The sequence below is a fragment of the Scyliorhinus canicula genome, chromosome 9 (genome assembly GCF_902713615.1).
Source record: "Scyliorhinus canicula chromosome 9, sScyCan1.1, whole genome shotgun sequence".
NCBI classification, from domain to species: domain Eukaryota; kingdom Metazoa; phylum Chordata; class Chondrichthyes; order Carcharhiniformes; family Scyliorhinidae; genus Scyliorhinus; species Scyliorhinus canicula.
This window is the reverse complement of record NC_052154.1, coordinates 91571562-91701802: the sequence shown is the minus strand read 5'-3', so window position 1 is coordinate 91701802 and position 130241 is coordinate 91571562. Positions and strand designations below refer to the sequence as shown.

Genomic DNA, 130241 nt, shown 5'->3' with positions numbered 1-130241 from the left:
ACTATGTCAGCTTTCAAACTTTTCAAATGGTCGAAGACCCTGGATCGTTTTGCTGGGCCGTTAAATCCCCTGACATTCCAGATGACTATCCTGATAGGGAGTTTTTGTGCCCCCGCAACTGCAGGATCAACTATATTAACCTGGTGGACGCGCCCCTGCACGCCGGGGTTACCCTTTGTTCGGGCACCGCCCAAGATGGCCATGGGCACAGTTCTCCCATGAGGTCGGGTCCCTGTGCTCTGAGGTTTCCCTTTGTCCAGGGGGCACCCAACATGACATCCAACTGTGAGTACGCTATATGGATGAGCCGCTGCACTCCGAGGTTTCCTTTTGTTCAGGGACCCTCTAAAGTGGTTGCTTGCAGTGCCATTTTGTTCCAAGTCGCCACATATCGCCTGTTGTAGCCAGACTATTACCCTTATTCCTTCATTTCTCGAACTTCCCTTGTGATGTTTTCTTCTCCCACCCCATCTTCTTTTCCTCCCTTATCTTGTAGCCGCCCCCTATCCCTTCCCCCTGTTTTGTCCCCTCGCTATCCCCCTGTTCACAATGTTTACACACACACCCTCGCCAGGTGCTTTCCCCTTTCCGGGAGATGCAGTGTAGGTGTTCTCTGCTGCATGCTTCCCGGTGCTAGCTACTCTGCTACTGTGGTGGCCCCCCCCCCCCCCTCCCGGGGCTAGTTGTGCACCTTCAATTGTCCGCCATTCCCTTCACCTTCTTCTATGCTCTGCTGCCTCTTCTCTTTTTTTTCCAATTAAGGGGCAATTTAGTATAGCCAATTCACCTGCCTTGCACATCTTTGGGTTGTGGGGGCGAAACCCACGTAGACACTGTGAGAATGTACAAACTCCACACAGACAGTGACCCAGGGCCGGGATATGAGCTCTGCTGTCCTCTTTCCTACCTTCCTCTCTTTCCTCCCTCGACCCAAGGACGTGGCAGTACAATCCCTCACAAAGTGTTCAACACGAGAAAGGTACATTCCAGAGAAAACACCAACCAATCAGCATGATCCATTGACAAGGCCCAGGAATTCAGGTCAATCCATCGGCCGACAGCCGCGTCCATCAAGAGGACACCTCTTTTCACTGCTCATTTCACTTTAGCAGATTCCAGTGGGATCAGGACTGACACAGTCCTGATCCCACTGGAATCTGCTAAAGTGAAATGTAAGCAGCTTCTTGCAACCTGGCTTGCCTTAGGTCATAGGTCAATCCTCAGTTTACTAGCCACTCTAACTGAAGGTCAATCACCTCTTAAAGGCATAGTTAGATTAATTGTCAATCTACAAAAGTTGAAATAACCAAAAGAATAACGAAAATCAAATGGAGAAACAGGGAACAGAAAGACATAAGAACATAAGAACATAAGAACATAAGAACATAAGAACATAGGAGCAGGAGTAGGCCATCTGGCCCCTCGAGCCTGCTCCGCCATTCAATTAGATCATGGCTGATCTTTTGTGGACTCAGCTCCACTTTCCGGCCCGAACACCATAACCCTTAATCCCTTTATTCTTCAAAAAACTATCTATCTTTACCTTAAAAACATGTAATGAAGGAGCCTCAACTGCTTCACTGGGCAAGGAATTCCATAGATTCACAACCCTTTGGGTGAAGAAGTTCCTCCTAAACTCATTCCTAAATCTACTTCCCCTTATTTTGAGGCTATGCCCCCTAGTTCTGCTGTCACCCGCCAGTGGAAACAACCTGCCCGCATCTATCCTATCTATTCCCTTCATCATTTTAAATGTTTCTATAAGATCCCCCCTCATCCTACCAAGACATTAAATAGGGACTTCCGGTTGCGGATATGCGGAGCTAAGCCACACGTTCGGCAGCTCCCGCTATCATCGGGCTTTTGGGCTCTTTTTAGGGCCCCTAACGGCGCTTGACTGACTTTTCCCGGTGTAGGAAGGTAACACTTCCCTGCTGGTGGATGGACTGTACCAGGAGCGGAGCGGTAAAAAAATCGGCACCGGAGCAGAGAAAGGTGCAAGGGAGGAAGACCAAGATAGCGGCGGGCGGAGAACTGGCAGCGTGGGCGCAGTGGGTGCAGGAGCAGCAGGAGCTGCTCCACCACTGCTTTAGGGAGCTTAAGGCTGAGCTGCTGGAACCGCTAAACGCCTCATTCGACAAGCTCCTGACGACCCAGACGACCCAAGGGGCGGAGATTCGTGACATCCGGCAAAAGGCCTCGGAGAACGAGGATGAAATCCTAGGCCTGACAGTGAAGGTGGAGGCGCACGAGGCATTCCACAAGAAATGGCAGGTGAGGCTCGAGGAAATGGAGAACCGCTTGCGGCGGAAGAATCTGCAGAACCTGGGCCTCCCGGACAGGCTGGAGGGATCGGACCTGGGGGCTAATGTGGTCACCATGCTGAACTCGCTGATGGGAGCGGGGTCCTACCAAGGGCCCTTGGAGCTGGAGCTGGTGAGGAAGCCCAAGCCCAGTGATGTGACCATCAATTCACAAGACACGTGATTGGAAGTGAACAGTGGTTTTAATAATCTTACAACATAGCCTGCCTGCGACGAGATGAACTGGCAGCAGGCTCACGACTGCTGAGCTTTATACTTCCGGTTAGTGGGAGGAGCCATGGACGGAGTCATGGACGGTGCCAAGGGTGGAGCCCAGTACAAACTCCTCATCTCCCCCTATGGACAGAGGCGCACAACGGCTCGTATACAGAGCCCACAAGGACACAATACATATACTAGAACACAGTGTGAATTACTAGGTATATAATTCACTACACCCAGAGAGCCGCCAACAGCGGTGCTGGTGCGGTTTCACCGGTTCATCAATCAAGAATGTGTGCTCAGGTGGGCAAAGAAGGAGCGGAGCAGCAGGTGGGAGAATGCAGAGGTCTGAATCTACCAGGACTGGAGTGCGGAGGTGGCGAGGAAAAAGGCCGGTTATAACCGGTCAAAAGCAGTGCTGCACAGGAGAGGGGTGAAGTTTGACATGTTACAGCCGGCGCGCCTTTGGGTCACCTATAAAGACCGTCATCATTACTTTGACTCCCCGGAGGAGGCCTGGGCCTTTGTTCAGGCCGAAAAGCTGGACTCAGACTGAGGGTTGGTCAGGGATTGTTGTATAGTGTTTTGGGTTTTTCCTTCCTTGTTCCTTTGTTTCTTGGGGAGTTTGTGGGATGTTTTGTAGGCCCGTTGGATGTGCTCGGGGAGGGGTGGTGGGTTGGGAGGGGTTTAAGGTCGGTGAAGGTAAATGGGGCCTCGGGGGAGGGTAGAGCGGCCTGGTTTGGGGCTGGGAAGTTTGGGCCTGGAAAGGGAGCTGTGCTAGAGGGGGCGGGGCTGGCCGAGCGGGTGGCGCGGGCTATTTTCCCGCGCTATGGGCTGAGCGGCGGGGCTAAAGTTGAACGAGCGGGTTTTTCCCGCGCTGGCACCGGAACGGGAAGGGGACTGTGCCTGTTGGTGGGCAAGGAGGGGTGGAGCAGTGTTACACTGGGTGGGGGGGGGGGGGGGGGGAGGCGTTGGGGTGGCGGGAGCGGCCAGGGTCAGCAGGAGTCAGCTGACTTACAGGAGTACAATGAGGGGCGCAACGCAGCTGGGGGGGCCTAGCGAGGGGGGTGGGGTGGGGGGGAGTGGGGGAGGGGGGTACCGGGTTGCTGCTGGAAGGGCCGAAGGGAAACTGAGGCTTTTAGGAGGGGTCGGGATGAGGATTTGCCACTGTGGGGAACGGGCCGTGCGGGGGACGCGGGCACGTGCCTGGCCTAGGAAGAGCAATGGCTGATCGACGGGGGGGGGGGGGGGGGAATAGTCCCCCGATTCGGCTGGTCACCTGGAATGTAAGGGGACTGAATGGACCGGTCAAACGTGCCCGGGTGTTCGCGCATCTGAAGGGGCTCAGGGCAGATGTGGCCATTAGCAGACGCACCTTAGGGTGGTGGATCAGGTAAGGTTGAGAAAGGGGTGGGTTGGGCAAGTGTTCCATTCGGGTTTAGATGCGAAGAACTGGGGGGGTGGCGATTTTGGTGGGGAAGAGAGTGTCGTTTGTGGCGTTGAATGTGGCGGCGGATAGCTGTGGCAGATATGTGATGATAAGCGGTAAGCTGCAGGGGGAGCGGGTGGTGCTGGTTAATGTGTACGCCCCGAACTGGGACGATGCGGGCTTCATGCAGCATATGTTAGGCCGGATTCCTGACCTTGAGACAGGGGGTTTAATAATGGAGGGGATTTTAACACAGTGCTGGACCCAGCACTCGACCGCTCGAGGTCCAGGATGGGTAGAGGCCGGCGGCAGCCAAGGTGCTGAGGAGGTTCATGGGCCAGATGGAGGGGTGCATCCTTGGAGATTTATGAGGCCGGGGGTTAGGGAATTCTCGTTCTTCTCCCATCTCTACATGCTTACTCCCGGATTGACTTTTGTGTTTTGAGCAGGGCGTTGATTCCGAGGGTGGAAGGTGCGGAATACTCAGTGATAGCCATTTCAGACCACGTTCCACATTGGGTAGACCTTGAGTTGGGGGAGGGGAGGGGAGGGACCAACGTCTGATGTGGCGGTTAGAGGTGGGGCTGCTGTCGGACGAGGAAGCGTGCGGGCAGATCCGGCGGTGTATAGAGGGGTACCTAGATATTAACGATAACGGGGAGGTGCAGGTGGAGGTTGTCTGGGAGGCGCTGAAGGCGGTGGTTAGGGGGGAGCTGATCTCCATCAGGGCACATAGGGAGAGGGGGGAGAAGAGAGAGAGGGAGAGGCTGGTGGAAGAGATGGTGAGGGTGGACAGGAGGTACGCGGAGGTCCCGGAGGAAGGGCTGTTGAGGAAGCGTCGTAGCCTCCAAGCGGAGTTCGATCTATTGACCACCAGGAAGGCGGAGGCACAGTGGAGGAGGGCGCAGGGGGCTGTATACGAATATGGGGAAAAGGCAAGTCGGATGCTGGCACACGAGCTCCAGAAGCGGGAGGCGGCTAGGGAGATAGGGGGAGTTAGGGATGGAGGATGGAATCTGGTACGAAGTGCGAGGGGCACCAACGGGGTGTTTAGGACTTTGTATGAGGAACTATACCCATCAGTGCCCCCAGTGGAGGAGGGAGGGATGGATCGCTTTCTGGGCAAGCTAAGGTTTCCAAGAGTGGAGGAGGAGCAGGTGGGGGGTTTGGGGGCACCAGTTGGGCTCGAGAAGCTGGTTAACGCGATGGGGAGCATGCAGACAGGGAAGGCACCGGGGCCCGATGGGTTCCCGGTTGAATTCTATAAGAAGTTTTCAGACCTGTTGGACCCGCTGCTAGTTAGGACCTTTAATGAGGCAAGGGAGGGGGGGCTTTGCCCTCGGCGATGTCTAGGGCGCTGATCTCACTGATGCTGAAGCGGGATAAGGATCCCCTTCAGTGCGGGTCATATAGACCGATTTCGCTCCTGAATGTGGATGCGAAACTGCTAGCAAAGATATTGGCCAGGAGGGTGGAGGACGTCGTGCCGCAGGTCATACATGAAGCTCAAACGGGTTTTGTGAAGGCGAGGCAGTTGAATGCTAATGTACGGAGGCTTCTGAATGTCATAATGATGCCGGCAGTGGATGGGGCGGCGGATTTGTGATTGTCCGCAATTGTGATATCAGACCACGCTCCACATTACATGGATGTGTGGCTAGAGATGGGCAGGACCCAACGCCCCACATGGAGGGTGGACGGTGCCTTACTAGCTGACAGGGCCTTCAACGAAAGGATAGCATGGGCCATAGCAGAGTACACGGAGAACAACCAGAACAGGGAGGTCTCACCCTCCACGTTCTGGGAAGCGCTAAAGGCTATACTAAGAGGGTAAATCATCGCTTTCAAAGCACGAAGACATAGGGAGGAAAGGGTGGCTAGGCAGCAGCTGGTTGACTCCATACTGGAGGTAGACCGTAAATACTCTGAGGCCCCGACCGTAGAGCTCCTGGCGGAGAGGAATGAGCTACAAAGGAACTTTGACCTGCTCTCCACCAGGAAAGCAGTGCACCAACTCCGCCAGGCGCGTGGGACCTTGTACGAACTAGGAGACAAAGACAGTCACCTGTTGGCACACAAGCTGAGAAAGCAGGCAGCCACCAGAGCAATTGCACAAATCAGGGGTACCTGATTTTGAAACAGAACCAGAAATGATTAACAAAACCTTCAAGACCTTCTACCAAGAGCTGTACACCTCAGAGCCCCCAAGGGGGGAGTCTGGGATGAAATGGTTGCTTGATGGACTGGACATTCCAGTCGTGGGGGAGGGCAGAAAACGGGGCTTGGAAGCACCACTAGCACTGGGAGAGATCATGGACAACATTAGCTCCATGCAGGCGGGTAAGGACCAGACGGATTCCCGGCAGACTTCTACAAAGAATTTGCGACAGCGCTGGCCCCGCACCTGCGGGAGATGTTCACAGACTGGCTAGCTAGGGGCACACTGCCACACACGCTAACTACTGGACGCAACAATACTAGAGAAAGGAAACTGTAGTGACATGTATGACCGACTGATAGAAAGGGCCGACACCATACTGGACGCAACAAGAAAGAAATGGGAGGCTGACCTGGGGATTGAGATAGGGTGGGGTCTCTGGAGCGAAGCACTGCATGGGGTCAACTCCACCGCCACGTGCGCAAGGCTCAGCCTGGCGCAGCTAAAAGTGGTACATAGGGCCCACTTAACAAGAACCCGTATGAGTAGGTTCTTCCTGGAGGTGGAGGATAGATGTGAACGGTGCCAAGTAGGCCCGGCCAACCACACCCACATGTTCTGGTCTTGCCCCAGACTTGTGGAGTACTGGACAGCCTTCTTTGAGGCAATGTCCAAAGTGGTGGGAGTGAGGGGGAGGAGGGCGGACGCCCTTGCCTTTGCCTCCCTGATCGCCCACCGTAGAATCCTGTTTGGCTGGAGGTCAGCAGCACCACCCAGAGCTGCAGACTGGCTGTCCGACCTCTCGGAATCTCTCCAAATGGAGAAAATCAAATTCACCATCCGAGGGTCAGACGACGGCTTCCACAGAACGTGGGAGCCATTCATGCAATTGTTCCGGGACCTGCTTGTGGCCAACGAACAAGAGGAAGATTAGCCAGGTAGCCAAGAATCAGGGGAAAGTAGTCAAGAATCAGGGGAAAGTAGCCAAGGCATGAAAGGGAGAGATAGACTGGGAGGGAGGCGGGGGGGGGGGGGGGGGGGGGGGGGGGAGGTGGAGACAACTAAACCTGAGGAAAGAAAGGCGAACCGTGGCCGGGGGGGGGGGGGGGGGGGGGGGGGGAACAAGAGAGGAGAACCAGCGAGGTGGGGGGAGGGCAGGGAAATGGGAGCCAGAAGGAAGGCACGGGATACGAAAACAAGCATGCCATCTCCAGGAGCGGGAAACGAGGAAAATAAAGACAGAGGACGGGAGGAGCAGCAGAAGCGGAGGCGAGCGCGAGAAGCAGGCGACAACAACACGAAACACAGCCAAGTATCGCCCACTGTAACTGTCTCCCCGGCACCCAAATGTATGTTTGCCTCCCCAATCCCCACCACACCCCTCCCCACACCCCCCACCCCCATGCAAACAGCCGCCTACTTATGTGTTGTAAATAATTTTGCCAGGTGTACAGAGTTGCCGCTGTCGAGCTGGTGCACTACCAGTTATTCTATTTTATTTTTTATTGTATTTTTTTTTTACTATCTCCTATTTTCTTCTCGTTGGCAGGTTTGGGTGTGCCCTTCTCTTCTATATATGTGTATATATACATATATATATATATAGATATGTTTCTTACCCTGTGTACCTAACGGTAATTATACCTTGTTCAAAAACCCAATAAAAAACATTTCTAAAAAAAGGATTCTTAGGGAGTTCGGGGACTTCTCCGGGTATAAGCTCAACATGGGGAGGAGTGAGCTGTTCGTAGTATATCCGAGGGACCTGGAGAGAGGGATTGGGGAGCTCCTGCTGAATAGGGCGGAGAGGAGTTTTAGGTACCTGGGGGTCCAGATAGCCAGGAGCTGGGGGACCCCGCACAGGCTCAACTTTCCGAAGGTGGTGGAGCAGATGGAGGAGGAGTTTAGGAGGTGGGATGTGTTGCCACTCTCCCGAGCAGGCTGGGTCCAGTCTGTCAAAATGATGGTGCTCCCGAGGTTTTGGTTCCTCTTCCAGTGCCTCTCTATCATGATTCCTAAGGCTTTCTTCAGGTGAGTCAATAGGAGTATTATGGGGTTTGTGTGGGCGCAGAAGACCCCAAAGGTGAGGAGGGTGTTCCTGAAGCAGGGTAGGGATGTGGGGGGGTTGGCGTTGCCCAACCTATGTGGGTACTACTGGGCCGCCAACGTGGCAATGATACGTAGGGAGAATGGACAGAGGGTTTCTGAGCTGGCACATGGCAGGTATCAGGCGGATGGGGGACCTTTTTCCTGATGGGAAGTTTGTGACCCTGCAGGAGTTGGAGGGAAGGTTAGGCCTTCCCCCAGGGAATACCTTCAGATACATGCAGGTAAGGGCATTTGTCAGGCAGCAGGTGGCGGAGTTTCCACTGTTGCCGGCAAGGGGGGTTCAGGACAAGGTGCTCTCGGGGACGTGGGTTGGTGAGGGGAGGATTTTGGCAATCTACCAAGTGATGCAGGAGGGGGAGGAGGCCTCGGTGGAAGAGCTGAAAGGTAAGTGGGAGGAGGAGCTGCGAGATGGGGATCAACAAGGGGACGTGGGCGGATGCCCTGGGGAGGGTGAATTCCTCCTCCTCCTGCGCGAGGCTTCGTTTAATTCAATTAAAGGTGCTGCATCAGGCGCACATGACTGGGGCAAGGCTGAACCGGTTCTTTGGGAGAGAGGACAGATGTATCAGGTGTTCTGGGAGTCCACCAAACTACACCCACATGTTTTGGGCGTGCCCTGCGCTGGAGGGCGTTTGGAGGGGCGTCGTGGAGACGCTGTCAAGGGTGGTTGGTTCCAGGGTTGAGCCAGGCTGGGGGCTCGCAATATTTGGGGTAGCAGCGGAGCCAGGAGTGCAGGAAGCGAAAGAGGTCGGTATTCTGGCCTTTGCATCCCTGGTAGCCCGGTGCAGGATTATTTTGCAGTGGAAGGATGCGAGGCCCCCAGGCGTGGAATCCTGGGTCAATGATATGGCTGAGTTTATCAAACTGGAGAGGGTCAAGTTTGCCCTAAGGGGGTCGTGCAAGGGTTCTTCCGGCGTTGGCAACCGTTTCTAGACTTTCTGGCGGAGCTTTAGAGGATGGTCAATTTCAGCAGCAACGGGGGGGCCGGGGGGGGGGGAATGGGCGGGTTTGTTTTTTTTCCTTTATTGGGTATGTGTATTTGTTCCCATGTTAATTATTTTTGTTAATTTATTGTTTCTGTATTTGGGGGGGGGAGGTTACTGTTATTTCTCTTTTTCTTCTGTTTTTGTTGGTTAAAATGTTGAAAATTTGAATAATTTTTTTTTTTAAAGACATTAAATAGGAGTTAAATCCTTATAATCTTGTGCCATTCTTCCTTTGCTGAACGTTGCATCTCTACCTCATGCTTCCGCATTTCCATTTACTTTTGAAAAGCCCTCTCTTTTTTTTCTTCTCCCACAGCCACTCTCTCCATTTCTTGCATTTCCAATTTCTTCAGTTCTATTTCTTTCTGTTAATATGTTTCCTGCATTTCTAATCGTTTCATTTGTAATTTAATTCTAGCCAAATCTAATAATTTATGCTGTACTTCTGATAAATGTAAATGCTGAGCTAAAGTTAACAGCTGCTTCTCAGCCAAACCCAAAAGTTTTGTATTGGTCACGCTTTCTAAACTAGCCTGAGTGAGCTTTCCCCCACACAGGAATTTCTTTGCAACTGAATAGCAATAATATTAATAATCTTTATTAGTGCCACAAGTAGGCTTACATTAACATTACAAAGAAGTTACTGTAAAAATCCCCTGGTTGCCACACTCCGGCACCTGTTCGGGTACACTGAGGGAGAATTCAGGATATCCAATTCACCAAACAAGCATGTCTTTAGGGACTTGTGGGAGGATACCAGAGCACCTGGAGGAAACCCATGCAGACACGGGGAGAACTTCACACAGACAATAACCCTAGCTGGGAAACGAACCCAGGTCCATGGTGCTGTGAAGCAAAAGTACTAACCACTGTGCTACCGTGCTGCCCTGAAAGAGCCATCTACGGCCACCCACTACAGTTACTCACTATTTAAACTTCAAAATCTGGAAGAATGCAGACATTTCACAGATACTCACTGCCTTTATATTCAATAATCTCAAACCAAACAAGGAATTATACTTTAAAGTCCAGACAAAGAGCCCCTAATTTTATTACGATCCCATACCAGACCCCAACCATGGCTTGGAAACTATATTTTGTAAGACTGTGACTGAAATATATCTCGCTCCAGATGTGATTGCATGATGAAATAGGCATATGATATATTAGATCAAAGTTTATTTCTAACACCACACAAGATAGCTTACAATTACCCCTTAAACAGTGCATGAATGCAGCAACCTTTAACTGCAAACAGATATCTTTATTCCCAATCAAACACAACAAAGAATTGCAGGTCTCAATCCACTGCTAAATACATTTAGCACTCCAGAAACCTGCTTTATAGAGATGTCCAGCCATTTTAGTTACTTTGAGATGTCATGTGAGAGTGCCTTTAAGAATTGGATGTTTCAGAAATGTACCTGTAAGAAATGAAGCTGATCGTATCACTGGAGTGATGTCACAGGGGGGGGGGAGCTGAGCTCACTTCTTCTTTTTGGGAGTTTTAGTTTCAGTTTGAAGAAAGCTTGGGTGTGGCTGTGAGCTGCATTGCTGGTGATCTCTGCCATGAAGGACTTTCTCTTAATCCTTTGGTGAAATCGGAATTGTAAAAAGGTCTCAGTGGATTTGTTAAGTCATTTGGATGTGTAAAGGAACAGTTTGCAGGATTGGGTAGTGTTATATTATTTTCGGGGTTATTTTTGAAGTAAGGGGTGTTACGAAATCCAATGTTTATTTAAAAGGTTAACTTGAATTCATGGAATAAACATTGTTTTATCCATAATTGTAATACTACACCTGGGGAACAAGCCGTGCGCTTCAAAAGCAACAATCCATTAAAGGTGGGGTTTGGTTGAACTCCATGATACATTGTGGGGTTCTGAAAACACCTCTCCCATAACAGAGACCAGAGAGATCCTTCGATACTGCTGGAAAGAAAGACCTGACTCCTGTCAGAACCATGCAGAAAGCCTCATTGCATTCCTTCAGAAGCTGTTTCACCTTGTTTCAGCTCAGCTTTTACTCATACGTTTCTGAACTGCTTGTAAAGAAACAACTGATCTAGCAACAAACATAGATTTTAACTGAACTGCTTTGCTTGAGTTGACTCAAATCGCCACCTAAAACGCAACTAAAACTGCTTTCCTGCAAGTTGTCTAGTATTTCATCATGCAAAACTGAAATATAATTAACAACACCAGATATTCAAACATCATTCCACTAACCCAATCTTTTTACAATGCTTTAATAGTACCGCGGCACCCAAATTCTTTCTACCCAGGATTATTTTAAAACCACTACTAACCCAGATTTTTAATGTTTGCTGCACCAAATACCTAAAATTAAGGCACAAAGACTTAAGGCTGGTCTTTTTGATCTTTCTTGGCCCATTGTCATTATTTTCTACTGTGGCCTGTTTGTTTCTGGCCCTGGATTTCTCTTCCCATCACTTTTCTCATTACACTTTGCCTTATTTTTTTCATCTTTGTTTCCCCTTCCTCTGGTGATTTTCTTCAGTTCCCAACCTGCCTGCTGCACTCTGAACCCCAGAAAGTATGTGAACTGATTCAATATCTCCTCATATGTCAGTCCCACTATTTTTAGAATCAGACTGGTAAACCTTCGCTGCATTCCCTCGATAACAATTACAGCCTTCCTCAAATAAGGAGGCCAAAACTGCACACAATATTCTATGTGTGGCTTCACAAAAGTCCTGTATAATTGCAGCAAAACATGCCAGCTCCTGTACACACATCATCTCGCTATGAGAGCCAACATACGATTTGCCTTCTTTACCGCCTGTTGTACCTACGTGCTTACCTTCAGCAACTGCTTTAAGAGGTCAGCCAAGTCTCATTGTATATTTCCCACTCTAGATTTGTAGCCATTCCGATGATAACCTGTGTTACTGTTTTTGCGACAAAAAATGAATAACCTCACATTTGTCCACATTATACTACACCTGCCATGCAATTTGCCACTCACTCAGCTTCTCCAAAGCACACTGAAGCTTCTCTGCATCCTCCCTAAAGCTGACCCTTTTCCACTCAACCTTGTGTCATTTGAAAATTTTGAGAAATTACATTTAGTTCCCTCATCTAAATCATAAATATATATTGTGAATAGCTAGAGTCCCAGCACTGATCACTGCAATATTCTGTTCGTCATTGCGTGACATGCTGAAAATGAATTATTTATTCTTATGGTTTCTTGTCTGCCAACTACTTTCCTATCCATCTGCCTACACTACGCCCAATTGCAGGTGCTTTAATTTTACATTCCAATCCCTTACATAGGACTTTGTCGAAAACCTTCTGAAAGTAAAAATAAACTACCTCCACTGGCTCTCCTCAACTCTACTAGTTGCATTATCGAAGAATTCTGTTAGATTTGTTAAGCATTCTTTCCCTTTAGTAAATCCATGCTGACTGTGCCTGATTTTACCACTGTATTCCAAGTGCTCCGCTATTAAATCTTTTAACATGGAGTCTCGAATTTTCCCCATTTCCATCAACTGATCTACAATTCCTTGTTTTCTCTCTTGACCTCCCATTTTGGTTTAAATACTTTCCAAACACGGTAGAAAATATTCCCTTTCAGACATCAGTTCCGTTCCTGCCGAGATGCAACCTATCCAGTTTGTACTGATCCTACCTCCCCAACAATGGTCCCAAAGTCCCAGGAATCTGACACACTCCCACTCGTACCATCTCCACAGCTGTGTATTCATCTGATATATCCTGCTCTTTAGACTCTGACTATCACGTAACACTTGCAGTAATCTTGATCTCACTAGCTCAGTTCCTATTTTTCAACTTCCTAACTCCCTATATTTTCCTTGTAGGATTTAATCCCAATTGGGAACATCCTTGACCGTGCACCAAGGAGGCAACATGCCATCCCGGAGTCTTTTTGGCAACCACAGACATTCCTATCTATTCCCCTTACAGTTGAATCTCCTATGACTATTGCATTTCTACCCTTTTCAATCACAACCCCTGCCCACCGTGCAGCAGAGCCAATCGTGGTGCAAAGGATTTGGCTTTTGCTGATTTCCCCTGTGAGGCCATTCCTCTGACAGTATCCAAAGTGGTACATATGTTTGTGCAGGGCCATAGGCAATTTCTGCACGGCCTGTCGAGTCTTCTTGTTCTGCCTAATAGTCACTCTTTCCCTTCTTGCATGTGGCGGTTTAGCCTGTGGTGTGTCCACCTCTCCTCACCTGCTACCCATGATATTCCCAACCTCGCATGTGTTCCACATTGTCGCAGACACCATTCCAGTTCCAAAATGCAGGCTTCCAGGAGCTGCAGCTAGTGTCACTTCCTGCACTCATTCTGGTCCCGCACTGGAATTGTTCCTGCCTTCCCACATGCAGCAGGAGGTGCATGCCATGGCTTTGAGCTCTCCTGCCATGGCTTATCTCTCTAATACAGCCATCTGGAATAAATTAAAATCAACTAATATCAATTTTAATCTCTGGATATTTTTCCCTGGTCCTCGTTACTGCAGAGCCCTTACAAACTATAAACAACAAAATAAAGATCTTACAAACTTTATGCAATAAAAGTGGTAGCTACTTACACAAATAGCAGGAAATCACAAAGCATTCACAAATCAACTTCAGTATCACAATAGTGTTACTATTCTGTCAAAGTGGTTAATCAGAGGCTCATTCTTCTGGGCAATAAAGAATGAAATCCTGGAATGTTCTCAATTCAAAAATGTTGGGGCAAGAAAATTCAAGTTTATTGGATGAATGAGCAGACCTTTTCTTACCTTCTCATCGAGTGTGTCTTAAACTCCTCATGGAATTCAATATCGACCGATGTGAAAAATCAGAAATCCGAGGAAATCTACTCTTCAGAGTGAAATCAACTAAAATCCAGAATGGTTAACCCCACTTCTACTGTCGGTACAGTCCATATTACCACTGAAATTCAGACCATGTAGTTTTCAGTTTTGTTTTTCACTCCAAATCTTGTCGAATACGTTTCAATGAGAATTTGGTAATCAGTGGTTCCATTCTGTTTGTCTTCTCACTTCTCAGAGGGCAACATGAAATCAGAAAGGTAAAGCAGTCAAAACAGAAAGAGCTGGAAACAATGTTCAATAACCCTAGACAGAGGGGCACAGACAGAGTGGATAGTCAGAGGCTTTTCCCCAGGGTAGAGGGGTCAATTACGGGGGGCCATAGGTTTAAGATGCGAGGGGCAAGGTTTAGAGGTGATGTATGAGGCAGGTTTTTTACACAAAGGGTAGTGGGTGCCTGGAACTCGCTGCCGGAGAAGGTGGTGGAAGCAGGGACGATAGTGACATTTGAGGGGCATCTTGACAAATACATGAAGAAGATGGGAATAGAGGGATACGTACCCAGGAAGTGTAGAAGATTTGTTTAGACGGGCATCATGGTCAGCACAGGCTTGGTGGGCCGAAGGGCCTGTTCCTCTGCTGTACTTTCTTTTGTTCTTTGTTCTCTTTTATCTGTGCAGTGAAAACAGTTAACCTTTTGGGTTCAATCGCACAAACAAACTGGACTCAAAACATTAACTCTGTTTCTCTACCCACAGATGCTGCCACACATGCTCATTTTTTTCCAGCACTTTGTTGTTATTTCAGATCTGCAGCAGCTGCGTGTTTTGTTTGAATAAAAGCCATCGTCTCTGAAAATATAAAGTCAAACATTGGTGAGACTTGTTGGCCATTGAAGCAGGTGAACACAAAACAAAATAGACACACAAGAGGGAAGCAAATGAAAAAGTCTGGGGACAGCCAAAAGAAACACACGCTAGTCCCACGTGGTGGGTTCCTCTAACTGCTCCTAAGATTTTCGGGTGGTGCAGTGGCACAGTGGTTAGCACTGCTGCCTCACTGCACCAGGGACCTGGGTTCAAATCCGGCATTGGGTGACTGTTTTCACAATCTTCCCAGGGTCACAGTCCAAAGATGTGTAGGTTAGGTGCATTGTCCATGGTCAATACAATGTCAGTAAACTATGTTACCACAGAAACTCGGACCAATCTTGTTGAATAGGTTTCAATGAGATTTGGGGACTGTGTCACATCAGTGGTTCCATTCTGTTTGTCTTCTCACTTCTCAGAGTACAACATGAAATCAGAAAGGTGGGGTTACAGGCATAGGGAGGATGAGTGGACATAAGTCGACGGGCAGTTTGGGAGTGGCGATGCACGCTTGAAAGGCTGAATGGCCTCCTTGGCACTGTGGGGATTCTGCACTGTAGGGAAAACGCAAGACAAACTCCTTACAGGACATGGATCAGATATGTGCAGAATACAGTGGACAATGAGGGAACACACAATATCTCCCACTCAAACATCTTGTAAATGCTGCAGACATGCTGCTTGACTTTATCCATAATCATGGTGCAAAGAACAAACCCAGTTGAACTTTCAGCTGAGAATATCCCAGTCGAACAACAAAAGCAAATGGTCGGAGGTCATGGCTTAGGCATGTGCCTCACGATGCTGTTTAATTACTGGTTCCGTTACATTGAAATGTCAATCTTCAGTTTCCTGTTGAAATGTTAATCTTCAGCTTCCACAATAAAATATGCCCCGTGTAGTGTGGGGGGAGTGGCGAACTGTTGAACGGCTGGATTGTCAACAGAATTGTGGAAGGATATCACTCATACTTGATGTGGTCTACTTGGACTTCAGCAAGGCTTTTGATAAGGTTCTACATGGGAGACTGATAGTGAAGGCAAGAATCCATGGGATTTAATGGAATTTGGCAAATTTGATCCAGAATTGGCTGAGTGGTAGGTAGCAAAGGGTGCTGGTCAAGGTGCGTTTTTCTGACTGGACGCCTGTGTCTGGCAGGGATGAGTGGTGGCCTTATGTTTGTGGTTTATATAAATGATTTACATATAAATGTAGAAGGGTTGATCAGTAACTTTGCAGATGATACGAAAATTTGTGGGGTGGTACATCGTGAGGAGGATAGACTTAGATTACAGGGGGATATAGACAGGCTGGTCAGATGGGCTTGTGCCACTGCTGGCTGCAACTGTCAAATACAGAGAGAATTCTATACTTACAGTCAGGTTGATTTACTTTCAAACACAGCTTTATTATATCTCTAAGATTTCACCAAGACGACAGCTGTGTGTTTATTTAAGCACTTACATAACTTTCAAGACTCACAGCTTGAATCAAGTATACTTCCCATTAGAGCGAGCTTGGCCAGGTTCGAGCTGAAGGGCTGATGAGCTTTGAAAGTCAGGTTTGCACATAATCCCAGGGTATCGTTGCTTAAATCTCGGTCGTACCATATTTTGTATGTTTAAATTAAACAATCCTTCAAGCTTCAGACGTCATTCGAGCTTATCCTTCATATTACATAAACAAGTGTGTTATACGAGACGTCATGCAAACCTGTCCACAGTGTTCAGAAAACAAAGGTGACATCAGTGATGTTACAGTCCATCGTTCGAATGAAATCCATTTTGCAAAGAACTGCATTTTTCTTGTCTAGCATGAATGCAGATGTGGTGTTTCTTCAGGAGACGCATTTGAAGGTGGGGGACCAGACAAGGTTGAGGAAGGGCTGCTTGGGGGAGGTATTTCAGTCGGCTTTGGATATGAAGACAAGCGGTGGGGGGACGGGACGGGACGGGACGGGGGGGTGCTGGTGGCTGACAGTCTTCATCAATATGAGCATGGCCTATCAGGTGGAAAAACTGACCCTGGGGGTAGATATGTGGGCCGGGATTCTCCGACTCGGCGCCGGGTCGGAGAATCCCCAGGGCGGCATGAGAACCGTGCCCCGCCATCCCGAAGCAGGCTTCACCATTCTCCGCCGCCGTTCTTCGGGCACCCGCCGCCACGCCGGTTGGGTGCCGTTGACAGCACCCCCCCCCCCACCCCACCCCACCCCTCGGCGATTCTCCGGACCCCGATGTCCCAAGTGACCAACGTGTTTGGCCGAGTCCCACCGGCGTCGTTTATTCACTTTCCACATGGCGGGACCAGAAAGGTGATTGTGCGATGGCCGTCCTGGAGGGGGGTACGGGAGGATCCGACCTCCATGATGGCCTAGTCCGCGTTTGGGGCCTACCAATCGGAGGGCGGGCTGGTTCTGTGCGGGCGTACTTAACTCTCCGCTTTAGGGCTCCGCCATATTGCCCGGGTGCCAGCGCGGAGAAGGGAACCCCTGCGCATGCGCGGAAATACTCCTGCCATTCCGCGCATGCACGGAAATACGCCGGCTGCTCGCGCGGTCCATTCTGCGCTGGCTGGTGCTGCGGAGACCACTCCGGCAGCAACCTAGCCCCCTATAAAGGTGAGAATTCGTCGCTTTTAGGGGCCATTGATGACGGAGTCGTTGGCGCCGGTTTTCACGCCGGCCTGGGGACATAGACCCATTATTCGAGAATCCCGCCTGCGATGTTGAGTGGGAGGTTCAAGGAGATGCCCGTGGTGCTAGTGAATAGGTCTGCCATAAATTGGAACAATGTAGAATTTTTGAGGCGAGTTTTGACAAAGATTCAACACCTGGACATGCACTGGCTGATTAGCAGGGGGATTTTAATATGATGCTAGATGCTGATTTTAATATGATGCTGGGCCAGTCATGACCCAGGTCCCCAATAGTGCCAGTCATGGCAAAGGAGTGGCTGGGGTTTATGGAACGCATTGGATGGAGCAGACCCATGAGAGGCCACGGTGAAGGAATTTCAATACTTCTCACACATCCACCGGGTGCACTCTTGGATTGACTTCTTTGTCATGATATGCCACTGTTTGCGTGGGAGGTTGGACTGGAATATTAGGTGATCATGGTGTCTGACCACATGCTGCATTGGGTGGATTTATGGGAGGCCACAGTGGAGGTTGGATGTGGGGTTATTGGTAGGTAAGGGTTGCAAAAAGATAGGGGTAGCCATCTGGAACTATGTGGAGCTAGATAAAGTAGGGAAGGTGGGAGGTGCTGAAGGCGGTGGTCATGGGAGGAATTAACTTGATCCGGGGCACAAAGAGAGGGTGGAGAAGGCTGAGAGGTTGAGGTTGGTGGAGGCCATTCTGAGGGGTGAACGGAGGTACTCAGCGGCACCTGGGGTGGTGCTGTTGCAGGTGAGAGAGACTATTTAGATGGAGTTTGGGCTTGTGTTCACGGGAAATGTGATGGGACAACTCGACTGGGCCAGAGTGGCAGCATATGAATTTTGCTTGTGCATCAGCTGAGGAGGCAGGTGGTGGTGAGGGAAATTGGGAGGATGAGAGATGATGGGATATGGGGGTAACAGAGCCTGAGGAGGTGAATGAGGCATTTCAGGCTTTTTACCTCAAATTGTATAGCTCGGAGCCTCCGGTAGGGGGTGAGGGTATGAGGCGGTGTTTGGATGGGCTGGAGTTCCTGAAGGTAGTGAAGGGGAAGGTGAAGGAACTGGGCGTCCAGATCAGGTTGAGTAGGGTCGATGTAGATGGGGAAGGCCCCGGATCAGGTTGGGTTCCCAGCGAGTTCTACAAGAAATTTGGGTCAGACCTGGTGCCCCTATCAGTCGAGATGTATAATAAGTCATTGGAGAGGGGAGAGCACCGCCCCCTCCCCCATGCTGTCTGAGGCTTCGATACTGCTCATTTTAAACAAAGACAAGGACCCAGAGCAATGTGGGTCGTACTATCCGATTTCACTGTCGAATATAGATGCAAAGCTGTTGACAAAAGTACTGCGAATGCAGATAGAGGATTGTGTGCTGGGACTGATACGTGAAGACCAGATGGTATTTGTGAAGGGGCAGCAGCTGTTAATGAATGTCTGAAGGTTACTGAATGTAATCATGAAGCCCTTGGAGGGCCAAGACGTTGAAGTGGTTGCGGCGATGGATGCGGAGAATGTTTTCGATCGGGTTGAGTGGGTATACTTATTCGAGGTGCTGGGGATTTGGGGGAGTTTGGTCTCTTTTCGGGGTATAAACTCAACATGGGGGAAAAGCTCAACATGAGGAAAAGTGAGGTATTCCCCATTAATGCTCAGGGGCAGAGGAGGAGTTTGGAGCGGTTGCCACTTCGGCTATAGGAGAGTTTTCGTTACCTTGGGATACGCTGAGTTAGGCCAGCTGCAAAAGTTGAATTTTGCTCAGTTCGTGGAGGGAATAAAGGTGGACTTAAGACGTGGAATGTGCTGCCATTATCGTTGGCTGGTCGGGTCCAGACTGTAAAAATGATGGTGTTGCTGAAGTTTTTTTTGTGTTTCAGAAATTCCCGATTTTTGTAGCCAAATCCGTTTTTTGAATGGTTAACGGGATGACTTTGAGGTTCATGTGGACGGGTAAGGCTCGACAGGCTAGGAGGGTGCTAGCGTTGCCGAACTTGCAAAACTATTGTTGGGCAGCAAATATTACAATGGTTAGGAAATGGGCAGAGGGGGAGTGGTCATTTTGGGGGCAGATGGAGGTAGCCGCATATAAAGGGATCACTTTGTGGATACTAATGTTGGTACCCCTTCCATTCTCGCCAGTCAGGTACTTTTCAAGCCTGGTGGTGATATCAACATTGAGAGTGTGGAACCAGTGCCAACAGCATTTTAGAATGGAACGCATGTCCCTGTGGGCACCGATTTGTGACAATCATAGGTTGTCCTGGTCAGGTTGGATGTGAGGTTCCGGGGATGGCAGCAGGTGGGGATAGAATATTTTAGGTATTTATTTGTTGGATGGATGTTTGCAGACCTGGTAGAGGTGGAGGGGACATGTCAGTTGCCAAAGGGAAACGGGTCCAGGCATCTGCAGGGTAGGGACTTCATAAGGAGGGCGGCACGGTTGCAAATTGGTTAACATAGTTGTTTCACAGCTCCAGGTCCCAGGTTTGATTCCCGCCCTGGGCCACTGTCTGTGAGGAGTCTGCACGTTTTCCCCAGTGTTGCATGCGTTCTGCGAGGTGCTCCGGTTTCCTCCCACAGTCCAAAGATGTGTAGGTTAGGTGGATTGACATGTTAAATTGTCCTTCATGTCCAAAAAGGTCAGGCTGGGTTATTGGTTATGGGGATAGGGGTGGAGGTGGTGTGCTTAAGCAGAGTGCTCTTTCCAAGGGCCGGTGCATACCCAAATGGGTCGAATGACCTCCTTCGCACTGTAAATTCTATGTAATCTATGAGATGCCTTTCCAGTGCTACCATTCCCGGTGCTGCTGGACAAACTCCTGTCTGAGGAGGAAATAGGGAGGGCAAGGTCTCGGATCTATATGGTGAGCTGTTGAACAGAGAGTGCCCCAGTGGAGGATGTTAGGTGCAAGTGGGAGGAGCAGCTGGGTGGGGCATTGGAGACTGGAGTGTTGAGTGTGGCTTTACAAAGGTTTAATGCATCCTCATCGTGCACAAGACTAAGTCTCATCGAGTTCAAAGTGCTGTACAGGGCCCACATGATGGTGTCCAGGATGAGTCGGTTCTTTCCATGGGTGGAGGATAGATGTTGGAGGTGTGCAGGGAGGCCGACAAACCACGTCCCTATGTTTTGGGCAGGTCCGAGTTTTAAGGGGTGGGGTGTTTGGACAGGATTTGCAGATATCATGTTGAAGATTTTGGAAGTAACAGTAGCTCAGTCTGGAGGTGGCAATATTTGGAGTGTCGGAGGATACGGGCACACAGGTGGGGAGAAAGGCCGAAGTGTTAGCATTTTCCTTCCTGATAGCCGGAGATGGACTTTTTGTGTGTGGCACGGACTCGGAGCCACCAAGTGAAAGAATATGGTTGAGCAATTTGTCAGAGATCCACACAAATAAAAGAATGTTGTGGAGGGGGTGGGGAAGTGGACCTGGGAATTGGCTCAGGATCAGGTTTGTCTTATTGTCTGAGGAATTGAAGATCGATTCGGTTTCCTGTATTATGTGCACAGACATGACTGGAGAAGTGGACCTGGATGTATACCAGAACGGGAGTGTGCTTTTGCACCAGTGTGGACACCAGGACCTTCAAATTTTGGTGCTAATATTAAGAGGCGGGAAAAACAATAAACGTGTAAATATTAACCGATTCTTATTTCAGGTACAGCATAGCCAGCAAGTTTGTCAATTGGTAAAGGATTGGCGGGCAAACTCCGACTGTGGCCTGGTCACTGACTGTATTAGTAATTGGGGAAGGTGGGGTAAATGTTCTGGGGAAACAGGTTTAAATTTGAAAGGTTGCGAAATTCCAATTCAATTGAGAAAACAGGCATCTGGACTAAAGTGTTTCAGGGAAGGACCCCAGCTAAACCCACAGCAATTGTGGTTTGCACAATGAAGGAGGGACAATAAATGTTGGCCGAGTCAGCCAGGAACGAATAGTCCTGCATGGGGCGATCAGCTGCCTTCTCCATCAACAAGGTGGAAAGTTCTCACCGATTCCCAATTCCTGCCCTTTCCCATTTCTGGTGCGTAGTAATGGGCGCGATTAACAGTGTCAATTGAGGTTAGGAGCAAATTCTGGGTCGGTTTTAGAAGGGGTTGAAAAGGAGACTTTCTTGTCCTGACTTTCTCACTGTCCCCGCCCCAATAAACTGACCGCTCTCGTGTTGTGAGTGAATAACGGGAGGACACCCTCACCACGGGAGTGACGCCTCGCCAGTCTGCCTCCTTCCTCTCGCGACTTGGAGGAACGTAGCCTCCCTCCGCCAATCTTATCTTCCTCCGACTGTCAAAGTCGAAGCTCTCAGCTTTGGTGATGCTTCCTCGCTGACTAACCCACAACTTTTCCACTTTCAATTTATTTGAACCGTTTAACCGTCCAGAGCAACGTTCCCTTTATTTGTTTTGATTACGTAATCCATTGCCAGGGCGATGGTTGTGACGTATTTGTATATTATGTTAATAAGGGGTGGTGACGTCCCACACACTGGGACAATCGAGCTGTTTCACTTCCGGGTGCAGAAAATGGGAATTAGCAGATCTTGGTTGGCTGCCCTGGACTCAAACTGCACATCCATCCATGGAATCCCTCCAGTGCAGATGGAGGCCATTCAGCCCATCAAGTCTACACAGAGCCTCTGAAAGAGCACCCTACCTACATCCATTCCCCAGCCCTATCCTCATAACTTAATAATAATAATCTTTGTTATTACAAGTGGCTTACAAAGAACAAACAAAGTACGCACAGGAACTAGCCCTTCGGCCCTCCAAGGTAGCATTCTGGAGGTAGTGACCACAATTCTGTGACTTTCACTTTAGTTATGGAGAGGATAGGTGCGTGCAACAGGGCAAGGTTTATAATTGGGGTAAGGGTAATACAATGCTGTCAGACAAGAATTGAAGTGCAGAAGTTGGGAACATAGGCTGTCAGGGAAGGACACAAGTGAAATGTGGAACTTGTTCAAGGAACAGGTACTGCGTGTCTTTGATGTGTATGTCCCTGTCAGGCAGGGAAGACATGGTCGAGTGAGGGAACCATGGTTGACAAGAGAGTTGAATGTCTTGTTAAGAGGAAGAAGGACTTTTGGAAGGCTGAAGAAACAAGGTTCAGACAGGGTGCTGCAGGGATACAGATAACCAGGAGGGAACTGAAGAAAGGGATTAGGAGAGCTAAGAGAGGGCATGAAAAATCTTTGGCAGGTAGGATCAAGGAAAACCCCAAGGCCTTTTACACATATGTGAGAAATATGAGAATGACTAGAGCGAGGGTAGGTCCGATCAAGGACAGTAGCGGAGATTGTCTATTGAGTCTGAAGAGATAGGAGAGGTCTGAACAAGTATTTTTCTTCAGTATTACAAACGTGAGGGCCATATTGTTGGAGAGGACAGTGGGAAACAGACTGATAAGCTCGAGGAGATACTTGTCAGGAAGGAAGATGTGTTGCGCGTTTTGAAAAACTTGAGGATAGACAAGTCCCCCGGCCTGACGGGATATATCCAAGGATTCTATGGGAAGCAAGAAATGAAATTGCAGAGCCGTTGGCAATGATCTTTTCGTCCTCGCTGTCAGGTGGTACCAGAGGATTGGAGAGTGGCGAATGTCGTGCCCCTGTTCAAAAAAGGGAATAGGGATAACCCTGGGAATTACAGGCCAGTTAGTCTTACTTCGGTGGTAGGCAAAGTAATGGAAAGGGTACTGAGGGATAGGAATTCTGAGCATCTGGAAAGGCACTGCTTGATTAGGGATAGTCAGCACGGATTTGTGAGGGGTAGGTCTTGCCTTACGAGTCTTATTGACTTCTTTGAGGAGGTGACCAAGCATGTGGATGATGGTAAAGCAGTGGATGTAGTGTACATGGATTTTAGTAAGGCATTTGATAAGGTTCCCCATTGTAGGCTTGTGCAGAAAGTAAGGAGGCATGGGATAGTGGGAAATTTGGCCAGTTGGATAACAAACTGGCTAACCGATAGAAGACAGAGAGTGGTGGTGGATGGCAAATATTCAGCCTGGAGCCCAGTTATCAGTGGCGTACCGCAGGGATCAGTTCTGGGTCCTCTGCTGTTGTGATTTTCATTAACGACTTGGATGAGGGAGTTGAAGGGTGGGTCAGTAAATTTGAAGATGATACGAAGATTGGTGGAGTTGTAGATAGTGAGGAGGGCTGTTGTCGGCTTCAAAGAGACATGGATAGAATGCAGAGCTGGGCTGAGAAGTGGCAGATGGCGTTTAAACCTGACAAGTGTGAGGTTGTCCATTTTGGAAGGACAAATATGAATGCGGAATACAGGGTTAACGGTAGGGTTCTTGGCAATGTGGAGGAGCAGAGAGATCTTGGGGTCTATGTTCATAGATCTTTGAAAGTTGCCACTCAAGTGGATAGAGCTGTGAAGAAGGCCTATGGTGTGCTAGCGTTCATTAGCAGAGGGATTGAATTTAAGAGTCGTGAGGTGAAGATGCAGCTGTACAAAACCTTGGTCAGGCCACATTTGGAGTACTGTGTGCAGTTCTGGTCACCTCATTTTAGGAAGGATGTGGAAGCTTTGGAAAAGGTGCAAAGGAGATTTACTAGGATGTTACCTGGAATGGAGAGTAGGTCATACGAGGAAAGGTTGAGGGTGCTAGGCCTTTTCTCATTAGAACGGAGAAGGATGAGGGGCGACTTGATGGAGGTTTATAAGATGATTAGGGGAATAGATAGAGTAGACAGTCAGAGACTTTTTCCCCGGGTGGAACACACCATTACAAGGGGACATAAATTTAAGATAAATGGTGGAAGATATAGAGGGGATGTCAGAGGTAGATTCTTTACCCAGAGAGTAGTGGGGGCATGGAATGCACTGCCTGTGGAAGTAGTTGAGTCGGAAACGTTAGGGACCTTCAAGCGGCTATTGGATAGGTACATGGATTAGGGTAGAATAATGGAGTGTAGGTTAACTTCTTAAGGGCAGCACGGTAGCATTGTGGATAGCACAATTGCTTCACAGCTCCAGGGTCCCAAGTTCGATTTCGACTTGGGTCACTGTCTGTGTGGAGTCTGCACATCCTCCCCGTGACTGCGTGGGTTTCCTCCAGGTACTCCAGTTTCCTCCCACAGTCCAAAGATGTGCAGGTTGGGTGGATTGGCCATGAAAAATTGTCCAAAATTCTATGATTAACCTAGGACAAAAGTTTGGCGCAACATCGTGGGCCGAAGGGCCTGTTCTGTGCTGTATTTCTCTATCTATCTCTATCAACCATACTGCCCGTCAAAACGAAAATCTTCTGCACTTCCGGGTCCATATCCCTCTATTCCCATCCTATTCATGTATCTGTCAATGCCTCTTAAACATCACTATCGTCCCTGCTTCCATAACCTCCTCCGGCAGCGAGTTCCAGGCATCCACTACCCTCTGTGTAACAAAACATGCCTCGTACATCTCCTCTAAACCTTGCCCCTCTCACCTTAAACCTATACCCCTCCTAGGTGACCCCTCTACCCTGGGAAAAAGCCTCTGACTATCCACTCTGTCTATACCCCTCATAATTTTATAGACCTCTATCAGGTCGCCCCTCAACCTCCATTGTTCCAGTAAGAACAAACCGAGTTTATTCAACCTTTCCTCATAGCTAATGCCCTCCATACCAGCCAACATCCTGGTAAATCTCTTCTGCACCCTCTCCAAAGCCTCCATATCCTTCTGGTAGTGTGGCAACCAGAATTGAACACTATACTCGAAGTGTGGCCTAAGGTTCTATACAGCTACAACATGACTTGCCAATATTTACACTCAATGCCCCGGGCAATGAAGTAGCATGTCGCGTACCGTCTTGACTACCTTCTCCACCTTTGTTGCCACTTTCAGTGACCTGTGGACCTCTACACCTAGATCTCTCTGATCGCTGCTGATCTCAATACTCTTAAGTGTTCTGCCATTCACTGTATATTCCCTACCTGTATTAGACCTTCCAAAATGCATTACTTCGCTATACGCAATTCTACCAACCTTTGAGTCATCCACAGACTTACTATATCAGATCATTTACATTTTTCTCCAAATCATTTATATGTACTCCGAACAGCAAAGGTCCCAGCACTGATCCCTGTGGAACACCGTTAGTCACAGACCTCCAATCAGAAAAGCACCCTTCCATTGCTACTCTCTGCCTTTAAGGTGCTTACATTAACACTGCAATGAAGTTAGTGCGAAAAGTCCCTAGTTGCCACATTCCGGCGCCTGTTCGGGTAAACGGAGGGAGAATTCACAATGTCCAAATTGCCTCTGTTCCCCACATGAAGTACCCTCATATTTATTGTGTATTGGCACAAAACACATAACCTCTTATTAAACCAGAATCCCATTTTCCTCACCGTCCACCTCGCCAGTCCATTGATATCAGCCTACAACCTAAAGCACACCGCCAAATCTTGTAACATCTGCAAATGTCTTCATCGTGCTTTTACATTGGAGTCTACATCAATCGTATAAACTACAAAAAACAAACGGACTGAAATACGGAACCCTGCAGACCCCTACTAGTAACAGCCTTCCAATCGCAACAATCAATCAGCCTTCTCCTTTTGCCATGGAACCAATATGGGATCCACTTTCTCTTGCGACTCAAGGGATTTGACATCTGTGACCAGCCTGCCATGTGTGAGCTTATCAAAGCCTTGCTAAAAACCATGTCGGCCACATCAACTGTATTACTGTAATCAATCCTATGAGCATATTCACATTTTCCTCCCTTGCTTCTTGTAAGAACTTGAGATACCATGGCCAGGATTTTCCGAGCCCGCTTCAGATCGGAGAATTGCCGGTGACGCCAATAATTTCCGCCATGCTGCTCCGCGCCGGGACGCGATTCTCGGGAGACCGGAGAATCGGCAGCAGTCGCACGTGCACCGTCGATGCGGCATTGGTCAGGGGCCATTGAAAGAGGCCCCTGCGGTGATTCTCCACGGTCAGCCGGCCGAGTTCCTGCCGAGTTCCGCTGGCATCATTTACATATGGTACCACCCGGCGGGAGCTCAGACCCTCGGCCCCGGTGGCCGTCCTGGTGGGGGGATCACACTCTGGAGGGGGCTTCCACGATGACCAGGCCCATGATCAGGGGCTACCAATTGGTGGGCGCACGCGAGCAGTGGGGGCCCACCTTCTTCCGGGCGGCCCGCTGTGTCGCGACATGTCATAGCGACAAAGCGGGCCCGCGCGGAAGCAGCCACCTCCGACCCCGACCGGCCGAGTTCCCGACGGCGTGGGTCTCTCATGGTCTCACTCGTAGGGACCATGGCGTGGCGGCTGTGGACTCACTCCAGCACCACCACAGTCGGAGGAGGGCCAATCAGCAGGCAGAGGGAACAGGCAGGGGTGCGCGAGTCAGCCAAAGGGGGGCACTATTTTGCGCGCCGGGTCCATGAGCGGCCGGTGCCATGTTGCATAATGTTACCGCTGCAGGGCACCGCGTGCGAATGCGCAGCCACGGACCCAGCAATTCTCCAGGCCGTATTGGCAGCTAGAGCCGGGTGCTGTATGCTGCCTTGTTGCTAGCCACCAGCCAAAAGGAGGATCGGTGGTCATTTTACGCCATTTTCTCTGTCGTAAAACACCACCGTTCCCAAGCCGGCATGGGGACATATCCTCAAAATCGGAGAATCCAGCATCATAGACCTGAACAACTGGGTGAAATTCTCCCATCACACCTGAGACAGGTTTCATAGTGAGCTGGAGTGGAGAATCTAGGCATGAGCAAATATTGAAAAACCTGCTTGGGAAAGAACACTTTGCAATTCTCCCAATGGTGGGTCAATTATCCCACTGCCCAGTAATGTGAACATAATTTGCATTCACAACATATCATTAATGCTGATGAACACAGCTGCTTATCAGAGTCTCAACACATCTTTCAATCTTGCGACATGCCAACGGGAAATTACATCAGCCACAAACCCGTTTGAAAAACGTGTGGCATGCACAAGTCAGACCTCAGCTCGCTTATGCCTTTGAGGTGATGACAGCATATATAACCTCCCTGCCATTGTGCTGTGCCACTCTTGTTGTGATGGATGCCACACGGCTGAGGCTGTAGCATTGTCTTTGCCAATGTTGTCGAGAAGGACTCCACTACACTGCAGCACGCATGCAAGTCTCCACTTTCACAAACAAGCATTGCAACCAGGGCTAGGGTGATGGGACAAGGGGAAGCAATGTGGAATAAGAGCTGTGCAAATGTTCTGAGAGGGTGCATAATTGAAGACAGAGGGGCAAGGATTGGAAGACAATGTGGAATAATGGAAGACAGAGGGTAGACTGAGGGTTTAGGAAGGTGAAGAAGGATAAGGGTACAAACCAGTGGAGGGGAAGCGAGGCACATTTTACTGCAAGGGGATGCACGCAGAACTCAGAATATGTGGGGGGGGGGGAGGTGGTCAGTTAGTGTGACACATTATGGATGGATCGTCCGTCATTGAGTTGGGAGGTGTCACTGTTGTCCTTAGTCTTCAAGGCATTGGTGTGATGAATGTAGGATTTTTTATATATATATATATATTGTATTGTATGTCTGTTGCAGTAATGGTTTGAATGTGCTCTGTGAATGTGCTCACTTTGGGAATTGAGAATCTACTGAGGAACAAGAGTGATGTGGAGATGACATGGTACTTTCACCACCATTTAAATGGTACAAACACTGCAGCAACTGAGATGAGGACTTGCCTAGTGATCTCCTCCTGTGCATGATGTTCTGGCTCCACCATGGAGAAGACACAAATGTCACCAGTATATCAGTGCTGATAAGGTTTCCTCACTCAATGCTATTCCATGAGGAAGAAATGTTAGAAATGCTTACATCACACACTTCAAGCAAAGATTTAAACACATCTCGCTGGCATCACACAAGGGTGCAGAGATTTGTTCCAGTGAGGTTGACATCACATTAATTTTAATCTCACAGATGGACACTGTCAGAGGGGGAGGATTGCTCAAACTCGATATAAGAGAATTCTAATGTACAAACTCAGATCTTCAGTTGACCAAAACGTTCACATAACCATCAACATTTATTCCCAAAAGTGCAATTTACCTGCAACTCAAATGCTCACATCAATATTTTATAAATTTTCCTAACACTATCACTACACCTGGGGACAGCACCGACATCCACAGCAGAGTTCAAGTAGCCTATGGACTGCTGTGTCCTGATGTCCACTGATGGCTTTGGCGGAATACTTCTGCTGGTCTGAGACCTGCAGGTTCCTGCCCTGATCAGATTCATAATGGTGTTCTGCTCAGGAGTGGAAGCACCCTCAGTGACTTGAACAACTGGAGTAGATGGATCCATAGGATTAGAGGACAGTTGAATAGCTTCACATCCTTGGACTGTCCTGAGTGGAAGCCACCAGATTCTTCAGCTGATGATCATTCTCCCGGTGGGTGTCTGATGGCCCCGCCCTGACTCCTAGAGGAGATGCAACACCTGCTAGGAGGTCAAGGTGCCCAATCCCCATGTCAACTACATTCTGATAGTGCCATAAAGAATGCAAGGCCGAGTGCAAATCCAGAAAAGCTGCTGGAGCAAGTCCATGGCAGTCGCCAACATTCCCCTGGTGACTTCATGACACTCGTATGTCGGAACCAAGACATCAGACAGAATACAGATGGTCTCCTCCATTATTGACTCTTGTGTCCTGGGTGACCGCTGCCAGATGCTCACTCCCTGTTGTTGCATCTCCAGCATTAAGTTGGCATCCGTTTTCAGAGGCTCATTATCTGACTCAGATGGAATAGCTACAGGGCCACAGACTTGGGATGTCCCTGCCTTCGACTGCTGTAAGGACATGTTAGTGAGGTGTTCTCCAGAATGTGCGCTTGAGCCTCAGCGAGAGTTGTGCACACCGAGGTGTGTTTGTCTGTGTTGCTGGGCACTGTGACAGTTTTTCAAGAGCTTCCTCTTCAGATGTGGTCTGGGGGCTCAGACTCATGACCAGCTGTTTTGCAGGCCTCAACCTGCTGGTGCCTCAACAATAGAGAGTTTCAGTTGATGGGCTATATGTGACTCACTGATTGTCAGGATTTGTTGAAGTGAGGTGTGACCCATAACGTTTGCTGGAAGAGGCTGATCCCCCCTTCACCATTGTAAAGATCTCTGTCCTTCTGTCTCGAATTTTGTGATTCGAACACAATGTAATGAAGAGAGCGACAGAGTTTTGTCTACCCTACTTTATTGATAAGAATGATATGGTATAAGAATATCATACAAGAGTAATATAAGATTAGAATACAACACAAGAATCTCTCGCACATCAGCTCGTCAGGGACCCCGGTGTCAATGGCGGCTTCAAGATTCAGCTCCTGGCACCAATCATGACTCAAGTCCGAGGTGAAGTCCAACGAACTAGCAGAAGGGCCTCATTGTTATACAGTGGAATAAACAAGTCTGGAAAAGATAAGCGCTGGGAAAGTTAGCAAGATGTAAATAGTTGGATAAATAAAGTATTAAACAAGCAAAGCTTGGCATGAGAATGCCTGAGTTTCAACACCTGGTGCTTTATGTCCCAGTCAACATCCTGCCCCTGGAAGGTTGGCAAGTATCCTCACAGTGGACAGAATTAACCCCTAAACCTTCCCAGCCAGCTCAGCTGCAGCCTGTTCGAATTCAGTAAGGGCGATGATGTCGGCTGACCCTCCTCTAGTCTGCAATTTTTCCCACTTGTGTGGCTGTGTGGTGAGCTCTCCCAAGAAGGGCCAGTGGATGGAGTGTGAGCAACGTAATAGATGGAATGGTGGTGGTGACAAAGCGTCCATGAGAGGATGAGTGTTGATATGTGCCCCCTGCTAATGGTTTTGTGATATCGATGAAGAGAGTAGATGTTTAAGTGCATGATGCCATGATGAGGGTTTGATGCAGGAAGGAGTTGAAGGATGACTAACACTGTTTGAGCGGATTAAATAATGTTTCCTCCTCCAGAACTGAATGGTGTTTATCATTTATCCTCTTCCTGTACTGGATAGTGTTTCATCTGGGACCCACACCAGAGACGTGAGGTCACGATGCTTCCTGGAGCCATCCCTAGGATGCAGGATGTGTCTGTGCACCTGCACTCCTCTGATCAATGCCTCGTGAGCCTGGTTGGTGAGGTCAGTGCTGCCATCTTCTTGAGGCTGCACGCCTTGTTCTTCTGGTTGCCAACCATTAGTGGCAGTTTCCTGAAGACAGGTGGGCTGGAGAGACAGTCTATTGGACTGATGTTTAAATATTTATTTATTTATTTATTTATAAATTTAGAGTACCCTATTCATTGTTTTCCAATTAAGGGGCAACTAGTGTGTTCAATTCACCGACCTTGCACATCTTTGGATTGTGGGGTCGAAACCCATGCAAACACGGGGAGAATGTGCAAACTCCACAGGGACAGTGATCCAGAGCCGGGATCGAACCTGGGACCTCGCCGCCGTGAGGCAACAGGGCTAACGCACTGTGCCACCATGCTGCCCCTAGTGTTTAAATATGATCAGCTTCCAGTCCATTAGGTTCTTCAACTTGATACTCAACGACACATAATTAATGATCTCCCAAATACAGAATTGGGTGTGGGTCCTCTTCATTTTGGCCTCTGGACCTACTCAAACATAAAAAATAGGAACAGGAGGAAGCTATTTGTCTCTTTGAGCCTGCTCCACCATTCATTGTGATCATGATCATTCAACTCTGATCCCCCTTTCCCCTCCAAAATTCTTTAATCCCCTTAGCCCAAGAGCTGTATCTAACTCCTCAAGAACATGCAATATTTTGGCCTCAACTGCTGTGGTGGAGAATTACACAGGATCATCAATTTCTGAGTGAGGAAATTTATCCTCATCTCAGTCCCAAATGCTCCACACACTGAGCAGGCAGGCACACCACAAGTGGGAAAGATTGCAGGCCGAGGAGGGTCAGCATCACCCTCACTGAATTTGAGGAGGCTGCAGTTGAGCTGGCTGGGAAGGACAGTAATCCTTGGACTATGTCCCCTGGCCCAGGACTCCCCCACCATCAGGAACATCCTTGCTGCATCCACCCTGTCTAATTCTGTAAGAATTTTATAGGTTTCCATGCGATCTCCCCTCATTCTTCAAAACTCCGATGAATATAATCCTATCCAACTCAAATCTCTCCTATGCCTCATTCACCTGAGGAAGGAGCTGCGCTCCGAAAGCTCGTGTTTGAATCAAACCTGTTGGACTTTAACCTGGTGTTGTAAGACTTCTTACAGGATTATATTAGTAAGAGTTTAGACGGGGTAGATTCAGAAAGAATGTTCCCAATGGTGGTGGAGTCCACAACTCAGGGTCATAGTTTGAGGATAAGGGGTAAACCTTTCAGGACTTAGTTGAGGACAAATTTCTTCACCCAGCGAGGGGTGAGTCTGTAGAATCCGCTACCGAAGAAAGTAGTTGAGGCCAAAACATTGTGTAATTTCAAGATATAGCTCTTGCTACTAAAGGATTCAAGGGATATGGCGGGCGGGGGGGGGGGGGCAGGATCAGGTATTGAACTTGATGATCTGCCATGATCATAATGAATGGCAGAGCAGGTTCGAAGGGTCAAACCGCCTTCTCCTGCTTCTATTTTCTGCATTTCTATACCAGTTGGCTTCACCAGCATGCTCCCCTTCAGCCCAGGTCTTGTTGCACGTTCCCCTCTTTCAATCCATAGCCATTCAGGTAATAATCTGCCTTCCTGTGTTTGCTACGAAAGTGGATAATCCCACATGTATCCACATTGTGCTGCATCTGCCTTGTATGCCCACTCACTCAGCTTGTCCAAATCACATTGAAGCATCTCTGCATCTTCCTTACAGCTCACCCTCCCACCCAGCTTTGTGTCAACTGCAAACGTGGAGATGGTGGGCTGGATTCTCCGCTTTTGGGACTATGTCACTTCCGGGTAAGAAGCCGCCCATGTGCACGGTGCTGGCCTGCAGCGGCTGCACCATGCTCCTTGGCGGACTCAGCCCGCGGACCTGGACCACCAAAATAGTGCCCCGCATCGGCTGCTCACGCGCCCCGGACCACCCGCACACATTGCCCCCAGCCCCGAATAAAGCCCCCCTGCCGCCGATCGACCCTCCCCCGATTGTGGCGACCCCGGACTGAGTCCGCAGCTGCCACGCGAGGATCACGGACGGTGGGACCAGGTTAGAACCACACCGTCGGGAATTTGACTGGTCAGGGATGGAACATCGCGGGACGGGCCTCACGCCTGAGGCGGTGGATACCGACGTGGCTACTCCACAGGTACTCCGATTTTCGAGGGGCGGAGAATTGCAATACCGGCGTCGGTCCCGATTTTGTGCTCCAAAACGGTTTCTTCGACGGGACGCCAAACCCGATTTTGGCATGGGGGGAGCGGAGATTCCAGCCCATTACATTTAGTCCCTCATCTAAATCATTAATATGTATACTTTGAATCTACAGAGTGGATGGGGTCCAACAACAGCAGAAGACAAGTAGTTAATTGGCCTGATTCACGCCCCAGTAACCATTGCATTGTTAATGTGTGACATTCCGCGTGTCTGTGCGGAATCTATTCAAAGTGTGGAACAATAACAATTTAGTACAGATTATTACTCAAAGCACCACACTTAAAAAATTGAAAATTCCACCTGTTAACTTTGCTGTTCGCTCCATAGATTCTACTAATCTGTGGAGTATTTGCTAAATTTCCTGTTTATTACACTAATGCTGGTCCCTGTTAATGGTAAGTAGCAAAAATGCTCAAATGTACAGTTAGAACATAGAACATAGAACGATACAGCACAGTACAGGCCCTTCGGCCCTCAATGTTGCACCGACATGGAAAAAACTAAAGGCCATCTAACCTACACTATGCCCTTATCATCCATATGCTTATCCAATAAACTTTTAAATGCCCTCAATGTTGGCGAGTTCACTACTGTTGCAGGTAGGGCATTCCACGGCCTCACCACTCTTTGCGTAAAAAACCCACCTCTGACCTCTGTCCTATATCTATTACCCCTCAATTTAAGGCTATGTCCCCTCGTGCTAGCCACCTCCATCCGCGGGAGAAGGCTCTTGCTGTCCACCCTATCTAACCCTCTGATCATTTTGTATGCCTCTATTAGGTCACCTCTTAACCTTCTTCTCTCTAATGAAAACAACCTCAAGTCCATCAGCCTTTCCTCATAAGATTTTCCCTCCATACCAGGCAACATCCTGGTAAATCTCCTCTGCACCCATTCCAAAGCTTCCACGTCCTTCCTATAATGAGGCGACCAGAACTGTACGCAATACTCCAAATGCGGCCGTACTAGAGTTTTGTACAACTGCAACATGACCTCATGGCTCCAGAACTCAATCCCTCTACCAATAAAGGCCATCACACCATAGGCCTTCTTCACAACCCTATCAACCTGGGTGGCAACTTTCAGGGATCTATGTACATGGACACCGAGATCCCTCTGCTCATCCACACTAACAAGAATTTTACCATTAGCCAAATATTCCTTATTCATGTTATTCTTTCCAAAGTGAATCACCTCACACTTCTCCACATTAAACTCCATTTGCCACCTCTCAGCCCAGCTCTGCAGCTTATCTATGTCCCTCTGTAACCTGCAACATCCTTCCGCACTGTCTACAACTCCACCGACTTTAGTGTCGTCTGCAAATTTACTTACCCATCCTTCTGCGCCCTCCTCTAGGTCATTTATAAAATGACAAACAGCAACGGCCCCAGAACAGATCCTTGTGGTACGCCACTCGTAACTGAACTCCATTCTGAACATTTCCCATCAACTACCACTCTCTGTCTTCTTTCAACTAGCCAATTTCTGATCCACATCTCTAAATCACCCTCAATCCCCAGCCTCCGTATTTTCTGCAATAGCCGACCGTGGGGAACCTTATCAAACGCTTTACTGAAATCCATATACACCACATCAACTGCTCAACCCTCGTCCACCTGTTCAGTCACCTTCTCAAAGAACTCGATAAGGTTTGTGAGGCATGACCTACCCTTCACAAACCATGCTGACTATCCCTAATCATATTATTCCTATCTAGATGATTATAAATCGTATCTTTTATAATCCTCTCCAAGACTTTACCCACCACAGACGTTAGGCTCACCAGCCTATAGTTACCGGGGTTATCTCTACTCCCCTTCTTGAACAAAGGGACCACATTTGCTATCCTCCAGTCATCTGGCACTATTCCTGTAGCCAATGATGACCTAAAAATCAAAGCCAAAGGCTCAGCAATCTCTTCCCTGGCTTCCCAGAGAATCCTAGGATAAATCCCATCAGGCCCCGGGGACTTATCTATTTTCACCTTGTCCAGAATTGCCAACACTTCTTCCCTACGCACCTCAATGCCATCTATTCTAATAGCCTGGGTCTCAGCATTCTCCTCCACAATATTATCTTTGTCCTGAGTGAATACTGACGAAAAGTATTCATTTAGTATCTCACTTATCTCCTCAGCCTCCACATACAACTTCCCACCACTGTCCTTGACTGGCCCTACTCTTACCCTAGTCATTCTTTTATCCCTGACATACCGATAGAAAGCTTTTGGGTTTTCCTTGATCCTACCTGCCAAAGACTTCTCATGTCCCCTCCTTGCTCGTCTTAGCTCTCTCTTTAGATCCTTCCTCGCTTCCCTGTAACTATCAAGCGCCCCAGCTGAAACTTCACGCCTCATCTTCACATAGGCCTCCTTTTACCTCTTAACAAGAGATTCCACTTCTTTGGTAAACCACGGTTCCCTCGCTCTACCCTTTCCTCCCTGTCTGACTGGTACGTACTGATCAAGAACACGCAATAGCTGTTCCTTGAACAAGCTCCACATATCCAGTGTGCCCAACCCTTGCAGCCTACTTCTCCACCTACACATCCTAAGTCATGTCTAATGGCATCATAATTGCCCTTCCCCAGCTATAACTCTTGCCCTGCGGGGTATACTTATCCCTTTCCATCACTAATGTAAAGGTCACCGAATTGTGGTCACTGTCTCCAAAGTGTTCACCTACCTCCAGATCTAACACCTGGCCTGGTTCATTACCCAAAACCAAATCCAAAGTGGCCTCACCTCTTGTTGGCCTGTCAACATATTGTGTCAGAAAACCCTCCTGCACACATTGTACAAAGAACGACCCATCCAATGTACTCGAACTATATCTTTTCCAGTCAATATTAGGAAAGTTAAAGTCTCCCATAACAACTACCCTGTTACTTTCGCTCTTTTCCAGAATCATCTTCGCCATCCTTTCCTCTACATCTCTAGAACTATTAGGTGGCCGATAGAAAACTCCCAGCAGTGTGACCTCTCCTTTCCTGTTTCTAACCTCAGCTCATACTACCTCGGAAGAAGAGTCCCCATCTTGCATCCTTTCTGTCACCGTAATACTGTCCTTGACTAGCAGCGCCACACCTCCCCCTCTTTTGCCCCCTTCTCTGACCTTACTAAAGCACCTAAACCCCAGAACCTGCAACAACCATTCCTGTCCCTGCTCTATCCATGTCTCTGAAATGGCCACAACATCGAAGTCCCAGGTACCAACCCATGCTGCCAGTTCCCCTACCTTATTTCGTATACTCCTGGCATTGAAATAGACACACTTCAACCCACCGACCTGAACACTGCCGCCCTCCTGCGAAGTCAAATCTGTGCTCCTGACCTCTCTACTCTCAATCCCTCGCACCCCAAAACTACAATCCAGGTTCCCATGCCCCTGCTGAATTAGTTTAAACCCCCCCCAAAGAGTACTAACAAATCTCCCCCCCCCCAGGATATTGGTGCCCCTTAGGTTCAGATGTAGACCATCCTGTCTATAGAGGTCCCACCTTCCCCAGAAAGAGCCCCAGTTATCCAGAAATCTGAATCCCTCCCGCCTGCACCATCCCTGTAGCCACGTGTTTAATTGCTCTCTCTCCCTATTTCTCGTCTCACTATCACGTGGCACGGGCAACAACCCAGAGATAACAACTCTGTTTGTTCTCACTCTGAGCTTCCATCCTAGCTCCCTAAAGGCCTGCCTGACATCCTTGTCCCCTTTCCTACCTATGTCGTTAGTGCCAATGTGGACTACGACTTGGGGCTGCTCCCCCTCCCCCTTAAGGACCCGAAAACATGATCCAAGACATCACTTACCCTTGCACCTGGGAGGCAACATACCAAACGTGAGTCTCTCTCGCTCCCACAAAATCTCCTATCTGTGCCCCTGACTATTGAGTCCCCAATTACTGATGCTCTGCTCCTCTTCCCCCTTCCCTTCTGAGCAACAGGGACAGTTAAAATTCATTCAACAGTAAATCACACATGCACATTACAAAGTAAATTCTGAGCTCCCGACCCTTTGCTAAACTCTGCTCAAGGTGACATTCTCCACTCTGACCTCTGCTCAAGTTGAAATTCCTTCTCTTCATGAATGCTTTTCATTGTAATCATACCTCCATCTCTTACCAGCGCACTTTCCCAGATATAGCATTGACAGAGCTGTCAAAGGCAGCATGCTGCTTGCAGACATAGTCCTGAGAGGGGGTCAGAGAACCAAATCGATCAGGATCTGGTACAGATAATCTGCAGACGATCGATGATGGTAAAAGAGCGCAATTTCCTCGATTTGACACTGCCTGGATAGAGCGCATGAGGACCAAGAATGAAAGTCAGTGGAGATCTGTGCTTTGAATAATAGTGTCACTAAATTGTTATAGTTCCGCACCCTGAATGCATAGATTATTCCGTCCATTCAATTTTTATTTTCTTACAGCATTCAGTAGTCAGTATTCAATCCATTAACATGGCTATGCATTATTAAACAATATGAAATAGGTTTTAGTATGAAAATCACAAATGTTGCTACCGTTAAGGCAGTTGATTTCATTTAGATATCATCTCCTCTGTACATATCAAGAATAAACAAAGTCATTCCGCCCATTCACCGGAATGTACCAGAATGTACGGAATGTTCCCGTACCAGCCTCCCCGGACAGGCGCCGGAATGTGGCGACTAGGGGCTTTTCACAGTAACTTCATTAAAGCCTACTTGTGACAATAAGCGATTTTCATTTCATTTCATGTCATTTCAATTCAAATCCACTCTAGATTTCTGCAAGGAGTGGCCCTCCAGCGGCAAATTGAAAGTCTACCCTGGTTATTACAGCTTCCTCTGAGCTACTCTGGAGATTGTTATCCCATTTTGATTTGATGTATTTTAAGTTTCCATTCCTCTTTGTTCTTTTTGGGCTGTGCTCCATTTGTTCTTTGCAAGAGCGGCCCCCTTTCATTTATCCCTTAATTAGTTTCAGTTCGTCTAATTAGTTGATTGGCTCTATAATACACATTCTGGAGATTGTGCCGGCCAGACAGAGGAAATAAAGAGATTTTACACAGTTGTGGTCTCTGCTACCCCCTGGTGGTGGCTACGGCAATGTAGCACAAGTTCTGTCCTTAACATTTCCACTCCATTCAAGGCAGGGTAATGAAAATGACTTAGATATTCTTCCAAACAAAATAAGTAACACAACAAAACTTCGAATACATAGTCATGCAGCACAGAAATAGCCCCATCAGGCCTCAGGGTCAGATAATTTGCATTCCTGAATACTTAAGGAAGTGGCTCTAGAAATAATACAGTAGTCCCCCTTTATAACGCGGGTGTTGGGGTCCAAGACAGCCACCCGCGTTGCATCCGAGCCGCGGATATCCACGATAGGGGTTTTAAATTATTATCTCAGTGAGAGAGGAGCAGCCGGCAGTGTCAATTTCAGCCGGCAGTGTCAATTTCAGCCGGCAGTGTCAATTTCAGCCGGCAGTGTCAATTTCAGCGGCCGGCTCACTTTAATCCGGAGAGGGAAGCTGACAGTTGGGGTCCATAAGCCCCCCCGCCGTATATCGCGAACCGCGGTATTGCGGAGCGCGGTATAACGGGGGACTACTGTAGCTGCATTGAAAAGAAATGAAATGAAAATTGCTTATTGTCACGAGTAGGCTTCAATGAAGTTACTGTGAAAAACCCCTAGTCGCCACATTCCGTCGCCTGTCCGGGGAGGCTGATACGGGAATCAAACCGTGCTGCTGGCCTGCTTTAAAAGCCAGCGATTTAGCCCAGTGAGCTAAACCAGCCCTCCACAACTTGCTTTATTCCAAACATAAACAATATCAACAAAATACACAATCCAACAAAGCATCATTAACAGTTTGCACAGTTTTCCCCCTTTTAATCCCCCCCCCCCCCCCCCCCCCAAGTCATCAACAGCACCTCAACTAAAGTCATGGCACTTCCGGTGGCGGCAATGCGGAGCTAAGCCGCACGTTCGGCAGCTCCCGCTTTTTTTGGACTTTTGGGCTCTTTTAGGAGCCCGCAATGGCGCTGTTTCGACTTTTCACCCGGGGGGAAACACAGCCAGTGTGCCCAGCGACTGGTGGATGGACTGGACTCGCAGTGGAGCGATCCAGAAGTCGGTATTACCACAGAGAAAGGCGAGAGGCAGAAAAAGCAAGATGGCGGCGGGCGGGGAAGCAGCAGCAGCGTGGCAGCAGTGGGCGCGGGAGCAGCAGGAGCTGCTTCAGCGCTCCTTCAAGGAGCTCAAAGCCGAGATATTGGAGCCGTTTAAGGCCTCGCTGGACAAACTGGTGGCGACTCAGACGGCTCAAGCCGGGGAGATTCGGGGGCTGCAGCATAAGGCTTCGGAGAATGAGGATGAGCTTTTGGGCCTGGCAGTGAAAGTGGAGTCGCACGAGGCACTGCACAAGAAATGGCAGGCGAGGATGGAGGAGATGGAGAACCGCTCCCGCCGGAAGAAACTACGGATTTTGGGCCTCTCGGAGGAGCTGGAAGGTTCGGATTTGGCAGCCTATGTGGTCCTAATGTTAAACTCGCTGATGGGTGCGGGGTCGTTTCGTGATCCCCTGGAGCTGGAAGGCGCCCATCGAGTGCTGCAGCGGAAGCCCAGGCCGAACGAACCACCCAGGGTGGTGCTGGTCCGTTTTCACCGCTTGGTTGACCGGGAGTGGGTGTTGAGGTGGGCGAAGAAGGAGAGGAGCAGCAGGTGGGAGAACACGGATGTTAGGATTTTTCAGTACTGGAGCACGGAGGTGGCGAGGAGAAGGGTTGGCTTCAATCGAGCGAAGGGAGTGCTCCACATGAAGGGGGTGAAGTTTGCCCTTCTACAGCCGGCTCGCCTCTGGGTCACGTACAAGGACCGCCAGCTCTATTTTGACTCTCCGGTGGAGGCCTGGGCTTTTGTCCAGGCTGAGAACTTGGGGGGCTGGGGGGAAATGTACTTTGTTTGGAGGCTTTGCCCTCTTAGGTATCCTTTCGCCTATATTGGCTGTGTTTGCTGATGGTTGTTTCCTGTTTGTTTTCGCCGTTTTTGCTATTTTAGTTATGGTTATTTGGGTTCTTTCGGGGTTTCTTTGGGGCTGTTGGTTATATATTGTGCTGGATTTTTTTGTTTTTTCCACTAGTGGGGTGGGGAGTGGTTTTGGGTCCCGATGGGTCATGTGTCCATCTTTTTCCCGCATGTTGGGTCGAGGGGCGGGGCTCGGGTTGGAAGCGCGGGCTTTCTTCCCGCGCCGGAGGAATTGGGGGCGGGGCCGGCACTGGGGGGGAGGGATTGGCGGCTGTGTTGCCGGGGGGGGGCGGGGGGGGGCGTGGTTATGGCAGGAGTAGCCGGGGTCAGCGGACGTCAGCTGACTCACGGAAGCATAATGTTGGGGGTAACGCAGCTAGGGGGGCCCTAGCTTGGGGGTGGTGGGGAGGTTTGGGGGGGAGGAGGAGGGGAGGTGCCGGGTTGTTGCTGCAGTGACTGTGAGGGAATGGATGGTGAAGTGGGGGGTTGCGAGGGGGGTTTGCCACCGTGGGGAGCAGGCTTGGGGGGTTCCCTGGGCACGAGGTGGGTTGAGGAAGGGCTATGGCTGATCGGCGGAGAGGGAAGGGGACGGCCCCTCGGGTTTGGTTGGTCACATGGAACGTGAGGGGGCTGAATGGTCCGGTGAAGCGATCCCGGGTCTTGGCTCACTTGAGGGGGCTGGGAGCAGATGTGGCTATGCTCCAGGAGATGCACCTCAATGTTACAGATCAGGTGAGGCTAAGAAAAAGTTGGGTGGGACAGGTGTTTCACTCGGGGCTTGATGCAAAGAACCATGGGCAATTTTGGTGGGTAAGAGCTTGTCGTTCGTCGCGTCCAAAGTGCTGGCGGACAGTGCAGGTCGATATGTGATGGTGAGTGGGAGACTTCAGGGGGAGCGGGTGGTCTTGGTTAATGTTTATGCTCCCAACTGGGACGATGCGGGCTTCATGTGGCGAATGCTGGGCCTGATCCCGGACCTGGAGACAGGGGGATTGATTCTGGGTGGGGACTTTAACACGGTGCTGGATCCGGCTCTGGACCGCTCGAAGTCTAGGACGGCAGGAGGCCGGCAGCGGCCTCGGTGCTGAGGGGGTTCATGGGTCAGATGGGAAGGGTGGATCCTTGGAGGTTTTTGAAGCCGGGGGGGTAGGGAGTTCTCCTTTTTCTCCCATGTTCATAAGGCGTACACCCGGATTTACTTTTTCGTGCTTAGCAGGGCGCTGATCCCGAGAATGGTGGGGACGGAGTATTCGGCGATAGCCATTTCTAATCATCCTCCACATTTGGTGGACCTGGAGCTGGGAGAGGGGAAGGATCAGCGCCTGCTGTGGAGATTGGATGTGGGGCTTTTGGCAGAGGGGGAAGTGTGAGGGCGGATCAGTCGGGGTGTACATGGGTATCTGGAAACCAATGACAACGGGGAGGTGCAGGTTGGGATGGTTTGAGAAGCGCTAAAGGCAGTAGTTAGAGGGGAGTTGATATCTATTCGGGCGCACAGGGAGAGGGGGAGAGGGTCGAGAGGGAGAGGCTGGTGGAGGAGATGGTCAGGGTGGATAGGAGATATTCAGACACCCCGGAGGAGGGGCTTCTGAGGGAGCGGCGCAGTCTCCAGGCGGAGTTTGACATTTTAACCACCCGTAAGGCGGAGGCGCAGTGGAGGAGGGCACAGGGGGCGGTCTATGAGTACGGGGAGAAGGCAAGTCGGATGTTGGCTCACCAGCTCCGGAAGCGGGAGGCAGCTAGAGAAATTGGGGGAGCCACAGATGCAGGTGGGAACTTAGTGTGGGGTGGAAAGGACATCAGTGGGGTGTTCATATCCTTTTATGAGGGGCTGTACCGGTCAGTGCCCCCCGGGGAGGAGGGCGGGATGGACCGCTTTTTGGATAAGCTGGAGTTCCCAAGAGTAGGGGACGAGCGGGTGGAGGGTTTGGGGGCCCCAATTGAGTTGGAGGAGCTGGTGGAGGAGTTAGGAAGCATGAAGACAGGGAAAGCGCTGGGGCCTGACGGATTCCCGGTGGAATTTTATCAGAAATTTTCAGATTTGCTGTGCCCGCTGCTGGTGAGGAACCTGAATGAGGCTAGGGAGGGGGGGGTTTTGCCCCCGACGATGTCCAGGGCAATTATCTCTTTGCCCTGAAGCGGGACAAGGACCCCCTTCAGTGTGGGTCTTACAGGCTGATCTCACTCCTTAACGTAGATAGAACATAGAACACTACAGCGCAGTACGGGCCCTTCGGCCCTCGATGTTGCACCGACCTGTGAAACCATCTGAAGCCTATCTGACCTATACAATTCCATTTTCATCCATATGTCTATCCAGTGACCACTTAAATGCCCTTAAAGTTGGCGAGTCTACTACTGTTGCAGGCAGGGCGTTCCACACCCCTACTACTCTCTGAGTAAAGAAACTGCCTCTGATATCTGTCCTATATCTATCACCCCTCAATTTAAAGCTATGTCCCCTCGTGTTGGTCATCACCATCCGAGGAAAAAGACTCTCACTGTCCACCCTATCTAACCCTCTATCTTATATGTCTCTATTAAGTCACCTCTCAGCCTTCTCCTCTCTAACGAAAACAACCTCAATTCCCTGAGCCTTTCCTCGTAAGACCTTCCCTCCATACCAGGCAACATCCTAGTAAATCTCCTCTGAACCCTTTCCAAAGCTTCCATGTGGTGACCAGAACTGCAAGCAGTACTCCAGGTGCGGCCGCACCAGAGTTTTGTACAGCTGCAGCATGACCTTGTGGTTCCGAAACTCAATCCCCCTGCTTATAAAGGCTAGCACACCATATGCCTTCTTCACAGCCCTATTAACCTGGGTGGCAACTTTCAGGGATTTATGTACCTGGATGCCGAGATCTCTCTGTTCATCTACACTACCAAGAATCTTGCCATGAGCCCAGTACTCTGCATTCCTGTTACTCCTTCCAAAGTGAACCACCTCACACTTTTCCGCATTAAACTCCATCTGCCACCTCTCAGCCCAGCTCTGCAGCTTATCTATGTCCCTCTGTATCCTATAACATCCTTCAGCACTATCCACAACTCCACCGACCTTCGTGTCATCTGCAAATTTACTAACCCATCCTTCTACACCCTCTTCCAGATCATTTATAAAAATGACAAACAGCAATGGCCCCAAAACAGATCGTTGCGGTACACCACTAGTAACTGAACTCCAGGATGAACATTTGCCATCAACCACCACCCTCTGTCTTCTTTCAGCTAGCCAATTACTGATCCAAACCGCTAAATCACCTTCAATTCCATACTTCCTTATTTTCTGCAATAGCCTACCGTGGGGAACCTTGTCAAACGCCTTACTGATGTCAAGTTGTTGGCAAAGGTGCTGTCCAGGAGGGTGGAGGATGTGGTCCCGACGGTGATTCACGAGGACCAAACGGGGTTTGTAAAGGGGAGACAATTGAATGCCAACGTGCGGAGGCTCCTGAATGTTATGATGATGGCGCCGGTGGCTGGGGAGTCAGAAATGGTGGCTTCTATGGATGCGGAGAAAGCTTTTGATTGGGTGGAGTGGAGTTACCTGTGGGAGGTGTTGCGGAGGTTTGGGTTTGGTGAGAGGTTCGTTAGCTGGGTGTGGTTGCTGTACAGCTCCCCGGTGGCGAGTGTGGTGACGAATGGGAGGAGGTCAGAGGACTTTCGGCTTTCCAGAGGGACGAGGCAGGGGTGTCCCTTGTCTCCCCTGCTCTTCGCGTTAGCAATTGAGCCCCTGGCCATGGCGCTGAGGGACTCGAAGAGTTGGAGGGGGATTGTATGGGAGGGGGGGGGGGAGGAGCACCGGTTGTCGCTGTATGCAGATGATCTGCTGCTGTATGTCGCGGACTCAGCTGAGGGGATGCCAGAGGTGCTGAGGATACTTGAGGAGTTTGGGGACTTTTCGGGATATAAGCTAAATGTGGGGAAAAGCGAGCTGTTTGTCCTGCACCCGGGGGGTCAGGAGAGGGAGATAGGTGAACTCCCGTTGAAGAGGGCTGAGGGGAGCTTTAGGTATCTTGGGGTCCACGTGACTAGGACCTGTGGGGCTATGCAAAGGCTTAACTTTTCGATGCTGGTGGGGCAGACGGAGGAGGAGTTCAGGAGGTGGGATGCGCTGCCGCTCTCGTTGCCGGGCAGGGTCCAGTCGGTTAAAGTGACGGTGCTCCCGAGATTTTTGTTTCTTTTCCAGTGCCTCCCCAAGTTGATCCCGAAGGCTTTTTTTAGAAGGGTGAATAAGTCGATTCTGGGGTTTGTGTGGGTGCGGAAGGCCCCGGGAGGAAGGAGGGTATTTATGGAGCGAAGAAGGGAGGTAGGGGGCCTGGCGCTGCCCAACCTGTGTGGATATTATTGGGCGGCGAACGTGGCGATGATTCGCAGGTGGGTGACGGAAGGAGAGGGTGACGCATGGAAGAGACTGGAGGTAGCGTCCTGTGCGGGTACGAGTCTGGAGGCCTTGGTGACTTCCACTCCCCCCGGCAAAGTACTCCACAAGTCCGGTGGTGGTTGCGTCTCTCAAAATCTGGGGACAGTGGAGGCAGCACGGGGGGAAGTGAAGGCCTCAGTTTGGGCCCCGATTCAGGGCAATCACCGTTTTGCGACAGGGAGAACGGGTGGGGGATTTGGGAGTTGGCACAGGGCAGGCATCAGACAGTTTGTGGACCTCTTCGTGGATGGGAAGTTCGCGACTCTGGAGGAGCTGGTGGCGAAGTGGAACCTCCCCCCTGGGAACGCTTTTAGGTATATGCATGTCAGGGACATTGTTAAGAGGCAGGTGGAGGAGTTTCCGCGGCTGTCGCCAAGGGGGGTGCAGGACAGGGTGCTTTCAGGGACATGGGTCGGGGAAGGGAAGTTCCCGGCTATTTACCAACTGATGCAGGAGGAGGAGGGGGCCTCAGTAGATGAGCTCAAAGCGAAATTGGGAGGAAGAGCTAGGAGAAGAGATTGAGGATGGGATGTGGTCGGATGCCCTGGAGAGGGTGAATTCTTCCTCCTCTTGCGCACGGCTCAGCCTAATTCAGCTGAAGGTGCTGCAGAGGGCTCACATGACGGAGGCAAGGAAGAGCCGGTTTTCCGGAGGGGAAGACAGGTGCGGGAGGTGTTCGGGGGGCCCGGCAAACTACACCCATATGTTTTGGGCATGTCTGGCTCTGGAGTGGTTTTGGAAGGGGGTGGCGGGGGTTTTGTCGGGAGTGGCTGGGTCTAGGGTCAGGCCGGGCTGGGGGCTCGCGATCTTTGGGGTAGCTTTGGAGCCGGGAGTGCAGGAGGCGAGAGAGGCCGGCATTCTGGCCTTTGCGTCTCTAGTAGCCCGGCGCAGTTCGGAGACCTGGGTCAACGACATGGCTGGGTTCATCAAGTTGGAGAGGATGAAATTTGCCCTGAGGGGGTCGGTACAGGGGTTCTTTCGGCGGTGGCAGCCCTTTCTCAATTTCCTGGCGAAGGGGTAGAAAGTGGTCGGTCTCTGCAGCAACTGGGTTGGGGGGGGGGGGGGGGGGGGTTGGTGATGGTGAGGGGTGTGTTTTTGCGGCGGTGGGTTTGTTATGTTATTTTCTTCTTTCTTGTATTGCTATTTGTTATTATTTATTTTGGGGGGCAGAGTTCTTTTCTTGTTTTTTTTGGCGTGGAAACACGCCTTGTTTGTTTTAAATTGTGGGGAGAAAATTTGTTATTGTTATTAAAAAACTTGAATAAAAATTATTTTAAAAAAAAACTAAAGTCATGAACGGCCTCCATTGCACTTCAAGCCTTCTTCTGACCCCCTCAGATTGAACTTAATCTTCTCCATTTGGAGAAAGTCATATAAATCCCCCAGCCAGGTCTTCATCCCCAGTGGCATATCCAACCTCTAATTCAAATGAATCCATCGCCGAGTGATCAGAGAGGTGAAGACAATGACAATGGCCTCTCCCCCTCCAGCAGCTCCGGCTCCTCCAAAACCCCAAAGATCATCATTACCTTAGGGTCCAGTCTGACCTCAGCCCCCACTATCCTGGATAATGTCCCAAACACCAGCCTCCCAAAAACTCTCCAGGTTCTCATAGCCCCAAAACATGTGAGCATGATTCGCCGGCCCCAGCCCACACTTCTCACACCCATCTGTTAACCTCTGATAGAACCCACTCATTGTCCGAGTTTGTGGTGACTACTGGATTAGACTGTAAATGTTTAAAAAAGGGGCCTCACGGTAGCATGGTGGTTAGCATCAATGCTTCACAGCTCCAGGGTCCCAGGTTCGATTCCCGGCTGGGTCACTGTCTGTGTGGAGTCTGCACGTCCTCCCCGTGTGCGCGTGGGTTTCCTCCGGGTGCTCCGGTTTCCTCCCACAGTCCAAAGATGTGCGGGTTAGGTGGATTGGCCATGCTAAATTGCCCGTAGTGTAAGGATAATGGGGGGATTGTTGGGTTACGGGTATACAGGTTACGTGGGTTTAAGTGGGGTGATCATTGTTCGGCACAACATCGAGGGCCGAAGGGCCTGTTCTGTGCTGTACTGTTCTATGTTCTATGTTCTATATGCTCCCTGTGCACCACCTTAAACTGAATTTGGCTCACCTTTGCGCAGAAGGAGGTTGACTTCACCCATCGCATAATACCAGAGTCCTCATCCTATTTCTCTTCACAACTCACAAGGGGCAGCAGGGTAGCATGGTGGTTAGCATAAATGCTTCACAGCTCCAGGGTCCCAGGTTCAATTCCCGGCTGGGTCACTGTCTGTGTGGAGTCTGCACGTCCTCCCCCTGTGTGCGTGGGTTTCCTCCGGGTGCTCCGGTTTCCTCCCACAGTCCAAAGATGTGCGGGTTAGGTGGATTGGACATGCTAAATTGCCCGTAATGTCCTAATAAAAGTAAGGTTAGGGGGGGTTGTTGGGTTACGGGTATAGGGTGGATACGTGGGTTTGAGTAGGGTGATCATGGTTCGGCACAACATTGAGGGCCGAAGGGCCTGTTCTGTGCTGTACTGTTCTATGTTCTATGTTCTATGTTCTAACTGCTCCTCCCACTTACGCTTTATCCTCCCCACATGTGCCTTGCCCTTCTCTCCCAACAACCAAAAAATGTCCCCAATCCTGGCCTCCCCCAAGTCATCAGGAAGCAGCAGTTGCTCTAAAAACATATAGTCAGGTAGCCGGGGGAAAGTCAGCCACTCCTTTTACATGAAATTCTGCACCTTCATTACCTAAACTCACGATCCCTTGGTGGCTCAACCCTCTCCTGCAGCCCATCCCTCACCTTCTCCACCCCTGCCTCCCTCCACTTCCCATACATTCCATCCAGCCATCGCCCCACCCCACCCCCATCCCCGGCTTTATCTTCTGATTCCCACACAGTGGCGTCAGCACCGATCTCTTATCCAACTAAAAATGCTTCCTCAACTGGTTCCATATCCTGATAGTCAACTCCACCACCGGACTCCCCGTATACTTCCCCAGGGCTATCGGCAATGGGACTGTCACCAGGACCCTCAAACTAGAACCCTCTGCAGGACTTCCCCTGCAACCTAATGCACTCTGTCCGGTGCCCCCCCCCCCCCCCCCCCGACCCCACGACCCCCCGAACCAATGCCTCACCTTCTGCATATTCACAGCCAATAGTAATGGATCAGTTCAGGAGTGCCAACTCCCCTTTTCTGTCTCTGACTTCATAGCAGTGCCCTCTTTACCCTTGGTACCGCCCCACCCATATGAACTCCAAAATCAATGCTTCCACCCCCTGGAAGAAGGCTTTAGGAAGAAAGATCGTGAAGGTCTGAAAGACAAACCTTGCCAGCATATTCACCTTTACCACTTGCACCCTCCCTGCCAATGTCAAGTGCAAAGTATCCCACCTCTTGAGATCCCCCTTAACCTCTTCCAGTAACCCTGTCAAGTTTCATCTGTGCATCGTCGCCCACGCATGCTTTCCCTGGATCCACAAATACCTGAACTGCTGACTTGCCACCTTAAAAGGTAGCGCCCCAAGTTGGCCCCCTGACCCGCTGCATTCACCAGAAACACCTCACTCTTGTCTACATTCAACCTATACCAGAAGAAGGCCCCAAATCTCACCAACAGGCCCATATAACTGCCCATACTCTTCAGCAGGTCCGACACAAACAACAATGGATCGTCTGCATAAAGCAACACTCAGTGCTCCCTGTCCCCCTCACAATCCCTCGCCACTCAGCCAACTCCCAAAGGGCCACCAACAACAGCTTAATCGGCAACGCAAATGACAGTGGTGACAGTGGGCACCCTGCCTCACTCCCATATGTAACCCAAAAACCCTGAACTTGTCTCATTTGTACACACACTAGCCACTGGGGACACATGCAAAATATGCACACAACCTTCAGCCCAACCCAAAGCTACCCAGCATTTCAAACAAGTACCTATTGCTTGTGAACACCCTGTCTGGAACCCCTGAACCTCATGGGGATCATACACATGTTTCTTCTGTAAGAAGGTTTATTGGTGAATGTAACTGAAGCTTGCCAGCCAAGTAACATCAGGCAACAAATATCAGCAATGTGATAGAATTGCCCAGTTATGAGACTTCCGGTGATGACATTGGGCTTAGCAGTCATACGTCAATTCCCGTACCAGCTTACCCGAACAGGCGCTGGAATGTGGCGACTAGGGGCTTTTCACAGTAACTTCATACTTGTGACAATAAAAGGTTATTAATATTATCAGACTCCAAATTTACCACAACATTGGGGCTGACCTGGCCAAACACAGGGCAGAATTCAACAGGGCAAAAGCTGCACTGTACAAGAGCGGCAAACGCTTTGGCATGTTGTACCCAGCCAAGCTCTGGGTCACAGGGAAAAGAACACATTGTCGCAGAGTGCGGGCTAGAGCAGCGACAACAGGGGAAGCGGTAAAGGGCCCCCGGCAAAGAATGACTAGGCGGCAGCAAAGCGACAAGCGTGGGGGAGAGAAGGACCTCTTCCCCACCCCCACCCCCACCCCCCACCCCCGTACAAACACATCCTGATCCAAGAGCCGCATGCCGCCACCCGAGAGACCACTGCACTTGGGGGAATGTGGCCCCATTCATGCAAATGAAGGCAGCAGCAGAGAGAAGGCGGAGTAACAAACGGGAGAAGTGTGGGGTAAGACAGGGAAAAAACAAGCAGGAATCACAGAAAGCGGGCGGGAGGAAAATGGGACAGGACACCAGCAGGAAAGCTGGGAGCATGCAGTAGATAGAGGCCACAGTGCACCCCAACCGGGGGAGGGGGGGGGGGGGGGAGCAGTGGCGACGAGGAAGCAAAGGGAAAAGAGGGCTGGGGGAAGGGGGACAAGGGGGTATGAGAAGGGGGCAAAGGGGATGGGAGGGGAGGAATGGGAAGGGAGAGAAAGGGAAAAAGACAGGAGCAGAGCAAATGCGATAGCATGGTTACATAGGGCCGCAACCAGGGACCCGGAGCAAAGAAGCACTGCAAACAACCACTTAGTACAGTCTCTGGTCGAAGGGCGATCCTGGAGTTCAGGGGCCCACCCATGTGGCGGACGCACAGTTGGCGGCCATGTTGGGTGTCCCCGGACAGAGGGAAACCCCGGAGCACAGGGACCCGACTGCATGGGGAGAGGAGTGATTGCGGCCATCCTGGATGGCCCCCTGACAAAGGGAAACCCCAGAGAGCAGGGGTGCGTCCACCTGGGAATTATGGTTAGGAGCAGGGGAAAAAAAACACCTCATCAGCATAGTCACCAGGAATGTCAGGGGACTTAAAAGATCCAAAGGTTCACCAGTGCTTGGTGGGACTGCCATTTAAACAAGCCCGACACAAATTCCGTTACCTGCCGATTCAAATAGCCCATGACTGGACGGGGGTCAACAAATGGGACCTGACCAGTCTGACGGAGGAAGTAAAAAAGGACCTGCAAAGATGGAACACACTCTGCCTCGCGGGGAGAGTGCAGACGACCAAAATGACTGTGTTGCCCAGTAACCTCGTCCTACTTAGATATATCCTGATCTACATCCCCAAGGCCTTTTTTTAACACACTGGACAAATTAATCATAGCATTTGTATTGGGGGGGGGGGGGGGGGGGGGGGGGGGGGGGGGAGGGGAATGCTAGGATACCAACGATCCTACAGGAAACAAAATCCAATGGGAGGGCCAGCCCTCCCAAACGTACAATACTACCACTGAGCAGCGACAGCGGAAAGAGTGATGGGATGGATAAAGGAGCCAGAAGCCGAGTGGGTGCACGCGGAGGAGGCCTCCTGCATGGGGACCTCACACCGGGTCCTCACCATGGCAACACTCCCACCCCCACCCAAGAAACACTCCAGCAGCCCAGTGGTGGTAGCCACCCTCCAGACTCGGAAACAACTATGGCAGCAATTCGGCCTGACCACAATGTCCGACAAAGCCCCCACCTGCACTAACCATAGGTTCACACCAGCACTGACTGACGCCACCTTTAAAAGATGGATACAGCACAGGGTGACATTGACAGTCAGGGACCTATATACTGACGGTAGGATTACAACACTGGATGAACTGAAGGAGAGATTCCAGCTAGCAAAGGGCAACAAACTCAGGTACCTGCAGCTGAAAAGCTTCCTACGAAAGGAGACATACCCGCATACACCACGACAGACACTACTAGAGGAGTTCTGGACACAGACATTATCTGCAGAAGGAACTGTAGTGACATTTACGAAAGACTGATAAGGTCAATACCGAACTGGACGCGATGAGGAGGAAATGGGAGGAAGACTTGGAGCTCGATATAGGGTGGGGACTTTGAAGCGAAGCACTGCATAGGGTCAATTCTACATCCACGTGAGCAAGGCTCAACCTAACGCATCTAAAAGTGGTACATAGAGCCTACTTAACAAGAACACAAATGAATAGGTTATTTCTGGAGGTGGAAGACAGATGTAAATGGTGCCAAGGAGGCCCAGCCGACCACGCCCACATGTTCTGATCTTGCCCCAGACTTGCTGGATACTGGACAGCCTTCTTCGAGGCAATGTCCAAAGTGGTGGGGGTGAGGGTGGAGCCATGTCCGAAAGTGTCGGTCTTCGGGGTATCAGACCAGCCAGATCTCTTCATAGGGAAGAGGGTGGATGCCCTTGCCTTTGCCGCCCTGATTGCCTGCCGTAGAACCCTGCTGAGCTAGTGGTCAGCAGCACCATCCGAAGGTGCAGATTGGCTGTCCGACCTATCGGAATTTCTCCAAATGGAGAAAAATCACATTGCCATCCGTGGGCCGGAAGATAGATTCCTCAAAACATGGGAGCAATTCAGCCAACTTCTCCGGGACCTGTTCATGGCCAGCACATAATTAAATAAGTAGCCAGAAGCCAGGATAAATAGCCATGACAAGATAGAAGAGAGGGAAGTGAGGGAGGACCCGGGGAGGTGGGTGGGAAGAAGAGGTAGCCAAACCTAGCAGGAAGGAAAGGGGATAGCAGAGAAGAAGGGGGGGTGAAGGGGCGGAACAGGCAAGGAGGGAGGGGGGCAGGGGAGCGGGGGCGAACAATAGGGGACCGGAAGGGGGAAAAGATAAGGGAACACAAGCGGGGGAGAGCACAGAGGAAGACAACCGCCACAAAAACCACAGCAAGGCAAGAGATAGTAAGAAAAAACGGGAGGAAGATACAAACACTGGCCGAGGCCGAGGCAACTGCACCGAGAAATGTAAATAGCATTTGGGGCACCCCCTCCACCCTGTTTTGTTTTGTAAAAAGAAAAAAAATAGAAGAAAGGTGGGGGGGGGGGGGGGGGGGGGGGGGGGGGGGGGGGGGGGGGGAAGAATCCCCTTTCCTGTTACATGTTTCCTACTTCCTTTGTGTTTTGTTTTTCTGTGTATATATCTGTATTTGTATCATGTACAAAACCCAATAAAAACATTTTTTTTAAAAGGAGACAAGGGCACTTATTTCTTGATATCTAATTAATAGAGATATTTGGATGGACGTGCTTTCAGTATTGGTTGAAATGTGATAGCCCCACCATTAAGGAGGATGATGGTCTAGTGGTAATGTTGCTTGACTCATAATCCAAAGGCCCAAGGTCTGTGGACTTGGATTCATTCATCATCATCACTAATGGTGACCATGACAACTATCATCAAAATTCAACCAGTTAGCTTTAAAGGGTGAATAAAGTACTAGAGTATTGAACTTCTTACCACATTGGTCTGTCACTTTCAGGGTGGGAGAGTTGGTGTTTACTGACAGTATCACCTTCCAACACATGGAATGGAAGATATTCCATTGACATGTGTGAGGTAATTTTGACTTTATACAATAGTGTAGGGCTGGTATATGAACGGGCAGCAACAGAGGGAAGTAGACGTTGGAAAATTAGAGACAGGTTTAGATAAAAGATCTGGATCGGCGCAGGCTGGGAGGGCCGAAGGCTGTAATTTTCTTTGTTCTTTGTTCTTTGGTGCTATCAATTCAACTGCCCAAAAATTATTATTATTTCAAATCTCCCTGGATTGTTCTTTCCATTTATTTCTACTTAAACAAAATGGAAGAGAACCCATAATGACAAATGTTGAGGGCAGCTGGTTGCTAGGCATTGGAGATGGCATCATAATGCCGTGAGATTTCATGATGTTGGGGACCAATTTTGCCCCTTTGCTGCCTGACATGTGCCTGACAAATGGACCATTGGTTGATGACAAGCAAACTGACTGTTAGTCCCACCAATCGCTGAAAGCCGTGTGACCACAACCATTTTCCAACAGCCACTTATCCACTTGAACCTCAGAAACTGCTGTAAATAAGAATCAATTGATGTCTTTGAGCTCCCAATGATAACCGTGGGCCATAAAACAGTGGACATTTAAAATTATATTTAAACAGATCTTCAACTGCCTTATTTAGGTTAATTTTCATGTACAACACATGCATCTGGTTGACATTAAAATGTTCTCCCTGCAGTAGGAGGGCCTTGCTGGAGGCTCAGTGGTGGCATTTCTATCTTTGGCTGAGAGTCAGGAAGTCTCCACACACGCCAGCTGCAGTGAGTGACTCTCTGAAGTTGAGGTAAGTGCGATTTAAGAGAAAAAAATCTTAATCTTTTACATTCTTAAAATCGAACACAAATTTCTGGTAGAACATCTTTTCAGGCCGAACAAAACTAAACACAAAATGGAGGCTAAGTGTTGACACCGGCGTAAACATAGAACATAGAACATAGAACAGTACAGCACAGAACAGGCCCTTCGGCCCTCGATGTTGTGCCGAGCAATGATCACCCTACTTAAACCCACGTAACCCGTATACCCGTAACCCAACAATCCCCCCATTAACCTTACACTACGGGCAATTTAGCATGGCCAATCCACCTAACCCGCACATCTTTGGACTGTGGGAGGAAACCGGAGCACCCGGAGGAAACCCACGCACGAACACGGGGAGGACGTTGCAGACTCCACACAGACAGTGACCCAGCCGGGAATCGAACCTGGGACCCTGGAGCTGTGAAGCATTGATGCTAACCACCATGCTACCGTGAGGCCCTTCCAACGGAGTGTTTCATGCCGACATCATGGGCCTCTTGGCCCAGCGATTCCATGGCCTACAGGGGGCCAGCATGGCGCCGGAGTACTCCACGCAGCTCCACCTGCCGATTCGCGGTCCTGCACTGCCGGCCACGGGTCCGTGCATGCGCGCGGCGGCCACTTCCACGCTGGCCCCGCATGACATGGCGTCCCACACAGCTTACCCGCCGCAGAAGGTAGGCCCCTCCAGATCGCGCTGGCCCATCGATCGGTGGCCCCCCAATCGCCTGGCCGTCTTGGATGCCCCCCACCCTGAGACTGATCCCCCCCACCAGGACGGCCACCACAGAGCGACGCCGAGCTCCCACCGGGTGGAACCATACGGGAAACACGATGGCGGGAACTCGGCCGGTCGACTGCGGAGAATCGGCACAGGGGCCTCTTTCATCGGCCCCCAGCCGGTGCCGCACCGACCGCGCCCGCACGTGACTGGCGCCGATTCTTCGGTCGCCAGAGAATTGCGTCCCAACGTTGGACGCGATCACGTGTCTGACGCCCCATTCTCCACCCCCGCGCCAAGCACGATTTCGGCTTGGAGAATCCCGGCCAGGGTCTCCTTTTGGGACAAGCCAGGGGAGTTAGTTAGGTTAGTTAGTAACAGGTTCAGACTGATTTCTCAAACAGGAGGGGCTGAGAGTATAAAAGCAGACCTCAAAAGTGCAGTCTACACATAGTGCCAGCTGCAGTAAGTGAGACTCTGTAACTGAGGTAAGTATAGATGTTTAGGGAAGTGGGGGAGGGAGAGAGGGAGGTATTGCTGTGTCTTGTTCCCCATACTACAGCCATAGGTCAGCAGGGGGAGAAGTAGATCAAAGCTGGAGATAAGTTGCAGCAGTTCTACAGCATCGAGTGAACTCGCCAATATAATATCACAGGTAAGTGTTTGGTAGGTAGGTTATCTCTCCTACCATTTTGGAACTGAAGGCGATTATGAAAATGTTAGTGTGAAAACTGAAGACCAGTAGTAAAATTAAAATCAATTGAAAATCTAATAAATTAAATAGGGATGGAGGGCCAGACGTTGTGATGTCGCTTCAACACATGGGAGATGGGAGGTCAGATTGTGGTTCATATTGACCACATCTGTAGCAAATGTTGGTTGGTCGAGAAGCTTCTGCTCAAACTGGAGTCCGAGCTTCAGACATTACGACACATCAGAGATGGGGAGAATTACCTGAACGCTGTGTTTCCAGAGGTAGTCACACCACTGAGATTAACTACCTTGAATTCTGTGGTAAGGGACAGGTGGGCATGACTATGAGTGAAGCAGGTAGAGGGATCCAAGAGGTAGCAATGAAGGAGCCTCAGCCCATGCCCTTGTCCAACAGGTTTGAGGATCTTGCTCCCTCTGTGGACGAGAGCAGGAACCGTAATGAGGATGAGCAAATTGACCATTGCACCATGGTACAAAGAGCCATTAAATTGGGGAAGAAAAGAGAAATATAGTCAGGAATAGACCTTGCGGGACCAGGATGTAGAGTCCTGATAGCTGTGTTGCCTGCCCAATGCCAAGGTTCGGGACATTTGCTCTGGACAGGAGAGGACCTTGCAGTGGAGGGGAAAGATCCTGTTGTCATGGTCCATGTAGGTACCAACAACAGAGGTAGAAAGAGGTTCTGCATTGAGAGTTTGAGAAGCTAAATTAAACAACAGAACCTCCAAGGTTATCATCTATGGGTATTACCTGAGCCGTGTTCAATTGGCTCAGGGTACATAAAATTAGAGAGATGAATACGTGGCTCAAAGATTGGATTGGGAGAAGTATGTTTTGGTTTGTGGGACACTGACATCAATACTGGGGAAAGTAGGGGTTGTACATTGGGACGCCTGCATCTGAACTGTGCTTTGACCTCTATTCTTGCAAACTGTGTAACTCAGGAAGTAGAGAGGGCTTTAAACTAAATACAAGGGGGCGGTCTGTTGATGGGATATGTGGACTTTCAAAGCAAAAGGATATGACAGCATTAGAAGGCAGCTATTTAGGTAATGATACAGGAAGGTACAGAGAGTACAAACAGAGTCAAAATGAATGAGCTCTTTAATGCATGTAGCATTAGCACAAAATAAAATGATTACCGGCACAAATTGAGGTTAAATTGGTATGATCTTAAAGCCATCCACAGACATGACATCATCCCCGTGCATGTGCAGGGGGGTCCCTACTCGTCGGCCATGGCGGAAGGCTGACATGGCCGGCGTGTAGGAAAAGAGTGCCCCCACGGCACAGAACCGTCCGTGGGATCAGTGGGCCTCGACGCGGACCAGGACACTGTGGGGGCACCCCCGGGGCCAAAGCGCCCTGTGCCCCCCCCCCCCCCCCCCCCCCCCCCAAAGGACCTCAGAGCTCGCCCGGGCGGCCAGGTCCCGCCGGTAAGGGACCTAGTCCAATTTACGCTGGCGGGACTGGCATAGAACCAACAGGACTTCGACGCATCATGAGCCAGAGAATCTCCGGGGGGGGGGGCGGGGGCCTGCTGACCAGCGCGGCGCGATTTCCGCCCCGCCGAATCTCCGGTGCCGGAGAATTCGGCGGCCGACAAGGGCGGGATTCACGCCGCCCCCCCGGCGATTCTCCGACCCGGCGGGGAGTCGGAGAATCCCGCCCGTGGTTACAAGGAGATCAAAACTGGCAACTAAATTATTCAGGGTTCTGCGAGTTTATCTAAGGAAAGGCAGGAAGGGAAGAGTGGTGCGGTAGCTTTGTGAGTCCGAGATGGAATAAGTACAATAACAAGAAATTCTCCTGGATCAGAGGATGTAGAAGCTATATGGGTGGATTGTAAGTCAGAAATAACAAGAGGAAGAAGACACTAGTGGGAGTTTTTTGGCCCCAAAACTGTAATTATACTGTCGGATGGAGAATAAGTCAGGAGATAATGCAGGCAGTACTATAATTATGGATGACTTTAATCTTCATGCAGATTTGGAAAAACGATTTGGCAGTGGTAACCATTAAGAATAGTCCAAGAATGTATTCAGGACCGTTTACTGGAGCAATATGTTGCAGATTCAATTACGGATCAGGTTATTTTGGAGTTGCTAATATGTAGTAAGGCAGGTTTAATAAAAATCTGAGAGTAAAAGATTCCCTACGAAGCAGTGACCATGATAACATTTTGAGAGTGAGAAGCTTGGGTCAGAAACAAACGTGCTACACCTAAATAAGGATAATTATAAATGAATGAGGACTGAGTTGGCGGGAGTGGACTGGGAGAGGAGTTTAGCAGGAACGACAGTTGATGAGCAATGGCAGAGGTTTCTAAAAATAATCAATGACCCACGACAAAATATATTGCATTGCAGAAGAAGGACTCAAGGAAAGGGATAAATCACCCATGGTTAACCAAAGAAGATAAGAATAGTATGAAACTGAAATAAAGAAACATATAAGGTGGGATTCTCTGACAGCTGACCCCAGAATTGGGAAATGCAATTGGCGGAGAATCGGTTGCGCCTCCGAAATAGCGGCGGGTCACGATTTCATGTCAAATTGCAATTCTCCATCACCCCTAAAGCGACATCAATGCATTCCATAACGCAAGTAAAGTAAACACCGTTGGCAAATAATTAGAGGGCCCAACTTAGTATTCTCCGGGGCCTCCGAAGGGCTGAATTCCCGACAACGAGGTTCACTTGTGCTTTTACAATTCGTGAAACTGTCATTATGACTGATGGGGGAGAGAGAGGCATGACCGTGGGTTGTCGAGCTGGTCACTGGCCAGGCTGGCTGGGGTGGGGATGTGACATTGCTAAGCCCAGGGGGTAGGGAGGGGGGTGAAAGGCTGGGGTCTGGGGGAGGGGTTAGCCCTGCCAGGCCCAAGAGGGGTGATGCCCCACAAGACTGGGGAGGTGGTCAGGCAGGGACTGTCATTATTGCTGCCTTGCAAGGCAGCCATCTTGCTGTGCACCTCGCTAACCACCCACCTTGGCCACTGGTTCTGTTCTGCAGAATGACACCAGCCATGTGGGTGCCCCCACCATCCGCCACACCACCACCTGCTGGCAGGGCATCACGTAGCCCACCCAAGGGAAATGGCCACAATAGCCCCTACTGGGGCGCTGGGTGGTTGCCACAGAGCATACTGCTGGAAATGGTAGCACCAGCTGATGGTATCCCTGGGAGCAGGGCCAGAGGACCCACAGAGCCAGGCACCGACGGGGCCATGGGTGGGGGGGACATGCAGTAGCAGGGTCCGCGTTGCCAACCCGGGGCACCATGTAGCCCGTTGGATCTTGTTGGACATGGGGTTATGCACCATGCTAACATGTCGGCGTTTCACCCCTGCAGACTATGGATATTAGAGTTCAACCAGAAATGGTGGCCTTCCTGCTAGTCGCCACAGCCCTGGGGGATGCCCTGCAGCTGTACGAGCTGGAACTGCTCGAGGAGAAGGAAGCTGAAGCAGCGGCGCCTGCTCCAGCAGAACAGGAAGCAGCCAGTGAGAATGGAGAGCCAGCCACCCAACAAGCTGAGGAGGAAGAGATGCGAAGAAGGCACCGCAAGAGGCCTCGCGTGTACCGGCAGTGCCTGTCAAAAAACATAGAACTAGAACACTACAGCACCGAACAGGCCCTTCGGCCCTCGATGTTGTGCCGAGCGCTGTCCGAAACCAAGATCAAGCTATCCCACTCCCTGGGCGTGATTCTCCGCCCCCCACGCTGGGTGGGAGAATAGCGGGAGGGCCTCCCGACATTTTTCTCCCGCTATTCCTCCCTCCCGCTATTTCCCCCCCCCCCCCCCCCCACGCCTGACCCACACCACGAATAATCGCCGTTCGCCGTTTTTTACGGCGAGCGGCGATTCTCTGAGGCCAACGGGCTGAGCGGCTGGGCCTTCACGCCCGTTTCAACACGGCAGCAAACACACCTGCTCGCTGCCGTCGTGAAACGGGCGGCAGATGCCCGTTTGGGACATCTAGAGGCCCGATTGGCACGGCAGTACCACGGCCGTGCCAAGGGGGACAGAGGCCCGCGATCAGTTCCCACCGATCACGGGTTCCCTCCACCGCCCCGCAAGATCAAGCCGCGCATGCGCGGGTTGGCATTGTCCAACCTGCGCATGCGTGGCTGACGTCATTGGCCGCGTCAGGCGGCGTGACGCTTGACGTGCGGCCTTGACGACCGTCGTCAAGGCCGCGTCGCCGTGACGCGCGGGGCCGCGCTCCTAGCCCCGCCCGGGGGGGAGAATCGGCCCCAGAAGTTGGCGTGAAGGCTACTGTGGGTCACGGCCTGTCCCACGGCAGCCTTTACGATTCTCCGCATTTGCGGAGAATCTCGCCCTCCGTCTTTCTGGTGTGCCTCATGTGCCTATCCAATAACCGCTTGAAAATTCCTAAATTCCACTATCACAGCAGGCAGTCCACACCCGAACCACTCTCTGAGTAAAGAACCTACCTCGGACATCCCTCCTATATCTCCCACCCTGAACCTTGCAGTTATGCCCCTTGTAACAGCTACATCCACCCGAGGAAATAGTCTCTGAACGTCTACTTCATCAATCCCACTCATCATCTTATTAACCTCTATTAAGTCTCCTTTCATCCTCCTCCGATCTAAAGAGAAAAGCCTGAACTCCCTCAACCTTTCCTCAAAAGACCTATCCTGCAAACCAGGCAGCATCCTGGTAAATCTCCTTTGCACCTTTTCCAATGCTTCCACATCCTTCCTATAATGAGGTGACCAGCACTGCACACTATACGCCAAATACTCACCAGGGTCATGTACACTTTCAGATAACTCCACAGCTCTTAAACTCAAGCCCCCTGTTAATAAATGCTAATGCACTATGGGCCTCCTTCACGGCTCTATCCACTTGAGTGGAAACCTTCAGAGATCTGTGGACATGAATCCAAGACCTCTCTGTTCCTCCACATTCCTCAGAACCCTGCCATTGAACCCTGTAATCCGCATTCAAATTTTTTCCACCAAAATGAATCACCGCGCACTTATCAGGGTTAAACTCCATCTGCCATTTTTCGGCCCAGCTCTGCATCCTATCAATGTCTATTTGCAGCCTACAACAACCCTCCACCTCATCCACTACTCCACCAATCTTGGTGTGATCAGCAATTTACTGACCCACCCTTCAGCCCCCTCCTCCAAATCATTGATAAAAATCACAAATAGCAGAGGACCCAGCACTGATCCCTGTGGTACACCGCTGGTAACTGGTCTCCAGTCTGAAAATTTTTCGTCCACCACCACCCTCTGTCTTCTATGTGATAGCCAGTTACTTATCCAATTGGCCAAATTTCCCTCTATCCCACACCTCCTTACTTTCTTCATGAGCCGACCATGGGGAACCTTATCAAATGCCTTACTAAATCCATGCATACAATATCGACTGCTCTATCTTCATCTACACACTTAGTTACCTCCTCAAAGAATTCAATCAATTTGTGAGGCAAGACTTACCCTTCACGAATCCATGTTGACTAGCATCCGCAGTAATTTTCTTTATCTGTGTTGACTATCCTGAATTAAGCTGCATCTTTCCAAATGGTCATAAATCCTATCCTTCAGGACCTTTTCCATTAACTTACCGACCACCAAAGTAAGACTAACCGGCCTATAATTACCAGGGTCATTCCTATTCCCTTTCTTGAACAGAGGAACAATGTTTGCCACTCTCCAGTCCTCTGGCACTATCCCTGTGGACAGTGGAGGACCCAAAGATCAAAGCCAAAGGCTCTGCAATCTCATCCCTTGCCTCCAAAGAATCCTTGAATACATCCATCTGGCCCAGGGGACTCTCATCCTCAAAAACATGGCCCCCCTCCTTGTGTGAACACTGAAGAAAAGTATTCATTCAACACCTCTCCTATCTCTTCTGACTCCATGCACAAGTTCCACTACTGTCCTTGCCCGGCCCTAACCGCACCCTGGTCATTCTTTTATTTCTCACATAAGAGTAAAAAGCCTTGGGGTTTTCCGTGATCCGAGGTGCCAAGGACTTCTCATGCCCCCTCCGAGCTCACCTTAGCCCTTTTGTAGCTCATTCCTGCTACCTTGTAACCCTCAAGTGACCCAACTGAACCCTTGTTTCTCATCCTTACATACGCTTCCTTTTTCCTCTTGACAAGACATTCAACCTCTTTTGTGAACCATGGTTCCCTCACACGGCCGTTTCCTCCCTGCCTGACAGGGACATACCTATCAAGGACACGCAGTATTTGTTTCTTGAACAAGCTCCACTTTTCATTTGTGCCTTTCCCTGACAGTTTCTGTTCCCATCTTATGCTCCCTAATTCTTGCCTAATCGCATCATAATTGCCCCAATTATGCACCTTGCCCTGCCGCATGGACCTATCCCTCTCCATTACAATAGTGAAAGACACCAAATTGTGGTCACTATCTCCAAAGTGCTCTCCCACAAAGATATCTAACACTTGGCCCGGTTCATTACCTAGTACCAAATCCAGTGTGCCCCCCCCCTCTTGTCGGCCGATCCACATATTGTGTCAGGAAACCCTCCTGCACACACTGTACAAAAACTGCCCCATCCAAACTGTTCGACCTTTGGAGGTTCAATCAATATTTGGAAAGTTAAAGTCACCCATGACAACTACCCTGAGATTTCCACACCTATCCATAATCTGTTTTGCAATTTCTTCCTCCACATCTCTATTACTGATACGGTCCACAAAACCTAGCTTTTAAAGGCTCACCTTAACAACACTAAAATTTTATCCTCAGTGACAAAACAACGAACTTTGGATTTCTTGTCCGCTACCCGTTTCATCGCATTTTGTGCAACTTTCAAATGTTGTCTCGCCAATTCACCTGCTCTATTTAATTGTTCCCTAAAATTTGAGACGTAATCCAATAATGCAAGTTCTGATTTCTCACTCACCAATTTTTCCTTAATCAATTTAAGTGGTCCTCTTACCTCATGACCAAAATATAGTTCAAAAGGACTAAATTTGTTTGACTCATTAGGTGCATCCCTAATTGCAAACAGTACGAATGCAATTCCTTTATCCCAATCCTCTGGATAATCTTGACAATAAGCCCTCAACATTGTCTTTAATGTCTGAAGGCACCTTTCCAAAGCTCCCTGCGATTCTGGATGGTACGCAGTTGATTTAAATTGTTTTATTCCGAAGCTATCCATAACTTCTTTGAATAACCTTGAGGTAAAATTCGATCCTTGATCCGATTGTATTTCTGTGGGTAGTCCATATCTAGTAAAGAATTTAAGTAACTCCTCCACAATCTTTTTAACTGTAATATTGTGTAATGGAACGGCCTCTGGAAGCCTAGCAGACACATCCATTATCGTCAAAAGATATTGATTCCGACTTTTCGTTTTAGGAAGCGGTCTTACGCAATCAATTAGGACCCGTGTAAAAGGTTCCTCAAATACTGGAATGGGTATTAAGCGCACTGGTTTTATCACTGCTTGAGGTTTCCCTGTCACTTGACATGTGTGACATGATTGACAAAATTTAACTACATCTTTACGTAGTCCAGGCCAATAAAAATGTTTCTGGATTTAGCTTGAGTTTTCCTTATTCCAAATGACGTCCCACTGATACTTCATGTGCAACTCGCAACACCTCCTTTCTGTACCCTACCGGCAATACTACTTGATGAACCTCTGCCCACTTTTCATCTGCCTGCATATGTAGAGGTCTCCATTTTCTTATCAAGACATCACTTTTGCGGTTATGACTCAGATTCCTCTTCCGTGTATGCTTTCTGATACATCCGTTTTATTTCTACATCTTTTTGTTGTAACTTTGCCAATTTTCCTGAACTAAAAATATCCGCCTCATCCTCCACCTGTTCTTGTTCTTTTTCAACCATCTAATCAAAAATCGTTTCCGATAATTGCACTTTAACTTCATCTTCACTCTGATTTCTCCTCTTGTCTTAACCTGTTACTTTGTGACCAGGTTACTACATAATCCGAAAAATCCCAGGATATTCGTTCTTCAACACTTCAGCTGTCTGATTTTCCACTGTCTTATCAACCACAGTAGGCATCACTCCCACCTGTGATCCAGCTATATCATTACACAACTATATAACTCCTCATCTCTCACCATTAAAGATGACTAGCTCCGTATCTCTTAAAATTGTAACTTCTTTACCTGCTCCTCCTGATAACATGAGTAAACTTTACCCACACAAGTAATTCTTTAAAGAGATCTGGCACCTTCTTATCAATCACCTCTTGATCAGGCTGCACAATCTTTTGCACCTCCTTTGCTTCACTTGGGCTTTCCTTTACCACTTTAACAACCCTTATCCTGTTTTACCACATCAACCTTCCCTGTGCTTTTCTTCAACCACCAACACTGTGGCTTTACATGGACTAGTTTAATACCGTGAAAACTGTTGAAACTTTTCATATCTCTTCCACCCTATAGGATTCCATTTTTAGTCTGAGGTACACTCCCCTTATTATCTCCAATCAGATCACCTTCACCTTTACCACTTGAGTATTTCTCATGTCCCCAGTTTCTATCCCTCACAGGCTGAAACTGATATTAGAACATAGAACAGTACAGCACAGAACACGCCCTTCGGCCCTCGATGTTGTGCCGAGCAATGATCACCCTACTCATACCCACATATCCACCCTATACCCGTAACCCAACAACACCCCCCCCTTACTTTTTAGGACACTACGGGCAATTTAGCATGGCGAATCCCACCTAACCCGCACATCTTTGGACTGTGGGAGGAAACCGGAGCACCCGGAGGAAACCCACGCACACACGGGGAGGACGTGCAGACTCCACACATATTGGAAACCAAGCTTTGATTTATGAACTAATTCATAATCATCTGCCACTTCTGCTGCTAACCTTGCAGTTTTAACCCACTGCTCTTCCACATGAGTTCTCACTCCATCAGGAATTTAATTTCTAAACTCCTCCAAAAGGATAATTTCTCTGAGAATGTTTGGTCTATTTTCAAAGCCCTTATCCACCTATCAATATTACTCTGTTTGAGCCTTTCAAACACCATTTATTTTGACCAAATTCTTCCTTAAATTCTAAACCTTTGTCTGTAATCTTCAGGCACCAGTTCATATGCACCTAAGATGGATTTTTTTCACCTCCTCATACGTCCCAGATACCTCTCCGGTAATGATACAAACACTTAGTAGCCCTACCTATCGGCTTTTTTTGAATCAGTAATACCCACATGTCCTGTGGCCATTTCATTTGTTTAGCCACCTTCTCAAATGAAATGAAAAAGTGTTCTATCTCCTTCTCGTCAAACCTTTGCAATGCTTGTACATATTTAAATAGATTCCCACCAAGCCTTCAACTTTGATGCTCTTTCTCACTATCCTCATCACTATCATCGAGCTGTACGTTTCCCTTTACGTCTGTCAATTTTGACTGACTGTCATGTTTCATGACCATTTTCTGAAGTTCAAACTCTCTCTCTTTATCTTTTTCCCTGATCTGTATCTCCCTTTCTCTTTCTTTTTGTTCTCCAGGGGCTATTCTTTCTTTTCTCATTCCTTCTCTCTCCTTTTCTTTTTCCTCTCTCTCTCTCTTTCTTTTTCATCTCTCTCTTTCATATTCAAGCTGCTTTAATTCTTTCTCATGTTCCATTTGTTTAAGTTGTAACTGAATTTTTGCCATTTCCAATGAGTCAAATTGCATCGCAGGCAACTTTAAATGCTTAGCAACCGCCATAATTACCTCACCTTTTCGCATTTTGTCAGGTAATGTTAACTGCAATGTTTTTGCTAAATCTAACAGTTTGCTTTTAATCTCTGTCTGTAAGGTACTGCGTCTCACCGTCTCCACCCCCAAAAGAGCCATTGTCCACAACATACTCCCTACTTAAACTAGAATACCACACCTGAAAAGCAACCACAATATACTCACGCAGCACTGTCTTTAAGTTCACTAAGCCAATCCAACAGAGAGACTTTTATCCCCCTCGAGCCCTCAATTTGTTATGGGCCAGGGTTTAGAGAACCCCAAAGTGTATCATAGAGTTCACCTGACCCACAACTTTTAATAGATTGTGGTATGGGGAGCACACGGCCCACTCTACAGCATGTGGTACAGCAGAAATGGAAAAGTATTTTTTAAAGCAAAACAATGTTTATTCTATGAACTCAAGTTAACCTTTTTGAAACATACATTGAACATGAACCAAAGAACAAAGAAAACTACAGCACAGGAACAGGCCCTTTGGCCCTCCAAGCCCATGCCAACCATGCTGCCCGACTAAACTACAAACTTCTACACTTCCTGGGTCCATATCCCTCTATTCCCATCCTGTTCATGTATTGTCAAGATGCCCCTTAAATGTCACAATCGTCCCTGCTTCCACCACCTCCTCCGGCAGCGAGTTCCAGGCACCCACTACCCTCTGTGTAAAAAAACTTGCCTCGTACATCTACTCTAAACCTTGTCCCTCGCACCTTAAACCTATGCCCCCTAGTAATTGACCCCTCTACTCTGGGAAAAAGCCTCTGACTATCCACTCTATCTATGCCCCTCATAATCTTGTAGACCTCTAGCCTCCGTCGTTCCAGTGAGAACAAACCAAGTTTATTCAACCACTCCTCATAGCTAATGCCCTCCATACCAGGCAACATCCTGGTAAATCTCTTCTGCACCCTCTCTAATGCCTCCACATTCTTCTGATAGTGTGGTGACCAGAATTGAACACTATACTCCAAGTGTGGCCGAACTAAGGTTCTATACAGCTGCAACTTGATTTGCCAATTCTTATACTCAATGCCCCGGACAATAAAGGCAAGCAGGCCGTCTGCGTTCTTGACTACCTTCTCCACCTGTGTTACCCCTTTCAGTGACCTGTGGACCTGTACACCTAGATCTCTCTGACTTGCAATACTCTTTAGGGTTCTACCAATCACTGTATCTTTCCTACCTGCATTAGACCTTCCAAAATGCATTACCTCACATTTGTCCGGATTAAACTCCATCTGCCATCTCTCCGCCCAAGTCTCCAAACGATCTAAATCCTGCTGTATCCTTTGACAGTCCTCATCGCTATCCATAATTCCACCAACCTTTGTGTCATCTGCAAACTTACTAATCAGACCAGTTACATTTTCCTCCAAATCATTGATATATACCATGAACAACAAAGGTCCCAGCACTGATCCCTGCAGAACACCACCAGTCACAGCCCTCCAATCAGAAAAGCGCCCTTCCATTGCTACTCTCTGCCTTCTATGACCTAGCCAGTTCTGTATCCAACTTGCCAGATCACCCCTGATCCCATGTGACTTCACATTTTGTACCAGTCTACCATGAGGGTCCTTGTCACAGGCCTTACTGAAGTCCATATAGACAACATCCACTGCCCTACCTGCATCAATCATCTTTGTGACCGCTTCGAAAAACTCTGTCAAGTTAGTGAGACACGACCTCCCCTTCACAAAACCATGCTGCCTCTCTCTAATACGTCCATTTGCTTCCAAATGGGAGTAGACCGTGTCTCGAAAAATTCTCTCCAGTAATTTCCCTACCACTGACGTAAGGCTCACTGGCCTGTAGTTCTCTGGATTATCCTTGCTACATTTCTTAAACAAAGGAACAACATTGGCTATTCTCCAGTCCTCCGGGACATCACCTGAAGACAGTGAGGATCCAAAGATTTTTGTCAAGGCCTCAGCAATTTCCTCTCTAGCCTCCTTCAGTATTCTGGGGTAGATCCCATCAGGCCCTGGGGACTTATCTACCTTAATATATTTCAAGACACCCAACACCATGTCTTTTTTGTATCTCAATGTAACCCAGACTACACACACTTCTCCAGACTCAACATCCACCAATTCCTTCTCTTTGGTGAATACTGACGCAAAGTATTCATTTCGTACCTTGCCCATTTCCTCTGGCTCCACATATAGATTCCCCTGCCTATCCTTCAATGGGCCAACCCTTTCCCTGGCTACCCTCTTGCTTTTTATGTACGTGTAAAAAGCCTTGGGATTTTCCTTAACCCTATTTGCCAATGACTTTTCGTGACCTCTTCTAGGCCTCCTGACCCCTTGCTTAAGTTCCTTCCTACTTTCCTTATATTCCACACAGGCTTCGTCTGTTCCCAGCCTTCTAGCCCTGACAAATGCCTCCTTTTTATTTTTGACAAGGCCTACAATATCTCTCGTTATCCAAGGTTCCTGAAATTTGCCGTATTTATCCTTCTTCCTCACAGGAACATGCCGGTCCTGAATTCCTTTCAACTGACACTTGAAAGGCTCCCACATGTCAGATGTTGATTTACCCTCAGACATTCTCCCCCAATCTAGGTTCTTCAGTTCCCGCCTAATATTGTTATAATTAGCCTTCCTCCAATTTAGCACATTCACCTGAGGACCACTCTTATCCTTGTCCACCAGCACTTTAAACTTACTGAATTATGGTCACTGTTCCCGAAATGCTCCCCTACTGAAACTTCTACCACCTAGCCGGGCTCATTCCCCAATACCAGGTCCAGTACAGCCCCTTCCCTAGTTGGACTGTCTACATATTGTTTTAAGAAGCCCTCCTGGATGCTCCTTCCAAACTCTGCCCCGTCTAAGACCCGAGCACGAAATGAGTCCCAGTCAATATTGGGGAAGTTGAAGTCTCCCATCACAACAACCCTGTTGTTTTTACTCTTTTCCAAATCTGTCTACCTATCTGCTCCTCTATCTCCTGCTGGCTGTTGGGAGGCCTGTAGTAAACCCCAACATTGTGACTGCACCCTTCGTATTCCTGATCTCTACCCATATAGCCTCTCTGCCCTCTGAGGTGTCCTCCTACAGCTGTGATATTCTCTCTAACCAGTGTCCCAGCTCCGCCACTCCTTTTACATCCCCTTCTATCCCACCTGAAACATCTAAATCCTGTTACGTTTAGCTGTCAACCCTGTCCTTCCCTCACCCAGGTCTCTGGAATGGCAACAACATCATAGTTCCAAGTACTAATCCAAGCTGTAAGTTCATCTGCCTTACCCATAACACTTCTTGCATTAAACCATATGCACTTCAGGCCACTAGATCCGCTGTGTTCAGCAACATCTCCCTGTCTGCTCTGCCTCAGAGCCATACTGGCCCTATTCCCCAGTTCTCTCTCAATGCTTTCACCTTCTGACCTATTGCTCCGGTGCCCACCCCTCTGCCATACTAGTTTAAACCCTCCTGTGTGACACTAGCAAACCTCACGGCCAGGATATTTATGCTTCTCCAGTTTAGATGCAACCCGTCCTTCTTATACAGGTCACACCTGCCCCGGAAGAGCTCCCAGTGCAGATAATGGAAACCCTCCCTCCTACACCAGCCATTTAGCCACGTGTTCGGCTGTTCTATCTTCCTATTTCCAGCCTCACTGACACGTGGCACAGGGTGTAATCCCAAGATTACATCCCTGGAGATCCTGTTTTTTAACTTTCTGCTAAGCTCCCTGAACTCCTGCTGCAAGACCTCATGCCCCATCCTGCCTATGTCGTTAGTACCAATATGTACAATGACCTCTGCCTCTTTGCCCTCCCCCTTCAGGATGCCCGCTACCCGTTCGGAGACATCCTGCACTTCTGTACCAGGAGGCAACATACCACCCTGGAGTCTCTTTCACGTCCACAGAAGTGCCTATCTGTGCCCCTAACTATAGTGTCCCCAATGACTATTGCTCTTCTGCGCTTTGACCCTCCCTTCTGAACATCAGAGCCAGCCGTGTTGCCACTGCTCTGGCTGCTGCTGTTTTTCCCTGATAGACTATCCTACCCGACAGTATCCAAAGAGGTATACCTGTTCGAGAGGGAGACAACCACAGGGGATTCCTGCACTGACTGCCTGCCCTTTCTGGTGGTCACCCATTTCTCTGCCTGCACCTTGGGTGTGACCATATTTATATAACTGCTATCTATGACGCTTTCCGCCACCTGCATGCTCCTAAGTGCATCCAACTGCTGCTCCAACCGAACCATGCGGTCTGTGAGGAGCTCCAGTTGGGTGCACTTTCTGCAGATGAAGCCATCCGGGATGCTGGAAGCCTCCCAGACCTGCCACATCTCACAGTCACAGCACTGCACCCCTCTAATTGACATTGCGTCAATTAATTAGTAAATTAAATTTAAAAGTTTTTAAAAAGTCACTGTTAACTATATGTTTCCTAGCACTAGATTTCTGCTATAAATGTGAAAGCTAAATACAGTACTCTCCAATCTCTGGCTTAGATGCCCCTCTAAATTATAATTAAGTAATAAGTAACTATGTTTATTTAGTTTAACAATGCTCAATTTTTAAATTTAGTGCAGCTTCCCAACCAGCCACTCAGGTCACAGCTTTACTGTGATGTCACTTCAGTCCCCCGTTCCCCCCCCCCCCCCCCCCCCCCCCCCCCCCACACAATTTGAAAAGGTAATAAAAATAAATAAAAATCACTTACCTTCCCAGGTTCTCAGATGCTCTCTGGTTCTCTCCCTGCAGATTAAAAGTTACAGGCCAGAAGAAAGAGAGAGAACAAAACAGTAGGGAGAAAGCACCTTCTCCCACTCTGCACCGAATTACCTCCCTGCACCAAATTACCAAGTTCCAAATTCCCACTCTGGATGTGTATCACTCCGTCTGTGTCTCCTTGACTTGTGCAAAGCTTACTCACCTTAGCAACATCTTAGCACCCATAAACTCAAATATATCCCCCAAAGAATACAACACTAAGTAATGCTCTAAGCTTTCCTTTTAACATCCATAAGAGTGAAACACCTTTCACCAAAAGCACATTAGGTTCACATTCAATACTGAGAACATTTATAATTCTGAATTCACCAAATGATCAAGAGATAGTCTTTTGATGGCAGAGAGAACAGCAGGACACCTGCTTGGTCTGGCTTCAGCTCCAACACTGAAAACAAAACTAAAACACACCCTACAGCCTGCTCAAAAACGGAAGTAAAAAGCTGACAGACAGCCCAGCTCCACCCACTCTTTGACATCACTGCAGTAGTAAACACCCATTTCTTAGGTACTCTCACTGCAGATATTTGTATACACACCTATTTATAAACAACCATTTCTAAAAGGTACTCTCACATGACAGAATATACAGTACAGAAGGCCATTCGGCCCATCGAATCTACACTGGCCCCTGAAAAAGCACCCTACCTAAGCTCACACCTCCATCCTATCCCCGTAGCCCAGCATCCTATCCAAATTTTGGACACTACGCGTCAATTTAGCATGTCCAATCGACCTAACACACACATCTTTGGACTGTGGGAGGAAACCGGAGCACCTGGAAGAAACCCACACAGTCATGGGGAGAATGTGCAGACTCCGCACAGACAGTGACCGAAGCCGGAGTCAAACTCAAGTCCCTGGTGCTGTGATGCAACAGTGCTTACCACTGTGCTACCCTGCCGTCACTACAGGCAGAAGAGATAAAGGAAAACCCTAGGTTTTAAAAGAATGTTACGGGTAAAAGAATAATAATAAGGGAAAGAGTAGCGACCATTCAAGACCATGGTGGTAATTTGTATGTGGAGCCAAAGGATGTCGGTAGTGTTCCAAATAAATACTTTACTTTGTGTCAGTGTCCACTAGTCAAAGGGATAACGTGGGTACAGAAATCAGGGAGAAGGACTGTCATAAAATTGAAGAAATTAACATGAACAGAGAGGAGGTCCTGAGTGGTCTGGCAGCCTTAAAAGTAGATCATCTCCAGGGTCAGATAAAATGTATCACAGAATGTTGATTGAGGCGAGGGAGGAAATAGCAGGGGCACTGGCAATAATTTTCAATTCCTCTCTGGCCATACGGGAGATACCGGAGGACTGGAGGATAGCCAATGTGGTGTATTCAAGAAGGGCTAAATAACTACAGGACAGTCGGTCTAACCTCAGTGGTGGAGAAACTATTGGAAGCAATTCTGAGATTGCATTTGGAGAGGCAGGGATTAATCAATAACCGTCAGCGTGGTTTTGCTATGGGGAGGTCACATCTGACCAACTTGATTGAATTTTTGAACAGATGACCAGGTGTGCAGATGAGGACAATGCATTTTATGTCGTCTATTGGACTTCAAGAAGGTTTTTGAGAAGGTCCCACATGGGAAACTGAGAGTGAAGGTAAGAGCCCATGAGATCAAAGAGAATTTGGTAAAGTGGACCCAGAATTAGCTGAGTGGAGGAAGCAGAGAGTGATGGTTGAGGGGTGTTTTTTGGACTGGAAGCCTGTGTCCAGTGGGGTCCCACAGGGATCATTGTTGGACCCTTGCTGTTTGTGGTTTATATGAATGATTTAGACTTGAATGAAGGAGAGTTGATCAGTAAGTTGCGATTGAAATTAAAATTGGTAGGGTGGTTAAAGTGATCCTAAAATTACAGAAGTATATAGTGGGGCTGGTCACATAGGCTAATCAGTGGGAAATGCAAATCGATTGGGATAAGTGTGAGGTGATGCACTTTGGCAGAACAAACAAGGCAAGGGAATACATGATAAAATGTCGGGAAGCACTGAGCATCAGAGGGATCTTGGTGTGCATGTGCACCACTCTCTTAAAGTAGCCGGGCAGGTGCATACAGTGGTTAAGAAGGCATATGGTAGTGTTGCCTTTATTAGCCGAGGCATAGACTTAACAGGCAGGGAGGTAATGCTGAAACTGTATAAATGTTGGTTCAGCCACAGCTAGAGTATTGTGTGCAATTCTGGAACCCACATTATGGGAGGGATGTGGTAGCACTGGAAAGGATGAGAGTTGATTTACCAGGATGTTGCTTGGACTCAGAGTTTTAGTTATGAAGAGAGATTAGATAGACTGGGGTTGCTTTCTTCGGAACAGAAGAGACTGAGGTAAGAACGCGAATGAGGGGCATTGATAGAGTAGAAAGGAAGAAATCTTTCCCCTGGTGGAGGGATGGATGACTGTGGGGCATAGATTTAAGGTCAGGGGATGTGAGGAAATTATTTTTCACCCAGAGGGTGGTGGGAGTTTGGAACTTATTGTCTGAAAGGTTAATTGAGACAAAGATCCTCACAACATTTAACAAGAATTTAGATGTGCATTTGCGATGCCAAGGCATACAAGGCTAGGGGCCAAGTGCTTCAAAATCAGATGAGAATACGTCGGTGTTGTTTTTTCACAGGTGCAGATGCGATGGGCCGAAGGGCCTTTTCAGTGCTGTCGAACATTGAGATCTCCTCAATCCCGGCCGCAGGGTCAGTGCCATCGCCTCCCCCCCCTCCTCAATCCCGGCTGGGCAGGGTCGGTGCCCTTGCCCCCCCAACCCTCAATCCCGGCTGCAGGGTCGGTGCCCTCGGCCCCCCCCCCCCCCCGCCTCAATCCCGGCTGCAGGGTCGGTGCCCTCGCCCCCCCCCCCCCCCCCCCCGCCTCAATCCCGGCTGCAGGGTCGGTGCCCTCGGCCCCCCCGCCTCAATCCCGGCTGCAGGGTCGGTGCCCTCTGTGGTGAATGTATGCTACTGCAATTCACCACTGTATTGTGTTGTATTATGTTGATGTCCTTGTGGGCTCCGCCCCCTCTGGGTGGTAGATAAACCTGTAAGCCTGTAGGCGGCACTCAGTACACAGCAGTCGCAGGCAGGCACAGATCTAACGTATTAAAACCACTGTTCACTTCTACTAATGGTCTTGTGTGAATTGATGGTCGCATCAATTTAATATGCTAAGATATCGCAATGGAAGCCGCCCTCAAACCTGATTGACTGGAACTCGACCTACAGGCAGCTGAAGCCCAAGGGAATCTTTTCACACTGGCTCCGCTGCTTTGAGGCCTACCTCGCCGCCTCTTCCTCGCCCGCCGTCACCGAGGCACAGAAGCTGAGTCTCCTGCACGCCCGGGTGAGCCACAGAATCTTCATACTAATCGACGACGCGACCACATACACAGACGCGGTCGCGATCCTGAAGAGACATTCATGAGGCCGGTGAACAAAGTGTTTGCGCGGCATCTCTTCATCATACGTCGTCAACGCCCCGGGGAATCGCTGGAGGAATCTACGCGACCTGAGGGTACTCGCTCGAAACTGCAACTACAAGGACGTCACGTCCTCGCAGCACATGAAACTCGCCATCCGGGACACCTATGTGGCTGGAGTCCGGTCCAACTATGTCAGTCAGCGCCTGCTCGAAAAGGGCGCCCTCGACCTCGAAGAGACGGTAAAACTATTCAGCTCATTAGAGGTAGCCTTCCAGAGCCTAAAGCTTTCCCCTCCGACCACGCGATTCCCTCGTGGGCACCAGAGGCGCAACCATCACCCGGCCCGAGGGTGTTCCAGGCCTGTGGCACGCTGCTGCCCGCCCAACCCGGGGGGCCGCCCTGCTATTTCTGCGGTCAGAACCAGCACCTCAGGCAGCATTTCCCAGCTCGGAACGCGACCTGCAGTGACTGCGGCAAGAAAGGACATTTTGCCAAAGACTGCTTGGCCCGACCCAAAGTTTCTAAATCACAGGCCCGACTCACAAGCCCACTGACCCCGCAGCTTGGCTGCATGCCTGCCGGTACCGCCCCCTTCTGACGCGTCATGTGCCTCGTGCTATCCATGGATGCCGCCATCTTTAACTCTATCTGACACATGTGCCTCATGGGGGCCGCCATCTTGGCCGCCATCTTCAACGCCGCCCGACACATGCAACCGACGGGGGCCGCCATCTTGGGACCACCCCGCTACCACCGACCACGCTGGTAGCCCACAGCTTGACGCTGTCACTCTTGACCAGTCACGGCCCAGCCACCTCAAGAACTCCATGATGACCGTCTGGGTCAATGGGCACAAAACGCCCTGTCTTGTCTGTTTGACTCTGGGAGCACAGTGAGCTTCTTACATCCGGATACGGTAAGGCGCTGTTCCTTCCAGATTTCCCCCGCATCCCAAACAATCTCCCTTGCTTCCGGATCACATTCAGTGCAGATCCGCGGGTACTGTGTCGCAAACCTCGCGATACAGGGCGCCGAGTACGCCAATTTTAAACTCTATGCCCTTCCCCATCTCTGTGCTTGTCCCTTGTTGGGACTGGACTTCCAGTGCAACCTCAGGAGCCTGACCCTGAAGTTTGGCGGGCCCCTACCCCCTCTCACCGTATTTAGCCTCGCGACCCTTAAGGTCGCCCCTCGCTCGCTCTTCGCGAACCTCACCGCCGACTGTAAACCCGTCGCCACCAGGAGCAAGCAGTACAGTGCCCAGGAAATAACTTTTATCAAGTCGGAGATCCAGCGGCTCTTGAGGGAAGGGATCATCGAGGCCAGTAATAGCCCCTGGAGGGCTCGGGTGGTGGTCGTCAGGACAGGGGAAAAGAACCGGATGGTTGTAGACTACAGCCAAACCATAAATCGGTACAACAACTCAATGCGTACCCCCTTTCCCGTATAGCGGACATGGTGAATCAGATTGCACACCACCGGGTTTTCTCCACCATAGATCTGAAGTCCGTATACCACCAGCTTCCAATCCGCCCGGAAGACCGCCACTACACGGCTTTTCAGGCAGACGGCCGCCTCTTCCACTTCGTCAGGGTCCCCTTCGGCTTCACCAACTCGATCGTCCAAAGAACGATGGACCGAATGGTTGACCAGTACAGGCTGCGGGCCACGTTCCCGTACTTGGATAACGTCACCACCTGCGGCCATGATCAGCAGGACCACAACGCTAACCTTCAGAAGTTCCTCCAAACCGCCCATGCCCTCAATCTCAACTGCAACAAGGAGAAATGCATTTTCTGCACAACCCGACTAGCCATCCTCGGCTATGTCGTGGAAAACGGGCCCGGCCCCGACCACATGCGCCCTCTCCTGCAACTCCCCCTTCCCCACTGCCCCAAGACCCTGAAAGGATGCCTTGGGTTCTTTTCATATTATGCCCAGTGGGTCCCCAACTATGCAGACAAAGCCCGCCCACTTATCAAAGCCACCATCTTCCCCCTGACGACTGAGGCCCGCCTGGTCTTCAGCCGCATCAAGGCAGACATTACCAAGGCCGTGATGCATGTGGCGGACGAGTCCATACCTTCCAGGTGGAGAGCGACGTACCAGATGTCGCCCTGGCCGCTACCCTTAACTAGGCTGGCAGGCCCATGGCCTTTTTTTCCCGAACCCTCAATGCCTCTGAGATTCGACACTCCTTTCTCGAAAAGGAAGCTTAAGTCATCGTGGAAGCTGTGCGGCATTGGAGGCATTACCTGGCCGGTAGGAGGCTCACCCTCGTCACCGACCAATGGTCGGTAGCCTTCATGTTCAACAACACACAGCAGGGCAAGATCAAGAATGATAAAATCTTGAGGTGGAGAATCGAACTCTCCACCTATAGTTACGATATCGTGTATCGTCCGGGGAAGCCCAATGAGCCTCCGGATGCCCTGTCCCGCGGCACATGCGCCAGCGTGCAAGATGACCGACTTCGGGCCATCCACAATGACCTCTGTCACCCGGGGGTCACCCGACTTCTCCACTTCATCAAGGCCCACAACCTACCCTACTCCACCAAGGAGGTCAGGGCCATGACCAGGGACTGCCAAGTCTACGCAGAGTGCAAGACACACTTCTATCGGCCAGACAAGGCCCACCTGGTGAAGGCATCCCGTTCCTTTGAGCACCTCAGCGTCGATTTCAAAGGGCCCCTCCCCTCCACTGACCGTGTGTATTTTCTTAACGTCGTTGACAAGTACTCCCGTTTCCCCTTTGCCATGCCATGCCCCGACATGACCGCAGACGTTCTCTGTGATGACCTTCTTAATGACCACTGTCATTAAGGCCCTGCATAGCATCTTCACCCTGTTTTGTTTCCCCACTTACGTCCACAGTGACCGGGGCACCTCATTTATGAGCGATGAGCTGCATCAGTACCTGCTCGGTCAGGGCATTGCCTCGAGCAGGACTACCAGCTACAACCCCCAGGGAAACGGACAGGTGGAGAGGGATAATGCGACGGTATGGAAAGCCGTCCTTCTGGCCCTATGGTCTAGAAGTTTCCCAGTTTCCCGCTGACAGGAGATCCTCCCGACACGCTCCACTCCATTAGGTCGCTCCTTTGCACAGCCACGAACAAGACCCCTCATGACCACCTATTTGTCTTCCCCAGGAAATCCACCTCCGGGGTCTCGCTTCCATCCTGGCTGACAACACCGGGGCCTGTCCTCCTCCGAAAGCACGTGAGGAGCCATAAGGCTGGACTCCCTGGTCGAGAGGGAGGAGAAATTGTATGATACTACAATTTACCACTGTATTGTGTTGTATTATGTTGATCCCTTGTGGGCTCCGGGGCGGATATTTAAACCTGTAAGCCTGTAGGCGGCACTCAGTACAGAGCAGTCGCAGGCAGGCACAGATCTAGCTTATTAAAACCACTGTTCACTTTTACTAATCGTCTCCTGTGAATTAAAGGTCGCATCACCCTCGTTCCCTCCCCCCTCAGTCCCGGCTGGAAGGTCGGTGCCCTCCCCCGCCCCGCCCCCCAGTCCCGGCAAGAAGGTCGATGCCCGCCCCCCCCAGTCCCGGCTGGAAAGTCGGCGCCCTCCTCCCCACCCTCAGTCCCGGCTGGAGGGTCGGTACCCTCGCCCCTGCCTCTCAGTCCCTGCTGGATTTGGACTTGAACTTATGACTGCAGAATGCAAGAATGCAAGAATTAACTGGACTACAGCTGAAACTCATTTATTATGTGTAAACAGTCCCTACCCTCAGCGGCTGTATAGTTCTAACTTGTTGAAGAAGCACTGAAAGCACAGCCACTCACTGTCAATCTGAGATCCGATTCCCCAAGTGACTGTCAGGAGCATACCATACACAAACAGACCAGCAGGTGGCCTTGGCTCACAGACCTTTGAGGAATATACAAAGTCTTTTTGTCAAGTGTTTTTAATGGTATTTTCCAATTTTTACAGAGGAACTGCTCAAGTGCGTCTGATATTTATAAATAAACTTATTTCTTATTCACACAGATTTGTACATGTGATCTCCCCCGCCTGCCTCCATCTCCCTACCCTTCCTTTGTTGGTGGTTTTGTATACGTCTCAGAGATGCCTTCTGCCTTTGGCACCACACATTATGTTGTTTCTTTCTGTTGGCGTCTTTAGTTTTTTATCATTGGTGGGGGGGGGGGGGGGGGGCTGCATGCCCCCTCCTCTTCTCTCCTCTCACCCCGTGTTCCACTCTGTGGTCCCCTTGGTTCCCTTCTCCCCTTCCCCTCTGATGCACTATCAATTACGACGAGAGTAATCAAGGCTTCATTGAGCTGAGATGTGTGGCCTCCTGCTGCTGCTACCAGAATGGGAGCAGCTCGGTGTGCATACACATTTATACTCTGCCTACTGGGCGCAGCCAGAAGGCAGGGATTTACCCCCGTACCTGTAGTAAGGGAGCCTTACCATATTACCTCCAATAATCATCATTGCGACTGTCATACAATCAGTGGTGACTACCACATTCACCACCTGTTAAAAACTGGGCGGAGCCAGCAGGCAGGGATTTACCCCCGTACCTGTAGTACAGGAGCCTTACCATATATAACCTCTAATAATCATCGTTACAACTATTATACAATCAGTGGTGACTGATGTATTGGGCAGGCTGGGTTGATGTGGACTGCACTTGATGCAGTGTAGCGAGAGACAGACCTCCAACAGTTGATAAGATGCAACACGGTTTTATTTCACGTCTTATCTATTATACATGTCCAACTGTGGGTTGACACTATGCTGACTTGACTGGAGACCTGACACTAGCCGAACCAGACTTACTGACTACCACATGGTGTTTGCACTGGCTATGCTCACGAGCTCTGACTGTCTCAGAGCTGGGTCCAGAGAGAGCGGGAAACCTGGTGCTCTCTGGCTTTATGGTGGTAGTGTCCTATCTGGTGATTGGCTGCTCTGTTTTATGTGCTTCCTGGTCATCCTGTGTGTCAATCACTGACTGTCTGCACTCCATTATATACATGGATGTATATTATGACAGTGACTACCACATTCACCTCCTGTTAAAAAAAGAGTCCAGTGGGGGTGGTGGAAAATTTTACAGTTTGGTGAAAATATACAAATTCAGCCAGTCGGGTGCTTTGATCCTCCGCTGTGAGTACTTCAGTCTCGGTGGTGATGTGGGCGCCGACTTGGTCGCCTGTGACTCCGGGAGCATGTTGTCGTCGTCTTCATTCCCGGGTGGAACCAGTGGGAGGACGGATCATCCTGGGGCGGGGGCTGTAGTGAGGTGCGCTGGGGGGGATGAGTGGCACCGGGGCAATCGGAGGGGGGGTGTCGGGTGGTGGGCTATAGGTGGGGATCCAGTTGGTGCCAGGTCCCTGAGGGAGACTGTGTCTTGGCGCCCATCGGGGTACGCCACGCAGGCGTACTGCGGGTTCGCATGCAGTAGTTATACCCTTCCGACCAACGGGTCCGCCTTGTGGATCCGCACGCGTTTGCGGAGGAGGATGGGTTCAGGAGCTGCCAGCCATGTTGGGAGCGAAACCCCAGAGGTGGACATCCTGGGGAAGGCAAGGAGATATTCATGTGGGGTTTCAGTAGTTGCAGTGCAGAGTAGTGATCGAATGTAGTGGAGCGCGTCGGGGAGGACCTCTCGCCAGCGGGAGATTATTAGAAGACAGGGCCAGCAGGACGGCCTTGCCGACCATCCCATTCTCCCTCTCCACCTGCCCGTTTCCTCAGGGATTGTAGCTGCTCATCGTGCACGAGGCAATGCCCTTGCTGAGCAGGAACTGACGCAGCTCATCACTCATAAAGGAGGATCCCCGGTCGCTGTGGACGCAAGCTGGACGCAGGAGGAAACTGAACAGGGTGAAGATGCCATTGAGTGCTTTAATGAGCGTGGCAGACGCAGCGGGGCAAGATCAAAAACAAAAAAATCTTAAGGTGGAGGATCGAGCTCTCTACTTACAATTATGAGATTTTCTATCGCCCTGGGAATCTCAACGAGCCACCCGATGCCCTATCCCGAGGTACATGTGCCAGCGCACAAGTGGACCGACTCCGGGCCCTACACGATGGTCTCTGTCACCCAGGGGTCACCCGGTTCTTTCACTTCATAAAGGCCCGCAACCTGCCCTACTCCATTGCGGAGGTCAGGGCTGTCACCAGAGATTGCCAGATCTGCGCAGAGTGCAAACCGCACTTCTACCGGCCAGACCGAGCGCACCTGGTGAAGGCCTCCCACCCCTTGGAATGGCGAAGTGGAATCGGGAGTATTTATCGACCACGTTCAGGAATTATGTGTTTCGGTCGGTGGAGGGGAGGGGCCCTTTGAAGTCTATGCTGCGGTGCTCAAAGGTCGGGGTCGGGCCCTAGAACTCCATTTTCCACAACATAGCCAACGATGGCTAAGTGGTTGGTGCGGAACACGCACTTCTCCTTATTGTACGTGAGGTTAAGAAGTTTGGCGGTGTGGAGAAATTTGAGAAGGTGAGCGTCATGGTCCTGCTGGTCGTGGTCGCAGATGGTGACGTTATCTAGGTACGGGAAGGTGACCCTCACCCCGTACCGGTCAACCATTGGGTCCATCTCTTGCTGGAAGACCCCGTTAGTGACGCCGAAAGGAACCCGAAGAAAATGGTAAATGCGGCCGTCCGCTTCGAATACAGTGTATGGGCGGTCTGCCTTGCGGATGGGGAGCTGATGGTAGGCAGATTTCAGATCCACTGTGGAAAAGACCCGGAACTGTGCAATCTGATTGACCCTATCAGGTATGCGTGGGAGGGGGTACGCATCGAGCTGCGTGTACCGATTGATGGTCTGGCTGTAGTCAATGACCATCCTGTGTTTCTCCCCAGTCTTTACTACTACCACTTGGGCTCTCCAGGGGCTGTTGCTGGCCTCAATGATGCCTTCCCGCAGCAGCCGCTGGACCTCCGACCTGATGAAGGTCCTGTCCTGGGCACTGTACCGTCTGCTCCTGGTGGCGACGGGTTTGCAATCCGGGGTGAGGTTTGCAAACAGGGAAGGTGGGTCGATCTTAAGGGTCGTGAGGGGTGGTAGGAGTCCGCCGAATTTTAGAGTTAGGCTTTGGTGGTTGCACTGGAAGTCCAGGCCGAGTAACAGGGCAGTGCAGAGGTTGGGGAGGACGCAGAGCCGGAAGTTAGATAGAAGATAGAACAGTACAGCACAGAACAGGCCCTTCGGCCCTCAATGTTGTGCCGAGCAACGATCACCCTACTCAAACCCACGTATCCACCCTATACCCGTAACCCAACAACCCTCCTTTAACCTTACTTTTTAGGACACTACGGGCAATTTAGCACGGCCAATCCACCTAACCCGCACATCTTTGGACTGTGGGAGGAAACCGGAGCACCCGGAGGAAACCCACGCACACACGGAGAGGACGTGCAGACTCCACACAGACAGTGACCCAGCCGGGAATCGAACCTGGGACCCTGGAGCTGTGAAGCATTTATGCTAACCACCATGCTAGCGTGCTGCCCGTGTTGCTGAACCCTACGCCCTGGACGGTGAGGGTGGCGATGCAGTACCCCCGGATTTCCACGGAATGGGATCCAGAGGCCAGGGAGATTTTCTGGGTAACGGGGTGTACCGCGAGGGAGCAGTGCCTTAGCATAGAGGGGTGGATGAAGCTTTCCGTGCTCCCGGAGTCAAGAAGGCAGGAGGTCTTGTGCCCATCGACTTTCACCGTCGTCGTCGCGGTTGCGAGGTTGTGCGGCTGGGACTGGTCGAACGTGATGGAGGCGAGCTGCGGCTGGTGTTGGTAGGCCCCGGGCTGGTCAGCGGCGGCGGCAGATGATGAATGGCCAGACGAAGTCCCCGATGAGCACGGGTCCTGAGGCACCATCCAGAATGGCGCCGAAGATGGCAGCGCCCACGGGACGCACGTGGTCTGCTTGGATGAAGATAGCGGCGCCCACGGGGCGCACGTGGTCTGCTTGGATGAAGATAGCGGTGCCCACGGGCCGCACGTGGTCTGCGGGGATGAAAATGGCGGCGCCCACGGGTCGCACGTGGGGGGGTGCAGGAATGCTGGGCTGAGATACAGCAGCGATCAACTGGGCCTGGCACACAGCAGCGAATGTCCCTTCTTCCCGCAAGTCTTGCAGATTGCACTCCGAGCAGCGCTGCCGGGGTGTTTGGTCTTCCCGCAGAAATGGCATTTGGGCCCTCCGGGGTTGGATGGCTGCCACGCGGTGCAGGCTTGCGGTGGGCTGGGGGTGGCAGCTGGTGGGGCCCACGATGTCCATGAGGGCGCCGTGCGGACGGGGGCGTATGCCGTGCGGTCAGGGGCGTATGACTGTACATTACGGTAGGATACCGTTAGCGAGATCACGAGCTGCCTGGTCGCCGTGGGTTGTCGCGAGCCGAGCAGGGGGCGGGGTTAGAGAATCCCGCGGCAGAGTGTTCATGCCGTCGTAAACGCCATTGTGTTTTACGATGGCATGAACGGGCCGCTCCGTGGATGGATTCAGGCCCACAAATGGGGCCAGCACGAGCGCCGCGAGAAGCGCGAGGGGTGTAGCGCCAGACCGACATCGGATGCCCGTGATCCGTCAATGACACAGCACCGCGTCGCATAAGGTGGGCGACTGGCGCACAGTCCCGAGACCCACGAGACGGCCGCTGTCCGCCATGCCGCCCCGAGGTTCAGGGACCACAATCTCGATACGCTGCTGGACACAGTCGAGGAGAGGACGGCAATACTGTGCCCTAGATGGGGCCACCATCACCCGGCCAGCACAGTCCGGCGAACATGGAGGGAGGTGGGCAACACCGTAAGTGCAGTGGGGCACACCCCACGGACCGGCGAACAGTGCCGGAAAAAGATGCACAACCAATGCCAGGGTGAGTACACCGAGATGTGCCGCTGGCACCACCGAACCCCTACCAACCACATATGTGAAAGTGACCCCCCCCCCACGAGGAGGGCAAAACCCCACACCTGACCCACGTGGGCTGCACACACCCATGTGAGCCGCCTTGGCCGGGTGCCCCATGTTCCCATGCCATCAAGCCAACAGCTGCGTGGCATGCGGCGGACTGCCTAACTCTGATGCTTTCACAGGATAAGACCGGCCACAACCTTAGGGAGCGTGAGAGAACCGGAGGGGGCCCACCCATACTGCACCCCCTCACTGTCCATGAGCAGAGGACACTGGACCTCATTGGTGGAGCAGAGGACCGGGAGGTTGCTCCTTGCCAGATCGGAGGCGCACCAGCAAGTGAGAGTCCCCTGTCTGGCTCCACCCCCTCACAACAAACCCCCCCTCCCTCCACCCTCACCCCATTCCCCCCCCCCCCCCACCACTCCACCCCAACCCCCCCACTCCACCCCCTCACCCCATTCCCCCCCCAACCCCCCACTCCACCCCCCTCACCCCAAACACCCACTTCCACTCCCTCACCCCAATCCGCCCCCCACTCCACCCCAACCCTTCCCATTCCAACCCAGTACCCCCTCACCCCAGTCCATGTGTTTAACGATACATGCTGTCTTGTGTCTTCCAGGACCTGTCGCTGGTCATCCCGGCCCATCTGGCGTACCTCGCCCACGACCAGTGCCATGTCCAGATGCCCCCAGGTACGCACGCCACGGCGGGGTGGGCAGATGGCAAGGAAGGCCTTCCTCCGATACTGGGTCCCAGGACATGGGCACACAGAGAACCAACACCCAGGACACGTGCACAAAGAGAACCGACACCCAGGACACCAACACCCAGGACACGTGCACACAGAGAACCGACACCCAGGACACTAACAGTCAGGACATGGAGATGCTGGACACAGATGCACACAACAGCCAGGACGGTGACACACAGAGGACAGCGACCCAGGACAGTGACACACAGAGGACGGGTCACAGGACAGTGACACACAGAGGACAGCGACCCAGGACAGTGACACACAGAGGACAGCGACCCAGGACAGTGACACACAGAGGACGGCGACCCAGGACAGTGACACACAGAGGACAGCGACCCAGGACAGTGACACACAGAGGACAGCGACCCAGGACAGTGGCACACAGAGGACAGCAACCCAGGACAGTGGCACACAGAGGACGGTGACCCAGGACAGTGACACACAGAGGACAGCGACCCAGGACAGTGACACACAGAGGACAGCGATCCAGGACAGTGACACACAGAGGACAGCGACCCAGGACAGTGGCACACAGAGGACGGTGACCCAGGACAGTGACACACAGAGGACAGTGACCCTACTCAAACCCACGTATCCACCCTATACCCGTAACCCAACAACCCCTCCCTCCCTTAACCTTACTTTTTAGGACACTACGGGCAATTTAGCATGGCCAATCCACCTAACCCGCACATCTTTGGACTGTGGGAGGAAACCGGAGCACCCGGAGGAAACCCACGCACACACGGGGAGGACGTGCAGACTCCACACAGACAGTGACCCAGCCGGGAACCGAACCTGGGACCCTGGAGCTGTGAAGCATTTATGCTAACCACCATGCTACGGTGGTAATTCTGATCTGGATAACTTCAACACGTTTTGGGAATATTTGATCACTTTTGGTGCTTATGAATAATTTAAATTCATCAAACAGCTTACTCACTCAATTACTATTTTTTCCCCGTTTGGGTAATGCGATCAGTATTTTTCAGTAGTTCGAACAAACATTCTGCTGCTTTTACACATCATTACTACTCCTCCAATTGAAACCGTTCAATATAATTGAGAATGATTCTTAATCATTGAGTCAACTTCTTGGTTCTACAAACAACCTCAGTTGAAAAGGTATTATTCTTTTGGAGGGTTCATACATCGCTAACAGCTGAAACAATGGAAGCAGTGCACAACTTTAGTCTCGAGTTGAGTTCCCTCGTTCTGTGGGTGATTGCTTCAGCCTGGAACTGAAACTGCTGTCGGATCAGCCTGGGTTCAACAGTTCAGTGACCACAGCTTTCAAATTGAATCATACTGCCCTGCTTGGCAAATAAAAGATATTGGTTAATATAAATGCAGCATAAAGATAAAGCCCCAACTGCAGATTGTGTCGACGCCAGACCATTTAGATTAACCCTTTCCCAACGCATCAGTATTTAGCAATGTAATTCTGCAATACTTTTCCACCTCTTGCAGTCCCTATGATTTTTCTATAATGTAGGAGTTATTGATGGTGCCTGCCTGCTCATGAGCCAGACCCAATGCCACAGTATTATTGAATTTACAGCACAGGTGGAGGCCATTCAGCCCGTGATGATTCTGCCAGCTCTTTGATAATGCTAGAACCTTATTCCTCTCCCCTGCTTGTTCTTTATAGCCCCTGTATATTTTTTTCTTCACAAATATACATGCATTTTTTTGTTCAAAAGTTTCTGTTGAACCTGCTTGCCCCCACTCTTTCAGGATGCATATTCCAGATCATAAACCAGTGTGTAAAATAAATTATCTTCAATTCCTCTCTGGTTTTGTTGCTAATTATCTTAAATCTACTCACTCTACTTACTGACCCTTCTGCCTGGAACAGTCTCTCTGTATTTGCTCAATCAAAACTCTTCATAATTTTGCATACCCCAAATGAAATCTGCCTTTAACATTCACTGTTCGAATGGGAACAAGCCTGGGGTCTCCACTCTCCAGACACAACAGAAATTGCTCATCCCTAGTATCATTCGAGGTAAATCTCCTCTTCAGCTCTACCTCACATTGTTCTTAATTTATGGGTTCCAGAATGGAATGCAGGACTCCAGCTGAGGCCTAAGCATAGATTTTTAAATTTACAGACAGTGGATTCAGCCTCAGTCCTTCATATTTTACATGACTGTGTATCACAACAGTTGCTGGACCTTTTTGTTTGTTCTGACACTGTTTGGGCATCAATTTATGAAAAATTAAAGAATCATAGAATTTCCAGTGCAGAAAGAGACCATTCAGCCCATCGGGTCTGCACCAGCCCTCGGAAAGAGCACCCTATTTAAACCCACACCTCCACCCTATCCCCGTAACCCAGTAACCCCACCTAACCTTTTGGACACGAAGGGCAATTTAGCACGGCCAATCCACCTAACTTGCATTTCTTTGGTCAATGGGAGGAAACCGGATCACCCAGAAGAAACGCACGCAGACGCTGGAAGAAAGTGCAAACCCGAGGCCAGAAATGAATCTGGGACCCTGGAGCTGTGAGGCAGCAGTGCTAATCACTGGGCCACTATGCTGCCCAAAAATGTCCTCTGATCTTGGCACTTAATAGTTTCTGTTCTCTCATAACACAAATAGCAGCTCCTTTGGCTCTGTCAATTGTTCCAACCACATACTGCAGAATGATGTGCCCAGAGAAATTGAGCAAGCTAACCATGGACTCACTGGTCATCAGTTTTTGTCATGAATATACGATGCAATCAGCCCTTCAAACCACAAATGTTTCCATAGGACTGGGCACTTGTTGATTTGGGTCTGAGCAGGTTTTAGCGATGCTACCTCATCACGCTCTTCAACCCACTATCTTGCACTAATCATGTCAACAGCAACCACAATACAATTCTGCGCTCTGGCCTAATAGCTTGTGGTTTCAACAGAAGCAGGGTATTAGTGGGCTTGCTAATTGCGGGTTAGATCTGTTTGATTGATAAAATCTGTTATTTCTAATGAAATTCCAGCCCCTTGCCCCAGTTTGTGCCGGTCTGCAAAAACACCTCACAAAATGTGTAAAAAGCACCTTTCACCCTGCAGTCACTGAGTATAGTCAGTGGAAAATCTCACCGAAGAACCTGGCTCAATATTATCATCCTGGAGGGAAATAGCCTTTAAAGGGGATGTTCAATAAATACATGACAGAGAAAAAGTGTCGGAGAATCTACTGTTACTACGAGTCAAGCAAGCTGTCCTGTGATTGCCCATGTTTAGTCTCTCTTTGCTGATGGTGAGAGCGGTTTGCCATATTCTTGATCACAATCAGAAAATGTGTTCATGGGCACAATTCTTCCAAAAGGTTTGTCAGTGTGTTAACGAGCAGGAACTGCCACAAGCTTCCAGGTGCTCGGCCAGACAAGACCATCACCACAAAACAACGTAATTGGTCCACTTAAGGAGGCCCCACGGGTTTCACGCTGCAAATGAAGGCTCGCCAACCGATTCACCGGAACCGCACTTGCCAGCCCCCTGCTAACAAGGTAGAGCAGCACACAAACAACTCTTGCACAGCCAACCCCACTCAGCTGTCAGCCATGGTACTCAGACAACCGGCCCCACCAGTCGGAGATGCAAACCTGGGGAGGCTGTTAGAGGTGGTCAAGGCCTGGAGGGATATCCTGCTCCCCTGAGGGTGCCAGAGAGTCAGCCACAGGGCAACCAGTGTCGCGTGGGAGGAAGTGGCAGCGGCCGTCAGGCGGGCAGTGTCACTAGGAGGACTGGCCCCAGTGCCATAAAAAGGTCAACGACCTACACGAGGCCGCAAGGATGAGTTGGCAGTGGACCCCGCTTCCATAAACCTGCACCTGGCACTGGCCACCCAGCACTAAGCCATGTCCTGTCCCACCCATGCCGCTCCCACCCCAAACCGCTCCCCGAAACCTTCTTTCTTTCCCCCCCCCCCCCCCCCCCCCCCCCCCCCCACACCCCCCACACTGAACAATGCGTGTGGCTAACGCTGCCCTCTCTGTGTCCCCGCAGGAGAAGTTGTCCCGCAACCATCGGGAGAGGGCTCAGTCTGGCGGCGGGGTGCCGGACATCAGAATCCTCACCACCTTTGAAGAACGGGCCCTGGAGGATAGGGGGGTGGCCGAGGACAGAGCCGTCACAAACACGGAGGTTGGCGCACAATGCAGAGGTAAGGACCCACTGTCCAAAGCTTGCCGCAGTTGGTGATGTCCATGGCTGAGGGCTTCAGTAGACTGTCCAACTCGCTGGGGAATGTGGCCCAGTACCAGGCAGACCTTGATGAGGCACTGTGGGACATGTCCCAATCTCAGATGGGAATAGCTGAGGCACTGTGGGACATGTCCCAATCTCAGATGGGAATAGCTGAGGCACTGTGGGACATGTCCCAATCTCAGATGGGAATAGCTGAGGCGCTGTGGAACATATCCAGTTACATCTTGATTCACCTGAGGAAGGAGCAGGGCTCCGAAAGCTCGTATTTGAAACAAACCTGTTGGACTTTAACCTGGTGTTGTAAGACTTCTTACTGTGCTCAAGAGCATCGCCATTGGCATCGACACCATGGTGCAGCCATTGATGAGCTGACAGGGTTGGCAGGACCAGATAAAGCAGAGGCAGCGGGGGCTCAACATAACTGCCCCTGGGTCCCGAGGTGAGCCCCAGGGCCCTATGGGAACTGACCAGGAGGAGGGGGAGCTGAGGAAGGGGAGCTGGGTGCCAACCTGGACCCGCACCAAGGAGTGGCGAGAGAGGCCACCGCCTCCCCTTCCACCCCTCTGACAATGCCACATCTCTCAGTCAGCACCCGGGACAAGGTGGCATGGCTGTGCATGTGCCACAGTCAAGTGTGCCAGGGCCCTCCAGCTCCAGGGCCACCAGAGGACACCCGCCAGGGTGTCAAAGGCCACGGGACATGGTAAGCAGCTGGCTGACTCAACCTCCGATGTGGATCATGGGAAACACCTAGACACAGCAGTGGAGCAAGGAAGGTTAAGCACATCAAGGATCATTGACAGGGCACTTGGGAAGGGTCGGTGGGTGGGGGAGGGGCGGGGGGGGGATGTGGGGCACCATCGGGAGAGTGGGGTAGTGGCAGACACCTGTGTGATATAGTAAACACCCTTCACCACAACCACTATAATGCCTCTGTCACATTCTTCCGCCAAGCAGGCCGACCTCCGATCCCTTGCACCATTTCCCCAGGCATGGGGATCCCCCCCCGCCCCGCCCCCCGTCTCCTGGCACACCGTGTACAGGTGATGGGTGTGAGCAAGCACTCAGCAGACAGACAGGCATCAGACTATGACACAGATTGAGGAGGACCAGCGGTCAGCTCTCTGCGTTTATCATCACACCCCTGCCCTCAACAATAACTTACAGTGCTGACACAGTCCCAACACCTTGGAATGATGAAACAGAGACTCTGAGAGGGTTGGAAATGGAGGGGGGGGGGGGTTTACAGGGTAGCTTTGACGTACCAGGCCATGTCCTATGAGAAGCAGGCAAGTATGAGGGCCGCCCTCGCCCTCCGTGCATGCTGGAACTTGATGAGGCACTGTGGGACATGTCCAAATCTCAGATGGGAATAGGTGAGGCACTGTGGGACATGTCCCAATCTCAGATGTGGAGCATATCCAGTTACTCAAGAGCATTGCCATTAGTGTCGACACAATGGTGCAGCCATTGGGGAGCTGCCAGGGTTGGCACGACCAGATAACGCAGGGGGTGACAGGGTAGCTTTGACGCACCAGGCCATGTCCTATGTGAAGCAGGCAAGTATGAGGGCCGCCCTCGTCCTCCGGACATCCTGGACCCTCATCAGTGCCCCCTGTCCTGCACCCTCTGGCTATTCCTCTGATTCCTCCCTGGGATTGTCCTCCGACCCCTCCCCAGGATTGTCCTCCAGACCCATTTGGTCCCTCGCCTCCTCGTCCTCCTCGGAGGTGGCCACATATTCCTCATGTCCCACCTCCAGGTCATCTGGATGCTGTGCGAGGTTGTGGAGGACACAGCAGATCACCACAAAGTGGCCATCCTCCAGGGGCTGTAGTGCAGGGCACCACCGGAGTGGTCGAGGCATCAGAACCGCATTTTGAGGAGTCCGATGCACCGCTCAATATATAATAATCGCTTATTGTCACAAGTAGGCTTCAATGACGTTACTATGAAAAGCCCCAAGTCGCCATATTCCGGTGCCTGTTCGGAGAGGCTGGTATGGGAATTGAACACGCGCTGCTGCCTTGTTCTGCATTACAAGCCAGCTGTTTAGCCCACTGTGCTACACCAGCCCCCAATAACAGCCTGGGTGGTCGCATGGGCCTCATCGTATTAGATCTCCACATCGGTCACCGGCCTCCATACTGGCGCCATTAGCCAGGTTCTCAGCAGGTACCCCTCATCCCCCAAGAGTCAGTCGGCCAGCCTGGGGTTGGCTTTGAAGAAGCCGGGGATGTCTGACTGCCCCAGGATGCAGCTGGCATGCATACCCGCTGGGAAGTGTGCATACACGTGCATGATCTTCTTGTGGTGGTTGCACACGCGCTGGATATTTAGGGAGTGGATCCCTTCTGTTGACATAGGGTACTCCCAGGTGGACGGGTGAGCACAAGGCAACACGCGTGCAGCCCATCAGCCCCTGGACCTTGGCGTCCTGGCGATAGTGGAGAATCCTGTTGCCCAGGCATCCAATTGGGCTTGGTCCATGTCAGCGTTTATGTAAATTTTCTGCCTGGGCAAACAGGGCACCTGTAACCTGTCAGGTGCACCTAGGGGTTGTAGCCTGAGAGATGCCACACTGATCCCCGCTTGAGGCCTCGAATCATCCCGAGGTGTAAAGATTGAAGGCTGCGGTGACTTTTATGGTCACGGTGGGTGGGTATCTTCCTTTTCCACGTGGTGCCAAGTCCCCAAGGACATGGTACCGGTGTTGCACCATCCGCTTGTTGAGACGGAGCCTCCTGTCAGTTGCTTGTACACCCTGGGCTATCATGGGCCTCCCCCTCTGGCCTGATGTGCGGCTGGGTCCTGCACATGGGCCACTGCCTCGAGCCTCTGTCAGCCTGCTGGTGGCACTGTCTCCGGTGCCTGGTCGCCTGGCCTGCCATGAGCAACATCAGGGCAAATTCCACAGGGTCCAAAATATCATTCCTACCGTTCAACACCTGTAAGGAATTGCGAGAGGGTATGAGACTGACCAACAGCGATGTCTTCCTCTCCCTCCTCCACAGCCGGCATGCCCTGCACACCCGGCCAAAGCAGGGGCCCCAGCTCACCGGACCCCAGACCCTGTACTCCTGACGCATGCACATGGCGTTATATGGACTGGGTGCTGGTCCCCTCCCCACTGCAAGCACACACGCTCCGGCCCAAGAAATGTCCCCTGGGGCTGGGACCTATCCCCTGGGTGTTTGAATCTTGGCTGCTGCAGTGTTCAGGCACAGTGTGCAGGCATCAAAGTCTGATTGGGATTCTTGGCAATGACTACCAAATGTTAAATACCATGCCCACGGTGATTCACTTGGGTTATGTGAAGTGCTCACTTAACTACGATTGCAAATTACCTATTTGCAATCGCCTTCAGCCGACTGGCCAGAGGCTTCCATGGTCAGTGGGGATTCTGGATGGTCAGGGGGGCAGACAAGCAGGGACAAGGGTTGCCTTTGTTTTCTTCCAGGTCACTAACCCATGACGTCTGGGGTGGGGGTGGCCCCGAATCCGGAGGTGGCGATATTCATGTGCCTCCAGCGGCACCGAGTCCTGCCAACGCAACAAGATCTTTCTCTGCGCTACCAGGGAAGCGAAGGCTAATACATCTGCCCCTCTCTCCACCTGATTCCTTGATCTTCTGACACACGAATATCGCCGCCTCCGGATTCGGGGCCACCCCCACCCCAGACGTCACCTCTCTCCTCACAAAATCCCTCACCTGCAGGTACCTAACTTATTATTGGAAACTCGTATGTCTCCTCCAACTCTTCCAGTCCTGTAAATTTACCCCCTACAAACAAATCCCCACCTACCACCACCCCGAGAACATCGCATCCAGCCCCACCGGTACAAAGCTATGATTATAACATTTCGGCGCCCACATCGACATTCCCTCCAACCCAAAATGTTGCCGACACACCCGCAATGCTGAAACCACCACTGGGCTCATCGAGTACCTGACCGGTGAGGATGAAAGGGACACAAACAACCGTGCCCTCAAACCTATCCCCATACACGATGCCACACCGACTTCTCCCCCACTGCCCATTTCCTCACCATTTCGATGTTAGCCACCCAATAATAGTTTGTCAAACTTGGCAAAGTTAGCCCCCTCTCCAAGAACACCCTCCTCACCTGCGGGGTCTTCCCCACCCACACAAACCCCAAAATTATCCCATTCACCTTCCTGAAAAAGGACTTCAAAGCAAAGATGAGGAGGTTCTGGAATACGAACCAGAACCCGGGCAGACCAATGACAGTGGCAACACATCCCACCTCTTGAAATCCACCTTCATTCCCTCCACCAGTCGTGTCAAGTTCAATTTGTGTAACTGGGCCTAACTCATGCAACCTGGATTCCTAGATACTGAATACTTGCTGGCAACCCGAAACGGCAACTCCCCTAACATCCTTTCCTATCCTTGAGCATTGATCGGGACACCTCACTCTTCCCCATGTTTGATTTTTACCCCAAAAACCGGCCAAATTCCATCAGGACCTCCATTTCCACCGGGGCCTAAATGTACAGCCACAAATCGTCCACATGTAGCGAAACTCTATGCTCAACAACACCCTTGCCCCCCTCTCATCCTCCCCACCAACCCCCGCTCAATCTCTGTCCAGACTCTCGACACGCTAAGCACCATCGCCAATGGCTCTATCACCATGGCAAAAAGCAACAGGAGAGCGGGCACCCCTGCCTCATCTCTCCGATGTATCCCAAAATTCCCCGAACTTGTCCAGTCGTCCGAAGGCTCGCCATCAGTGCCCTGTACAGAACCAAGCCCAATCCATGAACCCCTGGCCAAACCCAATCCGACCCAAAGCCTCCAACAAATACACCACTCCATCTGATCAAAGGCCTTCACATCCATTACTACTACAACCTACTACTTCTAGCTCCTTCCCCTCCGAGACATCATAATCACATTAAGCAGCAATGCGCACATTCGCTGACAACTGCTTTCCCTTCACAAATCCCACTAGTCCCGCCCCATCACACCGGCACACAGTCATCTTGATGCTCGATCAATGACTCCAGAAGCGAGATTGGATGACAATTGAAGGCTTTATTGGACTAGATGTTTCCCCAGCAGCACAGGTACAGAATGCAGCTGCGAGGGAGACACAGGCTCTTATACTCCGCCTTACTGGGCGGAACCAGCAGGCAGGCTTCACCAATGATATTGCTGTCTCAGATACCTCCCACACCTGTGGTCTTACAGCATCAACCTGGGTACCGTAATACCCCTAATACCGACTACCACACATCTATCTGCGACACCAATACCTTCACCAACAACTTTGCATGAAAATTATGCAGCGATATTGGGCGCTATGACTCACGTTGCTCCGGATCCTTCCACAAAATCAGGAAATGGATGCCTGCGCCAACGTGAGGGGGAACTTCCCCCTCCCCCTCGCCTCCCCCATCCTCACTAGCCGCGGCCCCAGCTCCATACCAATACTCCACTGGAAACCCATCTGGCCCAGGGGCCTTCCCTGCCTGCATTACACCCACGCTGTCCATCACCTCCTTCAGACCAATCAGTGCCCCCAGTCTCAGCACCCTCCTCTCCTCCACACTGGGGAACTCCAACTCTCCCAGGAACCACCCCACGCCTCATTGTACATCCTCACTAGTAGCGGGCCCAGTTCCGCACCAAATTTCTTATAAAATTCAACTGAGAACCTTCCCTGTGAACACTAACCCAAACTCCATCTGGAGCCTCTGCCTCTCCTTTAACAACTCCTCCTCTGGCTCCACCAAGTACATCGGATCCACCCTCAGAATCTCATCTACAAGCCTCACCCTCTCCTTTTGTTCGACTCTCTCGCTATGCGCCTGGATCAAAATAAATTCACCCCTAACTACCGCCTTAAGTGCCTCCCACAGTATGGCGGCCATGATCCCCTTCATATCATTCAGCCCGACATAGCCCCGGATGGCGGCACTCACCCTCTCAAACACTCGCTCATCGGCCAACAGCCCCACATCTAACCTCCACTGTGGCTGTTGGGCCTCCCCCTGAGCCACCTGCAAATTCACCCAGTGCGGCACGTGATCGGAACCCACAATCGACGAGTAACCTGAGTCGGGCACCCCCATCAGCAGCGCCTTAACCATCGCAAAATAATCGATCCAGGAGTACAACCGATGCACATGTGAGAAGTACGAGAGTTTCTTCACCCTTGGCTTCCCAAACCTCCACTGGTCTGCCCCCCACCCCCCAAATAATATCCATGAACCCCCTCAACCATGAACCCCCATGAACCAGGGGCTGGTTTAGCTCACAAGGCTAAATCGCTGGCTTTTAAAGCAGACCAAGCAGGCCAGCAGCACGGTTCGATTCCCGTACCAGCCTCCCCGGACAGGCGCCGGAATGTGGCGACTAGGGGCTTTTCACAGTAACTTCATTGAAGCCTACTCGTGACAATAAGCGATTTTCATTTTCAACTTACTAGCCACCGTCGACACCCTTGAAAGCTTAGGACTCAACCAATCCTAATTCAATGCACAAACATTCACCAGGACTACTGGCATGTCCTCCAACTTCCTTCTGACCATCACCTATCTACTTCACCCCTGGATCGGCCACAATGCTACCTACCTCAAATGCCACTTCCTTATTAGCCAACACTGCCACCTCCCTCGTCTTCATATCCAACCACAAATGGAACACCTGCCCCACCCATCCATTCCTGAGCCTTGTCTGATCCCCCAACTTCAGATGTGTCTCCTGCAAGAATACAACGTCCGCCTTAAAACTCCTCAAATGCACGAAAACACCCGACCGCGTAACCACCCCATTCAACCCTCTCATGTTCCACGTCACCAGCCTGGCCAGGGGACCCCACGGGGACCCCACACTCCCTCCTCTGCCAATCAGCCATATGCCTTTCTAAGCCAGCACCTCCCTGTCCCACCGCCAACCCCCCCCCCCCCCCCCCACCCCACACGGCCCACGTCACACACCTCTCCAGGCCTGCCCCAAGGGATGCCCGTCACCATCTCTCCCTTCCCATGTCAGCAAACCCCTCCCACAGCCAAACAAAGAACTAGCCCATTCCCTCTCTCCCCGTAACTCCCTCCTGACAATTTCACACTTCACTCCCATTAACTAGTCTGCCCAGCAATTATGGTCCCCCTCGCAGGCCTCTGGTAACCCCTCACCCTCCCAATCCACCCCATCCCTCCCTGCCACCAACAAACAAAGAAAACCAAAAGGCACATTCATCATCACCATTCCGCCACCATAACCTGACCCAATCCACCCACCCAATGTGCCCCACAATTCACACAGAACTCCTCTCCAAATTTCAATGTCCTCACACTCCTCCCAGTCTCTCATAAATTCCATCGCCTCCTCCAGCGAGTCAAAGTAAAATTCCTGCTTTTGTTGAGTCACAGGGTACAACACCCCGAACTTCACACTCTTCGTGTAGAGGGTAGCCTTTATCCGATTATACCCAGCTCTCCGTTTGGCCAGTTCCGCACCCAGGCCCTGGTAAATCCATAGCTCTCTTCCCCCCCCCCCCCCCCCCAGATGCACTTAATAATAATAATTGCTTATTGTCACAAGTAGGCTTCAATGACGTTACTGTGAAAAGCCCCCAGTCGACAAAGTCCGGCACCTGTTCGGGGAAGCCGGTACGGGAATTGAACCCGCGCACGTCTTGGTCTTCCTTGTCCTGAGCCTCCTGCCTCTGCTCCACCCGCTCGATCGCCACCCTAAGCGGCTCCACCACCTTAGCCAAATCCTCGAAGGTCTCTTTCCTCTGCTGCTGGGATTTGCCAGTTAGGAACTCCAGTAGCTGTTCCGTCCACCACTGGGTGCCCAGCGCTACCCCCCTCCTTTCCACTGCATCTGTGTCGCACCAGGAAAACTTTCCTGCTCCAACTGCTCTCTCTCCTCATGGTCCTCCTCATCCAATGAGCCTTGTACCAGCCCACCAGAGGAGTATTACATTCTCAGGACACTAGTGCACCTTTTGCCCTAATTCACCACACAGTTCGAATGCAGAAGGACCGGAAAAACCCACCTCAAGTGGGAGCCGCCAAATGTGCGGCCCATCACTCCGTACCTGCCACGGGAAGGCTTCATTTCTCGTTTATTGGCTCTGGATCCTTCTCTCCATCTCCCCCTTTCTCCAGTCTCGCACTTTCACTAAATATTCCTGTCAATTTGGAGAAATAACTCTCATGACCTTCGACCTACCTACTACCTCCATTCCTCCCTTATGTCCATATTTGATATTTCTAACTCTGATACCTCCTCCTCATCCCTCCGCTTTCAATAAAACCCTACTCTCGCTCTATGCCTCGCAGATCAGGTTGCCCACATTTCACCCATTTCAATATTGAACTTCTCTGCCGCCTTTCACCACCCACCTCTCATGACTCACCCTCTCACACTCGTCTTCCCCACTTTGCCTCTCCTCACCCACCACTCATTTCTCACCTGTTTACTGCCTATGTCTCCATTTCTCGACCACCTCCACCCGAAATAGAGCTGCTGTTTGTCCACACAGGCAATTGAAGGTAATTTGCAGGGTTCAGACAGGCACTGGGACTCTGCAGCCATTCTCTGTGTCTGAGTCAGCACTGCAGATGTCAGTCAAGGCAGAGGGGCAGATGGACAGGAATGGGCGAGGGAGGGAGGGTATTTATTCAGAGCTTGTCAGCAGAATGAGGACACCGCTAATGGAAGAAAAATACACCGAGTGCATTCAGAATATAGCAGACATTATTAAAATATTACAGTGGCTTAAACTATTCAATAATAAGCTATCCCAACTGAGCACATTTTACAATTTAAACCTGACTTTCAATATCTGTAGAGAGCGGCACATGTGGGGATGTTTTCAGAGATTATAGAGAGGTGTTTGAGAGGCAGGGAGAGAGAGATGTTTTCAATGACTGCAATGAATAGCCACAGGTTGTAGTTGAGATGTCAGAGGTTGGAAGCAGAGAGTAAAGTTCCCCAAATCCTCAGCATTGCCTCTGCAGGAATTAAAGATTAATCTCCAAAACTCAGCTGCAAAAAACGGAGGAAGATAAGTCCCAGCTGAATTAAAAACCTAAAGCTTTCTAAAATGTTGTTTCAACACTTTTGGGAGGGGGCTCCAGTGGAGCATAAACCCCGCATTGACAAAATGGGCCAAATGGCCATTTCTGAATGCTGCAATTTGAGGGCAGATCGCTCGAAGGTTTACAGATATCGCAACTAAACCGTTGTTACTGACAATCAAACATCATCCAATCAGCGGCGGAAGAGTCTGGTCACATTGCATTTGTGGAGGGGGCGGAGAAATCTGATGATTGACATGTCAGACAACCAATGATGTACGGGTGACGCATTGCTACCTCCAGGAACAGGTCCACCCAGAGTTGGCAAACCCAGGAAAGAGCAAGAGGAAATATACAGAGAGTTGTGAAGTTGTAGAATGTACCATCAGAGTTGGTGTTCACAGCAGAGAGCTTGTCAACATATAAAGAATAGATTTGCTGGCTGGCTGTGTGGAATAAAAGGACATGGGAGCATGGTGAGGATGTGGGATTAAAGTTAATGTGTTAATAAATCGAAAGACAGGGCGGCACCGAGGTCAAGGTTCAATCCCAGCTCTGGGTCACTGTCCGTGTGGAGTTTGCACATCCTGCCCGTGTTTGCGTGGGTTTTGCCCCACAACCCAAAGACATGCAGGGTAGGTGGATTGGTCACGCTTAATTGCCCTTAATTGGAAAAAAAAAGAATTGGATACTCTAAATTTATTTTTAAAAATAAACTGAAAGATTGTATTTTCAAAATATTTTCAATAATTTGTCATTAATGCTTTTGCATCTGGTTGGATTTTATGGATGATTCTGTTGAGGGACTTGATTTTAAAATGTACAAAAAAGAACATTACAGCACAGGAACAGGCCCTTCGGCCCTCGAAGCCTGTACTGGTCATAATACCAACCTTTGCCAAAACCCTCAGCACTACCTTGTGACGTATTCCTCTATACTCATCCTATCCATGCGATTGTCAAGGTGTCTTTTGAACGCCGTTAATGTATCTGCTTCCACAACCTCCCCTGGCAACACGTTCCAGGCACTCGCCACCATCTGCGTAAAAAACCTGCCTCACACATCTCTAAACTTTGCCCCACGGATATTAAACCTATGCCCCATGGTGACTGACCCCTCCACCTTGGGAAAAAGTTTCTGCCCATCCACTCTATCCATGCCCCTCATAATCTTGTATACCTTTATTAGGTCACCCCTCAACCTCCGTCTTTCTAACGAAAACAGTCCGAGTCTATTCAGTCTCTCCACATAGCTAACACCCTACAGACCAGGCAACATTCTGGTAAACCTCCTCTGCACCCTCTCCAAAGGTAACTGTTCCCAGTGGTCAAATCTCCAGACCCAGTGTGGCACTGTGCCTGACAGGAACAGCAAGATCCCAGTCTCGGTGCTGAGCTGGTGCCATGTGAGGAGTGTGATCAGCTTGGGTTGTGTTACCTTCCAGAGTCAAATGGACATCATTCACTGTTCAAGCTGGTACATGCCCAACAGCCAGTTGGGTGAGGGGCTTAGGGGGCTATGTTTACTTTGAGAGTTTCTCCTCAACAAGAACTATATCAGAAAGTGGGGAGCGGGAGCAAAGAGTGACAAAAAATGCAGACCAAAGGACTGTTCCGCACCCCCCCCCCCCCCCACCCCCTCCCCCCCCCCCCCCCCCCCACCCCTCTTCTCGCCCCTCCACCTGCATGTCTGGAATTATCAACCCTATTGAGAAAATGCTCGCCCAGGATACAGGAGATAGAACAAATCTATGTCTGGTTTTAAGTTCACAGAACATTCCAATATCAAGGCGTGGTTCAGTAGAGTTTCCTGCAAATCAACACCCAGTGCCAAAATAGAACTGCATGTCTATATGCCTGGCTAGAGATTACAGCATAGATACATAGAAGATAGGAGCAGGAGGCCTTTTAGCCCTTCGAGCCTGCTCCGCCATTCATCACGATCATGGCTGATCATCCAACTCAATAGCCTAATCCTGCTTTTTCCCCAGAGCCTTTGATCCCATTCTCCCCAAGTACTATATCTAGCCACCTCTTGAATATATTCAAAGTTTTAGCATCAACTACTTCCTGTGGTAATGAATTCCACAGGCTCACCACTCTGTGTCTGAAGAATATCTCCTTATATCTGTCCGAAATGGTTTACCCTGAATCCTCAGACTGTGACCCCTGGTTCTGGACACACCCTCATTGGTAACATCTTCCCTGCATCTACCTTGTCTGGTCCCGTTAAAATTTTATAAGTCTCCATGAGATCCCCCCTCATTCTTCTGAACCATCCCAACCTAGTAAATCTCTCCTTATATGACAGTCCCGCCATTCCTGGAATCAGTCTGGTAAACCTTCGCTACACTCCCTCGACAGCAAGAACATCCTTCCTCAGAGGAGTCCAAAATTGCACACAATGCTTCAGGTGTGGCCTCACCATGGCCCTGTATAATTGCAGCAACACATCCCAGCTTCTATGCTCGAAACCTCTCACAATGAAGGCCAACATACCATTAGCCTTCTTTACCGCCTGCTGCACCTGCATGCTTACCTTCAGCAACTACACAAGGATACCCAGGTCCCGCTGCACACTCCCCAATCCCAATTTACAGCCATTCAGGTAGTAATCTGCCGTCCTGTGCTTGCTTTCAAAATGAATAACCTCACACATATCCAAATTATACTGCATCTGCCATTGGTTTGCCCACTCGCCCAACCTGTCCAGATCATGCTGTCGGATACCTGCATCCTCATCACAATTCACCCTCCCGCCTAACTTGGAATCATTTGCAAATTTTGAGCTGTTACATTTTGTTCCCTCATCCAAATCATTAATGTATATTGTGAATAGCTGAGGTCCCAGCACCAATCCCTGTGGTACCCCACTGGTTACTGCCTGCCAATTTGAAAATACCCAATAATCCCTACTCTTTGTTTCCTCTCTGCCGACCAGTTTTCTATCCACCCCCAATCCCATGTGCTTGAATTTTATACAATAATCTCTTATGCGGGACTTTGTCAAATGCCTTCTGAAAGTCCAAATATACCACATCAACTGGCTCCCCCTTGTCAACTGTACTGGTTACACCTTCAAAGAATTCCAACAGATTTGTCAAGCATAATTTTCCTTTCATAAATCCATGCCGACTCTGACTGATCCTGCCACTGAATTCTAAATGTTCCGCTACAAAGTCCTTGATAATGGATTCAAGCATTTTCTCCACTCCCGATGTTAGGCATATTGGTCTAATTTCCCTGTTTTCTCTCTACCTCCCTTTTTGAATATCGGAGTGACGTGAGCTACCCTCCAATCTACAGGGACAGTTTCAGAGTCTATAGAATCCTGGAAGATGACCACCAATGTGTCCACTATTGCCAGAGCCACCTCCTTAAGCACTCTGGGATGCAGATTCTCAGGCCCTGAGGATTTATCCGCCTTCAATCCCATTAATTTTCCCAGCACCATTTCTCTACTAATGTTGAGCTCCGTCAGTTCTTCCCTCTCACTAAACCTTTCATTCTCCAGCATTTCTGGTATATGGCATGACCCAATCTGACAGACACGGAATGACTCTAGCTAGGGGTCTGTTCATCTATAAACATCTGAAGAAAACAGCATCAAAGGTCAAAACCAGAAACGATCCACTGACCAAACTTGCTGGATGTATGTGGGGTGCTGCTGCCACAACACTTTGGACCTCAGCACTTTCCGGGTCACACTCTGCAGCAGAGTATGGAATCATAGATTCTCTCTACAGTGCAGAAGGATGCCATTCGGCCCATCATGTCTGCACTGACCCTCTTAATACTACAGATGCCCACCCTGGCCTATTCCCCCACCCTATCTCTTGCTCTATCCCTGCAACCCCACCTAACATGCACACTAAAAAGCAATTTTATCATGGCCAATCCACATAACCTGCATTTCTTTGGACTGTGGGAGGAAACACAGAACCCCGAAGGAAACCCACATAGACACGGGAAAATGTAAACTCCATACAGTCACCCGAGGCCAGAATTAAACCCGGGTCAATGAATGGTCTCTTCCTGCCTCTATCGTTGATGAGGTTCAGCCACGGCTCCCGTTAACTGCAAAGCGGGGTCACGCCAACTCCACCCCGCCCCCCCCCATCACCACCACCACCTCCTTCCCCAATGTCTTCCTGGACTGAGGAGTTCTGGCGAATGGAGCTCCTGAGTGCAGGAAATGAGATTAAGTGCGGCCTTGGCAGGGCGTCCCTCACTAAGGTACCAAATTTCAACAGAGCCCTGATAGATAGAATGGTCTTTCCCGGTGCTGCAAGCTCATCCTGGGACTGTTTCAATTTGCATTTATGTCACACCTTGCATTTATGTAGCACCTTTCATGACCTCAGGATGTTCCCAGAGTGCTTTACAACCAAGTAAGTACTTTTGAAGTGTAGTCACTGCTGTAAGGTAGGAAACGCAGCAGCCAATATGTGCACACGGGCTCCCACAAACAAAAACCAAATAATCTCTTTTAGTCATGTTGGTTGGGGATTAATGTTGTCCAAGTCATTCATCTTCTCTGCTTTGGAATAGTGCTGTGGGGCCTATTAAATCCGCCCGAATGGGAAATTGGGGACGGGGTTTAATGTCACATCTGATGTTAAACCTGCAACAGTGCAGTTTTCCCTCAGTACTGCACTGGAATGTCAGTCTAGGTCATGTTCTCAAGCCTCTGGAGTCGCATGTGTACCCACAGCCTTCCAACTCCAAGTTGAGCATGCTGCTAACCAAACCATGATATAACAGGATCATTTTGGAAGCTGTTCAAAGTAAATGTTGCTGGTTTTCAGTATTCCTGTAAACCTCCAAGAAACACACCCAAATTGTGTCACAGCTAGCCTGGTAGGCAATGACCTGATGTTTATTCTTAAAACATGATACACGAGCAGATGATTTTCCAGTATTCTAATGTTTAACACCTCCTCGCATAGTTAGTGTTGAGATTCATTTTGATTCGCTTTTCTGCTCTTCGAAGAGTAGAATCATTTTATTGTGGCTAATCTTTGCAACCAATCTGTAGACTGAATTTCCCCCAAAAAATGACAAGCAGAGGTGCGTGTTTTGTGCCGTCAGTTTTGAGGGGCGGGCCTCAAGACGACGCAAGCCTGGCTTCACAGAGATCGGCACACCGTTTTTAAAGGGTGCCTCGATCTCAAGGAGAAACTGAATGTCCTCCCCCGCTACCGGCATTGGGGCTTCATTCCCCTGCCCTGGCCACCCCATCACTGTACCCCCTTCTGCGCATGCGCACTGATGAACTGGCAGGCATGCTCAGTGTGCCCGCATTTTTTTATATCTTGTCGAGGCCGTCATTTTGAAGGCTGCTCACAGCTGGCATTGTTAAAAGCCGACTGCTACGGCTGTTGCACGATAATTTGCGCAATAGAAGACGTAGGAGAAGATTTTTTTTTAAATTCAATGTAATGGGCAGCACTGTAGCACAAGTGGATAGCACTGTGGCTTCACAACGCCAGGGTCCCAGGTTCGATTCCCCACTGGGTCACTGTCTGTGTGGAGTCTGCGTGTTCTCCCCGTGTCTGTGTGGGTTTCCTCTGGGTACTCCGGTTTCCTCCCACAATCCAAAGACGTGCAGGTTAAGTGGATTTGCCTTGCTAAATTGCCCTTAGTATCCAAAACGGTTAGGAGGGGTTATTGGGTTACGGGGATAGGGTGGAAGTGAAGGGCTAAAGTGGGTCGGTGCAGACTCGATAGGCCGAATGGCCTCCTTCTGCACTGTAGGTATGTTCTTGTAATCTTCCTGCCTGAAGGGAAGCAGAGAGCAGGTCACGACCCAGGAACTTCAACGTCACGTGCTTTGGGCACGATTACGATTCCTCCGTTTTGTTAGCAGCAAACAAGTAAATGAGGACCAAGCAGGCTCACCTCGCGCATTAAAGAGAAAACGGTGGGTCGCGAAGGTCGGCCCACATGAGTCGCGAAGGTCGGCCAGCGTGGGTCGCGAATGTCGGCCGGCATGAGTCGGGAAGGTCGGCCGGTTGGTAAAAATGGGTGCCTAGAAATAAAGTTTGAAAAACGCTGATTTATGTGATAGCCAACTCCTCAAAGCCGGTAGGTATCTCAGTTGGTTGTTTTATTCTTACTCCAGATCCAAGGGTCTGGAATTTATTCCCTTTCCTTACATCCTTATAGAGGGCAATTAGCATCACATTTTGCTCTGGGACAGGTGTCAGACATAGGCCAGTTGGGTAAAGGCAGCAGTTTTGTTACTTATTGAACCGATTGGATTTCCAATAACCGCCAGCTCCTTTTTATGGGGACCAACTTTTTATTTCCGGATGTCCTCTGGATTATTAATGCAGACTCTAATAAACTTTCCGGCACACTGCCTGTACCTACAGCACACAGGATGGGCTTTTCGACTTTTGAATAACAAACAGAAGCTTAAAGTGAAAAGTATTGTTCTTGCTGCCAGAAGTGTATCTGCTGTGTAATTATGCCAAAACGAGTGGGAAGAAGATTAACAGTGACAGAGGAATGATTAAAGAACAGGCTGAGATGGAACACTCTGATACAATCCACAGAGCAGTCAGCAGATCCTCTGTGGAAAATTACCAGAAAGGGCGCCAAAATCTTGGTTCAAAGGTTATCCACCGTCAAACACAAGTAAAGAAACCACTTCTCTCAGAAACAGGAAGCTGACACTTCCTGCAGATAAGCTGGCCTGTGATAAACAAGACTGTGAGGTGAGGTGCATTGGGACCATGTGTCAATGATGTCCTGTCTTCACTCTCTCCTGACTGTGAAATTGTGGCAGGATTCACAGGGCAAATAACAGCCTGACAGTTCAGGAGGAATCACTCCTTCCACAGAAAGAATCATCTTTATAATCAGTCAATAAGACGGCTAGTGCTCAAACACAGGACGGTTAGATTGTGTCCCTCAGACTCTCTGAGGCAGACTCCCATATCCACTGGATTCAAGAATCCCACTCATTGCTAACACAGTTCTCCAATCTTAATTTTCCAGGACAGTCTGCAGTGAGATTTGAACCCTGAACCTTCTGACGCAGAGGTGGGGCAAACGGCCAGGAGACCACAGACTCATTCCTGCATCAACAGCTGTTCAAGAAGCAGACACAGTAAGAACTCGGCAGGATTGCTGCACCTACAGTTGCCTCCCCTAAAGGGGGTACATCATTCTCCGCCCTCCCCCACCCCCTAAAGTAGGTACATCAGCTGCCCCCGCCCCCCCCCCCCCAAACCTTACCCTTACCAAAGGGAGCACATTGACAGAGTTTTCTCCACCTTCCACCCTGAACTTTACGAGATGACATGTCAACAGGCCAGGTGTTCTGAAGAATTAGCCACCTACAGTTTTCTGATTCCGTTAATACTGTTTGGGAGACCTCACTCCAGGGGGACTCACTAAACCTCTGGGCGGGTCTGGTTGCTGAAGTTTTGTTTGTCAGCTATTCGGCAAGTTAAGGCAGTACAGGAGAATCTGATAATTTCCTCAGGCTGTCCTCTAGGTGGCTCTGGCCTGCGACCAGGAGAGGAAATCCTGAGATACTGTTTCCCTCCCAGAGACACCGACTGTAGCTTAATACTGCCCAGCGGTCGAATCCAGTCATTGTCTCTGGGTGCTTCACAATCATTAGCTCATGGGGGAATCTGGGACTGGCCCAGAGAATTAATACAAAGTGAAACTCTTTGAATAGCAGCTGGAGTGTCTGACTCCCACCACAGAGAATTCAGGCACGAACAAATAGGGACAAAGTTTCCGTGAGGGATGTTACAGAGAGAGACAGAAGAAAATGCAGCTGAACTATGTTTCTAAATTACAAATGAGAGCGGTTTAACAAAAGCAGAGAAATAAAGAGAGCGAGAAACAAACACACCAAAACAGAGAGAGACACACACACTCACACACTAAGAGGGAGAGACAAAACCACAGAGAGAGAGAGAGAGACAGAACCACAGAGAGAGACAGACAGACAGAAACACACACACTAACAGAGAGTGAGAGAAAGACAGAACTCCACACACAAACAGAGAGAGAGACAGAAACACACACAGAAAAACGGAGACCAAAACCAGATAGAGCCAGAACAAACAAAAGAGAGAAACATAAGGGGATTTGCAGAAACAAAGAGGCACGGATGTGGTGCTCAGGATGGGGGTGGGGTGAATTACAGGGGGGTGCGTGCAAACAGAGAAACTGAGACGAAACTGATTGACACAATGTGGGTGTGTGAATCAGCCTTTGAGTATGAGCCGGTGTGTGTACAATCAATGTTTGTGAGTCAGTGAGTGCACGGCCGATCTGAGTGCCTAATCCTGTTCTGCAGTGATTTAACTCCTTCCTCTCATTCTGCTGAATCACTCTAACCCTGTTTCATGCCCCATTCTCGTTTGTGCTGAGTCACGCTCTCTCAGCGCCTTTCCTCCGCCCAGCCTCCTGCTCGGACTCCTCCCTTCTTTCTAACACTGACATTTAATCAGGAGACACTCCTGGGAATGAGCAGTTTGCTGGGAGTCTCTATCCTCGTTTCGATCAGGCCGGTGTAGGACGGCTCTCCCTGGTGATTGAACAGGTAGGCCAGAGATCTGATTGTACAATCCAGGAATATCACGACCTTTCCCCACTGGCAGCTGCCTTTTGTTCAGCTTCATCCCCCTGAGTAAGAGCTCTGCATCACGTGTGCCTGTGTATAAGAAATGCCTGTCAACTATTCCACTGTAGAGGGTCTCACGTGCTTCCTGGCTCAAGGCACTGGATGGCAATCAGGAGCAGGAACATTAACAGATCCCAGCCCACCCACTCCCTCCCACCAAACCTCTTCCTAACACTGAGGCACCGATGTCGACTGTTAGCACCTCAACAGGACTTCCTGTACCTGAACTCAGGTGGGTGCTGTGTGGGTCAGATCACGCAATAGCAGCCAGCTTTAGAAACAGGGACTCATGCTGCCCGATGTTGTCCAATCACTGTCACAGCTGGGTGATTCAATCTACGCCACTCCCAGCTCAGGATCGGCAAGAATGTTTGTAAACAAACCCCTCCATATCCGTCAGCTTTCCCTCGCTGATTAAATGTTTATAATTGATCACTGTGAGGGTGAGGTGGAACATTGACCCCCACCTCCGTCTTCTCACTGCACATGGGAGGGAGGGGTTAACATTAATAATTCAACCTCCCAGCTTCAACCAGTCACCTTTCCAGCCATTTATATTTCATCAAACTCCAATCAAATCATCAATAACGCTCCCCGAAGAGGCAGGCAGGGTCTTAGACAGCATTCAGAATGGTACCATGTTAGGGTGGGTCATGCACTGTCAACTACTCGGCAACAGATTCGAGACCAGAGGCACAGACTAACTGAGGTTACCCATCTGCTCCTTTTAACACTTCTTTTGGTGAGACAGAATGACATTGCTACCATTGCCCCCTGACCCTAAGTCTCCAGCAGTCACCACCCCACTGCCAATCCCAGCAAGTCCGATCATCTGCAGGGAGTGGAGGGGTTGGGAAAGGTGTAGCTAGTCCCTAGTTGCAGAGTCCTGACATGAGTGTTGAGGGAGATGGTAGCGCATTGGTAATTTCACTGGAATTCAGTGCTCCAGGCTAATTCTCTAGGGACACAAGTTTAAATCCCACCACAGCAACCAATGGAATTTAAATACAATAATATCTGGAATTTAAAGCTAATCTCTGTAATAAGTCCGACTGGTTGAAGTTGGGAGGTTGAATCGTCAGTGATGGTGGCCATGGAACTACTGTTGATTGTCTGAGGAAATCCATCTGGTCCACTAACGTAGGGAAGGAAACCTACCATTTATACCCGGTCTGACCCCAGTCTCAGAGTAATGTGATTGACCCTTAACTGTCTTTCGAAGGAATGGAATTTCTGGCTGGTCCATCCTTCACAGCCAATGAAGTGTAATCAGATGGAGGAAATGTATTAGCTGTGCACAGCAATGTGCAAAAGATCCCATCACCTGTTCTAATGATAGTGCTTGGGGGATAAATGTTGCCCAGGATAATTAAAAGAACCCTTCTGCTCCTCTTCAAATAGTTTGATCACATCTTTATCCTCCTACATTGCAAAATCAGACAGGGCCTTAATGTTACATCTGAAAGACAGTGTGTTCAATGGTACATCACGTAGCAAGACATTCAGCTCTCGGAAATAATGCCAGCCTTGCTGACAATGCTCCGGATTGACTACTCTAAAAAGTGTTTTGGGATTTTGTGTGATTGTGAAAAGTTCTTTATAAAACCTGTTCCAGTGTCGCAAATGAGCTCCAGAGGCAGCCTCCATTACTATATCTCTCAAACAGTACCTCCATGGCAGTGAATTATTCAATTGTCGTATCCAGGCTGGAACTGGCTGGGTTGGAGCCGGCCAGGCTGGAGCTGTCCAGGATGCAGTTAATGCAATGGATCTGTCTAGGACAGGGGTGGGCAAACTACGGCCCGCGGGCCGCATGCGGCCCGCCAAAGGTCTTTATGCGGCCCACCAAGTCATTAAAAAAAAATAAATAAAAATTTTAAAATTTTTTTTTTAAGGTTACTTGGGGGGGGGGGCTGTTGGGTTACTGGTATAGGGCGGATACGTTGACTTGAGTAGGGTGATCATTGCTCGGCACAACATCGAGGGCCGAAGGGCCTGTTCTGTGCTGTACTGTTCTATGTTCTATGTTCTATATGAGGCGCCCAGAATCATAACCGGGTGAAGTAATTATTTTACTTAATATACTATGCGGCCCTTTAAAATTGTGAATTTCTGAATGTGGCCCTTGCACGGAAAAGTTTGCCCACCCCTGGTCTAGGATGTACACACTTCTATTGACCTCACTGATCACTGCTGACATGCTGATGGGGTATGATGTAACACCAACATTCATGTTGCTTCCTGAATTGATTCTGTAGAGTTACTGCTTATCAAAGTCAGAATAGTTACACAGCCAAGGCCAACATCTCCCATTTCCAAAGTGTATCACAGACATTATCAGTAAATAAATACATGATCACAGAACACAGACACAGGCCTAGGAACTCATTTCTGGGTCCACTCCCAATCTCTGTTCACACCCTGCCCCCTGCTCGCACTCTGCTGCCTGCTCGCACTCTGCCCCCTGCTCGCACTCTGCTCCCTGCTCGCACTCTGCCCCCTGCTCGCACTCTGCCCCCTGCTCGCACTCTGCCCCCTGCTCGCACTCTGCTCCCTGCTCGCACTCTGCCCCCTGCTCGCACTCTGCTCCCTGCTCGCACTCTGCTCCCTGCTCGCACTCTGCCCCCTGCTCGCACTCTGCCCCCTACTCGCACTCTGCCCCCTGCTCGCACTCTGCTCCCCTGCTCGCACTCTGCCCCCTGCTCGCACTCTGCTCCACTGCTCGCACTCTGCCCCCTGCTCGCACTCTGCCCCCTGCTCGCACTCTGCCCCCTGCTCGCACTCTGCCCCCTGCTCGCACTCTGCTCCCCTGCTCGCACTCTGCCCCCTGCTCGCACTCTGCTCCCCTGCTCGCACTCTGCCCCCTGCTCGCACTCTGCCCCTTGCTCGCACTCTGCCCCCTGCTCGCACTCTGCCCCCTGCTCACACTCTGCCCCCTGCTCGCACTCTGCCCCCTGCTCGCACTCTGCTCCCTGCTCGCACTCTGCTCCCCTGCTCGCACTCTGCCCCCTGCTCGCACTCTACCCCCTGCTCGCACTCTGCCCCCTGCCCGCACTCTGCCCCCTGCTCGCACTCTGCCCCCTACTCGCACTCTGCCCCCTACTTGCACTTTGCTCCCTACTCGCACTCTGCCCCCTACTCGCACTTTGCTCCCTGCTCGCACTCTGCTCCCCTGCTCGCACTCTGCCCCCTGCTCGCACTCTGCCCCCTGCTCGCACTCTGCCCCTGGTCGCACTCTGCCCCCTGCTCGCACTCTGCCCCCTGCTCGCACTCTGCCCCCTGCTCGCACTCTGCTCCCCTGCTCGCACTCTGCCCCTTGCTCGCACTCTGCCCCCTGCTCGCACTCTGCCCCCTGCTCGCACTCTGCCCCCTGCTCGCACTCTGCCCCCTGCTCGCACTCTGCCCCTGGTCGCACTCTGCCCCCTGCTCGCACTCTGCCCCCTGCTCGCACTCTGCCCCCTGCTCGCACTCTGCTCCCCTGCTCGCACTCTGCCCCTTGCTCGCACTCTGCCCCCTGCTCGCACTCTGCCCCCTGCTCGCACTCTGCCCCCTGCTCGCACTCTGCCCCCTGCTCGCACTCTGCTCCCTGCTCGCATTCTGCCCCCTGCTCGCACTCTACCCCCGGCTCGCACTCTACCCCTGGCTCGCACTCTACCCCCTGCTCGCATTCTACCTCCTGCTCGCACTCTACCCCCGGCTCGCACTCTACCCCCGGCTCGCACTCTACCCCCGGCTCGCACTCTACCCCCGGCTCGCACTCTACCCCCGGCTCGCACTCTACTCCTGCTCGCACTCTGCCCCTGTTCGCTCTCCGCCCCTATTCACATTTATTGGCTTTTCACACTCGGTCCGTTTACCCTTAACCACTGTTCACTCTCCTCCTCACACTCAGTCCCTGTTCACACTCGGTGAGGGGTTCATGAGACACTGGATTCAGTGAGGTGTTTTATCAGCCACTGGATACAATAAGGAGTTAATCAGATATTCTCTTTTCTCAGATTTTCCTGTTGATGACATTTAACCCTTACCATTTCTGATTTAGCAGATTGAGACAGGAGGATATCTGGAGTGGACAGTGGCTGCACCAGCGTGCCTCAGCTTGTGAAAGCAATGGAAAAAACTGGATCATCCTCACTGCAGAAAATCAATCCTATTCCAGTTATTGTCATTGGTAAGTTTATCCTCCAAACCAATCTCCTGAGTCATCTATCGAATACTCCGTCTCCATCTCCTATTGTGCGATCAGTGTCAGGGTCAAGATCCCTCATAATTCTTACTCAAAACCTGTTCTCTCTTGGAGCTGAACTCCCAGGTGTTGGCCAGGATTCTCCGTTGGCCGATGCCGGAATCAGGAAACGCGATTGGGCGGGGAATCGCAGGTGAGGCGGAAATCATGGCCAGCGCCAGGTGCCCGACAGAATGCCATGCTTCGGTACCTCGACAGCGGTATCACTGCGTTCTATTCCGCACACACAGTAAAACCGTTGGCATATCATTAGCGGGCCTGACCTGATATTCTCCGGGGCCTCAACGATGCTCCGCCTCAGCCAGGAGGAATTACCAAAGACAATTTCACCTGTGCTTTCAAAAATCAGGAAACAGGCACCATGGCTGCTGAAGGAGAGGGGTACAGAAAGTGTTCAACATCGCCATAGTGTGTTGACAGTTGTGCTGCTGGCTGTGCAGCTTCTGCCAGATCCGGGGGGTGTAGCGGGGAGCAGCCAGGAGGTAGGCCGTGGGTTCAGGGTGGAGGGGCATGAAACACTATTGCCGCAGCCTGCAAGGCAGCCATTCGGCTGCACATGGTGTTGACTGCCCTCTATGAACTTAGTGCCACAGGTCATATGGGTGTCTCCCCAGACCACACCCCGAGGTACCCTCTGTCCGCAGCCGACGCATCAACTGGATGGGCGCACTTGTTTGCTAGGATGTGTGTGTGGGGAGCGGAGTGCTAATATGCGGCTGCAGATTGTCAGCCTATTGAGTGCCAATTCCAACCCCGGCGCATCTAACACCATTTTTCATTGGAATCACTTGTGTTCCACGTGACACCGGTGCTAGCCTATTAACAGTTGGTCATAGAATCCCTATAGTACAGAAAGAGACCATTTGGCCCATCGAGTCTGCTAGACCCAGTCACAACCCTTTACCCCTAATCACATGTAGGGGCAATTCAGCATAACCAATCCACCTAACTTGCACATCATTGGACTGCGGGAGGAAACCAGAGCATCCGGAGGAAACCTAAACAGACACAGGAACATAGAACATAGAACAGTACAGCACAGAACAGGCCCTTCGGCCCTCAATGTTGTGCCGAGCCATGATCACCCTACTCAAACCCACGTATCCACCCTATACCTGTAACCCAACAACCCCCCCTTAACATTACTTTTTTTAGGACACGACGGGCAATTTAGCATGGCCAATCCACCTAACCCGCACATCTTTGGACTGTGGGAGGAAACCGGAGCACCCGGAGGAAACCCACGCACACAGGGGGAGGACGTGCAGACTCCGCACAGACAGTGACCCAGCCGGGAACCGAACCTGGGACCCTGGAGCTGTGAAGCATTTATGCTAACCACCATGCTACCGTGCTGCCCCTGAATTACTCGGGATCAGTGCCAATTTTGCTGTCATAGAAGTCCACCAATTCTGTCCCGGCGTCAACAAAATCCAGCCCATTGTCTTTCCTCCAAAAATCTTTGAACTTTTCAAATGTAGACTTACTGTCCAGTGAGCTCCATTTCTTCACCTGGTCCTCTCTCAAAATCTCTTCATGGAGGACTGTTTTGGAGGTGTCAAACCTTTATTCAAGTGACTGCTTTGTGAAGTCACAAGCGGCTTTATTGTCCAATCAGGTGCTCAGTACAACTTTCAGCCTGCCGAAAATACCCACTGTTCAAATTGACAGATTTGTTTTCCTGGGGCTTGTTTGCACAGCAGAGTGGAAAAACAGGAGTCTCAGATACAGGGCAGCACGGTAGCATTGTGGATAGCATAATTGCTTCACGGCTCCAGGGTCCCAGGTTCGATTCCGGCTTGAATCAGTCTGTGCGGAGTCTGCACATCCTCCCCGTGTGCGTGGGTTTCCTCCGGGTGCTCCGGTTTCCTCCCGCAGTCCAAAGATGTGCAGGTTAGGTGGATTGGCCATGATAAATTGCCCTTAGTGTCCAGAATTGCCCTTAGTGTTGGGTGGGGTTACTGGGTTATGGAGATAGGGCGGAGGTGTTGACCTTGGGTGGGGTGCTCTTTCCAGGAACCGGTGCAGACTCGATGGGCTGAATGGCCTCCTTCTGCACTGTAAATTCTATGATATGGTGGGTAATAGTTGCCTGAATTTCTGCATCTCATCACTCCCCCTGAACAATTATGAGGTTTTATTTAAATCTACATGAAACACTTTGCTTTAAACTTTCCTTCTTGACAATAGCTCCTGATGCTTGGGGCACTCCCAACGCACCAAAGGCAGGTCACATTGTGATGAGGAAAGGTCACTCAGCCTGTCTTTATTCACGCATCCAAGCTCCTAACATTACCAGCCATTGCTGGTAGCACGTAGGGCAGCGTGGTAGCATAGTGGATAGCACAATTGCTTCACAGCTCCAGGGTCCCAGGTTCGATTCCCAGCTTGGGTCACTGTGTGGAGTCTGCACATCCTCCCCGTGTGTGCGTGGGTTTCCTCCGGGTGCTCCGGTTTCCTCCCACAGTCCAAAGATGTGCAGGTTAGGTGGATTGGCCATGAGAAATTGTCCTTAGTGTCCAAAATTGCCCTTGGTGTTGGGTGTAGTTACTGGGTTATGGGGATAGGATGGAGGTGTGGACTTGTGTAGGGTGCTCTTTCCAAGAGCCGGTGCAGACTCGATGGGCCGAATGGCTTTTCTTCTACACTGTAAATTCTATGAACTATGCTGTCTGCAAATGTTTCCACAGGGGATTTGGTCCAGCTACTTTATCTACACATTGCTTCAAGAAGAATTTCCTGATATGAGTTGTGAAGATAGCCTTCATTAATTTGAACCCAGAATCCTAGTCACACAGTATCAGAGTAATATCCCGGGTTAATTCTTTCTTTATCCTTCTATTAGATACCATTCAGGCATTGCCTTTCTTGAGGATCTCCTGTCTCTCTGGTCTCAGAATTCAGACCCTCTCACAAGGTTGGCTGGTTGTCCTGACTCACTCCAGCCAACACGGTGCAGAACAGAAATGAGGCCTTCTCCCAGTAATAGTATTTCATCCAGTTGTTCGTGAGATGAGCATGAAGAGACACTGTGCTATTGGAGAGAGTCACATACAGAAGGTGTAGATCAGAGATTTACAGAAGTATTAATTGTAGTTTTCTGCTTTTGACATCACGGTGTTAGATTGGATCATGAATTCGGGCAGCCTATTCAACCATGTGGAGCATCACATTGCGGAAACTGATCCTCGCAGTGGTGCTGTAAGAAAACACTGTCAAACATCATAGATGGCCATACCATTCAGAAGGTCTGAGCCTCAATCTCAAGTTAAGAGGAGGTTCTAATGCAACTGGTCTCAGAGGGAGATGTGATCAGCCACTATTCCCATTCAGGAGATCATTACCCACTGAGCACCTAACCCCACCCAACTCAGTCAGAATCACACATCGATAGGTGTTGGGTGAGAATTGCCTGGTAATGCCCCCAGTCTTCGATTAACCCTCAAGAATCCACGCCATGTTAAGACATGTCAAAGCTGCAACCAGAGCCTACGCAATGGTTTTGAGGAAATAGCTGGGGGGGGGGAGGGGGGGGTGGTGGTGGTGGTGGGAGGGGGTGGGGTGGATGTGGAGAAAAAAGCAAATAATGATAATGATCGACTTCAGGCCCACTCCTGATGTTGGCACCTATACGGAGTGTGGAACCTGACAGTGGTGAGATTGGATTGGCTGCCAAGCTATTCCTGTTTCTTCACATTCACATCATCTATATCCAATTAGCCCCAGCAAACCAGGCTGAGATTATGACTGAGGATCATAGAATCATAGAATTTACAGTGCAGGAGGTGGTCATTTGGCCCATCATGTCTGCACCAGCCCTTGGAAAGAGAACCCCACACAAGCCCACACCTCCACCCCATCCCCGTAACCCAGCAACCCCACCCCACATTTTTTGGACACTAAGGGCAATTTAGCACGGCTAATCCACCTAACCTGCACATCTTTGCACTGTGGGAGGAAATCAGAGCACCCGGAGGAAACCCACGGAGACACAGGGAGAACGTGCAGACTCCGCACAGAGTTACCCAAGCCAGGAATCAAACCTGGAACCCTAGAGCTGTGAAGCAACTAACCATTTTGCTACCGTGCTGCCTCCCTCCCCACGATGAAAATTCAAAACACCCTCAATAACTGACATCTCCACACACAGGACCAAAACAATTGACATCTGAAAGGACAAGTCAGAAGGTCACGGGTCATACAATCTGAGCCAGCAGTCGCTGAGGGAGTGCTGCAATATGAGTAGTGCCGTCTTTCAGATGAGGCATTAAACCGAGTACCTGTTTTCCTCTCTAGTGAATGAAGATTCCTTGCACTATATTGAAAAGCAGGGAAGGTAGTGCTAGCAGGGTAATAGCCAACATTTACCCGCCACCAATGCTAAAAAAATGATTGTTGGTTTTGTATGGGATCTTCCTGTGCACAAACAGACTGCTCCACTAATGACCACACAAAGTATTTAATTGGCTGTAAAGAACTTTGAGACTGTGAATGGGCTATTTTTTTTGTTCCATCTGCCTTCAAAACAAGCTTTTGAGGTTTGTTTTACAATCTGGAAGCTTCCGGAACAGCAATGTAAGCCAGCTCCTTCAGGGTTAAATGTAAATAGTGACGTGACAACAGTCTCCTGCAGGGACTTAGGCAGCTCCGCCTTTCAAACTCACAAAGCCTTTATCTGATCTCTGGTCTGTTTGTTGCTTAGCAACTCCATTTCCCCTCCGAAATGTTAACTCTTGTCCTCAGGCAGCTTGGATCAGGAGAGACCGCTGGCATTCAGTCAATTATTTTGAGCCGCTGTAATTATGGAAGGGATCTCTGTCTGGACAGAGTGCACAGGCATGAACCCAGGTAGGTGGGTGACTAAATTCATATCCATTGGCGCCCCACACCCAACATCTCCCCCCCCCCCCCAAACCCAACATCTCCCCCCCCCCAAACACAACATCTCCCCCCCCAAACTCAACATCTCCCCCCCCCAAACCCAACATCTCCCCCCAAACCCAACATCTCCCCCCCCCACAAACACAACATCTCCCCTCCCAAACCCAACATCTCCTCCCAAACCCAACATCTCCCCCCAAACCCAACATCTCTCCCCCCCCAAACCCAACATCTCCCCCCCCAACCCAACATCTCCCCCCCCTACCCAGCACCTCCCCCCAAACCCAACATCTACCCCCCAACCCAGCACCTCCCCCCCAAACCCAACATCTCCCCCCCAACCCAACATCTCCCCCCCCCAACCCAGCACCTCCCCCCAAACCCAACATCTACCCCCCAACCCAGCACCTCCCCCCCAACCCAACATCTCCCCCCCAACCCAACATCTCCCCCCCCCCACACAAACCCAACATCTCCCCCCAAACCCAACATCTCCCCCCCCAACCCAACATCTCCCCCCCAACCCAGCACCACCCCCCCAACCCAGCAACTCCCCCCAAACCCAACATCTCCCCCCCCAAACCCAACATCTCCCCCCCAACCCAACATCTCCCCCCCCACAAACCCAACATCTCCCCCCCAAACCCAACATCTCCCCCCACCCCCCAAACCCAACATCTCCCCCCAAACCCAACATCTCCCCCCCCCACAAACCCAACATCTCCGCCCCAAACTCAACATCTCCCCCCCCAAACCCAACATCTCCCCCCCAAAACCCAACATCTCCCCCAACCCCAGCATCTCCCCCCCCCCAAACCCAACATCTCCCCCCAAACCCAACATCCCCCCCCCAAACCCAACATCTCCCCCCCACAAACCCAACATTCCCCCCCCCCCAAAACCCAACATCTCCCCCCCCCACAAACCCAACATCTCCCCCCCAAACCCAACATCTCCCCCCCAACCCAACATCTGCCCCCCCAAACCCAACATCCCCCCCAAACCCAACATCTCCCCCCAAACCCAACATCTCCCCCCCAAACCCAACATCTCCCCCCCCACAAACCCAACATTCCCCCCCAAACCCAACATCTCCCCCCCAAACCCAGCACCTCCCCCCAAACCCAACATCTCCCCCCCAAAACCCAACATCCCCCCCCCACAAACACAACATCTCCCCTCCCAAACCCAACATCTCCCCCACCCCCCCAAACCCAACATCTCCCCCACCCCCCCAAACCCAACATCTACCCCCCCAAACCAACATCTCCCCCACCCCCCCAAACCCAACATCTCCCCCCCCACAAACACAACATCTCCCCTCCCAAACCCAACATCTCCCCCACCCCCCCAAACCCAACATCTACCCCCCCCAAACCCAACATCTCCCCCACCCCCCCAAACCCAACATCTCCCCCCAAACCCAACATCTCCCCGCCCCAAACCCAAAATCTCTCTCCCCCCCCACAAACCCAACATCTCCCCCCCAAACCCAACATCTCCCCCCCCACAAACCCAACATTCCCCCCCCCAAACCCAACATCTCCCCCCAAACCCAACATCTCCCCCACCCCCCCCAAACCCAACATCTCCCCCCAAACCCAACATCTCCCCCACCACCCCAAACCCAACATCTCTCTCCCCCCCCCACAAACCCAACATCTCCCCCCCCCAACCCAACATCCCCCCCCAAACCCAACATCTCCCCCCCAACCCAGCACCTCCCCCCAAACCCAACATCTCCCCCCCCAAACCCAACATCTCCCCCCCAAACCCAACATCTCCCCCCAAAACCCAACATCTCCCCCAAAACCAACATCTCCCCCCCCCAAACCCAACATCTCCCCCCCAAACCCAACATCTCCCCCCAAAACCAACATCTCCCCCCCACAAACACAACATCTCCTCCCAAACCCAACATCTCCCCCACCCCCCCAAACCCAACATCTACCCCCCCAACCCAACATCCCCCCCAAACCCAACATATCCCCCCCAAACCCAACATCTCCCCCCCCAATCCCAACATATCCCCCCCTCAAACCCAACATCTCCCCCCCAACCCAGCATCTCCCCCCCCAAACCCAACACATCCCCCCAAACCCAACATCTCCCCGCCCCAAACCCAACATCTCCCCCCCTCAAACCTAACATCTCCCCACCCCCCCAAACGCAACATCTCCCCGCCCCAACCCAACATCTCCCCGCCCCAAACCCAACATCTCCCCCCCCACAAACCCAACATCTCCCCCCCCACAAACCCAACATCTCCCCCCCCCCCCAAACCCAACATCTCCCCCCCCACAAACCCAACATCTCCCCCACCCCCCCAAACCCAACATCTTCCCCCCCCCCCACAAACCCAACATCTCCCCGCCCCAAACCCAACATCTCCCCCCCCACAAACCCAACATCTCCCCTCCCACAAACCCAACATCTCCCCCCCCACAAACCCAACATCTCCCCCCCAAACCCAACATCCCACCCCCCCAAAACCAACATCTCCCCCCCACAAACACAACATCGCCCCCCAAACCCAACATCTCCCCCACCCCGCCAAACCCAACATCTCCCACCCCCACAAACACAACATCTCCCCCTCCAAACCCAATATCTCCCCCACCCCCCCAAACCCAACATCTCCCCCCCAAACCCAACATCTCCCCCCCCACAAACACAACATCTCCCCCCCCAAACCCAACATCTCCCCCACCCCCCCAAACCCAACATCTACCCCCCCAAACCCAACATCTCTCCGCCCAAACCCAACATCTCCCCCCAAACCCAACATCTCCCACCCCCAACCAACATCTCCCCCCCAACCCACATCCCCCCCAAACCCAACATCTCCCCCCCCAAACCCAACATCTCCCCCCCCCACAAACACAACATCTCCCCCCCAAACCCAACATCTCCCCTACCCCCCCAAACCCAACATCTACCCCCCCAAACCCAACATCTCCCCCCAACCCAACATCTCCCCCCCCAACCGCAACATCTCCCCCCAAACCCAACATCTCCCCCCCCAACCGCAGCATCTCCCCCCCAACCCCAGCATCGCCCCCCCCTCAACCCAAGCATCTCCCCCCCTCAACCCCAGCATCGCCCCCCCCCTCAACCCCAGCATCTCCCCCCCCTCAACCCCAGCATCTCCACCCCCCCAACCCCAGCATCTCCCCCCCAACCCCAGCATCTCCACCCCCCCCAACCCCAGCATCTCCCCCCCAACCCCAGCATCTCTCCCCCCAACCCAACATCTCCCCCCAACCCAACATCTCCCCCCAACCCAACATCTCCCCCCACCCACATCTCCCCCCAACCCAACATCTCCCCCCCAACCCAACATCTCCCCCCCCAACCCAACATCTCCCCCCACCAACCCAACATCTCCCCCCCCAACCCAACATCTCCCCCCCAACCCAACATCTCCCCCCCAACCCAACATCTCCCCCCCAACCCAACATCTCCCCCCAACCCAACATCTCCCCCCAACCCAACATCTCCCCCCCAACCCAACATCTCCCCCCCTCCAACCCAACATCTCCCCCCAACCCAACATCTCCCCCCCCAAACCTAACCTCTCCCCCCCAAACCCTACCTCTCCCCCCCCCAACCCAACCTCTCCCCCCAACCCAATCTCTCCCCCCCCTCAAACCCAACCTCTCCCCGCCCCCCCCCCCCCCCCAAACCCAACCACACACCCCAACCCAACCACCCCAACCGAACCACTCCACCCAACCCAACCACCCCACCCCAACGTATATAAGAACATAAGAACTAGGAGCAGGAGTAGGCCATCTGGCCCCTCGAGCCTGCTCCGCCATTCAATTAGATCAAGGCTGATCTTTTGTGGACTCAGCTCCACTTTCCGGCCCGAACACCATAACCCTTAATCCCTTTATTCTTCAAAAAACTATCTATCTTTACCTTAAAAACATGTAATGAAGGAGCCTCAACTGCTTCACTGGGCAAGGAATTCCATAGATTCACAACCCTTTGGGTGAAGAAGTTCCTCCTAAACTCAGTTCTAAATCTACTTCCCCTTATTTTGAGGCTATGCCCCCTAGTTCTGCTGTCACCCGCCAGTGGAAACAACCTGCCCGCATCTATCCTATCTATTCCCTTCATAATTTTTAATGTTTCTATAAGATCCCCCCTCATTCTTCTAAATTCCAACGAGTGCAGTCCCAGTCTACTCAACCTCTCCTCATAATCCAACCCCTTCAGCTCTGGGATTAACCTAGTGAATCTCCTCTGCACACCCTCCAGCGCCAGTACGTCCTTTCTCAGGTAAGGAGACCAAAACTGAACACAATACTCCAGGTGTGGCCGCACTAACACCTTATACAATTGCAACATAACCTCCCTAGTCTTAAACTCCATCCCTCTAGCAATGAAGGACAAAATTCCATTTGCCTTCTTAATCACCTGTTGCACTTGTAAACCAACCTTCTGTGACTCATGCACTAGCACACCCAAGTCTCTCTGAACAGCGGCATGCTTTAATATTTTATCGTTTAAATAATAATCCCGTTTGCTGTTATTCCTACCAAAATGGATAACCTCACATTTGTCGACATTGTATTCCATCTGCCAGACCCGAGCCCATTCACTTAACCTATCCAAATCCCTCTGCAGACTTCCAGTATCCTCTGCACTTTTCGCTTTACCACTCATCTTAGTGTCATCTGCAAACTTGAACACATTGCCCTTGGTCCCCAACTCCAAATCATCAATGTAAATTGTGAACAATTGTGGGCCCAACACGGATCCCTGAGGGACACCACTAGCTACTGATTGCCAACCAGAGAAACACCCATTTATCCCAACTCTTTGCTTTCTGGGCAGAGTTAGTCTCAAAGGTGATGCCCCATGTGGAGGAACAGCCTATAACTCACACTACCTGTCCTGAGGATGGTCACCTCCAACTTTCACCTCTTCTTGGCCCTCTGCCGTTGCTTTACCCCCCACAGATGACCATTTCTCACTTGCACCCAACTTTATGCCCTGTCCAACATTGGTTTCCCATAGGGCATTGCCTCAATTTGAAACTTCACTCTCCTAATCAAATCCCTCTGTGCCCTTCCCCCCCCCTCTCTCTCTCTCTCTCTCTCCCTCTCCCTCCCTCCAACTCCCTCCCTCCCTCCAACTCCTATCGAGCACTCTGCGCCATGTTTATGTTAAAGATGCTACATGAATGCAAGTTGTTGTATGATTCTAATTCTAGTCTGCAAGATATCCGCAGGGTAAATAGATAATAAATGTCGGCCGAGCCATTTTTATCCCAACCACTAATGATTAATCAAAAATAAATATCATCCCAGCTGATTTTGAACTTGAAACCTGAGGGTTCAACTCCCTCACACGCACACGCCTCACGGCTTAGTTACTGGCTTGCCGCTACTTTCCTGTCACTGTTTTCTTCAGCAGCAAAGGTTATCCTGACTCAACAGGAGCCTCATTACTCAGGCTCCAACTTCACACTCTACTCCGCTGCAGAGCTCAGAGCTGAGGAGGAGGCCCCAAACAAGAGGTATCTTGTGGGGACCAGGAGGCGAGGGTGTGGCCAACTGCAGCGCTGAGATCTCCTTTCTCTCCCCTCCCCCGGCAATTTTTTCCCTTGCACCTTCTCCCTCACTGCCCTTCCATCCCCTCACACTTCGTCCGTGTCCCTTCATCAGGAACTGACCTCGTGCAGCCCCCTCCCCTCCTCCATCAGTGCCCTCTCACCTCACCCATTCTCCCCTCACCCATTCCCCTTCTCCTTCACTGATCTCGTTCACTGCACTCCCCAATTGCACTCCTTCAGCTCCCCTTCTTCCTCACTGCTCTACTTCACCCTTCTCCTCTCACTGACCTCCCTCACTTCCTTCACTCACCCCACACCTCCCTCACCCCACTCCTCCCTCAATTCCCCACCTCACCCCTTTTCCTCCTGCCTCACTGCCCTCCTCCAGTCTTCTCTTTGCTGCTGTCACTGCCCTCTCCCACTCCCTTCTTCCGCACTGCCAGTGCCATCATCCACTTCTTCTCCCCTCACTGCCAGAACCCTCGCCCTCCTCTCACTCCACTTCCTGACCTCAGTACTATAACCTGTCTGCTGACAGGTCAGGATCCAGATTTGGCTGACAATGTGCTGGCTGGGAGAGAGTTGCAGCATTTTGACCCAGTGACAGTAAAGAACCAGCGATACATTTCCAAGACAGAACAGTCTATGACTTGGAAGGGAACTTCCAGGTTGTGGTGTTCCAATGCATCTGTTGCTCCTGTCCATTTAGATGGTAGATGTGAGTTTGAAAGATGCTGCCAAATGGACCTTGGTGAGTTCCTGCAGTGCATCTTGTAGATGGTACACATTGCTGCTGCTGTGCGTTGGTGGTGGTCGAAGTGAATGATTAAGGTGGTGGATATTGGCAATCAAGTCGGCTACTTTCTCTTAGATGGTGGGTGGTTTACACAGTAAAGTTCATATTCTTTACAAAGCCATCCTGCTCATCTTGGGCAGCACCGTGACACAGTAGTTAGCACTACTGCCTCAGAGCTCCAGGCACCCATGTTCAATTCTGGCCTTGGGTGACTGCCTGTGTGGAGTTTGCACACTCTCCCCATGTCTGGGTTTCCTCCGGGTGCTCTGATTTTCTCTCACGGTCCAAAGATGTGCAGATTATGTGGATTGGCCATGATCAGTGCACAGGGTTACTATGATATGACAGGGGAATGGGCCTAGGTAGAATGCTTATTCGGAGGGTTAGTGCAAACTCGATGGGTTGAAAGGCCTCCTTGTGCCCTGTATGGATTCTATGCATTAAAATTTCATTGTGAGGTGTCACTACATTTAGCTGAACAGGTTTTAGTCTGGAAATGTACAACATTTGTTTTGCTTTGCAATCTGTGGAACTAACAGACACACCTCAATCTCAACCTATTGTTGAAAGCACAATCATACAGTGAAAAAAAACATGAATCACTTTTTTTTAAACAGGGAATGGGCCTTCAGCCATTTGTCTTTCCTACTTCTTGTCTGGATATCGGCCTTACTTCAAGGAATCTTCACTCCATCCTAATCCTATCCTTCAACGGAAATTGGAGGAGAACCGGGGGATATCCATCGTGGAGCAGGTAATAAGTAGAACTGTAGTTGCAGAGTAAATGTTATGAAGCATCATTATCTCTTTTTCCCTCTTAACCTGAACATTGAGCCTGACATGGACGGCATTGTGGCATTGCTGTCTCATAGCACCAAGGACCCGGGTTCAATTCCGGTCTTGGGTGACTGTGTGGAGTTTGCCCATTCTGTTTGCATTTACGTGGGTTTCCTCCAGACCCAAAGATGTGCAGGTTAGGTGGATTGGCCATGCTAAGTTGCCCTTGGTGCCTAAAGATAAGCAGGTTAAGTGGATTGGCCATGATCAGGGCTACGGGCATAGGGCAAGAGAGTGGACCGAGGGAGAGTGCTCTTTCAGAGGGTTGATGCAGACTCAATGGGCCAAATGGCTTCCTCCTGCACTGGAGGGATTCTATGGACCATCCTATAAAGATCGTGAACTGTCCTATTGGATTGACTTTATATTAATTCAGTAGCTGAGGATAAGGATTTATGGAGCAAGGCACCACCAAACTGATCAAGAGTTAATAGAAGAGAAAGCAATACATGAAGATACATTTAGTTAACAACAACATTCCAGTTTAAATACTGCCAGCTGTAAGAGTGATGATGGAATGGAATGAACTTGAGTTGGGACACAGTCCCAGTGTATTTCATCAGAGTGCAGGCGGAGTGCCAGGCTTAGATGTTGGAGTCTAGGTGATTGGAGAGGGGCAACTCCTGAACAATCCTGATTTTAGTATTGAGGAAGGAGATGAGAGAAGCTGGGATGAAAAGGTTAGAAACGTGGTGTTGGAGAACCTGTTGGACTCCCTGCTCAAGGGGTTGGAGATATCGTTAGTTTGCAGCTTTCCCATTGTATTCCGATTATATTTGTTACGCCATTTCTTTACCCTTCTAGAATTTGGAGTTCCTCTCTGAAGGACTGGAAGGCCGTTCGCACAATCCGGTCGCCATTCTGTTTGATTCCCTTCTGCGCCCTGATGCAGATTTTGGTGAAGCGAGGGATTCGGTGCTAAGCTGGAGACGCGAACCCGATCATTACGTTCCCCACCTGGTGCTGGGCAAGGGACCACTGGGAGGAGCTTGGCATGTAAGTATTAAAATATTTCTAAAGCCAATTCACAGGGTGTTGCTTACAATACCCTTTATCCATGTACCTGTGTTTGTACGGTTGGGATAAGCTTGTATTATATAATGCTTTATCTCAGCCTTCACAAAAATATGGCAAAATGACAATATGTAGATCGAACATTCAGCCCAATCAGGACATGTCAGTTTCAGACCTCCATGTGAGAAATATCCCAATCATTTTTACCTAGCCTATTTCCAGATACTTTATCCTCTGTTCCTTCATATTTGTTCATATCTTGAATGGTTTTTGGAATGAATTGTACAGTATCATAACTCTGTGAGAAGAATTGTCTCCTGCCCTTTAATATAAATGTCTTTCACTTTGGATAAATAACCCCTTAGTTAGTGGAAACAATCTGCTTCTAACATTTCCTTATCATTGGGAAGTGCAACAGTGGTTCACCAGACTGATTCCTGGGCTGATGGGATTGTCTTATGAGGAGACTGGACCTGTATTCTCTAGAGCTTCGAAGAATGAGAAGCCATCTCTTGAAACCTACAAAGTTCATGTTGGGTGTGACAGGGTAGCTGTGAATAGGATGTTTATGTCTATGGTCAGAGAATCCTTACAGCACAGAAGGAGGCCATTTTGCCCATCAAATCTGTACCAACTCTCTGAAAGAGCTTTCAACCCAGGTCCACTCTGCACCCACCTAACCGGCACACCCCTGAACACTAAGGGGCAATTTCGAATGGTCAATCCACCTAACTTTGGACTGTGGGAGGAAACCGGAGCACCCGGGGGGAAACCCACGCAGAGCATGCAAACTGCACACAGACAAGGCCAAAATTGAACCTGGATCCCTGGCGCTGTGAGGCATCAGTGCTAACGACTGTGCCACCGTGCCGCCCATTGTGTGGGACGAGACATCATGGGGTGAGGGCTTCAGATCGTGAGTGGCAAAGGGGTGGGATTATGGGTCAGAGGGAGGCTGGTCATGGGGAGCGGAACAAATTAGTGGGAAGAGTAGCCTGCTCCTCCACTGCATCCAACAGTTCCTCTCTCCTTTCAATTGCTGAGAGCAGGCTACTCCTCCCACTAATGTGTTTCCCTCAATTGTTGATAAACCTGTCTGGCAGAAATTCAATCCAGGTGCCAGCGCCAGCTAAAAACCTGAGACAAATAGCTGCATCAACATATGTAAATAACTGAGCTGTCTCATTTGAAACAAGATGCAGGAGTATTTGCAGTGCGTTTGGAACCTGGTTTCAGAGTTTTGGAATTTTTACTTTCTCACACATTCAGGGTTAAAATTCCCCTCATTGCCTCTGGCAGCGCAGTATTACCTTTGTACCAAAATAAATGTTAGCTAAGATAATGTCCTCAAGTACTGGGCTCGAGCCTTGAACACACAATGACATAGCAAAACTGTGAAGCCAAGTTAGCACTGATATCAAAGTTAATCAGTAATGTAGGAAACAGGTATATGAATGAAGAATCAATCAGTGAGGTCAGGTATGGATCTAAGAACAAAGGCTAAATTCAGTGCTCCCACATTCCCAGTGGGCAGATATGTACAGAAAGAGTGGAGACTAAGATAGGTTCCTAGTGCACCAAGATCAGGACAGCACAGGTTAAATACAGAGTGAAACTCTTACAGAGTCCCAGAGCCGGTACAGCATGGATTAGATACTGAGTAAAGTTCAATCTACACCGTCCCCATCAAACACTCCCAGGACAGGTACAGCATGGGGTTAGATCCAACTTTAAGCTCCCCCTGCACTGTCCCCATCAAACTCTACCAGGGCAAGTAAAAACTGTGCAGGTCCACATGTGTGTGTGTGTTTGCCGATGGAGTTGGATACAAATTGCACCAGGTGAGAGCAGTTCCACCCATCCAGACAGCAGTGGAGAGGTGTTGGAGGAGGTTGGTGTCATCAGCCATGTTGAACAAATCAAGAAGGATGAGGAGGGATAGTTTACCTTTCTCATAGTCACACAGGATGTCATCAGGGTACAGATTTATAAGTAATTAACAGAAGTGACATGAGGAAAATCTGCTTCACACAGCGAGTGGTTCAGGTCTGGAATGCACTGCCTGAGATTGTGGTGGGGGGAGATTCAATTGAAACTTGCAATTGGGGATTAGACAGTTATCTGAAAAGGGAAAATTATACAGATTGAGGAGAGAAGCCAGGAGAATGGTAGTTATTGAATTGCTTATTCAAAGAAGGTGCAGATACGATGGGGTTAAATGGTCTTATTGCTGGTATAATAATTCTGTTATTGTGACTTTGGGAAGAGCTGATTTGGTCCTGTGACAGTGGGCGGAGAAGCTGATTGGAGGGAATAAACAATGACATTTCAAGAAAGCTGGGAATGAATTTGGAATGAGACAGTACAGGAGCAGGAAGGTTACAGGTGGGATGCTTGTCCAAGGGTTGTTTATTTGAAGAGAGGGATGGATAGCGTCAGATTTGAAGAAGAGGCATCAAATAGCGTCAGATCTAAAGGAGGGGGACAGTATATCTGAAGATAGAGAATCATTCGCATTATTGGCCAAAATGGGAAGCAGTTGGTTGGCCAGCAGTTGGTGGATATGGGGTTGAGGGAGCAGGAACGGGGTCTCATGAACTTGATCAGCTCAGTGTAAGAGACAAATGACAAACTCTTGACTCTGCACTGATCAGGATTTGGGTTGGACTCAATTTGTTTGGTCTAATCCACTGAGAAGTGAAGAATATTCCTTCACTGTACTACTCCTTTTACCTCACGGACTTTGTTTCTCTGCCTCATAGATGCGAAATGATATGGACTGTCACATATAGACTGAGTGGGTCACTGGGAATGGTTAACTGATCTATTTTTAACTGTATTCAGTAACTCCACACTGCATGAGCAGGTGGTTTGTGAAGTAATTTTATTTGTATTTAGCAAAATCACAGCTGGTATTCAGGACTAACCTTTCATTGTTCCTGTCCCTTATATAGTCTATTGAGGGGTCCATGTTCACTCTCAGCCTTGGTGATTGGATGGAGCTGCCTGATCTTTCCTTTAGAGACTGGATGAGAGTGAAGAGAAGGTAAGATTAGCCTTTCTATGTTTAAAATGGCAGCACATGCGCACAATATTTGTCCAATTTGGTTCACACCTTTTCTGAATAAGTTGACCCCTTGCAGCTGTATGTTGTGTCAGGACTTCACCCAAGTGGTCGTTCAGCCTGAATCAGAATTAGTATCAGAGTAGCAACCTTGGCTAATTGTAAGGTCTCTATTGACCTTCTAGCTCCAGTGATTCAGCCTGGAATCTTTGTCCGGTGCACCCCATTCAGTTCCACACTGAGAACCAAATTAAAAATTCTTGGGTTCTGAGGTCTCAGAACATTCACAGCCTCTCCTTATCCCCACACAGCACTTCACCCCGCTCCCCTTCCCACCCCGACTTCCCTGCCCCCACTATAATGGAGAAGAGTGGGCTGCTTAATTCCCAGTGCTGGCTCTCAAAGCCCATGAATGGCAGCTCCTTTACTCAATGGGATACGGATGTGAGCTTCTCGGGGTGGATCAGGTCAGCAACCTGTTCAGCTCAACAGCTGCGATGGATGTCCTATGTTTCATCAAGATCCCTGAGCATGGATTAATGTGAAACCCCAGTCAGTAAGATCAGCACATTGATGGGCAACCTAAGCTACTGAGTTGGCCACATGAGTGGCCCTCTTTCATCTCAGTGGGCTGCAAGATTGAAATCGGGCTCGTTCACTAACCATGAACCCATCAATAAGATTAAATACATGTAATACATGCCGAATATTTCATAGCGAGTTATAGAAAATACTTAATCATTTATATATTTACAGAACCATCACCAACTTCAAATAGTAAAAGCAAAATAAATATTTACACTTTAGACACAGCAAGACACGGTTCTCACAGTCAATGTTGTGAGCAATGAGCACACAATTCGTTCCGCTTGCCTTTTTTTTAATGTGTGTATCACTTCAATAATATGAGTAGGAAAAGTACGACGCAGACCGAAAATCAGTGGAATGTTGCAAACCTGCGAGTGGGCAACAGTCAACAAAGTGTCTCGTGGGCCCCACTCAGAACCTGGATGGGCCGCACGTGGGGTGCCCACCAATGCTTTAGCAGCTGAGCACTTTGGGAGCTCACATGGACATATCAATGGGATGAATTCTACTTTTACTTCAAGGTGGAAAATGGGAATGGAAAGGACAATTGGGTGAGGTGTAATTTAGGGAACCGATTCAGTATCCCCATCTCATACATGCAACACAGTGAAAATTCACCCGCATGTTCAAAACCCAGACACATGCTGAACTGCAGAAATCGAGCACCCAGAATCCACTGTGGGCAACTCTTCCAAATGCCTCACAAGTAAACTGAGTAAAACGGTAGTCTGGTGGTTATATTACTGTACTTGTAATCTGGAGGATGCACATTCAAATCCCACCATAGCAACTTGGAAATTTGAATTCCGTAAATAAAAGGCTGGTCTCGGGAACAGAATTGTAAAAACCCAACTGGTTCAGTGAGCTCTCTGTCCTGACTGATGTCTACAGGGGCCTGATTCAATATAAATCTCCAGCAAACCACGTGTTTGTTTGAAATACAGGAAGGCATGACAGCACTTCCTCAGAGTACATATCAACCTTGTCAGTGACACCAAGATCATGACAATGAATTTTTAAAAACATCTTTGCCAAAATTCACTGTGTCGCAAAAGAATGAGAAGATTGCACAGCATCGTCAATCAGTGAATCACAGCATTTCTGGAGAGCAATTAACCCACTTAGAACTAGTCCACTCTTCATTACCAGGCACTGGTCTCCAGACTCTGGAATGTTAACAATTAACAGAAAAGACCACATTGCACTGTTCACAAAACAGTAATTTCCAGATGTCATGTGAGAGTACCTTTAAGAAATAGGTGTTTATATAAATTTCTGTAGTGAGAGTAACTTTAAGAAATGGATGGTTTTTACTGCAGTGATGTCCGAGAGTGGGTGGAGCTGGGCTGTCTGTCAGCTTTTTACTTTCGTTTTAGGCTGTTTGCTGCAGGGTGTGTTTTAGTTTCATTTTCAGGACTGGATGGCTGCAGTCACAGCCAGAAGGTGTATTAGAGTTTCTCTCTGTCATCTAAAGAATGTAAATTGATCCTTTAGTGATTTAAAACTAATAACTGCTCGCAGTAGTGACTTTAACCTGATGTGCTTCTGTTTAAAGTTTTTTAAAACGTCTTCTGGATATTAAAAGGACAGCTTTCGGATTGCTTAGTGTTGTATTCTTTGGGGGTTGTATTTGAATTAATGGTTGCTAAGATGATCACTGTTTGTTTCAAAAAGGTTAACTTGAATTCACAGACTAAACATTGTTTTGCTTAAAAAAAGGCCCCTTTCAGGTAGCTTTTGTGGGATGTGGGCATTGCTGATCAGGTCAGCATTTGTTGCCCTTCCCTAATTGCCCTTGAACTGAGTGGCTTGCATGGCCATTTCTGAGAGTCGTTAAGAGTGAACCACATTGCCGTGGAACTGGAGTCACATGTAGACCAGACCACGTAAGGACTGTAGATTTCCTTCCCTAAAGGACATTAGTGAGCCAGGTGGGTTTTTTATGACCATTGATGACAGTTCCGTGGTCATTATTACTGAGAGTAGCTTTATGTTCCAGATTTATTGGGCGAATTTTCACCAAAATGAGTCAGTATGTCAGAGTCTGACTGAAAGCCGGCGTGTATCTTTCCAAAAAAACAGCTGAATCCACAGCAGATTTTCTGGCACTTGGTGCACAGGAAATCTGGGAGCATGGTTTACACCATCATTCTGGCTGGACAGGGCCTGATAGATACAGCAAGGTGGCTTCCACAGAAATCGGGGCGCTAGCTTTAAAGGGTGTGCTCATCAGTATTGGAATTAAACTTCTGCTCGCAGACACGGAGGACCACCCTCTGCCACCGCAAGCACTGGCAACTCGCCCCGCCACGGAGGTATTGGGGGCTCTCCTCCCATCCCCAGCCCACAACCGCACAAGTATTTGGGGAACTCCCCTGTCTTCACCCTCCCCCCCCCCCCCCCCCCCCACCTCACTCCACTGCGACAATATTGCGTGCATTCTTTCCCATCGCGCACCCCTCCCTGCCACTGACTGGCATCACCCTTCTCAGGCATTACCACTACCCCACCCCCACAACCACACTTAGGGAACCACCACCCCTTCCCCAATAGGGCTCCCCAGAGAGCCTGCCCCAGCAGAGGTTGGCACTGCCAGGTTGACATTACTTGATTGGCACTGCCCCCTGCCAGGGCACTTCCTGATTAAGTCCCTCTCCCACCCACACACCGCCACCCCTCCTCCCTGGGGGTGGGGAGGGAGCTCTCCTTACCTTGGCGCGTCCCTGGTGGGGTCCCCTAGGCTGAGTACCGTTCTTATAAAGCTGTTGTAACCCTCGCAGGAGTTCATCTCGTTTCTCAACTCTTGCTGGATTTTGCACCCACGTTGCCGTTTACGCACATAGCAGACTCGAGCTCAAAATTCTGCCCACTGACTGAATTCAGCTGGCATGCTCAGATTTGAAACCATACCCTCTGATCATTAGCTGGGGTTTGTAGGCTAGCGATATTTGGGCTACACCATCTTGTTCCCATCTGAGTACTGATTCAGATACACTTTGGAAATGCCAGTTGGGAGATACTGTTGTCTGTTGAGTGTTTATCTGGTCCAAGCTGTTTAACAGTGTTATTCTCACACACTGAGATCACTGGCTTCAAGGTACTGTTTGCTTTTCTAGGTCGAATAATCAGTTGTTTGTATTTTCTCTCTCTCTCCCGTCCCTGACAATATTTGCAATTGTTTTACAGATGCCTGCGGAATGACAGGGCAATGACAGCAGATATTGCCCAGTATTACCAACATTACACCAAAGCCAAGGGGCTGCAGGAGAATTTTGTGTGTGGCAGTGTCGTGACTTCAGTAAGAAGAGTCAGTCCAGGTTCTGGTGAGGAAAAGCAAGAACATGTGACCACAGACAATATGGCAGGAGCACAGGCTTCTACTCAAGCCCCTCGCACAAGTCTGTTTGAGGTGAATGGTCACAGCAAAACAAGGGATGGTTCAGAGAAGACTTTCTGTATCTATGCAGAGAAGGTTGTCTTGGCAACTGGGACATATGACAGCCCTGCTTGGCTTGGGGTCAATGGTGAAGACCTGCCATTTGTTTACCACACAACGTCAGAACTAGAAAAAACCCTCAAGGAGCAAGAGATGCAGATGAACCTTGACCCCATTCTGATTGTCGGGGGCGGCCTGACTGCAGCAGACGCTGTCATCTGCGCCCACCACAGCAACGCCTCAGTGATCCATGTCTTCCGCAGAGGGGTCAATGACCCAGGCCTGATCTTCAATCAGCTTCCTAAAGTGATGTACCCAGAGTATCACAAAGTTCACCAGATGATGACCCAGCAATCCTGCACCACCAGGGGGCCCTATGACGGCTATTTCAGTCTCCCTAAACACCGTGTGCTGTGTTTCACCCCTGACAGGAAGTGCATCATTCAGGACCTGACGTCAGGTGAAAAAAGGGCATTCACCATCTCCATGGCTCTGATCCTGATTGGCTCAAACCCCAACTTGACATTTCTGCCCAATCAGGGGATGTCATTAGCAGCCAACACAGAGCTCCCTGTTAATAGCAAACGTAATCCTATAGATGTTGACTGCTACACGTATGAGTGTGTGCGGGAGCGGGGTCTCTATGCTCTTGGTCCTTTGGTTGGGGATCATTTTGTCCGTTTCCTGCAAGGAGGGGCTCTGGCTGTTGCCAGTGCTCTGTTTCAGGAGAGGTGCAATACTCAATCTCCAATCCACAGGTAGCCTCTGATCAGCTGACATTGTGCTGTCCACACTGAAGCTGTGCTTGAGGCTAACTTGTTAAGGTCAGTGTAGGGTCACTGACGGGAAGTCTAACTATTCTTTTAGTTTCCCCATCTTCATGGTGTCTTCCGGACCATGGGTATAAGGCTAAACCTACTTCTAAATCCAGGCTGATACTACTGTTTGTCTCCCTATAGAGTAACTCAGCTACCAAACCCATACGACATGAGGAAATGACGGCTAGGCTGCCTGGCCTGGAGGGGAGTGGGTGACAGCTCTGGCATCGATGTTATCCAGATTGCCTCCATCACTGAGCCAACCCAATCCAATTCCAGCTCAGCTTGTTAAAATTCCACCTTACTTAATGGGATCATTAGGCCTTTCACGCTCAACAGTACCCCAAGAGAAGGTTGTCGAAAAGGGGACCCCAAGTGAAGGTTGTCGAAAAGGGGAAAGAGTAACATCCTATTTCTGCTTTCCCGTGTGTCTGGAAATCCCAGACAAACACCCTAGGAATTCTACTCGGATCCTATGGGAATCACAGGCCGGTGACAGCCACAGTAAGACAGCTTGGGAATCTGAGGCAGACACCTTGTGAATTCCAGATAGATACTCTGTGATCCAGGAGCACAGAGTTGGCCTGTCCTTCCTGTGTCCTGATGCTAATACTGATTGTGTGAAATACCAGACACAGATTTCTGTTCTCATTTGAATCTTGGTGTCCTGACTGTAATCTAGGTTCTTAAATATTGAACATGATTTCTTTTTAATAACACCTGCAGTTTGTAAAGATTAAAATTATTTTAATAAAATGCTATTTTACATTGAAGTCGACAGCCTCATAATTTTTCTGAAAAATATCTGGTGATTTGGAAGAAATATTAGAACAATCAACTGGTGAGCTATTTCTGTACAAGAAGGTGAAGGGGGTAATTTGAAATTCGGATCAAAATGCTGTTAAACAGTTGAGATTCCATTGAAGTAAAAGGGGAGAATATGATGGGTGGGTCAGCTGATTTTGCAGGTTTTAAATCTCATTATTTGTTGTCACAAATAACCCTCAATAATGCAGTGCTGGGAATGGAATACTTTTCAGGCACAGCATGGGTTGCATATCGATCGACACTGTCCCCATCAAATACTGCCAAGCAGGTACAGCAAGCACATGGTTATATAATAATCTTTATTATTGTCACAAGTCGACTTACATTA

The 130241-nt window shown here is 50.2% G+C and overlaps 1 protein-coding gene and 2 long non-coding RNA genes across 7 annotated transcripts; 1 reads left to right on the top strand and 2 right to left on the bottom strand.

Moving 5' to 3' along the window:
• Positions 1-14656: 14656 nt before the first annotated feature.
• On the bottom strand, positions 14657-16684 carry LOC119971527. Its single transcript, XR_005461863.1, has 3 exons — positions 16356-16684; positions 14779-14873; positions 14657-14694 (listed from the first exon to the last, which is right to left on the bottom strand). It is a non-coding gene; the product is annotated as an uncharacterized LOC119971527 (long non-coding RNA).
• Positions 16685-29732: 13048 nt separating this feature from the next.
• LOC119971528 lies at positions 29733-109618 on the bottom strand. Its single transcript, XR_005461864.1, has 2 exons — positions 109573-109618; positions 29733-29964 (listed from the first exon to the last, which is right to left on the bottom strand). It is a non-coding gene; the product is annotated as an uncharacterized LOC119971528 (long non-coding RNA).
• LOC119971525 (oxidative stress-induced growth inhibitor 1-like) lies at positions 102040-129858 on the top strand. 5 transcript variants are annotated; one of them, XM_038807153.1, is made up of 6 exons: positions 102040-102303; positions 107885-108010; positions 119946-120082; positions 120970-121161; positions 124134-124225; positions 128018-129858. In XM_038807153.1, exons 2-6 carry the CDS (start codon positions 107950-107952, stop codon positions 129027-129029), a joined length of 1494 nt encoding a protein of 497 aa, XP_038663081.1. In that variant the 5' UTR covers positions 102040-102303; positions 107885-107949; the 3' UTR covers positions 129030-129858. The 5 variants fall into 5 exon arrangements, with proteins under 5 accessions (XP_038663081.1, XP_038663079.1, XP_038663080.1 ...); XM_038807151.1 differs by having other exon boundaries at positions 102094-102303; positions 107882-108010; XM_038807152.1 differs by lacking the exon at positions 102040-102303 and adding an exon at positions 103577-103758.
• Positions 129859-130241: the final 383 nt, after the last annotated feature.

Coding starts and splice junctions, on each gene's coding strand:
- LOC119971525 (XM_038807153.1), top strand. CDS start 107,950: ATGGAAAAAACTGGATCATCCTCACTGCAGAAAATCAATCCTATTCCA. Junction 108,011..119,945: donor TATTCCAGTTATTGTCATTG/GTAAGTTTATCC, acceptor TTTTTTAAACAG/GGAATGGGCCTTCAGCCATT. Junction 121,162..124,133: donor CACTGGGAGGAGCTTGGCAT/GTAAGTATTAAA, acceptor TCCCTTATATAG/TCTATTGAGGGGTCCATGTT.